Source organism: Labeo rohita, chromosome 12 (assembly GCF_022985175.1).
Source record: "Labeo rohita strain BAU-BD-2019 chromosome 12, IGBB_LRoh.1.0, whole genome shotgun sequence".
Lineage (NCBI taxonomy): Eukaryota > Metazoa > Chordata > Actinopteri > Cypriniformes > Cyprinidae > Labeo > Labeo rohita.
Genome location: NC_066880.1, coordinates 5,709,145 through 5,853,323, shown reverse-complemented (window position 1 = coordinate 5,853,323; position 144,179 = coordinate 5,709,145). Strand labels below are relative to the sequence as shown.

At 35.0% G+C, this 144,179-nt stretch overlaps 1 protein-coding gene and 2 long non-coding RNA genes across 3 annotated transcripts; 1 reads left to right on the top strand and 2 right to left on the bottom strand.

Moving 5' to 3' along the window:
- Window positions 1-49,636: 49,636 nt before the first annotated feature.
- Window positions 49,637-52,012, bottom strand: LOC127173785 (uncharacterized). Its single transcript, XR_007828801.1, has 3 exons — window positions 51,947-52,012; window positions 50,147-50,204; window positions 49,637-50,028 (listed from the first exon to the last, which is right to left on the bottom strand). It is a non-coding gene; the product is annotated as an uncharacterized LOC127173785 (long non-coding RNA).
- A 654-nt stretch (window positions 52,013-52,666) lies between these two features.
- LOC127173784 (uncharacterized) lies at window positions 52,667-53,562 on the bottom strand. Its single transcript, XR_007828800.1, has 3 exons — window positions 53,306-53,562; window positions 52,812-52,907; window positions 52,667-52,735 (listed from the first exon to the last, which is right to left on the bottom strand). It is a non-coding gene; the product is annotated as an uncharacterized LOC127173784 (long non-coding RNA).
- A 19,911-nt stretch (window positions 53,563-73,473) lies between these two features.
- Window positions 73,474-135,416, top strand: LOC127174426 (cadherin-10). The gene is made up of 12 exons (XM_051124865.1): window positions 73,474-73,689; window positions 80,642-80,980; window positions 103,091-103,385; window positions 110,613-110,732; window positions 112,386-112,553; window positions 113,926-114,113; window positions 114,829-115,082; window positions 121,700-121,836; window positions 122,276-122,394; window positions 122,574-122,682; window positions 124,500-124,751; window positions 134,207-135,416. The coding sequence occupies exons 2-12, from the start codon at window positions 80,783-80,785 to the stop codon at window positions 134,695-134,697; spliced, it is 2,331 nt and encodes a 776-aa protein (XP_050980822.1). The 5' UTR covers window positions 73,474-73,689; window positions 80,642-80,782; the 3' UTR covers window positions 134,698-135,416.
- The last annotated feature ends 8,763 nt before the right edge of the window (window positions 135,417-144,179 follow it).

Here is a 144,179-nt window from a genome sequence, read left to right as displayed (position 1 = left end):
GACATAAATTTATGCCCCAATCTGCCTCTGCTTGTTTTTTCTCAGTGGCGTATGATTTTTTTTTAAACCCGCGTTTAAGAGCTGCCCATCAATCCTGATCGCTCCTCCTCCTGTTTTAAACAGAATAACAACTTATTTGAGGCGGTCTTATAATGTACTCACTGTTCTGTGGTGTCAGCTAGAGAATTAAGCCGTCTGCGTGATTTGCTGTCTTTCTGTCAGGAGAGAGAATGAGCGAGAGAGAGAAAAGCTGAAAGTAGGCTGAAGTAAATACTGTGAGCACAGAGTATTTAGACACTTAATCGACACAAAATGTATGAATATCATTGCATTAGATCTATCAAGTAAAATCTGAAAGTAAATGGCACTACACTGTAAAAAATAAAAAACACAATTTGTTGAGTCAGCTTAAAATAATGTTACCCTGCTGCCTTAAAATTTTAAGTTCAGTCAACTAAAATAAGTTTAGTCAACTTGAAATGTTAAGTTGTACTAAGTAACAACTTATATATTTGTGTTTGTTAAACTTAACAGATGGGTAAGTAACCCAGCTGCCTTAAAATTTTAAGTTGATTCAACTCAAATATCTAAGTTGTCACTTAGTATAATTTAACATTTCAATTCAATATTTTTTTGAGTTGACTGAACTTAAAATTTTAAGGCAGCCACGTTACAAATTATTTTAAGTTAACTCAACAAATTGTTTTTTTACAGTGTAGAGCTTTTCTCAGAGCTGACTTTAGTTTTTAGAGACATTTTGGCAATTACTTTACCCCAACTGGTCTCAAGGTGATATTTGTTTCTTTTGTGGATGAACGAAAACAGTTCCCCTCAAGTTCACACAGGTGCCCTAGCAGAAACCACAGGTGTTCGTTCATCACATTAAATATGCATGTGTTCCGCTAACATTTGACAACCACAAAGTGTCAACACTTTTTGCTTCAATTTTGAACTGCATATCTATTTTTTTTTCTATAATTTGAGACTCAAACTTCTTTTCATTAAATATTTTACGTGAAAACTCTATATGCTATCTTATAATAAATGCATTAGATAATAAAATATTCAAACAAGTGGCAATAATATCCATGCATTTTTAAATGTGGAATTATCCTGGAATGACTTGTTCTATTTTTTCCCAGAAAAATATTCTTAAAACTAAATTCACTAGACTGAATTAGTTATGAGGACTCAGTGAAGTAGGACAAAATACACTTGTAAAACACAAGTAATGTTATTTTGTTTCAGTGCTTTTTAAAATGGAACTGGAAAATTACAACTGGAAAATGAGAAATAAACCAACCAAACAATCAATAGTATCCAAAGCCACTATAGTTTGAGAACTGCACGTATCTACATTTTTTGCTTTGAATTGTTCACAAAACTACATTTATGAAGCTGTAAGTGTGATCAATCTGCCTGTTACATAGAGTAAAATGACAAAAATATCCACTTTTAAAAAGTATTGTTGTAAGCAGCAAATCAAAGATTCAGCTCATTTGTTCTTTTTACTTTCAGCGATGCACTAACCTCATCTAACTGTCCCTCCACACACCACTTAGTGAAACTGACATTAATTCCGTAATACTGCAATTTGAATGAATGCTTTAAGTTATGCAGTGCTGCTCGTTTTGTGTAAACAGTGAAATTGCAGCTAAAATAGAAAGTATGTATCCTAGAGACTTGAATCATCATACATGTCAAGTAAAGTCATGTTTATTTATATAGCATCTTTCAATTCATATCATTTCAAAGCAGTTTTATAGAAAACGATAGTCAATGACTTTGGTGCTTAATGAACAGCGAATCCAGCATTAAATCAAGAAATTCTGTAACTTTCTTTAAACCAAAGTGGGCAACCACAGGTGACTGCGATTTACAAATATACATGCAAGTAGATTTATGCACTGTCTACTAATATAAAGAATGATGAAGTACAGAGATTTGTATAAATGTGAACATTTTCTGCAAGTCCAAAACTAAACACAGCCCAACTAATTATAAAGTGAGATAGACTGGCCTAGCTAATTAATCAGATGATATTTGGTATCAGCAGATAATAGTGTCCACTCGGACACTCAACAAAAGCCTGAGCACCTATAAAATCATATTTTATCATCTTTTTCAGGAAGTTCTGCAGTCTTTTGGATGAGGGTGAGTCTATAGAACAGGAAGTCTTAAACCCTCATAAGATACTGTGACTGCGTAATGAGTGTGAGAAACTACAGCCAACTTCATCGGCACCACTGGCTTTTATATTTTGTTCAAATGTAAAATACATCAAAGAGCTTTCAAGCACTGCAGAGAGGTGTAGTATTAATCACTGTGGACATACTGTGGGGAAAAAGGGAGAGAGAGAGAAAGAGAGAGAATATTACCCGCCTTCAGTGATGAGGGACTCTTCCTGCACAGATAAAGACGGGCGGTAACGCCTCTGATGACTGTTGTTCCTATGAGTATGCCAAATAAACCGACAAGCCATCAATTCATTTATCAAAAGGCAGTCTTACGAGGCTATTTAACCACAAACAGATGCGTCACACACTTCAGTGTATTGTAAAGCTAAATGGGAAGGACGGAAGGAAGGAAATAAGCAAAGTGAAGGAAGAGAGGAAATAAGGAGAAATGGATGTACAAAAGAAAACAAAGGAAGGGAGGGAGTAAAGAAGGAAGAAGGGAAGGAAATAAGGAAGAACAGGAGACAAAAAAAAGATAGCAAAGGAGAAAGCAAGGAAAGAAACAAAAGAGGTAGGGAAAGAGGAAAGCAAAGAAAAAAATAAGGAATGGAGGAAGGAAGGAAATAAAGAAGGAAGGAAGGACGGACGTAATAGAGGATGACGGAAGAAGAGTAAGAAAACAAGGAAGAATAAAGAATTAAGGGAAAGAAAGCAAAGAAAGAAATAAGGAAGGAAGGAAGGAAGGAAGTTTAAGAGGAAGAAGGGAGAAGAGGAATGAAATAAAGATGGAAGAAGATAGAAAAGAAGGAAAGAAGGAAGGAAAGGAGGAAGAAGGGAAAGAAATAAGGAAGAATAGATAGAAAGAATGAATAAAGGAAGGAAGGAAGGAAGGAAGAATGCAATAAAGAGGAAAGAATATAGTAAAGAAGGAAGGAAGGAAGGAAGGAAGGAAGGAGAGAAGTAAAGGAGGAAGAAGGGTTTCTTAGGAATAATAGGAGACAAAAGGAAGATATCACAGAAGAAAAGACAAAAGAGGTAAGGAAAAAAGAAAGCAAAGAAAGAAATAAGAATGAACGAATGAAGAAACGAAGGATGAAGAGGAATAAAATAAAGATTGAAATTGAAAGAAGGAAGGAAAAGAGGATGAAGGGAAGGAAATTAAGAAGAATGGAAGGAAATAAGTAAAGGAGAAAGAAGGAAGAAGAGGAATGAAATAAAGTTGGAAGAAGATAAAAAATAAATAAAGGGGGAAGAGAAGGGAACACGTTAGAAGACAGAAAAGAATGAAGAAAGAATTAAGGAATGAGGTAAAGAAGGAAAAAAGAAAGAACAGAAGGAAGGAAGAAAGAAAGAAAAAGAAAGGAAGAAAGGAAATGAGGAAGAAGGAAGGAAAGGAAATAAGGAACAATGGAAGTAAAAAAGAAGAAGGAAGAAAAAAAGGGGAAAAAATGGAAGAATACAGCAAAGAAGGAAAAAAATAAAGGGGGGAGGGAAGGAAAAAGAGAAGGGATAAACAAGTTAGAAGATAAAGAAGGAAGAAAAGAAGGAATGGAGTAAAGAAGGGAGAAGGAAAGGAAATAAGAAAGAATAGAAGGAAAGAAGAAAGCAAAGAAGAAAGGAAAGAAGGACACAAATAACGAAGAAAGGATGGAAGAAGACAGCAAAGAAGGAAGGAAATAAAGGGGGAGGGAAGGAAAAAGAGAAGGGATAAACAAGTTAGAAAATAGCAAAGAAGGAAGAAAAGAAGGAATGAAGTAAAAAAGGAAGAAGGAAAGCAAATAAGAAAGAATAGAAGGCAAGAAGAAAGCAAAGAAAGAAATAAGGAAGGAAGTAAAGGATGAAGAAGGAAAAAATGGAAGGAAATAAGGATGGAAGACAGCAAAGAAGAAAGGAAAGAAGGACACAAATAACAAAGAAAGGATGGAAGGAAGGAAAGAAGGAAGGAAGGAAGGAAGGACGGAGGCAACTGAGGGAAGTAAATCAGGAAAAACAGAAGGAAATAAGAATGCAAAGATTGAAATAAGCAATGATCCAAGGAAAAAAATAAACGGGGAGAATGGAAATGAAGGAAAGACAGACGTAAGGAAGGAAATAAGAAAGGATGCAAACAAAGATGGGAAAAACAATGAACAAGAAATAAAGGGAAAAAAAAACAAACATATTATTTCCATTTTGCCTATCCAGGATCGGGTCTGGTGTAGCCTATTGCAATAAAGGTGACTTTAATTCTATGTGGTTGCTGAATAGAAGTGCTGCCCAGCCACTGGGCTCTGATCTTTAGGCCTGACCTCCTGTGAAGATGATGGATGGGTGAAGTCCAACACTGATAGCCGCATATCCATCAACTAAAGGCTCCCCTGATGAATGAATATGTCCTCTATCAACAGTGCATCTCCTCATGAGGTATTGTCCATCCGTGTGAAATGAAGTCCATGAAGAATATCGCAGTGCAAGATGGATTAACTAGCAACTTGATTTAGTCAGCAATCATGTACGAAACCCTCATCAATTTCTCTTCAAGGAAGAGAAAAGCCGCAGCAATTCACAACTCAAGGGATAGAAAACAGCCCTAAGGAGGACTGGATCGGTCTCTGTTATAAAGGTTATTAGCAGACATTGCAAGGTTTACATCTGAGAAAAAAATATTTTAAAAAGTTTTTAGGTTGTAAAGAGATCATACACAGCAGTGGAAAAGAGGTATGTCCTAGTATCTTTCCGTCCAGTGCTTTTCTATAATCAATAAAAGTCCCAAAATCCCAAAAGTGAAATAAAAAGACAGCCATAAACATGAGAAGTGGCCGAGTGCTTTGGGGTCACGGCTAGAACGTGCAAAGCGAGAGTTTCAGAACGGCAGTGTCGCATTAATGCTCCAACTTTCTCTCTGTACAGAGAGCACAACATCACCAACACATCACGGGATGCCAATTACCACCGCCAGACACTTTCAACTTTGATGTTACCATGTGCTGCTCAAACCACTCTTTTTTTCCCCTCTCAAAAGAGTGGTTTGTTTTAATGGCTCATACAGCCACATGATTACAGCACAATTCCAGTTGGGAAAAGCCTTTAATAACAGATGCACTATTTTACTCCGCACCTTGCCATCTCCCTCCTACTAGAATTCAGCGGACACATCCATCCCCAGATTGCCTGATTGATTGCTTTCTCTAAATGACCCACACAGGTCAGCCTGTAATGGACTGGCCTCCTACACAGAGAAGGGGTGCAATCTCTGGCCTTATCCCTGTGCCAGCTCACCTCACACCTTCATGAACATCCGAATCCAATTCTGTAAGCGACGGTGCTTCCAGAGCCTGAGTGACATTTCACCCTCCAACTCCACACACATCTGAAGGAAAAAATGAAAAGCAATTTTAATGCATAAAGCGATTTGCACATTGTAATTCGGCCCAATCCTATTAAACATGTCACAGTGTAGTTGGAGGGTCTGTAGACCACACTTTCAAATATTCATCTCGGTAGATTGCAATGCCGTAACTGTTCCATTGGGAGCTATTCTTGAAGCACATTATTTAAAACTTCATATCATTGAAAGTTTTTTTATTTTTTTTTACTTGCCACAACAGAGCCAGTTTTACTCTGTTTTTTATAGCATGAAGGTTTAAAGGAGAAGTCCACTTCCAGAACAAAAATTTACAGATGATGTACTTTCCCCCCCTTGTCATCCAAGATGTTCATGTCTTTTTTCTTCAGTCGTAAAGAAATTATGTCTTTTGAGGAAAACATTTCAGGATTTTTCTCCATATTATGGACTGCTATGGTGCCCCCAGTTTGAACTTCCAAAATGCGGCTTCAAATGATCCCAAATGCAGTTGTAAATGATCCCAGCCGAGAAAGAAGCATCTTATCTAGCGAAATGATTGGTTATTTTCATTTAAAAAGTACGATTTAAATACTTTTTATTCTCAAATGCTCATCTTGTCTTGCTCCGCCTGAACTGTATATTCAGGTTCAAGAAAGTTAGGGTCGAAAAACTCCAATCGTATTTTCTCCCTTAACTTCAAAAATCATTTCAAAATCATCCCACATCGCTGCAGAAGTACCGACCCAGTCTTTGCAAAGTGAACATGCAAAGAAGTTCAAACACCCTTAATAAAAAAGGTAAAACAGTGATATAGGACGATTTTGAAGTTGAGAGAGAACATGAGATCGGAGTTTTTCGACATACCCTAACTGTCATGAATCAGAAAAAAAGTTCAGACAGAGCAAGACAAGACACGCAATTGGCATTAAAAGTATATAAATTGTTTTATATAAATTTTATGATTTGTTGAGTCAGCTTAAAATAATTTGTTACCCTGGTGCCTTAAAATTTTAAGTTCAGTCAACTAAAATAAGTTTAGTCAACTTGAAATGTTAAGTTGTACTAAGTAACAACTTAGATATTTGTTTTTGCTAAACTTAACAGATGGGTAACCCAGCTGCATTACAATTTTAAGTTGATTCAACTCAAATATCTAAGTTGTCACTTAGTATAATTCAACATTTCAAGTTGAATAAACTTTTTTTGAGTTGACTGAACTTAAAAATTTTAAGGCAGCCAGGTTACAAATTATTTTAAGTTGACTCAACATTTTTTTTTTACAGTGTGGGATTGTTTGAAGCCACATTTGAACTACATTTTGGAAGTTCAACCTTAGGGCATCATAAATGTCCACTATTTGGAGAAAAATCCTGAAATGTTTTCCTCAAAAAACGTAATTTCTTTATGACTGAAGAAAGAAAGACATGAACATCTTGGATTACAAGGGGGTGAGTACATTATCTGTAAATTTCTGTTCTAGAAGTGGACTTCTCCTTTAAGCACCACTAAACAACATTAACATGACTTATTTTGTATTTGTTTCTCAAGGGAGTCATTAAATATTATTTGATTAAAATATTTGAAAACATCATAAAGGTTAATTAAGCAAAATATGCACCATCATTACACAAAATAAATAATTTAGGATCTAACCGCCTAATAAACGTCACGTAAGATCAGCAGTTTGAACTGTGACCAAAGCTTGAAAATGCCACCAAAATAAATGCATTTAATTAATGAGAGATTTCCTACTGCAAGCTGTGACTGACAAACTTGAAACCATCCAAGGACCCTCATGAATATGCATTATGTGCAAATGTGTGGCAAGATCAAGAAGTAACCTTTAACACTGAGCTTTATATCATCATCAATATTTTAACCAACACCTATCATGTCTGCTGCAGGTTGAGAACAAACAGCTTACTTAGTATTAATGCATGCAAATGAATGCTTTGTTTATTCATCTTGGAAGGCTTCTGGGTGTATAAATTTTATCACTTGATAGACTTTGTATTTCATGCATGGAAAAAAAAAAGACAAAGGCAATTGGAATGATTTGTTTGGTTTGCTAAAACTGACTAACCCTGAAGTTGACCAACTCAACAGACGCCATACATAAATGTAACTTAATGACTGTCTGAAAGCTATAAAATATTCACCTGCACACATTTTGGCACACATATGTCAGCCAAGCTATGAAATGTATCAAAGAGAGAGAAAAAAAAAAAATCCAACATTTATTCTGCCTGAGGTTTCATCTTTTTTAACATTCAGGACTTTTGGGAAGTGGAAAGAATGTCTTTTAGTAATAGGCTTATAAGGTTGAAAATGTCAATTTATTCACAGAAACCAATGTTTCTATAAGTCCTCTCCCTCTGTGCTCTAATTACAGTGTTTTGATGCTATTTTCATGGCCCTTGACATGCACTTAAAAAGCTTTTATTTTTGCAGCCCGGGAAACCATCTCTAGAGTCAAAAGAACAAAACATCTCTCCTTTGTTTCTTCCCTATTTTGCTGAATTGTCTAAGCTTTCACACTTTCCTAATGAAAAAATAATTTTCATACAAATTTTGGCTTGCTGAGAGTGTTTTTGTGTTGCCTCTTTTCTGAGATCTGCTGTGCTGTCTCAATGTACGATCTTTCAAAATGCATTAAATATCACACACATAATACAGTCGCTTGCTTACAAAACAAATATGAATTACTGTATTCTCCAAGTTTTAAGCACTGATCTTTCTAAATAGCTATTATTCTTCTTGTTCTCAATTCTTATGATTCATCACAGAATTTTGCACTCATTCATAAGGGCGCTTCTCTTTTGCGTTTCCGCATATAAACAAGCGAACACTGACACAGTGAAAGTTTGACATCCCAATTATGAGTTGCTGCCTTTGATCAGCTTCTGTCATCATTTACAAGTTGTTATTCCACACCGTTTTGACCCCAAGTGAAATTGCTAGGAAACAAAAAGTGCTTCTCAAACCGCAGGGGGAAAACAGCGCCGAGAGCATCATCACGTTTTTTGACACTTACATCACAGCTCTGGCAGAAGTACGTTCCTAGCTTCCATAACATCTAGATTCATTTATAAGGGAAACGCGCATTGGAATCACTTCGTAACAAAGCATATTTCGATTTTTGTACAGATAGAACAACATAAAAGACTACAGGTACAGGTATCCCCTGTATACCTATATGGTTTGATTACTTAACATACAGTAATACACTTATATACATCAATAAAAATACAACATTTGAATTCTAAGTTTGTCAGTTAGCTTCGTAAAATAAGACTGTGTCAAAAGGGAAATAATTCAGCATCAGAACTAGTGAGGACTTAGACCAGTGAGAAAATGGGAGCATTATCAAAGAAAAAAGACTAGATTAAAGGTTAAATAAAGGCCTTGAGAGTCTCACCTGAACTATACGCACTGACTGAACCTACGGCGGCCTGTTATTGATCCTTCACAGCTTTAACTAGGGGAATGAAAGGGATGAGAAAAAAAGACAGTGATATTTGATGCCAACAGTCTTAAAGGAAGTACAGTAAGTGTAAATGAGCCAAATGCTGTAGTTACGAAGCTGATAGTCTCAACACATTAGATTCCACAATTATAGATTTGGCAGACTCTTTAATATAAAGCAACATAAAATGCATTCGAAGTAGTTCATGCATTCTCTGAGAATCAGACCCACGACCTTGGTGTTGAACAAAGCTCAGCTGTTTGAACTACAGGAATGCCCGTGAGACTTAGCGCAACTTATTGAAAAAGAAAACAAAAACGTGTTTACAAGGTACGGGGTTAATAGGGTTATTGTTATGCATATGCTCAGCAGAACATATAACGCAAGCATCGCCAAGATCTTGGGTTTGATTCCCAGGGAATGCAAGATCAGATGAAATTGGAAAGCAATATAGCTCACTTTAGATAAAAGCATCTGCCAAATGCATAAATGTAAATGCTAATAGTTTAGCCCACGCTGATCACTCTTTGACGTGTTGGTCAAAATTGTGACCCTCAACCACAAAACCAGTCTTGAGTATATTTGAAGCAATAGTCACGAATACATTATATGGGTCAAAATGATAGATTTTTCTTTTATGCCAAAAATCATTAGGGTATTAGGTAAAGATCAGGCTCCATGAAGATATTTTGGAAATTTTCTACCGTAAATATATCAAAACTTTGATTAGTAATATGCATTGCTAAGACCTTTAAAGGTGATTTTCTTAACATTTAGATTTTTTTGCACCCTCATTCCAGAATTTCAAATAGTTGTATCTCAGCCAGATATTGTCCTATCTTAACAAACCATACATCAATGGAAAGCTTATTTATTTTCGTTTTCAGATTATCTCAATTTCAAAAAAACTGACCCTTATAACTGGTTTTGTGGGCCAGGGTCAAAATTCTAATCAACATAAACAGGTTGCATATGTAGGCTTTTTTTTTTTTTTTTTAATTAACACTTTTTGAGCAAGGACGCACTGAACTGATCAAATGAGACAGTACAAACTCAACAAATGCTTTCAAATAAATGTTGTTCTTTCTTTTTTTATTCATCAAGGAGTCTTAAAAAAAAATAGCAGCTGTTTCCTATTTTCAACATAAAAATGTTTCTGGAGCACCATATCAGCATATTGATTTCTAAAGGATGATGTGAGACTGAAGACCAGAGTAATGGTTGTCGAAATTGCAGCTTTTCCATTGTGTCATTCTATAATAATTATAATCTATATTGCATGAAGTGCTATTTAAATAAAGGTGATCTGTAGGAATACATGCATAAAATACCATCTATGTTTGCTGCTGTCCACCATGTTACCTTTACTGGGTAACACAGTTGACAGGTAGCTTAGGTGACATGTTTAGTGTTTTGGGCCTATAGTCAACATGGAAACCTAGAACTACTGAGCATATGGTATGTTTAGAAATATATTTTCATAAACAAATCATAAGTTTTAGTTAAACTGTCTTGTTAAAATTTGCAGCAATAATACTTACGTAATACTGTTGACAGTCAATTAATCCACTCTTGACAAAGGTTTGCTAGTTTAACCAATATTAGGGGAAAGAGAGAGAACATAACTTTAGTGTTTCATTCATGTGCTTCTAGAGGAAATATCATCATACTGTGTAAATTTTGCGAGAATGGGACAAACCATTCCTATTTGAGGGGGGGTTTTCTAGTGGGTAACTTAGTTGACAATGATTTTTTGGACACAAATAAAATAAGTTATATCATAATAAACACTTATTATTTTTGAAGCGCACACCCAAATGTCTTGATAACCTGAAAAAACTTGAACTTGAAAATCTAACTGAAGACAAAACTATGCAATTAATTTATATTTGAGGCAATTTTCATGCTTAAATGCAGAGTAGTATGAGCAACTTTACAAAATCGGATAGCTGAATACCAGGGTTGTATGTGATATGAACAGTATTTTTGAACAAAAGATATGGCTTTTTCAACATATAGTAGTTTGATTGGGAAAAATATAATTGTGTACTAGAAAATTAAGCATCGGGGCTTTATATTGGTGAAAATATATTAAAAAAATACTTCACTGACATGAAATGTACCCACAATTATAGAATGACCCCATTACAGATATAAACTACTTTTGAAAACTGAAAACAACATGACATTTTTTACTGTATTTTGAGCATAAGAGACAATTTCAAAGTTTTTTACATGCAGACTTCTTTTGGACATTTCTAAATTTCATTTGGTCTCTTATCTGTGGGAAAACACAAAGAGAAACCATGGTAAATTATGTAAACAACAGATAGATTTCTGTCTGTCAGAACTAATTCGAAGTCTGCAGAAGATCTGTGCTTAAACCAAATAGTGAGCTTAGAAGGTATTATTGGATCCAAGCATCCCACCATGCCTGTGAATGAAGCGTTTTCAAAAAAACCCACTCGCCATTAGGAGCGCCACATACGAGAGGCTCTACCTTAATGAGCGTGTACAAAACGGGTGCACGCTCAATCAAACACTTCTACCACCTTATCTTAAAGTGACTTGAATGGATACTTGGATAAACTACACAAACAAATGATATCTGTAAACAAGTCGATGCTGATTTTGGCTCATCGATAAGAGGAAAACACACAAGCGGTGAGTAGCACCAAACGACCTTGACACCGATGATTGAAAATGCGGCCGCGCTCCTACACGGCGACAAAACTTCACTTATTTTCCTTCTTTGTCTTGCATCTTAACTTACTAATGCGGTCTGAGGGAACCAGCAGGAGATTGTCTGAAATAAATGATCCGTATTTTCCATCAGAGGCGTCTCCGCACCGTGGACAGATGGTTGGGGACGTACGTGTCTCCGGTAGTAGCGTCAGATTGTTTTTTATTTGAAAAGGCACGGCGCAAACAGATGTAAGATATCAAGATTATGTCTCTGTATTGAGATGTCTCCCGAAGAACGAAAGGGTTTTTGATGTGGTTTCAAACGGACTCTTTTTACCGAGACGGAACCACAAGTGGTTGTCAAAACAATGTTTTCTCCTGTTGAGCGAATGAAAGAAGGAATAAATAAAGAGATAGACTGAAAAAAATAAATAAATTAACGCACAAATTGCCTATTTGAAATGATAATGACCGAGATGAGGCTATTGAGGTTGTAGCCAATATCTCTGTGATATCAGGGTCTTGGCAAATGCGAGCAGACCATTATGAACCCTGTCCAAATGCGCTCTGCATGCAGTGAGCAAATTTCTCCTTGGGAGATAATTACAGAGATTAATCTTGTGTTACCAGGCCGCTCCAAAATCGGTTTGTCATGCTTACCCAAGACCGTCTTCCAGCCAGCAGAGACTCCAGCCAGAAGACTCCTCGTCCTTTGAGGCCCGGTCGGGCACCTGTCCTTGGAGATGTCAAAGGAACGAATCTCAGAACCGATTTAAAGTCTCTTACTTGACTTCCAGACTGACAGTTCAATCATTGGAGAGGTTTCAGAGAAAGGGTTCTGGGTCTAGTGGAGTCTGACTGCAGTCCCCTTTTTTTGTTGTTATACCGTATGGTGCCAAATGGCGCTTGAGTACAGAACTACAGAACAGTTCATCAATACGTAATTGACTGGCCGAGAGTCAGGCTCCCCGTGAAAGTGAGCAATCGGTAAAGAGTCCTACCGCTACCGGGGAGAATATTTTGAGTGCCTGCTCTGCCAAATGCTTTCTGTGAAAAGTAATTTTCCCTATTGACTTGCATTGTTGTCGTGGGTGCATTTGGCTTACCGTTCGGCTCTATTGTTGGCGTGTCACGACTGAGGTGACACTTGACATAGCGAAAGGTCCTCTGGCGAGGGAGGACGTCTTGTAGAGCGAAACGGTGAACCAGCCCGACGATAATAATAAAACTTTTCAAACTGAGTGAGAGTTTGAGCATCTCTAGACGTACCTTTCATATCTAGGTACCACTTTTTTTCCCCTCTCTCTCTCCAGACAGAAATTGTACGTCAGCGGCAAATAATTTATCACGAGAAATTGTTGGATCCATCCGGAGTGGAAATGACACGGCGTATAATAGAAGCAATTATGCCGTGAATGAGGCGTACTTTTTGCATTGTGTCAAAGGAAGATCTTTTGTTTTGTGGAGAGGATTCGGTCTGCATGTCAATAAGCTCACGGCCAGATCTTGTTTGTAAGAGCCTCAATTTGTTTTCTATCAGCTCAGATATATTCAAAGGCCAGCTAAAGAAATCAGACAGAATAGGCTCATAGGTAATGAAAATTGAGTCTTACAAACATTGTTTCTTTTAAATCTTGACAATGCATTTTGCATTATTTGATATGTGGGCCAAAGACAAAAAGGGGTTTTCAAACATCAAAACAATAAAAGTTCAATTCATATATATATTGGAGTGTGAAAAAAAAAAACAATGACTATAATATCTTCTTTACCACAATTTACAGAAGATGCCCACTAAAATATAATTCAGTGTAACAATAGTTTTAATAACAAAAAATCTTGTCTTGTCAAGAATATTTAGAGCAAGAACCATTAGATGTCATTAATTAAAATACTCCTATTTAAGGATCACAGTGCAGCCACCAAAAACTAATTAATTGTAATTTTAAATCTTTGCCTGTCTTTGTCACTATCCTTCAAACCACTTTTTAATAATTAAAGATATAATACCTTTTAGTATGATTACTTCTTCCTTTTATAAATTTTAATAAGTACAGGTCAGAATAAGCATGTTTTAATTTTACAAAAGTTTTCAAAAAATGAAACTTTTCCTTGCATTTAATATGCTTTTTTATGTATATAAAATCACTTTGGGAAATTTAATTTGATGCAGACACCAAAATGGGACGTCTCATCTTTGACCCATATACAGACACAGTTATTGTGTTTTTTTTTTTTTTTTTTTTTTAACTATTGTACTAAAACTACTATTATAGTTTTTGTTAATATTTTGAATCAGGCTTTATTTTTACATTTCCCACAGTGCTCACTTTAATTTTAGTTTCATTTTCAGCTATTTAGTTCTGTGGTTTTGTGTGTGTGTATATATATATATATATATATATATATATATTGTTTTTTTGTTTTTTTTTTTTTTCTAATTATTATTTAAATATGTTGTCATTTTTAGGATTTTTAAAATTACTTTTTGGGGCTTTAGATATTGAGTAAACAAAAATGAGAAATGTTGCTTTGCAACTAGCTGAAATAAAATAAAATAAAATAAAACAGAAATATAATAAAAAAAAAATATTTCAATTAACATTTACATTTTTAAAAAAAAATGAAACTTTTCCTTGCATTTAATATGCTTTTTTTTATGTATATAAAATCACTTTAGGAAATTTAATTTGATGCAGACACCAAAATGGGACGTCTCATCTTTGACCCATATACAGACACAGTTATTGTTTATTTTTATTTTTTTTAAAATCAGAGATATACTATTATAGTTTTTGTTAATATTTTGAATCATATTTCCTACAGTGCTCATTTTAATTTTAGTTTCATTTTCAGCTATTTAGTGCTGTTTTTGTATGTGTATATATATATATATATATATTGTAATTATTATTTAAATATGTTGTCATTTTTAGGATTTTTAAAATTACTTTTTGGGGCTTTAGATATTGAGTAAACAAAAATGAGAAATGTTGCTTTGCAACTAGCTGAAATAAAATAAAATAAAATAAAATAAAATAAAACAGAAATATAATTTTAAAAATATATATTTCAATTAACATTTACATTTTTGTTGTAATAACCCTATAATAACCCTGATTTTTCATTTATGCGCCTTGAAATGTTCTAGAAAAACACCCTTTTGTATGTGAAATGGGATGCAGCACTGTTTTGCAAGCACTTATTTCCGTGTTGCATGCAGTATAGTTAATTTTATATATGGTACTGTTATTCGCTATTGTTATATAAAAATTGCTTCTGAAGTAAACATACAGCACACATGGGCAAAAGGCCAGATTTGCATCCTTATAGTACAACTTAAAAAAACATATGTTGCATATCCTACTAAAGTTAGTGTCCAGCTGACTAGACAAAACACTGCATATTTGCTTAAGTCTCTGTATTTGTAGTGCTGATTCTGGACCCTGTATAAATTATTGCTGCTGCTTCTGTTTATCATGCTGATTTTAAAGTAAAGGACTCATATACTCATCTATTAGCCAGATCAGATATCCTACGGGTGGATTCTACACAAAAAGCCAAGGCTTCTTTGTCTCCCAAACAACAATAATGAGCATCTCATGCTAGCAGATCCAGTCAATTAAAATGCAAAATTAAAATGTTGACTTGATCTTCACAGAATGTAGCCATACACCAATACTTCAGGGAATCTCCCCTCGTTCTGTGTTGTTCCTGTTGTTAAGAATTGAAAATCCAAAGGCATATACAGTACAGTGCCATACAGACTTCTGAGAACAAGAGAAATGGAACTCAGAAGGCATAATTCAACACACACCATGCTGGATAACATCAGCAAAGGAAAGCTGTCCCTCACGCTACCGTTACCGCAGATCCAGCCTGATGGCTCGAGTACTTTGTGACCCTGTCTTCAGTAGGTTGGCATAACAGACAGCGTACAATGCGAAGTGTGTACAATGTACGGCTTTCTATGGGCATAGTAAAGGTCAATAGTTCTTCGTACTCTAAGAAGGCTGAAACCTTTCTCCGTCAGCGAAATCGCACATTTGGAATACAGCCTCCACGCGAATTGTTTGTTCACACAAAAAACGATTGTGATGAAATAAAAGATCCCCCTTTCAGTTGCAGCCTCCATCTGAATTGTTGGTACAGACACAAAATAAAAAATACCTAGCCTGACCTGAGATGGATTCTGCTGTATTGAGCAAAACAGACATGACAAACAACATTTTTTTTCACAACTTCAAATGGAAAAGGCCAGCTTCTGCTACCAAAGCTGTAAAAACCCAGCCAGATTGAGGCACTCAAAGCAGACTGAATATCAAACAGTCACTTGAATTCAAAAAAGAGAAGTAATTCTTGAAAAAGTGTCCACAAAGTTCAGTTATACAGCAGTGCTGCTTGTTATTTATTTATTTAGTGCAGGGCTTCTTTTTATTTTTTTTAGATTCTAGCGAACAACCTATGCTCAAAAAGACCTGTAAACACAGCTGAAACGTGTTAGAAAACTCCAAGGGCAAATTGCTTGTCAAGGGCACTTTATGGGGACAGGAGTAGCAGTTTGTCATTTAGTTATTTGTCATTTAGGTGTATAGTTATTTTGTCATTTAGCTGTCACTTTCTATCGAATGGAACTTTAGAAATCTAGGGTCGCGGTGCTTGTCGAGGAGGATTCTGTTAAAAAAAAAAAAAAAAAACACTTTCAGCCAAGGACACAGTGGCAATAGGGCATACTCGGATCTCAATATTTCTTCCACTTGGGATCAAACCATGAAGCTTTTTATGACCACAACTATTCTGTCTTTTATCACATATGACTAGTTCCAGAAACTAATCTACCAAGTTCCATTTCTCTATCCACAAAGGAACTTGATTTTTTTCTTAGAGAATTTGTGATTGAATGAATTATCGATGTTTCTTTTTGTATCCAAGGCTATGCTATGCTGAAATCTACTTACACTACCTAATTTAAAGGGATAGTTCACCCAAAAATGAAAAACTTGTCATTTTCTCATCTTCATTTGATTCCGAGTCTTATTTGTGTAAAGCATAAAAGGAAATATTTAGCAAAATCTCCAAGGTGATTTCGAGGACTGATACAGAAGAGAAGAAATTGTTTAATAAAATCATTAGTTTTGTTTCCTTTGCACACAAAAAGTATTCACATAGCTTCGTAAAGTTACAATTGAACCACTGATGTCACATGGACTATGACTTTGAAGGTGTCACGTTGCCGTCTATGCCATGTCAGGAAGCTCTCGGATTTCATCATAAATCTCACTTCCAGAACAACAATTTACAGATAATTTACTCACCCGCTTGTCATCCAAGATGCTCATGTCTTTCTTTCTTCAGTCGATAAGAAATTATATTTCTTGAGAAAAACATTTCAGGAATGTTCTCCATATAGTGGACTTCAATGGTGCCCCCAAGTTCAAACTTAAAAATGTAGTTTAAATGCAGCTTCAAATGGCTCTAAATAATCCCAGCCAAGAAAGAAGGGTCTTATCTAGCAAAACGATCGGTCATTTTCAAAACAAATTGACAATTTATATACTTTTTAACCTCAAATGCTCATCTTTCCTCGTCTCTGCCATGCTCATGCGTAGTCCGGGTCAATACAGTTAGGGTATGTCGAAAAACCATCTCGTTTTCTACTTATCGTCCTGCGTTGCTGTTTTACCTTTTTTTTTTTTTTTTTGTAAAGGGTGTTTGATCCTCTATGTTCATTTTGTAAACACTGGGTCGGTACTTCGGCAGCAATGTAGGATGATTTTGAAGTTGGGGAAGAAAACGAGATGGGAGTTTTTTCGACATACCCCACTGAGCGTATTGAGTTCATGCAGACTTAGACAAGACGAGCATTTGAGGTTAAAAAGTATATAAATTGTCAATTTGTTTAAAAAATGACCGATAGTTTTGCTACATAAGACCCTTCTTCCACGGCTGTAATCATTTAGAGCCATTTGAAGCTGCATTAAAACTGCATTTTGGAAGTTCAAACTTGGGGGCACCATTGAAGTCCACTATATGGAGAACACTCCTGAAATGTTTTTCTCAAGAAATATAATTTCTTATTGACTGAAGAAAGAAAGACATGAACATCTTGGATTACAAGTAAATTATCTGTAAATTTTTGTTCTGGAAGTGAACTTTAATTTGTGTTCCGACGATGAACAAAGGTCTTACGGGTTTGGAACGACATGAGGGTAAATGAGTAATGACAGAATTTTCATTTTTGGGTGAACTATCCCTTTAAATGAAGCTTGGACATGAGGGTGAGTAAATTAAATGTAATTTTTAGGTAAACTAAAAGTTTGTGATCCCTCAAGTGTAAATAATAATTATCTTCATTAGGAGTAAAATACTTATTTGCAAATATTAGTATGCAAACATCAAATCTTTAACAGCCTTACAACCTGCCTGAGGGTTAAATAATCATCAACCCCCTCATGCTTTCTCAATTCTACAATAATTCAATTATTAAAAAAACATGAACACACCCAAAAGTTCAGTTCCTTATTAATGTACTGGAAGAATTTCTCTTGGCTCTGGCTAATATTTCACAGTGTGAGTATTAAAGGGCTTGACAACCATGTATGCATCCCTAAATTAATGTATCCAACCTCCGAAATACAATTTTAAATTGTCTTCTCTCACAAATGGCATGTGTCTCCTCGATCATATGTGCCTCTGTGCTGTTTATAAAGTCCCTTGTTTACATAGCTGGGCAGTGTGTAATTATTTTATTAACGGCTCAGGTTATTATTGATCTCTTAGTCTATCAGGAATTCATTATTTCCCAGCATTGCAACCTCTTGAGGTACAAATACCTGCCAATTAAAGGCACCGAGATGTGCTCAGCATCGAAATCACACAGACAGGCATATCAGATAGAGTCTGGGACTAGGGCTTCTTATAAGAGTCTGGAAAAAAGGATTTAATGCAATCGTTAAAAATGCAGTGTTTGGTCATGCTTAAATTGAAATCGACTATTTATAAATAATGATATTGATAACGTATGTTGTGAGGTGATTATGAAACAGTTTAATACTTAATATGAATTCTACAGAGTGATGTAATGAACTGCTGTGATAAAGTTTAAAACCAAAAAGAATCTACAAAATAATACGCAGATGGTACAATGTTGTAAAAAGTCAGATTAGAGATGTGGATTCATTGTCTGGGTCATCAGCGTGTCATTTCCTCTTGGCTCATTCTTTGCCGCTTCATGCCAGTGACCTTTAGCATGTCTGGGTCAGGTTTGTGGACAGTGTCTTGTCCTTATGCTGCTTTCAAACAACACATGGATGATGGCAGACGGCAAACCAGATGCCTGTGTTTTCAACGAGCGCAAAAGCGCAAATGTTGCTGTGCTCAGCGGACAGCTCAGCGACTGGAGTGAAATAGATAGCTAGCGAGTCAGCTGCTTCGCTAATCACTTGTATATTTGACTGATACAGACTCAGTACTGTTGTTATCTTGTCAAATGGCTGGCCTCACATTATGCACACAGTAGTTGTCTGTGAGAGACAAAAATCATTCATGAGGAACCTCTACTGGCTGACATACAAAGTTTAGATTCACTAAAAAACAGTTTACCCAAAACTGATCTGTCATATTTGCAATAGATAGACAGACAGACAGATAGATAGTTAGATAGATAGATAGATCAAGCAGCTAACATTAATCAATCAGCTTAAGCCCTTACGTTATGTGAAAATAAAAACTGTTTAGCAAATGTTTGCAGAGACACTGTAAATTATCCTCTCTGTTGGTAATTACACACCTGCAGAACAATGCTAGCATTGTATAGCATTGTTTATCCTCAGCAATTTGGTTGCCAGGAGACGTCTTTGTTGACAATCAAACAACTGCCCTCTTCATGCTTCACAACTCAGAGCTGTCAGGTAGAAATATTCAACATGTTGAATGAAGCATATATTTTAAATAATACATGTTATACAAACAAAGCCTAAATACAAATGAAGCCTAAAAATAACAGACAAATGCTTAAAATGTACTTAATTTAAGATGAACTCAGCATATAGTTTTCCTAATTAAAGGAGAAGTTCACTTACAGAACTAAAATTTACGGATAATGTAAAAAAAAAAAAAAAAAAAAATACAGTTTATATACTTTTTAACCTCAAACGCTTGTCTTATCTAGCTCTGTGTGAACTCTGGGTATTCTGGTTCATGACAGTTAGGTTATGTCAAAACCTCCCATCTCATTTTCTCTTCCAACTTCAAAATCGTCCTACATCATTTGACCTTTTTTTGTAAAGGGTGTTTGATTCTCCTTGCGCGTTTACTCTGTAAACACTGGGTCAGTATTTCTGCAGTGATCTAGGACAATTTTGAAGTTGGAAGAGAAAATGAAATGGGAGTTTTTCAACATACCCTAACTGTTTTGACCCGGAATGCACAGAGTTCACGCAGAGCTAGACAAGACGAGCATTGGTGTTTAAAAATATTATTTTTTTTAGACAATAACTGATTGTTTCGTTAAATAAGACCCTTCTTCCTCGGCTTGGATCATTTAGAGCCCTTTGAAGCTACATTTAAACTGCATTTTGGAAGTTCAAACTCACGGGAACCACTGAAGTCCACTATAAGGATTAAAATCCTGAAATGTTTGCCTCAAAAAACAATTTCTTTACGACTGAAGAAAGATCTGTACATTTTTGTTCTGGAAGTGAACTTCTCCTTTAAAAAGTTTCACACAAAATTAATAGTAGGCTACTACTGAAATATCAAAAAAAACCCAAAAGGTTAAAAAAACAAATAAATGGGGTAAAAATGAAAATTAATGACAAAATGAAGAATAACAAGGGCTCTGACAAAAACTTTCTTTAAATGATGTTTGATAAAGTTCGGGAGGAGCATGATCAGATAATCAACTAATTTGACACAGGTGCAACTCGTCTAGCTAATCATCCAAACTAGCACAAGTCATATACAAGCACACAGCCGACTTACCTCCGTCATTCGACTGTTTTTCGGCATCCCCCCTCCACCCCATCTCCTCACTCTTAACCTATCCTCATCCTATACTTGGGATGGGGGGAGTTCTCTGGGTTGGGCCATATTCCGGGCTCGGAGCCCTCCCCCAGGACAGCACGCCAAAATATGCCTACTGTTTACTCAACCAGATTAGATGTAAGGGTGAACTCGTGAAATGCTTTTAAATAATTTATCGGCAAATCGGTTTTGAAAATGACCGTTATCAATAACCATAAAAATGTTCGATATTGGCCAGGCAGGTAATCAATTAACCCCTAGGGTGACTGCAATATGTATCTACACAACATAAACAATATTGAGTCAGTGTACCTTTACAAAAAAAAAAAAATAAATAAATAAAATAAAATTTTTAACTAAAAGTTAATCAGTAAGATTGACTGATTGAGACAGAAATTAAGACTTTTAATCAGGATGGATGCATTTAATTAATCAAAAGTGGCAGTAAATACATGTATGAAATGGCTAAATATTTATATTTAAAATAAAGACTGTTCTTATGAACTTTCATTCTATTAGAATCTTTTTTTAAAATCCCGATATCAAAAAAAAAAAAAAAATTGGAGCATTGATTAAATAGTAATAAATGTTTCTTGAGCAACAAATTAGCACATAAGAATGATTTTTGAAAAATCATGTGACAGAAGTCTGGAGCAATGATGCTGAAAATTCTGTTTTGTCATCACAGGAATTAATTACAGTTTTAAATATTTTCGAACAGAACACTTAAAATGTCCTAAAAATCTTACTGACTCCAAACTTGTGAAGAGTTCTGTACCTTCATCTTCACAAAATTGTGGATCTATTTTTCCTAATAGAAATTTAATCTGTATGATCGGAATAGAACAAAGCATTCTAACTCTTTATTCAACATTAGTTCAAAGAGTGACACTCCTAATATTTATATAGTGAAACTCAAATAACTTTCAGGCAAAAAAAGTACTGCATCTGTAATGCAAGATAAACCAATGTGTTGAAAGGTACCGCCGCACCAAATAAACACTGAGTTTGAATCACAGCGCAGTCCGGCGCACATATACGCGAACATAAATATCTTCTCAAGCAGGTGGTCTGGTTTAAAACAATAAAATCTTCCAGAGATAGCATTACCTCAAGGGCAGCTCAGAGTTAATCCAATAAGAGTAAACTGATATGATCTGGCTCTGCAGCACTGCAGAACACACACAGAAAACATTAGAGGTCAGAACGCAACATGGAGGGACGGGGCTGCAATCTGGCACATGTCAATCATTATGCCAACCACAGCTGCTCTCTCCACCTCCATTTCAGAGGCTGAATTGAGATCTTCTTTTCTCACCTGATGCCCGGTGTCCCTGGTCAACAAAGATCAGTTGGATAATTGCATTGAAAGTCTTATATTAAATTAACCTTTCACAATGCACGGCGCATCTGCAAAAATCCAGATCCGATATTGCATGTTTACTTAGGTCACATGTGAACATACGGGTTACCAAAAATGTAATCTGGGTATGCCAATTAAATTCAAGGTTCATTCAAAAAAGGAAATTTGCTGAAAATGTACTCAACCCTCAAGCTATCCAAGATGTAGTTTCATGCAAAAGTTTGGGAACCCCTTGCAGAATCTGTGAAAATGTGAATAATTTTAACAAAATGAGAGAGATCATACAAAATACATGTTATTTATTATTTAGTAGCAGCGACTATATGATTTTGAGATCCATGTTTTCACACTGAGGACAACTGAGGGACTCAAACCCAACTATTAAAAAAAAAGTTCAAACATTCACTGATGCTTCAGAAGGAAACACGATGCATTAAGAGCCGGGGGGGTGAAAACATTTTGAATTTGAAGATCAAGGTAAATTGTACTTAATTTGTCTTCTGGGAAACATGCAAGTATCTTCTGTTGCCTCTGAAGGGCAGTACTAAATGGAAAAAAATGATATTTCAACAAAATAAGAAAAAATTGGACATCTTCATCCTGATCAAAAGTTTTCACCCCCAGCTCTTAATGCATCGTGTTTCTTTCTGGAGCATCAGTGAGTGTTTGAACCTTTTTAATAGTTGTTTTTGAGTCCCTCAGTTGTTCTCACTGTGAAAAGTCTGATCTCAAAAACATACAGTCATTGCTGAAAAGGCTTCAAATATGCAAAAGATGCTGGAAAACTGAAGAATCTGCAGGACCTGGAGGATTTTTCTGAAGAACAGTGCTCAGTTTAACTGTTCAGAACAAACAAGGGACACATGAACAACCATCACAAAACAAAAAAAGCCGTAGATCCTTTAGAAAAAGAAACTTTTGCAGGTTATTTTAATAATTTCAGCATTGTTTTTTTTGTCTTGTGGACTATATGTAAACATCTTTTATGTAAAATATCTTACTCAATACAAAGATAACATGCATTTTGTATGAAAATTATTCACATTTTCACAGATTCCACGGGGGGTTCCTAAACTTTTGCATAAAACTGTAGATAAGTTTGCTTCTTCATCAGAACAGTAATTTGGAAATGTAGCATTTCAACACTTCATCATCAGTGGATCCTCTGCAGTTAATGGGTACCGACAGAATGAGAGTCCAAACAGCTGATTAGAAAACATCACAATAATCCACAAGTCATCCATACGACTACAGTTCATCACTTAACTTGATCTGTTCATATTTCTCTCCTGATTCAGGACAAAGCAAGATTTAGGAAAGAGGACTCATATTTTAGCCAGAAGCAATAGCTTGAAACATGAAGCTTTTATCTCCACAAGACATTAATTGAGAAATGGAGTCATGTGGATCACTTGCAGATTATTGTGATATTGTTAGTGATATCCTGACGGCACCCATTCACTACAGAGGATCCACTGTTGAGCAAGTGATGTAATGCTAAGTTTCTCGAACTCTGTTCTGATTAAAAAATAAACTCATTCACACATTTTATGCTACTGTGCCTTTAAGATTTCTGTATAATTGTTTTGGTATTGTATTTGAACGTCCAAAAGACACTAACAAATGTGAGCAGTCATGTTTTTAACATTTAAATACAAGAATTAAAATTATTATTATATATTTTTAACTAGTAATAAGTTCTGAGTTGTAAAAGTTACAGTATGTTTTCATAGTACAAATAATTTGATTCTTTTATTATCAAGTCAAAAAAAAAAAGAAAAAAAAAAAAAGAAATTTCTCACAATTATTATTATTATTATTTTTTCAATGGGAACACACCATCGTAAGGAAACGTGTGTCATTCAGTCACATGCCAACCAAAAGGTACCAGCGTGAATAGAATTCAGTGATTAACCAGTCTTTATTGAAAGAAAGAAAAAAAATTCCACCACCACAGAACAAAAGAAAAAAGCTGAAAATCTGAAGAATGTGAACATTCAGAAGAATGGTGAAAACGCACCTGCTGTGCCACGCTCAGAACATTCCGGAATAAGATGAAGTCTTCTTTCTTATTTTCTTTAAAACAATAATTGTCTTCCCGAGGGCATGTTGTCTAAATTATTTGATGTTTTAATATTCTGGTTGTAAGATGTGCCGGCTAGGAATGCTTTCAGAAGCTAATGTAATTGCAGGTAGCCATGACTGCACTTTGTGAGATTATGGATGGTGAACTACACAGGGAATAGACAAGGAGAGAGGTCTATATCCTACAAAGGGAATTAGTGTAATACATTTAATACACACAAAGAAAGACACAGAACGCACTGTATGTACCTACTAGGCGCTAGCTGTTAGACATTTGTGTGTTTTTAATTCATCTTTGTGAGATCATGTCTTGCATTTAAAGCACAAAGAGCAGGCCACGTGTTCCTTTGTGGCATGCGGTTATTGCAATATGCCTTTTGAAAACATGTGGGTGGTCTGTAAAAGGCACAAAGTCCTGCCTCATTGACTCGGGATGTACAGGAACCTGGCTGCCATAGAGATTCTGACAGAAGAGGAGAAAAATAGAAAGAGGGAGAGCGGAGAAAAGATAGTTGGGAGTCATTTTATGGAATATGGAACGGGTGTCCTTTTCATTTTGGGAAAGCGAGATTCAATTAAGCTTCTGTAGCATTTTAAACATTCTTCTATTATAAAAAAACAACAATAACAAAAAAAAAAAATATATATATATATATATATATATTTCAAGTGCTAATAAACTTTGCAAGCCTACTCAAGCAAAAAAAGATAAATAAATAAATGTAAAATAAATAAATTAATTCAAGATAAATTAACTCAAAATAAATACATAAAATAAATGAAAAAATCAATCAATTAATTTATTAATGAACTGATTAATTTATTTATTGAAAATGAATGAATAAATAAATAAATGTGATTGAGTTAAACTAAATTGTTATGGCTCCTTCTGTTATCAAATTTGATCCTACCATTAGTATACAAGAGTCAAATATATTCGCAAATAAACAAATTTACAAATTTATTATGCTTGATAAAAATAATAATTATAATAATTAATTAATTATAAGAATTTAAAATGACAGTTTACTACTGTTTTGAGGTAAATAAGATGTGATGGGAGAAGTCAAAATTCACAGATGCAGAAAAAAATAATTAAATTAATATATGTATTTTTTTTATTAAATTGTGACTTGTGAAAGGGCAAACCTGGGCAGTTTTTCATATTACTATTTTATTTATCTTTTTTTTCCCCTCTTCATAAATATAATTTATGCGGCTATATGTGCATTTAAAAATGCATATAATTATTTAAAATATTTATTAAAATAAAAAGGAATTACAGTATACAATTAAATTATTCTTTTTTTTATAACAGAACAAGGAATAAAACAATCATGAATTAGTATGTTTACAAGCTTCCATACTACAAACTGTGGGATGAAGGGCCCTATGAAATCGTTTTTTTTTTTTTTTTTTTTTTAAATTAATTAATTAATTTATATTGTTCTGGATTATTATTATTTTTTGTTAAATAAAAAATATATTAGTCAAAAAGCATGTCTAATTAATTTAAATCAAGAAACTTACACAATTTAAAGCAAAAAAAATTAACTTTTTATACTTAAAAATGCATTTAATTATTTCAAACTTTTATTAAAATACAGAATTACAGTAAACATTTATAATTTATGCTTTTATAATAGAATAAGGAATAATCATGAATTAGTATTTTTAAGGTAATAAAGCATATTTATTTAATAATTTATTTGTTCGCTTCTTTGTTTAAAATTCATTTTTTTCTACCAAATTCTGTTTCCCATTAATCTTCTAGATTATTTTATTTTCTCTCCAGAAATAGAATTTATGTGGCTCTGGATGCATTCAAAAATGCATACTTATTTAACACTTTTATCAAAGTACAGAATTACAGTATACAATAATAATAAATAATCATGAATTAGTATGTTTAAGTTAATAAAGCATATATATATTTATTTGTGTGTTTGTTTGTTTATTTATTTAAATCTCTCTCTATCTTTTTTTTTTTTTTTCAAATTCTGTTTCCCGTTAATTTTCTGGATTCCATTTTAATGGTTTAACTAAATTTGAACATTTTTTTTTTTCTCTCCAGAAATAGAATTTATGTGGCTCTACATGCATTTAAAAATGCATGTAATTATTTAAAACTTTTATTAAAATATAGAATAACATTATACAATTAACTTTAATTAGGACTACATAAATCATGAATTAGTGTGTTTGTTAATAAACCAACTTTTTATTTTATTTTTGTTTTCCAAAAGCACGGCTTCAAGAGTTGTGGACATGAATGTTTCTTTAACGGAATGATTCTGAGAGGTAAATCCAAGCATCTGTTGCAACACTATAGAAAGAAAACAGTGCAAGAAACGGTAGGCTGCAACCAAGCCCGTTCATAGTGAATATAACGAACTCTGTCAGCTGTGGACTTGAGACAGAGGTAAAGAAAAACAAAAATACATTTAAAAAAAAAAAAAAAAAGTCAAGCATAAATGTTGAAGAAAATAACTTGCACTGGCACGAGAACTTACGAGGAGAGCTCAGCTGCAGGCTGGGAGACAGGCAGTGACTTGGCCACCACCGCAGACCCACCAGCTGGAGGGCATTTTGGATAAGGGTCAAAATACATGATGAAAGTTATCCTGAAACTGATGACATCTACCCTCGGCCACAGGCAACACTCAGTGTAACCAACGACTGAAACAGGCAATAAAGATACACATGGATTTAACGGTTAACGAGGACAACACACATTGCAAACAAGGTCCACACCAAACCTCACCTCACATATAGTGGAGCAGAAATGCACATTTCAATCCAGAAACCATTTGATGAAAACACCACAGAAAAAAATCCAAGGCTAAACAACTAAATAAATAAATAAATATCTACAGTAATGACACTGACAATGTTAAGGCCCTATGATTTCCGCGATGCGGAAAACGCGGACGGAGTCGCTGAATCCAGTCCTAAAAACAGAATTTACTGAATAACGCGGGATGTCACGGGATTTGCCAAAGTTTGGATGAAATGATCAAAGTAGGTCATTACACTTCAATCAAACCGCGATATGAACTAGTATCTGTAAATATTAAGATGCAAAAATACCATTTAAATATGAATTCTGCATGTCTCTGTGTTTATGAATGGCGCAGACGTGCGGATTTGTTCACTATACACCCGGAAACGCGCGTGACGCTCTCGGTGACTTCAGCATCTGCCGTCTCACTAAATGAGGACATAAATACATGAACAACATTTTCAGAACTGCCCTAAGAGTCACTTCATGAGCATTTCACCGATCAATTTGAGTAAAACTAGCATTATATCATATACACACAGAACTGTAAAGGTAGTCATGGCAACCCTTCAGAATAAAAGTCTGATTTAAGACATTGCGCCAGAAATATATTACTATTGTTCAGAAGAATTTACATAGCCTACTACAACTAAAATGAAACAAACATTTTTTTAGGGTATAATCACACAACATTTCTTCCATGTTTTAATTTTAATAGTAGCTAAATCCCCTTTGTTTGCCAAAAACATTAAGTTTGCTTAATTTTCAATAATTATGAATTACAGTATACAATTAATTTATGCATTTTTAAAAGAATAAGGAATAAATAATCACGAATTAGTATGTTTAAGTTAATAAAGCATATATTTATTTATTTGTGTGTTTGTTTGTTTATTTAAATCTCTCTCTCTTTTTTTTTTAAACCAAATTCTGTTTTCCATTAATTTTCTGGATTCCATTTGAATGGTTTAACTAAATTTGACAACAATTTTTTTTCTCTCCAGAAATAGAATTTATGTGGCTCTAGATGCATTTAAAAATGCATATAATTATTTAAAACTTTTATTAAAATATAGAATAACAGTATACAATTAACTTATGCTTTTTTTTTTTTTAAAGAATTAGGACTACATAATCATTGATTACTGTGTTTGTTAATAAAACAACTTTTTATTTTATTTTAGTTTTCCAAATGCACTGCTTTAAGAGTTGTGGACATGAATGTTTCTTTAATGGAATGATTCTGGGGGGCATTTCATAAGGATATCTTAATAATAAATTTGAATAAATTAAGTATGCATTTACTAAAATTAGACAATCTTAAACAGAATTTGATAACAACAAAACATATGGTGAGATGCTTTCAGAAATATTTCATAGCGCCCTAAACTTTTAATAAATTGATGTGAAATTGTATACGTTTAAAAATGTCAATTCATGCTTTTTGATTAATAAAATATAATTTAACCATTAAAAAAAGTCGAGAAAAAAAAAACAGAATCCAAAAAAATTAAACGGATAAAAAATAAATAAATAAATAAAAATAAAATGGAATTTGGGAAACAATAAAACGGATTTCATAGGGCCCTACATTCAATGTCAATGCAAGTAATGCCTGGAGTAGCTAACGGAGGGATAAGCAGGGTGCATTTTCTATGAGGACGCTGGGACAGCGGGCTCACTCTCTCCTCTAAAGAGCGATGACACTGCGATCGGACAGACACGGGAGAGTGAGGGGAAATTAAAGTGGCTGACCTATTTGGGCAGCCAAACTGCCGCATACCAATGGGAAACAATGACTGACGAGACCAAAAAGGTACACTCTGACTTGCTGACGCATTCGGTCCTTGAAAAAAAAATGTTTGGAGTAAAAAAGAAAAGCAATTTTGAGCTGGTACTTCAAGGAATAGTTCACCTCAAAATGAAAATCCTGTCATTATTTACTCACTCTTATGTTCCAGCAGCTGAATTCAGTTTTTTTTTTTTTTTCTCCTCTGTGGAACACACACACAAAAACCTTTTTCCATACATTGACAGTTCCTAGTGACCACATATGCACAACAACATCACTCAAAGCTACTGGAATATTTTCTCACAGCTCTAAGTTATAAATATGGCATTGCCTGCCCTTGCTCATTTCATTCATTTAAAGTTCAGAATTCAGAAGACTAGATATATTTATCATGACTCTAATCAAATATGGAGTCTTTTGGACTGATGCCAGTGACATCAAATGTTTCTGGTTTGTGCGTGTCATATTGTGAAGAAACATGACAGACATAGACCATTTATGACTTGTCTTTTGAAGATACACAGGTCTAGTTACTGCCTGTTTCTGCCATGAAATACAAGTAAATTAAAAAGGCAATCTACTTTTTTGTATTTATCTATTTTCTTTTTATTTATTATACAATTAACAAAAAAATAGATAGATAGATTCTATTCTATTTGTTTTCTTTTTATTTATTATATAATTTTAAAAAATGTGCTACGTGTACTGCATTAGGCTAACTGAGACTTGTCATAGCACTTACATATCATTGCTCTTTTGCTAATTTTGATTGCTTCCATTGTCCTCACTTTTAAATCGCTTTGGATAAACACGGCTGGTAAATGACTAAATGTAAATTTAAATGTATTATTATTTTGTTTGCGTGTGTGTGTGTGTTTATCTCAAAATTCTGACTTTTTTTCTTGCAATTGCAAGTTTTATCTCACAATTCAGACTTTTCTTCTCAAAATTACAAGTTAGCCTATTTAATGCCTATATAAACTCAGAATTGCAAGATATAAATTTAGAATTGTGAGATAAATATTTGCAAATACATTTTTTTATTATCATTATTCTGTAGTGGAAACAAGCTTCCATACTAGAACCATATGGTATGTAGGGCGCTATGAAATCCATTTTATTTTTTCCCAAATTCCGATTTATTTTATTCCAAGTTCAGTTTTATCCATTTTAATTTTTCAGATTTTTTTTTCATTGTATTTTTTCCTAGACTCTGCTTTATTTGTTAAATTAAAAAAAGTAATAAAAAACAAAAAACAAATCCAATTAATTGAAATCATGAAACAATTTATAAAAAGTTTAAAATTACACACATAACTTTACAATTATATTTTAAGGCCCTAATGAATGCGTTTCATTTTTTTTTTCTCAAATTCAGTTTAATTTTTAATATATATATATATATATATATACACACACACACACATATATACATACATATACACACACACACACACACACACACACACACACACACATACATATATATATATATATATATATATATATATATATATAGTTTGTTTATTTTTTTGTTGATGTTGATTTTTAGAAATACTGTTACTTTTTCTGGTAAATATATTTTTGTTATAATAATAAAATAATGTTTTAATAATAGTTGTATAATTAGTAGTAGCATCATTAGGCCTACATTAAATAATATATGTCACAGTTTCTTCAAGTTAAACCTAACTTTTATTTTGACTGATTGCTAATAATAATAATAATAATAATAATAATAATTTTACTTATATAGCGCCTTTTCACACCCATGGTCACTTTACAAGTCAAGTTTATGAAACAGAAACAAATAACATATTGCTGTGAAAACCTTTAAGTTTCTGTGTGTATGCTATGATAGTTTTTAATCAACTGAAATGGTAAAATGCGCATGAAGTGACTCTCAGAGCAGTTCTAGCGATTATATTAATGTTCATTTGCTCACATTGAGGCGGCAGTGGCTGAAGAGTCAAATTTAGCAAAACCAAACCGCGTCTATACAATTCATTCACACAGAAAACATCCATGATTCATATTTAAATAGAATTCACAAACACTAGTCCATATCACGTTTTGTTTCTGTACTTAAACAGTAAATGCCATTTTTATGACTGGATTCCGTGATTCTGTCCATCTTTTCCGCATTGCAGAAATCATAGGGCCCTTAGCATGTAATAATAAAAAAAGCTAATAAAACATATCATTGAAGTGCATTTTGCAAGAAAATACCCACTTTCATTTCTTTCCTTGTGAAATTTACTTACAAGATTTCTGAGTGAATATTGTTTCTACACCATTATGGAAAAGGCTGCTTAAAGATCCTTCATAATTTCTCCTACTTCTTTGACTGCAAAAATAACAACACACAGGTTTGGAAGGATATGAGGCTTAGAAAATAAGCACAGAATGTAAATTGTTTTGGGAGCTATTCCTATAAGAATCTGGACACTTCATATCTCTGCAAGTGCATGCTGAAAACTTAAAACACATTAAACGCTTCAGTAAATGCGGCCCTGTGAGCATTGCACATGTTCCACATTTACACAAATGTATAATCCTTTACATATTAATTAGCAATCAAACCAACAGATGAATCTGATGCTTGAGTTGTTCCATTTAAAAAGCAGTGTTGCAGTCTTTGGCTGGGATTCAATGCTCTGCCAAGGCACACAAGAAAAAAAAAAAAAGACGACAAACGGACTTTGTAAATCCTCTATGGTAACAGCAAATAACCAAAGCAAGAGCATAACTGCCATAAATTACCTCCAAGTGTGGTGTGTCCATGCACCAGAGGGATGCTGAACAACTGGTGTCCAGGTGCCATGGAAACAACTTGGAAATGAATATACTGACACTGTGAGGCTGGCACAAGACATCAGGAAACGTTCCTTCCACCTCCCCTCGGCTCGGTTGTAAACACGGACACAACACATCATGCAAATTACTGGGCTCGACTACTACCCAAAAGATCGCAAATGGGCCAAGAACATCACATCTGTTACTGTGAACGTGCACAGGCACAGACCACAGAAAAACCAATTTTTATACAGTCTTTAAACACTTTGCACCAAGCCATTTCCCATTGAGTATCGTCTGATTTAAGACTGCACCTGTTCAGACCAACGTTAATTTGTACTATATTAAAAACAATTAAAGATCTGTACCATTTGTACTCAGAAGTGATGTTATAAAAGCATGGTACATCCTAAACGAATTTTAGGTTATTAAGGGTTGTAATCACAAAGTATCAAGAGATATGCATTGACCTTTCTGAGGGTTAACATAAACCAAAACATAAACACAAAAAAAAAAAAATCATCTTTGTTCACTGGTGCATATCCAAATCAAACTATTAAAAAAAAATAATAAAAAATAATAATAATAAAGTTTTTTTTTATAATTTTTTTTTATAATTATATTATATTATATTATATTATATTATATTATTTTATATTATATTATATTATATTGAGGCAGGATCACAATCCATGATCTTATCACAATTTTTCAGTTTTTTCAAGTGGTTCATAATAACATTTGTAACTCTAAAACTTTTTACGCCTAACAAATATTTTAACTTCACAAAATTGGAACTGTATATTCAATAACTATTTAAAAATATATATATTATTAATTTTATTATATATATTATAATAAAAAAACTAATAAAATGTTATAATATAAAACTAATTAATTTTAATGTGCACACTGATTTAATTATTTTGCGTTCTTAATCATCATTATTGCCAGAATTCATCTAAAAATATATGCTTTAATTCATAATACATTTTTGCTTTAATTTAATTTTCTATTAATTGTTTAATTTTAAAACATACAAGCCACATTTTCTTCTCAATATTAACTAAGACTTTTGCCTCAATAGTCTTCTAATTTGCTGCTTATTTGTTTGTTTGTAAGGGATCTAAAATATGGTCATGCAAAATAATTTGTGCTTTATAAGTACTACTAAACAGCCAGTATGCCAGTAATATGCATACTAATAAAGCAAGTTAATACTGAAAATCTGTCCCTAAACTATAAGGTGTTATCAACATACATTATGTTCTGCAGTCTCACCATGCACTTTATGAATAAATGCATGTTTGTTGACTGAACCTGCTCCGAAAATGTCAATACTAAGACTCATTTAAGGGGTGGTCAAAATTCCTAACTTTAATTCAAACAGAGGAACAAAAAAATACAGCTAGACACCCTAAACATTTAAAGAGAGCAATAGAATTCAGTAAAACACATCTGTTCATATCGGTTCAACAAAAACAATATTGTTAAAAGGAAAACAATAAAACTTCAATTCTAAAGCTATTAGTATGTCAAGTCCAGCCACAATGAGGAGGGCAGAGGACAAACCTCCCCCCGTCCCACTGTCAGGTTTATTTTAGCTGCACATACAATTTACCTTGTGCATAATAAAATTGGCCTTATCGAGTCTGTTCCATTTGCCAAGGAAGTTATTCAAATTCTGTATTAACATACCGCTGCAAAGTGAAATTGATGGAACATGTCCAAATCTGTGCGTGACATCTACCAATATATAGATCAACAGCCCAGTCAAAACAGCTTCCTTCATTAAACAGGTGATACAAAACTCCATCAGCGACTAATATTCACTGGCAGTTGGCTGAGATTGGATTTTTACATTAGTGTCAAAATTCATTCTCAACTCGCAGTGGAGAAAGTTCAATTTTAAGATTGGGCTACAGGGTTTTGGAGGTCAGACAAAAATAAAAGAGAATAGATATGAACTTATACATATACATATACATACATATATTTACATTTGCAGGAGTTTAGCATAGAAAATCTGGACAATAAGAACAATTCTTCTTGTTTATCATCTTAACAAATCCAATGATTTAAAGTAATGTAATTCCTGCCAAGAAATGCATTGCTCTATGAGGCAGATTATCCGTCTATTCCCGTAGGCAAGAAACATTAAAGGAGAAGTCCACTTCCAAAACAAAGATTCACATATAATGTACTCACCCCCTTGTCATCAAAGATGTTCATGTCTGTCTTTCTTCAGTCGTAAAGAAATTATGTTCTTTGAGGAAAACATAAGCATTTTTCTCCATATAATTGACTATTATATGGTGCCCCGATTTTGATCTTCCAAAATTCAGTTTAAATGCGGCTTCAAACGATCCCAAATGCGGTTGTAAACGACCTCAGCTGAGGAAGAAGGGTCTTATGTAGCATAACGATCGGTTATTTTCATAAAAATAATACAATTTATATACTTTTTCCATGTTAAATGCTTGTCTTGTCTTACTCTGCCTGGACTGTTTTGTTCTGGTTCATAAAAGTTAGGGTATGTCGAAAAACTCCCATCTCATGTTCTCCCTCAACTTCAAAATCGCCCTATATCACCGTTTTACCTTTTTTGTTAAGGGTGTTTGATCTTTTTTGCATGTTCACTTTGCAAAGACTGGGTCGGAACTTCTGCAGTGATGTAGGATGAGTTTGAATTGATTTTTGAAGTTGAGGGAGAAAATACGATTGGAGTTTTTCAACATACCCTAACTGTCTTGAGTCAGAATACACAGAGTTCAAGGAGAGCAAGACAAGATGACCGTTTGAGGTTAAAAGGTATTTAAATTGTATTATTTTAATGAAAATAACCCATCGTTTTGCTAGATAAGATCCTTCTTCGTCGGCTGGGATCGTTTACAACCACATTTGGGATCGTTTGAAGCCGCATTTAAACTGCATTTTGAAAGTTCAAAATCGGGGCACCATATCAGTCCATTATATGGAGAAAAATGCTGAAATGATTTCCTCAAAAAGCAATTTCTTTACGACTGAAGAAAGAAAGACATGAACATCTTGGATGAGAATTATACGTGAATCTTTGTTTTGGAAGTTGACTTCTTTAATATCACAAATGAGATCTCTTTAATATCTTGAATGTTTGTTCTAGACAGAAGCAAGACTGAATGGAGAGAAAACACCTTCTCTATCCAGTAATCTGACAGATGCCTCCTCAAGAGTTGCATAAAAGATCTCAAAATGTGCTCATATTTGTTAGGATCCCAAAATTTGCAATGAGAGATCTCATTCAACTTTTCTAGAATGTTCTCAACTACTCACCAAATTCATTTGATAGCTTCATATAGAGATGTTGTCTCATGTGTATATTATTTTAGGAGAAACTGAAAACTTACAAGTCTCCTGATTGTTACTACAACAACCTCTGAGAAACAAAATGTTCTTTGTCAAAAAAAAAAAAAAAAAAAAGGTGCTAGCTATCAGCGTGGGTTTTATTCCCAAGTACTGCATACTGATAAATGCATTTCCAAAATATACCGAAAGTCACTTTGGATAAAGGCATCTGCCAAATATATAAATGTAAATGCATGACACTGACTTGTCTTGTTTATTTGCATCTGTTTTCATTGTTTACAAAATATCAGGCAGTTGTGTCATCTATAGCACTGAACAACAAAGCAGAGCTAATTCTTTATGTAAGCATTAGTTTGGCATATGAGCCATGCTGCAGTCTATGAATAATTTGAGTTTTACCAGCAGCTGACCCTTCATTATTACAGTCCCCTGTAAACCTCTGCATCTTGGGTTGCTTAACAAAAGCTCACCAATCAGATCATTGCCATAGCCATTTCAAGTGTCACTCACAAGGTCAAATCGCACTTTTTGCGAAGGTACTTATCATATAAATTACCGTTTGAAATGTCACCCCGCCCACCACTATCTCATGATGATTAGAAGGAAATCTGAGGGCTATTCACTTACTTCAGACTAGAAGACTTTTAAAACACGTCTTTACGTGTCATTATTATTAAGATATTGTTTTAGACAATGTATCAATCAGTTAATACTACTATAGTATATAAAGAATTCATGCAATAGAACATTTTGTCATTATGTGCTCATGCGTTCTAAACCTGTATGACTTTATGAAATAAAAAAAGATTTTTTTTTTCTTTTATGCAACAGTTTTCCACACAAACAGCCAGTTCATTGTAACAAACCAAAAAACATCAAAAACATCATAAAAGTTGCCCATATGACTTGTGCACTATATTCAAACTCAAATGAAGCCATATGAAAGCTTTTTGTGACAATAAAATTGAAAGTAGTATTTACTATCATTTCACTGGTAACATTGCAATCCCACAAAATACAGTTTTAGAAGAATGAAACAGCAAAAATAGCTTTGAATGCTATAAATTTAGGAATCATAACTTTATAATGAACAGTACAAATTTAATATTGTATAAATACAGTATAAGCACAGAGAAATGCAAATTAATTTTCAGATCTGAAATTTACAATTACTGTTAATAAATTATTGTCTTTAAAAGTGAGCATTAAATGTAACAATATGAAAAAAAGTTAAATGAGCATGCACATTTTAAAATCCAATATCATTTTTTAATCAGTATTCTAAATATTGATTTAAAAAATCTAGAATATTGGTTTTTAACTGATATGATACCAATATAATTTCTATAATTAACTACTGTCTCCAAACAGGTTTCCAGAGTACTCCCTTTTTCTGCTACTGGTTGATCAAAAATGCAGTATAGTCCTGTTGGTTGAACTGCTGTTGCTATATTGGGCTGGTTGATAGCAACAGTGTTTACAATCAACCTAAAAATGCCTATGAATGTAGAAAATATATCCACGAGAAGAAGAAAGAAAGAAAGAAAGAAAAAAACAGCACACATCAACTTTAAATTGACACTTTCATCATTTGGAAATAACCTGACATAGAAAAAGTAACACAATATGGATTTCACAGCTAGCGTCAAGCACTGATTCAAAAGCTACCAAATAAATAACTAAATGAAAAATCTTATATAAAAACCACAAATCGATAGTGTGAGATGACCGTCCAGTTCTCCCCAGACGAAAGGTTGTGATGGGCAGAGAAACTGTGTGAAAGGCTGTCCTGTGGCCTCTTAAATTGGACAGGGAGAACATTTCCACCAACACCTGATCACAGCTCAGCAAGCTATTATTAAAAAGCCTGCTGCACTAACTAGATTTCCTTGCACTGGATCATAGCAGTGACAAGGCTGCTGTCAGTCAGGGAGTGGAGATGATGACCCTGTCTGGACTACATGACCTTTTGACCACAACCAGACCATAACAGTTCCAAACAAACTTGATTTTATTTCATTTACTGAAAGTACTGTCTTTATCCATGCTGTAGTATCAATATAACACAGTGTAGGCAACTAACAATATCATTACACTGCATTTATGCATTTGGCAGATGCTTTTATCCAAAGTGAAGTGATAATGCATTCAAGCTTACATTCATAAGTATCAAAGAGTTGCATGTCTGAAACTTCATTGCATCTGGTAAATAGTGTTGGAGGAAATGCACTACAAGCAACAAGTTATGTAATCAGATTTTTTTTTTTCTCCTCAAGTAACTAGTAAAGTAACACATTACTTTTACATGTACAATGAAATATCTGAGTTACTCTTGTAAATAAGTAACACAAGTTACTGCTACACAGTATTGGGGGTAACGCTTTACACAAGTTTCGTAATCAGATAACTATTGTAGTAAAGTACCACATTACTTGTTAAATTTACAACAAAATATCTGAGTTACTTTTCCAAATAAGTAACACAAGTTACTGGTAAACAGTGTTAGGGGAAAGCATTACAAGTAACACAAGTTACGTAATTAGATTACTTTTCCCCCCAAGTAACTAGTAAAGTAACACATTACTTTAAAAATGTACAATGAAATATCCAAGTTACTTTTCCAAACAAGTAACACAAGTTACTAGTAAACAGTGTTGGGGATAACACATTACAAGTAACAAGTTATGTAACTTTTTTCCCAAGTAACTAGTAAAGTAACAAATTACTTTTAAATTTACAATGAAATATCGTTACTTTTGGAAAATAAGTAACACAAGTTACTGGAAAACAGTGTTAACACATTACATGTAACAAGTTACGTAATCACATTACTTTTTTCAAGTAACTAATAAAGTTACGCATTACTAAATTTACAACAAAATATCTTAAATCACTTTTCCAAATAAGTAACACAAGTTACTGCTAAACAGTGTTGGGGGTAACGTATTACACGTAACACAAGTTACGTAATCAGATTCCTGTTTTCAAGCAATTAGTGTAGTAAAGTAGCACATTACTTTTAAATTTACAACAAAATATCCAAGTTACTTTTCCAAACAAGTAACACAGCTTACTAGTAAACAGTGTTGGGTAACTAGTAAACAAACTAGTAAACTAATGCATTACTCTTAAATTTACAATGAAATATCTGAGTTACTTTTCCAAATACAGAACACAGTGTTATGTAACATTTTAACAAATTACATAATCAGATTTCTTTTTTCAAGTAACTAGTAAAGCATTACTTTTAAATTTACAATGAAATAACAGTTACCTTTCAAGATAAGCAACACAGGTTACTTTGTTTTCCATTTATTCAGTCACACGTCTCCTGTCCTCATTTTAAGAGGAACTGGGAATGAGGTGCAGAGACAGAGGAGCTTATTTCAGCCAGAGGCTTATTAATTTCACTTTTGGTGTCAAAGGGCCTTTACAGTGGCCAAAAATATAACTTCTGAGTTTCTGTTATTAAAAAACAAAGAACAAAGGTCCAGCCCAGGTGACAAAAAGTAACACAAAAGTAACATAATGCATAACCTTCCATAAAGAGTAACTAAATAATGCAATTAGTTACTTTTTAATGCAGTAACGCAATATTGTAACGCATTACTTTTAAAAGTAACTTTCCCCAACACTGCTGGTAAAGATGTGCAAGGGGCAGCTTCATAACCTTTTACCAGTCTGCAATCAGGAAAACCTTGAGACAGACAAAAGCGCAATCAAAATCATTTACTTCTCCTTGCTATTGTACACTTCAACAGCTTCTGCAAGACAATTAATAACTACACCCTGACCCGCTGATTGTTCAAGATTATATGGTAAGAAGGACATCATCTACACTTTTAAGTAATGATTCCCTCTCCACTGCAGACAAAATATGTCGAGGTACGTCTGAGGAAAAAAAAAAAAAAACGAAAAGAATCAGCTAAACTATGAAACGACCTCCACCCTCATTTTTCTGCTGGACATAATTAGACTCCTAATCAAATTTCACTCATACAGTGGAGGACAAGCTGACCGGGCCCTCAGCCTCCAAGTAAAAGAGGCCTCTCAGTATTCAATGCACATAATGATCAGCCGGGAGCTGAGGTGGGCTGAAAGACTTTTTTTTACAGCCTTCAGCACAATTACTTTCAGTTAAACAGGTAGGAACTTCCCTGCATCGTGGCCACAAACAGCATAGAAAATTAATGATGGAATAAGACACGATGACAACGAATACATCACAGGAAACCCTGCCTATTAAAGCTCCAATGTTTTGAAGTTTTTATACTGCCGGAGAGTACAGTAGCGATAGGCCAACAATCCCTGCAGTCTTCAAAGAAACCCATTCTCAATGAAGTCTAATTAAAGTTTTAGAGCTCTGCGCATCTTCGGCGGCATGCAGGGGATGCGTGCGGGTTATTTGTGTTTCGTCATATCTGCAGTCAGGACTAGACTGTGAATGGAGAATGAAAGATGTCCTGACTTTTTTTACTTTTTGTCGATGGTGCAGCCAGGAATCTCTGTGGGAGATGATTTTCCCCCGAGGAGTTGGATGGATGCCTCAGGCAAGGTCTCTGAGGAAGAGTGATAGTACCTACAGGCACACAGTTTCCGTTCAATAGACGCGTCTCTCCTGGCATTTTTTCCACAAGTGGAAAGATTAAGCGTTTTTTTCATTTCCCTGTCACTCTCCCTTAGTCCTGCATAGGGACTGAGGTCAAATTCCTCAGCCGTTTAAGGTTGAGTTTAACTCGATTTATTGGAAGATCATGACATTCAGGTTCAGTTTTCTCCTCCGGCTCAGTTCAACAATTCCATCAGTGCCTGCACCGCTGGGACGGTTCACTATGGAGTTCTTATAGCACATTTTATTGAAAAGAACTCATGCATATGTAGAGAATTCAAGGAATGCTGGTAGTAGTGTTGTGAAAATACCAGTACCAAATCAATACCTACTAAAAGTAAAGATACCAGCATTCCTGGTAGTACCGGGTTGATCCAGTACACGCTGATCAGGGACTGCTTTCAAACAAGTGCTCTGTGAAGATTGTCCAAGGTTTCTATTTACAATGTGCTTTTCCAGTGTGGAGCATTTAAACCAATCACAGTGTGAAGCCAGTATTTAGGCCAAACTTTGCTCAGCAGGAGCTCTTGCACGCTTAAGAACAGTTTCGCTATAACCAACAAAGCATAAGCACAATGTAAATAAAAGATTCACTTTGCTATATAGACAAATTTTTGTAATGGGAGTTTTTACTTCGTCAGTGAACTTGTGCTGTTGGTGAGCTATTTTTGCTCAGTTTCTGTACATTATTCTGCTCCCTTTATGCATATAACCCATTCTAATCTGATTAATATTAATACAAATTAATAAAAATAATACAAAATTCACTTTCCATGCTGATAAGTGCATACTGCAAAGTTTTGGAAGTAATAAATGCAGGACTGAATCTGAAATCTGAAATGTAATATGTTTCTTTGCATTAAAAAGATCAAATTAAAGTAATAAAATAACAATATTTGCATAACTGAATAATATTTAAAGACTATGTGCTAATGTTTTAATGTATTATTTAATTATTACATTAATAATTAACTAATTTTATTTATTTACTTAAGTATTTTCAAATAGTTTGCTATTCTTACATTTTTGCAGGTATCAGTACCAAATTATTAAAACAATTTATTGGCACTATTAAAATTCTGGTACCAAAACAACATTAAGCAGTAAATGGCATTGTATCATCATTATGAGCCTTAGATTTCTCTTTCGCCTTCTGAATGAGCAACTAAATTATTTTTTTTTTTTTTTCTTTTTTTTTTTTTTTTTTTTTAAAAAAAACAGCAAAGCACTTCACCTAATAAATTACTATACTCTTTTGTCTAGCTAATTAAAACCATTAAGAGCATCTAATGACTGCACGTACACCTTGATTTCATTCAGTATCAACAACAGTAGTAAACCGACAAGCCCTCGCACTTGACCTTGTGGCTATTTCTGTAAAAGGTCTTTCATTAAGAACTAATGCATTTAACTATGACCACACAGCACGTGCGTGCTTGCCAAAGCCGCCTGTTCGTCGCCTGTTGTTTAGCAACATCTCAACAGCAAAGGCATGTTATAAATTGCAGATATAAGTAACACTGCCATATTCAGAGTGTCAGTGGTCTTTTGTGGTCTAGCATTAGATTTTTCCAAAGTGTGTGAAGGCACAAATATTCTAGTGCTTAATTCAGTGTTCCCCTGGCTGGCTTGAAAGTATGAGTAATGATGGCTGGACGCTATTAGCTTGTAATTGTGCAGCTTGGGCTGTAACTCACTCTCATCTTTTATGGGAAGTGTAATCAAATGGTCACTCTATCGCCACAATAAATCACACACTCTCCTCATCGCTTTCCGCTCATTTTCATTTCATAACTGCAGCTGCTCTCTGCAGTCAGTGATGCATTGAAAAAGACTAACACAACAAGTGAAATTAAAACATTAAAAAGGATTAAAAAGAAGCACAATCGCTTTTCACTTGACAAATTAAATTACGTTGCATCAGTTGAAATATTGTAATAAAATTCTGCTCAAATGCTAAAAAGTTTTTCCATTTATTTTGGCATTTTAAAGCTTTTTTCTATCATTCCTCAAAGCCACATATGTAACCCTGGACCACAAAACCACAAGTTGCACAGGTATATTTGTAGCAATAGCCAATGGGTCAAAAATATTTATTCTTCTTTTATGCGAAAAATCATTAGGATATTAAGTAAAGATCAAGTTCCATGATGACATTTTGTACATTTTCTACTGGAAAATCTTAATTTTTGATTAGTAATAGGCATTGCTAAGAACTTAATTTGGACAACTTTAAAGGCGATTTTCTCAATATTTTGATTTTTTTGCAAAATGTGAATCCTGCGTTTTCTGTGTGTCTCTGTTTTAATGTACGGAGCAGACGAGCGGTTTTGTTTACTACACACACTGAAGCGCGCTGTGATTTCAACGTCTGTCGTCACACTAAATGATGACATAAATACATGAACAATATCTGCTGAGAGTCACTTCATGAGCATTTAAACTGTTCCATTTTAGGAAAACTAGGGTTATATCACACATTCACAGAAATGTAAAGGTAGACACAACAACCTGTCAGAATAAAAGTCTGGTTTAACTTGAATACATTGTGCCAGATATACATTACTACTATTACTACTACTACTAAAATGAAACAAGCATTATTTTTTAGGGTATAATCACACAACATTTCTTCTCTGTTTTAATTTTAATAGTAAATTCCCCTTTGTTTGCCAAAAAAAAAAAAAGTGTAATTTTTTAAGATAAATGAAATTAATATTTTAGGTCTTCATTTGATAACCATAACATTTTAAATACACAACACAGAATTTCTAAGCGTAAAAACAAAAACAAAAAAACAACAACAACAACAAAAAAACCTTCATAAGGCTATTTTAAGAATAAGTTTGACTAAATTAAGTATGCATTCAAATAATTAGACATGCTAAAACACAAAATTTAGTAACAATAAAACATACGGTGAGAAAAAATAAAACATTTTAGAAAGCCCATGCCCATGTCTAAACATGTCACTTTTGTTAAACCTTTATTAAATTGATGTGAAATTGTATAAGTTTTGTATAAGTATGATTTTAATTAATGAGACATGCTCTTTGATTAATAAAACTTAATTTAACCATTAAAAAAAAGAGTTGAGAAAAACGAAAACGGGAAAAAAAGGGAAACCAGAAAAATGAAAACGGAAAAAACAGAATTTGGAAAATAACAAAACTGAATTTGGGAAAAAATAAAATGGATTTCATAGGGCCCTACTAATATTGAGTGTCACAAAAAACTAAGTGCTCTTCATATATGTTCTATACAAATGTTGAGAAATTGAGAAATTAAGGGGCATTTTGGAATCTGAAAGTAAAACCCTGTGTTTCTAATACGTGACCCTGGACCACAAGACTATTGTAAGGGTAATTTTTGTTTGTTTGTTTAATTGAGATTTATGCATCATCTAAAAGCTGAATAAATAAGCATTTTGTGCTTTACAGAATAAAGAATGTCATATGGGTTCATCTACGTGAACTTGCTAAAAGCAATTTGTTTGCCATTTATACAGAAGGTAGTGCTATAAAATAGGAAGTCTAAAGAATGCAATAAATATGATTATTATTAACAGTTAATAAATTCCTTAAAAAAAAAAAAAAGAATATTTATTGATTTGAATAACAATTGAATGTGCTGATAGGCTAAAGAGGTTATTGTTCTTAGACCCCATAATACCAATGTGCAGATATATTTTATAGTTATTTTGCAGTCCTAATCTAGTCAGGGTCAGCCAGAGCATGTTTTCTTTATCAAATCTACCCTTATGAGGTAACGGATGTGTGATCGGGCCAGCTTACCGTAGCATTACCGGAGCCGCTCTGTGTTTTGCGCTCTGATTGGGGCCAATAAGGCAGTGCCTGTTCAAGGATGAGGACAACCTGTCCTCTGGCACTGGGTCCTCTTTCCTGGGTGTAATTAGCTTTGATTTAAAGATGGAACACAGACCTATTATTTAATATAACTGCTACTAATGGTGGCAAATTGTACTAATAATCTCATGGTGGAGTTTATGGAGGTCAGGAGAGGCTGCAGCAGGAAACGGATGTCAGAAAGTGCTGCTTCACTCTCAGAAGACAGACATCAACACACACACAAGAAGATGCCTGAAACAGAACATAATGTCAAACACAAAATGAAAAAGATCAGCACTGGTGGGACGGAAATGAAGGGCTGATGACAAATGAGCTATAGGACATATATGACAGAACTGCACCCTAAGAATACTGAGATACTAAGAATAATTATTTCTATTTTTGTCTTTCTTTTCTATGTCGCATTACATTTTATGTCTTGCGTGTGCATGTGTGTCTGTGTGTGTGTTTCTTTTTGTTTTTTTCCAAAAGAGAAATTGGGTTTAAAATAAGATGCTACGCATGAAGCCATTACTGGCACAATAATGGAGGACAATTCGCTGAGCTATCTGGGATGCCATTCAGCAGCCTTGATTGAGCACCGCTCTAAAGACACAGGTGTGATTGCCTCAATAGCCACATTACCACCAGAGAAACTCACAGCCAATTTTTTTTTTCTCCAACCACTGAAAGTTTGACAGCCCAAGATCACATTGAGCTTTCTTTTTATCCAATAGCGGGGCATGTTGTCACAACAGAACCAGTTTTAAACAACATATTATAATCATATTTAAATTAAACTATGTGACTCTGTAACTTCCCCCTGACCAGAAACTAGTGATATAATGGCACAGATTGTCAAACCTGACTGAAGAAAAAACATTGCTATAGACTGTAGACCAGCGACAGGCTTACATCTTTAAAGACACTTTTTGTCTATTCACTTAATTTGGAAGTTTTCTTAGCAGCCGACACTGAATTAATTTGCTTGATTGGCATATTTTACCAGTAGAAACTTTTTTTTTATTTTTTTATTTTATACATTTACTAAAATTTGTATGTGTTATGTATTTATCATGCACTACTATTTAAACATTTGGGTTCATTTTTTTTTTTTTTTTTTTTTTTTGAAAGAATCTTGAAAGAATTCTCTTATCAAATATGTATTTATTTGATTTAAAAATAATAATAAAATAGAATTTATCATTTAATATGTAAAAAATGCATTTATTCCAGTGATGCAAAACTGAATTTTCAGCAGCCATTACTCCAGTCTTCAGTGTCAAATGATCCTTCAAAAATCAATTTTAATTTGCTAATTTTTTATTGTTGTTGTAAACAACTGAGCTGATCAATATTTTTGTGGAAACTGTGATCTTTCAGAATTCTTTGATAAGTTCAAAAGAACAGCATTTATTTAAAATAGAAAACAGAAATCTTTTGTAACAATTTAAAAGTGTTTACTATCACTTTTAATCAATTTAATGTATTGTATTTAAGAAGTATTTAAACACACACACACTTACTTACTGATGTTACCTATACACTATATATGCATTTCATAATTAGGGCTGGATTACAAAAAAAAATAAAAATCTCGATTTTAATCTATTCTCATTTATACAAAATATTGATTCTTAAATCCCAACAATCGATTAGTCTAGCCTGTTTTCAGTTAATGAACAGAACTTTGTAGCACACCTCCCATCAAATAAAATCACAATAAGCTTTATGCTTTGATACGTTCGAAATGAAATAAAAGTCTCAGATTTCAAATTGTGTCTATTTTATTACAGTATACAATAAAAAAAGTAATTTTGCCACTGTTTAATGTGGAGTGACAGCTCACTGAAGCGGCTCAATTTAACGGAAGCGGCAGGGCGAAGGGCACGTGAACTGATCATCTCCACTTTAACAGCAGTTTCACCATGAAATAAACATAAATAAACATCCGAAGGTATGTTAAAGGATAAGTTCACTTCCAGAACAAAAATTTACTCACCCCCTTATCATTCAAGATGTTCATGTCTTTCTTTCTTCAGTTCTTCAGTTTCTTGAGCAAAAACATTTCAGGAATTATCTCCATATAGTGGACTTCAATGGTGCCCCCAAGTTTGAACTTCCAAAATGCAGTTTAAATGCAGCTTCAAAGGACTCTAAATAATCTCAGCCAAGGAAGAAGGGTCTTATCTAGTGAAATGATCTGCCATTTTCAAAACAAATTGACAATTTATATTTAACCTCAAATCCTTGTCTTGTCTCGTCTCTGCGATGCGCATGCGTAGTCTGTATAATCTGGGTCAATACAGTTAGGGTATGTCAAAACACTCTTATCTTGTTTTCTTTTTCAACGCCAAAATCGCCTTACATCGCTGTTTCCCCCTTTTTCTGTAATAGGCATTTGATCTTCTTTGCATGTTCCCTTTGTAAACAATGGGTCGATATTTCTGCAGCGATGTAGGACGATTTTAAAGTTGGGAAAGAAAACCAGATGGAAGTTTTTCGACATACCCTAACTGTATTGACCGTATTGAAGCAGGAAAAAAAACAGTTTACGCAGACTTAGACAAGATGAGCATTTAAGGTCAGAAAAGTACATAAACTGTCAACAAGTTTTCGAAAACGACCAATTCTTTTGTTAGATAAAACCCTTCTTCCTCAGCTCGTTTAGAGCCATTTGAAGCTACATTTAAACTGCATTTTGGAAGTTCAAACTTGAGGCACCATTGAAGTCCACTATATAGACAACATTCCTGATTGTTTTCTTCCTCAAGAAACTTCCTAAGAAACTTAATTTCTGACCGACTGAAGAAAGACATAAACATCTTGGATGATAAGGAAGTAAGTAAATTATCTGTAAATTTTTGTTCTGGAAGTGAACTTATCCTTTAAAAGAACGAGTACAATTTACCAAAATCTGCATCCTGTCTCATGTGATCACTCAATCAGTGTTTCAGTAGCGCAAAGAGATCAGTATAACAGCTTGTAAACAATGTCACATAATGTCACTTTTACATATTTGATTGGCATGTACTGTACCTGGTATATATTCAAAATAATTAATATCAAACTGAATCACAAGCTTGTGAATTAGAATGGAATTGAATCAGCCCTATTCAACATGGACAGACAAACAGAGACAGACAGACAAACAGATACATAAAAAGATAGACAGACACTACCAAAGCATACCACTATCCTATTGCAAACAGCTGCAGGGACAATTCTTTGCGGTCTGGTTAAGTAGTTTTCTTATTGTTCTGAAGTAATGTAGCGACACAAGCTATACAAAACCAAAGGGCTCGCTGGTGTAATAGAATCTAAATGTAATGTGTGGGTCTTGACTCTTTTGTGGAATGTGATATTGTGGTATGCTTTCAGGCTATGCTAACAAGGACCTCTAGAACTCGATATGCCTAGTTTAGTCCCCGAGTGGGCAGTTCATGTCCCATAGCAACAGTGTCATACTTCATGGGTGTGAGTGTGTGGGTGTGCGTGTCGAGCGCTGGATATGAACCTGATATTCTTTGATTTGCAGGTCCCTCTTTCTCTGAGGTAATATCTCCCCGCTTATAGCTGCAGACAATAGCTGCTGCTAAAAAGCACTGGAAATTACAATGCTAATAAAATCAATATTATGCAGTTCTTTACTTTTGAAAATCCATTGCATTGCACTGAATCGCTGAGGTAAATTTTTTACAGTGGCATGAAATGCTTGCAATGTGTTGGCATCATTTTAGACATACACATTTTGGAAATGATGACACACCTAGAGAAGTGTACTAATGATACACTAACGTTGTCGTTCAGGAAAGGCCACCTCATTACTAACGTATATTCTCTCACAGACCCCTATCTCATTTAATTATCATTAGGGCACTGGAAGACCTGTACACCTTACCGTTAAGTTAATTATGATTAATAATCCTGCCAAGCAAGGCATACAGCCAAAGTCAGTCATGGATGTCTGCCAAAACTAGTGCAGGACTGGTTAATAAGGATGTCCTACAACTACTCATTTCAGATAAAGTCAAACATAATAGGCAGAGTAAATCTCTACCAGGTCCTTGCATGTTCAGCATCTCTAGAACAAATCAGCAGTCCATTGGTTATACAATATGAAAAATTCTTCAGATGTACCTTTACTGTATGCATGGAGAAACTCCACATTATACAGCACCAAAACGGAATAATTGACCCTGGACCACTAAACCAGTCTTAAGTCGCTGGGTTATATTTGTAGCAATAGCCAAAATACATTGTATACATTCTTTTATGCCAAAAATAATTAGGAAATTAAGTAAAGATCATGTTCCATGAAGATATTTTGTAAAATTTCTACTGTAAATATATAAAAACTTAATTTTTAATTAGTAAAATGCATTGTTAAGAGCTTCATTTGGACAACTTTAAAGGCGATTTTCTCAATATTTTGATTTTTTTGCACCCTCAAATTCCAGATTTCAAATAGGCCAAATACTGTCCTATCACAGCAAACCATACATCAATGAAAAGCTAATTTACTCAGCTTTCAGATGAGATATAAATCTCAATTTTGAAAAATTGACACTTATGACTGGTTTTGTGGTCCAGTGTCACATATATTATTTGCATATTGTAATAAAATGGACAGAATTTGAAATCTGACACTGTTTCAAATTCCAAGTAACAAAGCACAAAGCTTATTCCAATTTTTGGATGGAAGGTGCACCCAGGAATCGATTAGGCTAGACTAATCGATTCCTGGGATTTAAGAATCAATATTGTTTCATAAAAATGAGAACTGATTAAAAATAGATTCGGTTAGAATTTATATTTTTTTTTACCCAGCCAACCCTACTAAATATAGGCCAATATTCATAAATGTAAATGATACTACTTCCCTAAGTACTTAACTCTCTGGGGTCTGAGCGGGTTTTGGGGCCCAGGACATTTGTGCTTTTTGAGAATCTTTAAATCATATTAAACGAAAAGTCCACTTCCAAAACAAAGATTCACATATAATGTACTCACCCCCTTGTCATCCAAGATGTTCATGTCTTTCTTTCTTCAGTCGTAAAGAAATTATGTCTTTTGAGGAAAACAGAGTAAGACAAGACGAGCGTTTGGCATTAAAAAGTATATAAATTGTATTATTTTTATTAAAATAACTGATCGTTACACTAGATAACACCCTTCTTTCTTGGCTTGGATTGTTTGAAGGCACATCTAATATGCATTTTGGAAGTTCAAAATCGGGGCACCATATGAGTCAATTATATGGAGAATAATGCTGAAATGTTTTCCTCAAAAAACAATTTCTTTACGACTGAAAAAAGAAAGACATGAACATCTTGGATGACAAGGGGGTGGGTAAATTCTTTGTAAAGTTTTGGATGTGGACTTCTCCTTTAATGTCTAAAGATTATATTGTAATCAGCACAAACTACAATATGTAAGCAGGACGAATGTACTGTACATGTTTGTTTCTGAGGAAACAACGTGTATGCGTGGTTAGTGAAAAACATAAATTAAGTCACTGAAATAAGACCATAAAACACAAAGAACATTTGTTCACAAGACTTTTAAGAACTGGATGTGGCAGACTAATTTAAGGCCTTTTCAGCCTTATCAGGAAAAAGTGCCACAAAACGCACTGGTTTATTGTAGTTATGGTTTATTATAGAATTTATTTTTTCGGGTGAGAAAAGCTATCCAGATCAATGATACACAAATTTACGTCTTTTAGAAAATACTGAGCAAAAAAATATATTTCGTAGTATATATTTAGTAACAATAAAAACAACAACAACTAAGATGCTTATGATGACAACATTTATGGGTACACATTGTTCTTTCACTATTGCTCTAGGGTGGAGAAATAATGCCATTTTTGAATTTCAAACTCAGGTTGTTGACACAAAGCACACTCAAAAAAATGATTCTTTAAACCTACTTAATTCAATTATGGACAGTGGTTCCACACAACCAAATTGTTTTTGATGAACATGAATGGAATTTTTTGAATCTATGCAAACTCTTTGTGTTGTGACAACACAGCTGAATGAGGAAGAATTTATGTGAAATAGTAATGTCCAACCAACTCAATTTATTCACTTCCCTGTAACTTAAACCGGTTAAGTTTAGTGAACATGTTTTGGTTTATTAAAAACTGGCTAAATGTGTTTCACTTTATCAACATAAGGAAGTTTGTTTCAGACAACTCATTTAAATTATGGACAGCGGTTCCATCCAATTGGTTCTAGTTACTTTAACTAAATGATTTCAAGTTAAAGTTACTCCCTTCAACGAAGCATTTTTTGTGTGATTATTTTGCAATGAATCACAAAAGACAAGATGTCACAAATTATCAAGTGTATTTGTTAAACAAGAGCAACAATTACAGTTACAACCACATTACAAAATTACAGAAATATTAAACTACTGTCATTTTCTAATTGGCATATAAAGGTAACCAATCAAACCTTAATCCAGGAACAGGAACTGGCTCCAGAAATAACTTCTGCAATACTCCAAATGTGTACCTGATTTCAGGAGTTCAAGTTTAGTCCATATATCAGTCCCAGCAACATGTTTTTTCATAGGGTTTACTGCTAAGGTCCTGAAGAACTTTATCTTCCAACACTCCAACATCTGCTGTGCTGTCTTCAATGTCTGCACCTTCAAATCGTATGACATAGATTCCCATGATTCCTCTGGAACACCTCCTGAGTGCTGCCAACGTCTGTATCCTAGAGAGGATATTTAAAAGAATGGAGTACTCAAATTCTTGCGTATTAAATTTACCTTACCATTTATCATCCTTGAAAATACCAATAAATAAATAAATTAATCAATAAAACAACTTACCATATACTCCATAATAACACTGCTAGTGTCTTCATTTGGGTACTTCAACGTCATTAGTCTAAAGATGCAGACAACAACAAAATTCATGAGATTTAGCCTTTACATTTTTAAAAAAAAAAAAAAAAAAAAAAAAAAAAAAAACATTTGAAAAATGTCATTATTATTCTGTCTGATCATTTCCTTACGGGAAATACAGGCAAGCAGTTCAGATGGAATTCTAACTAACATTACAGTGGAAAATGAAACTATAACAGTACTGGACCAGATCAGCACAGAAAGTCACTGTCCTGCAGAGTTTAGCAATATTCCCAATTAAAGGGATAGTTCACCCAAAAATGAAAATTCTGTCATTAATTACTCACCCTCATGTCGTTCCAAACCCACAAGTCCTTCATTCATCTTCGGAACACAAATAAAGATATTTTTGATGAAATCTGAGAGCTTTCTGACCCGGCATAGACAGTAATCCAACTGAAATGCTCCCAGACCCAGAAATGTAGTAAGGACACCAGTAAAACAGTGTAAAAATCAGTGGTTCAACCATAATTTTACAAAGCAGTGAGAATACTTTTTGTGTGCAAAGAAAACAAAAATATTGACTTTATTCAACAATTCTTCTCTAAATTGCGTCTTCTGCCATTATCGAGAGTACCTCTTTGCATAACGCATGCGTGTGGTTCTGCTGACGTAGAACATGTATGCGCTGGGCCTTGTTTGCTTGCAGAGGAAAGCAATGTGCATGCATCGTGATACTCTCCATAATGGCAAAATATGTGATTTGGAGGAGAAGAATTGTTGAATAAAGTAGTTATTTTGTTTTCTTTACCCATAAAAAGTATTCTTGTAGCTTTGTAAAATTATGGTTGAACCACTGATGTCACATGGATATTATATCAAAGTCCTTACTACGTTTCGGGGCTTGGGAATATTTCAGTTGTGTTGGTGTCTATGCAGGGTCAGAAAGCTCTCTGATTTTATCAAAAATATCTTAATTTGTATTTTGAAGATGAACAAAGGTCTTACAGGTTTGCTAATCAAAGTTTTACTAAAAGTTCCAGGCAGGGGTGTTGGAGCTAAACTCCAGAACACTGGCTCTCCAAGAGCAGGTTTGACACGCCTGCCTTGCTTTAGAATGTATTGTTTTTGGGAAGATAATGTATTCGCAATATCTGTCAGTTTACAGTAATACCATATATTTTATATTTACTATATTAATAATCCAATTCTTATTATATCTGTCTTTTTTGTTAATGCCTATGACCATAACCCTAAAACTCAGTGGCTGGTGAAACAATGTTTTAAAGGGGTCATCTGATGCAAAACTCACTTTTACATGTTGTTTGAACATATATGCATGTTGGCAGAATGTGTACACAACCACCCTATGATGATAAAAATCCACCCAGTGGTATTTTTTAATCATTATAAGTAATATGCCCTTTTTCAAATCAGGTCATTCTCAGCTTCTAGTTGGTGTGACGTCACACCGATCAAGGCTGCTCCCACAATAGTTGATTTACATGAACGTCTTATCTTAGACCTGCCCTAAATGAGCTAAGTGAGAGCTGAGAACAGTCTGACCACCATTACTGTATTTAAAGGAACATGCAACAGAATGGCCCACTCTGAAAAGGGCTGATTTTGATATGGTAAAATGGGTGTTTTTTACACTACCACTGAGAAATTTTAACAAAAGTATGCTATGGACTTCTCATTAAGACTCTAAGAATCATATCAACAGCATCTGATGACCCCTTTAACATGATTACAAAAGTTTTTGTTGAGTGTAGCTGTTCTTACCTGTGTAGTGGGGACCAAGAGGGTTTAATGCTTTGTCCAAGGACTGTTCTTCAGTTTGCAATCATCTTCATAAGTTTTGCACAAATCTGTAAACACATGAAGTACAATTTGTTACAAGAGCACCCATATATAGTTTAACAGCAAAGACAAATTCAGTGATCAAAACATTTGTGTGATTATTGTCATGTATATTATTCCAAAAGGGTGGACATGATCTGGAGTATATTTAAAGTCATAAAATGACTGTAAAAAGCATGATTTATAGTTCAGGCACAGCTTTTCACAAAAACATTGAGTTTATAAAATGATAAACATCACATTTCTGCCTTCAAACCATTTTTAAGAAAAGGAATGAGTCAAAAGTACCCATTAAATACACACACACACACACACACACACAAACAAACATATACATATGAAGAGTTCATTTGCAAAAACAAATAAATCCGTTTTTATTAATATTTATCAATATTTAATATTAAAATTTTTTGTGTTTTATTGTGTTAGTTAGCTGTATTTTTGAGCTATTAATATTCATTCAAAATAAACCAACCACAGTTTGATTGATATTACTTGGAATGCAGAATAATTATTTAAAAAAAAAAAAAATTAACTCTTAATATATACAAATATACACATGAACTCTTCATATATACACACACACAAATACATGCATACATAAATTTATTAACATCAATATATCTTAGTGTCTTACTTGTTTAGATTTCTAGAAGACACATCAGCTTCTTAACCATCCACCAGTTCACATTTACAACTGCGTGCATTCCTCTAAAACAGAAAATGCAAAATACCCTTATTACTTTTGTTTATAAAGGATGAAAAGGCAATACAGCGGTTCACTTACCTTAGCCAAAACTTTTTTTCTCCGTCAGTAAAGTTGTGACATTCCTTCATTTCGCCAAAATTAGGCAGCGATGAAGAAACCAGTGATCAATGTATGCTGTTATAAAAACGAATAGCAGATAAAATGTTAAAAGTATGCAGCAGTCGAATGTGGCATTATTTGTACTTGCTTTCGTGCTTTAGCTAACGCTAATTTTACTGGGACTTGAGTAGCCTAGAAAGAGCACAGGAAGGTTTTATTTAACTGCCTATATATCATTAATAAGACAGAAAAGCACTAATTTTAATATTTCGCCGCATCCTCTGTTCCACAAGCACACGTACAAATACACTACAGTCCATATGCGCGTTCACATCCCAACCGCACGGAATTATCTATTAACGGCGCAATATACCAGTTACACTCGTCTGCAAAACAACGCTAAAAGCATACTAAAACACTTACAGAAATTAAAGTTTTTGACTTAACACAAAGAAGTCTTTAGATTTTCTTACCTGACTGGTACTTCTAGCTCCGACGCCATGATACACCTCCTTCGCGCCGTCTTCATAAAATGCGTTGGAAACGTCATATCCGGTTTTTTGAACGGCGAAATTAAACCGTTTACGTTAGTTTAACGATTGATAATCAAGTAAAATGGAAACTTAAACAGTTTAAATTAATAGAGCACAATACAATAGTGTTTTGGTGGAAAAAGAAATACACTTGTGTTGTTTTAACAATAAATACCTGGGTAAAATGAACAGTGGCACAAAACCATTTTTTTGAGTGCAAACCACAATGGCATTCACAGAATAACTTTGAAATAGTCATAATAGCCTTCATTTGAAAAGCCTTTCACTGGTCCAGGAAACGCATGTCTGAATGTGATTATTGAATTTAGTGAATTCACATTTGCTATTATTCTACATAAAGCCCAAAACGTATTCTTGCCCATATTTTTGTAGCTCTGCAGTGGATACCAGCTTTTACAATGGGCCATGAAAGAATGGGTGCCTGCATTATAAAACACTGCAGCAGTCTGGAAGGTAAATTATCACTTTGTCTGTTCTCGAAATATTGCAGTTGTGAAGTTATAACAGCAGGCAAATTATCCATTCATATTCTGCTCTCTGTATTTGGCCTTCATTGTGCCTGGGAAGTTATTACCTGCTCACAAGACTCTGCATATTTGTTTAAAGTGAAGATATAGGAAGCGTGATTAAACATGGAAAGGATTTGATGTAAACCAAATACAAGCTCTTGGAGGTAACGGAGGAACACCAAGAATTAGAATTTCATTGCATTTAAAGAGCAAATTGAACATTTATTTTTTCATAACTGTAGAGAGGCTCAGTTTAGAGAAAGTGTTCAGAAACGCAGAGATCATTACTCTAGCTGTTGAATATTTTCTAAGTAACTGATTTAAAGGTGCTCTAAGTGACTTCAGATGGCTTTCTAACTTTTTAAACAAGAATAAGCTGTTATTCTAACTCTTTTAGATTGTATACGGCTGTCAAAGAGAGAGAGATATATTCTATGCCTGCTATTTCACCCCAAAAAATCATCTAATCAAACCATGGAATATTTTATCACAAACCTCTGTTTTTCTGCTCAGTGAAGGTTTTAATAACAATTTGTGGGTGGATTTCATTTACATAATTTAGTCTGTCCAACATTATGTAAATGTTAATTAAATGATTAATTAGTTTGGATTTTAAAAATGAACCACTGTAATCCATATGGTGTCCAAATGTATTCATGCTAAGACATAATGAGATCTATTTATAAGCAGCTTGACAGTAGCTCAGCTCAGTTTTCAAAAGAGTGTAGTTTTTACATCATTTTGAAGTATTTGATTAAATGCACATATTTTGTTAAATGCAGCTGCTCAACACAATGCATGCAAGTTCATTTTGCTCTTAAAATGCAAAAAAACTTTGATTTTTGCCAGGCACAATGATGGAACTGTCTGAAGAAGAACTACTTACAGAATTATTTTGTTAGTCTTAACTTATTCATTAAAAATAATAAATCCACAAGATTCATTCGTTTGCAATACAAAATAAACAAAGGCCTGGCTCACAGACTGCATTCTAAAAATGCAGTGCTCAAGTTAAAATAAGTTCAACTTCTATAAAACACATCTGAAACCTTGCGTTTTGCATTCCAATGTCCATATCTCGTGTTTTTCAAAGCAAAAGCGCATTCTGTGTGAATGGCCCCTAACTGTGCTAAACCGCTTGGAATGATACAGCAGCAAAGAAAACATAACATAGAAAAATGTAGATGTTTAAGAACTATACAGCCAAATGTTAAGAAAACCATTAGATTTCAACAAAAAAATCCCAGACTCATGGCAGCTGAATTTAAAGACCAAACTACTAACAACACAAGCGCAGACTTCTAAAAATACACTTGTTTTCTACCTTTCAACACATACACAGAACAGGAGTTGACAATTATCTCAGCTTTCCCTTTTAGCAGACAACAGATATCAATACACGATAAGTGATCTACCTCAGAACACAAAGCTGCTAATTGTTTTCACTGCATCTTTTATTTAGGGGCTCATCCAGTGTTCCTCTACGAGGAGAGGACTGTAAATCCCGCACTTCCGTGCTTTATTGTAGTTATGATGTCAGGCTCTGTTGGGATTCACTCACCTCTGTGATTTCGAGTACATCAGATAAAGAATCAAATATGAATAATTCATTTTTTTCATCACATGGATTGCGATTGATGCCGTTATCTAGCTTAGATATCCTTTACCATTTCTGTCAAGGATCAATCAGCTCGATGATCAACATCTCATATGTTCAGTCATGACATTGCGGGTCACAATGGGAAAACGAGATAACCTAATCCTCTTCCTTCCTGTACGTACAGGAACTCTACATCCACAAATGCGGACAAGTGGATTGGATGACAACATTCACTTAAAGCTTCCCTCCTACCTCCCTTTCTTCTTCCTCTCTTCCATCAGTGCTACACAGATTGAGAAGTAGTATTTTCATCATAAGCAGCAACCAGGGAAATAATCTGATCAAAGAGTCCCAGTGAAGGTTACAGGCAGTAATAAAGGAGGAAAAACCCTCAGTCTGGAAATGAAGCATTTTCTAATCAAAGGACTCCACACACCTCACTATTGTGTGTTTAACTAAGGATGTGTGTGTGAGAGAGCGAAAGAGAGAGAGAGAAGGCTATGCAATCTCATAAAGAAACAAAACTTCAGTGATTTTTCACCCAAAGCACTATTGCGCCACTGCGGCGCCATTTTTAAATGCTGCTCTGCCATTTGAGGAAATTTCTGTCATCATTTATTCACACTGATGTTGTTCAAAACCTGTACGATTCTGTCTTTTGAGTTTCTTTTCTTTCATGTGCATTTAAATTTCCTAAAATGACAAGTGCACCACAAAAGCAGTCCATTACAATTGTGCACTATATCCCTCCCTAAACCGCTTTTCAACAATATGAAATATGTAATGGCACATAAATAAAATCTTTATATACAAAATATTATATAGATATGTTTAATCATTTTATGGTGTGTTCCCCAACTATCCCCAGGTAAACAAAATGGGTATATAAGAGATTAAACAATGATTCAATTATGATAAAATTTTCATATTTCGGTTTGGACAGCTAATTAAATTCTTTCAAACAAGCTGAATTTGTCACCAGAATTCTCATAGCACAGAATAAAACAAAATGATGTCTAATTAGTTAAATGTCCAAAGACATTGTCATCATCCAAATAAATTTGTATTGAATTCTCTGTCTGTTTATCTTTTCTTTAAAGAATGTTGAAATAGCTTTTTTCCAATGTAGGTAAAGTTCCAAAAATAGTTTAACCTAAACCTGACCACTTTTTACCAATATAAAAGATGTAACAGGCACAAAAAACAACTATTAAAATAGTTTTATTCATTTTATGGTGCATTTTCTATTCATTTTAACAAATTTAAGTTTGAGTAAAGCAATGAAATCTTTCAAAACCAGTTGAATATGCCACCATAAATGTCAAATTACATGTCGTTACGACATATGCCGTTGATTAAATACAACAAAAAAAATCCATTCAATTTTTTTTATTTATAAAATGCAAGCATTTGATTTTACGTAAAAATGTCACAGAACCACGCTTGTGCAACTTCAAAAGACTTTAATTACGCAAGTCATAAGGCCTACTTTTATGGATATATATATATATATATATATAGAGAGAGAGAGAGAGAGAGAGAGAGAGAGAGAGAGAGAGAGAGAGAGAGAGTTCAGATGCAAAAGCCTCTAAATCCATTTAGGACACATTTCTTTAAAATGAGCATTTCTTTCTGGATACTTTGTATAGGTTTCTATGTAAGTACTGATACTTCTGACTGGGCTGAGGCTGGAATTTAGTGAGTTTGAAGTAAAAGTATTTGATGGACGTATAATATGTGTCATGAACATTCACTCAGTATCATTATCTCATTTTTGACCGAGATGGGTTTTAGCTGGTTTTGCATCTAAACTCTTCATATATATATATACACAATATGACAATTTTCACCTGAGATTCAGAGCCAGATTGCAGGTGGGTAAAAATGACTTTAGAAAGTTGGAAGCATCATTAATTTATTTTTACACAGAGATTGGTAGATCTATTAGTAAATGTATATTAGTAATGTTCTATGCAATGGTGTTCACAGAGAATCACAAGAGACATTTCTAGCTTCAACATTATTTTTTTCTTCAGATATTTTATCTTAAAAAAAAAAGTATCAGCTGTATGTAAAATGACCTACATTTGTTTTTTTTACCAATGTGTACAATTGTCAATTTTTCTCATGGAGCCACATTAAGATCTCCATATCTCTGAGATTGAACCATTGAGGGCATTTAAAATGAACATACTAAAAGGAAAGTTTGTTAAGGACCAGAATCTAAAATAATATTAAGATATCTTTAATACTTCTCGAGTTACAGGCATGCAAACCTGAAGCAAAGAAAAACACAAAAATGCTTTTTGCCATTTCTGAACTGTCACCACTGGCATATAATGAAACAAGAATAGCTGAAGTCAACAGATTTTACTAATAGACCTACCAATCTCTATGTAAAAATAAAATAATGATGCTGCCAGCTTTCTAATGTCATTTTACATCCCTGTAAATTGGTCCCAAACTTAAGGTGAAAATTGTCATTTTGACCCCACTCTACAAAACAGTGGATTACGCAGTAAATATACATCTGTGGCATTTAATATTTTGGATTTCAAAAATATTAGCAGGGGAAATTTCTGAAATTTGGTTGACTCAACATGGAAAGACCCAATAGCATAATATAATACTTGTGTTAATCTAATTCTAACGCACTGCAGTACAAACCATTTTCCAATTTTACATCATTCAAACATGTGATAACACAAAGATTCGAAGAGGCTTTGACGGAATCTTCTAAACTGACGTGGGAATGTCATAGGGTCAATGTTTCAGTGTTGCAGGATAAAAGTCGCTGCAATGAAATTTCCTTTATAAAACTGCCCTGTGGGAAACGGGTGTGTTGTGATGCGTCTATAGGCATGATCTTTGGCTCTTACTTAATCAAAGGATACAGTAAACATACAACCATCAGTCATAACCTTGCCATAAGTGTCAATTATTTTCCAAGGCAATCCTCTGATTGCATCCCATTTTAGAGGACACGGAAAGAGAGAGAGAAAGGAGAGAACGAGAGACTAAAATGTAAATTTGACCTTTCTTCATTCTCCAAATCTGATCTGAGGTCAGTGCTTTATCTCTTGTAACATTTATCTGCATTCAGTAATGACCTTCCCATCATGCTCTACTGGAATACTGATGGGACTTAAACTTCACTAGCTGTCAGAGGCCATGAATACTCACACTTAACATGATCATGTCCTGCAGTATGTTAAAAAAATCCTGACTAGTCCCCATTATGTCAGCAAGCACAGAGTTTTCAGTATCTGGTAGCCTAATCTTCAGCAATCCTTTCCGGTTCTCTTTATGAACACTAATGGTGCTGTTTCAGCTCATTGCAGATGATGCCATTTTGTCTCGAGGCTTATTCTCTTGTCGTTTTTTCTCTAGCTCCCATTCTCTGTGACTGTGAGGGGATCTATTTTTGAAGTATGTACTATGATAAGCAATCTAATATTAAAAGAATCTGAGGCACACGTTTAGAAAGTTAACCTAGACTGCCCAGTCACTCAGCTAATTTACATTCATAAGCCAAATTCATTGTCATCGTTGAATTTTCAATGCTAAAAGGCTAGTGAATGAAGCACTATCCAATAAAGATTTCTGAGAAGTCATAAGAGCCATAATTAAAATCTTTTTAAATCTCTCATGCTTTAAAAGCAAGAATTTGTCCAAAAGATATGGTTAACTGTTGCTTTACCGCATCCTTCAACCTTCGTACTGAGTTTAGAGGCCATTTGGAAATGCATCAAGGCTAACATTATGCACCGTAATGACAAATAATCTACACTCTGGTCAAAATTGAAGTAAATTGGTAGTTAATTGACGCTGAGTAGATGACTGGAACCCATCCAATTAGATCTCATTACTTCAGCATTCTCTTCATTTTCTCCTCGATGGTGTGTAAATTGGAAGCTAATGATTGTAAGTTTTCTTATTCCAGGTATGTTTAAAAAAAGAAACTCATCATTATTTAAAGAACTAACATATGCAATCTAAAGTTTGACCACTCAAGACTACACTTTCCTCCCAAAGCGAAAGACATGCTGATGCAGTAGATGTGTTGTTATGAATTATCAATCATTATTTTCTTATGCCCTCAAGAGAACATTCTGGACAAGTTACTTCCAGAATGTCCCGCATACCAATTTCCATGAGACACATGTCACCATAAAGCCATGTCATTTTCCTGAGGCTGGTTAGACTGTCGTTGATACGCTCCGTCACAGCAGACTAATAGTGGTTGACAGACTCAATGAAAATAGATTTGTTTTTCTGGCCTCCCTAACCTAAGAGATTTAAGTCATTCTTACTGACTAGGAATGTAATTGGTTAAAAAATGAGATACCTCATATCTCTGAGATATATATCTGACCCTGGACCACAAAATCAGCCATAAGGGTTCATTTTGAAATTGTGATTTATGAATAAATAAGATTTCTATTGGTGCATGGATTGTTAGGACAGGACAATATTTGGAAAATTGTGAAAATTTGGAATCTGAGCGTGCAAAAAAACAAAAAATTCTAAATATTGAGAAAATCACCATTAACGTTCTCCAAATTAAGTTCTTAGCAATGCATATTACTAATCAAAAATTAACTTGTTTAAATTTACAAAATATCTTAATTTTAACATGATCTTTACTTAAAATCCATATGATTTTTGGCCAATTTTGACCCATACAATGTATTTTTGGCTATTGCTACAAATATACCCATGCCACTTAAGACTGCTTTTGTGGTCCAGGGTCACATATGTGTCTTAAGTCGCTGGGGTATATTTGTAGCAATAGCCAAAAATACATTGCATGGGTCAAAATTATTGATTTTCTTTAATGGCAAAAATCATTAGGAAATTAAGTAAAGATCATGTTCCATTAAGATATTTTGTAAAACTCCTACTGTAAATATATGAAAACTTAATTTTTGATTAGTAATATATATTGTTAAGAACTTTATTTGGACAACTTTAAAGGCAGTTTTCTCAATATTTTCATTTTTTTGCACCCTCAGATTCAAGATATTCAAATAGTTTTATCTGGACTAAACACATCAATGGAAAGCTTATTTATTTAGCTTTCAGATGATGTATAAATCTCAGTTTTGAAAAATTGACCCTTATGACTGGTTTTGTGATCCAGGGTCACATATGTACATGTTTTGATTTTGATACTTTGATTCACTAAAAAGAATCGACTCATAAGAGTCACTCGTTTGGAAACCGCGCTACGTTGGTATGATGAATGTTGTATGTCTTTGACTCACTAAACATAATCGGCTCCTACGATTCTTTTCCACGTCAAGAAAATCATTCGGTTCGGTTTTTCCATTACAACTAGTTATGAATAAACTTTTTACAACTAGTTATGAATACTAAATCTAACACAGAAATAGAAAAATAAATAAATAAACAAAAACAACACGACAACCAGGCACAATTAAGTGGCATTACTTATAAAACACTTTGATAAACAATCATGTTGAGGTGACTACTTTTACCCAAACGGAAACTACGCATAGGCTATAACGTTATACGTCTGCACGATAAACAACAAAACTACTTTAAACTAACAGTTTTGAGGGGAAAATACACAGAAACAGCAGGACAACTAGAGCACCACAGCGAAAAACATTCCTTGTAAACTTCTAAAGAGGTTTATATCGAGTAACTTACATTCTGGACGAAAAATGTCCGTTGTTTTGTCTGGTTTTCTTCTTCACCAACGAACGTATAAGTATAATTCCAAAGGAAGACAGGAGTTCAACACGTTGTGGCTTTAAGGTATCAGTTCTTTTGAATGAATCGTTTGAATGAATCAATCAATGACTCACGAAGAGCGTGAATCAATGTTTTTGAACAATTCACTCGAAACAGTCACGTGTTCATTACTGAATGAATCAGCATCTAAGTGAACGATTCAAAGAATCACTTAGTGGCCGTTCACATATCGCGCCTAAAAACGCTAGGCGCGCCGATTTTTCCTACTTTCCAAAGCGCGCTGTAGCTTGCGCTCCCGTGGCGTCTGCCGTTGCTAAGCAACCATGACCTGCACTCTCAATGAAGACGCGGAAGTTTCATCAAAGGACAAACAGATTTCCAGCACTAAATATCACTTGCTGTAGCTCTGCTACTAAATTTATTAAAAATGTACAGCTGTGATCAGTTGTTTCTCCATGTTGGCTGAGCTTTCAATGTTGTTACAGGAAAGGATGAAGCTAATTGGTTGAATCTTGTCACATGATCCGCGGTGCGCTTGCGGCATTCTGAAAAAGTTGAGATGTTTTCACAAGTACTGCTCTCTTCAACTGAAAAAAACCGTTGTGGGCGCGGCTGCCGCGCGTCTACATTTGAAATAACGAACTTGAGCGCGCAAAAGGCGCGATATGTGAACGGCCCCTCATGCTCCAGAATGAATCTATTCGTTTGAACAAATCGGTTGAAGGTGATTCAATGATTCAGTGGCCGTCATGTACTGGCTACTCAGTTTCAACATAAAATTAACGGAAGATATCGTCAGTTCTCCATAATACATGCTAGCTTGAAAACAAATTAAGGTTGACTGCGTGAATGTATGGTTTCCTGAAACAGATTCGGACTCGGTGTGAAAGACTTCACGCTCTCATTCACGTACAGTAACACTCACAGCAGCTCTGTCCGCACGCGTGTGGCAAAATGATGAGAAGCCTCAAACCGGGTTATTTACAGGTAAACATGGCAGTGATATACGAGTTCCATCTCACACACTTACGACTCTATTCCACATTATGATAGATCACCTCCTCCAGATTCACATTGTCCTGTCAGCTATGACAATAAAAAACGAGGCACACGAAAATAAAACAAACAAACCGCAAAAAATCCACATATTCCAGTCAGCTATAACTGTAACAAATGCAGTGTGCTAGGAACACAGTCTTGATCCACAGTGAAAATTTAAAAATACTGCCGACAATATGTTCCTCCTGTCTTTACCTCACTTTGTCTTTTTCCCGCACAGTGTGGAAACTCAGATGAGGAGCCTTTTATAATAATGACAGTTCTGAGACAACAGCTGTTATCAGGATTGCTGATTTGTGGCTATAATGGTGAGTGTTGCTATCCACAAGCCAGTGTTCACTATGACAATATGTATGAACATTTGTCTTACAGATAATCACAACAGTTTACCTCCTACCAGTATACAAAAACAAACCTAAATCCTGTACAGTCCTGCATGAAATGACCATATCAATGTCATTTTTTACTGAACATGGTATCAAAGTAATATATTTATGGAAATCACTATAAATACTATTTCAGTTCTTCTGCTTCAAAATGTCACATTTGATTTCACATGTTCGCTATTTCTTTTGTAAATAATGGTGAACTGCACAATTTCTGAGAAAACTGTTTCTACGCCATGTTTTTCAATGTAGATATTCCACGAATACCTTGCAGTCTCATACTATATTAATATTTCCATCAAACAATACCATGGTATTTTTTTAGAGTGTTACCATTAGTGAACCACAATCATTTTCTAAGAGCATTTTTCTTGTCAGCCCCACACCAGTAGCTCAGTAGTGTCAAATAAGTCAATAAATATATAATTATTCTTGTGATTTCTTTTTTTTTCTTGGTAATTGCTGGGTTGAAAAGCTTTTAAAAGACTAAAAAGCCTTTTTTCTGTCCACTCTGCCATCTTCCCTTCAGATGTGTTTGATCTCTACAAATAAGCCTATCAGTGCCGGTCCGACTAATTACGCAGTCAGGTCTAATTCACAGTTGAGGTAGGTGTGCGGCGGCCCCTTTCAGTCATTGTCCTCACGCGAATATGAATTGACAGCTGAAGGAAGGTTGAAATGAAACACGCCTCACTGTGGCTGACAGTGCTGGAGATGAGAGGTGAGGAGCTCAGAGAAACATGCAGCGACACCAGAGCGTTATTCATTATTCCAGCAGCGCTTGTCCTAATGTTTTCTTTGGCAAAACTTAAGGTGAGCAGCCATTAGTCAGCATAATCTCCAAGAGAGGGCCCAGTTCTCTCCCCATAACTGACAGCCTGATGTCACATCACTGTAGCGATGTTCTGTAGACCAAAACATGGCTCTAGTGATGTTTTAACAAGGACAGTCTAATAAAGGAAACATCAGTTGAGCATGTGGATTTGGTACACTAAAACAAAAAAAAAAATCTTTATTTTTAGAACTTTTGTGCATGGACATCTGCACCATATGGTTAAAATCACACTAAGATTGATTGCCTGACTCTGATGCTAGTGACGCAAGTGATTTCATTGAGGGACATACTAATAAGAAAACATCTGTCACAACTTGCACAGATAGCTTGAAATATCACATGGTCCTAAGTATTCAGACCCTTTGCTGTGACACTCATATATTTAACTCAGGTGCTGTTCATTTCTTCTGATCATCCTTGAGATGGTTCTACACCTTCATTTGAGTCCAGCTGTGTTTGATTATACTGATTGGACTTGATTAGGAAAGCCACACACGTGTCTATATAAGTCCTTACAGCTCACAGTGCATGTCAGAGCAAATGAGAATCATGAGGTCAAAGGAACTGCCTGAAGAGCTCAGAGACAGAATTGTGGCAAGGCACAGATCTGGCCAAGGTTACAAAAAAATTTCTGCTGCACTTAAGGTTCCTAAGAGCACAGTGGCCTCCATAATTCTTAAATGGAAGACGTTTGGGACAACCAGAACCCTTCCTAGAGCTGGCCGTCCGGCCAAACTGAGCTATCGGGGGAGAAGAGCCTTGCTGAGAGGTAAAGAAAAACCCAAAGATCACTGTGGCTGAGCTCCAGAGATGCAGTCGGGAGATGGGAGAAAGTTGTAGAAAGTCAACCATCACTGCAGCCCTCCATCAGTCGGGGCTTTATGGCAGAGTGGCCCGACGGAAGCCTCTCCTCAGTGCAAGACACATGAAAGCCTGCATGGAGTTTGCTAAAAAAACACCTGAAGGACTCCAAGATGGTGAGAAATAAGATTCTCTGGTCTGATGAGACCAAGATAGAACTTTTTGGCCTTAATTCTAAGCGGTATGTGTGGAGAAAACCAGGCACTGCTCATCACCTGTCCAATACAGTCCCAACAGGGAAGCATGGTGGTGGCAGCATCATGCTGTGGGGGTGTTTTTCAGCTGCAGGGACAGGACGACTGGTTGCAATCGAGGGAAAGATGAATGCAGCCAAGTACAGGGATATCCTGGATGAAAACCTTCTCCAGAGTGCTCAGGACCTCAGACTGGGCCGAAGGTTTACCTTCCAACAAGACAATGACCCTAAGCACACAGATAAAATAACGGAGTGGCTTCACAACAACTCCATGACTGTTCTTGAATGGCCCAGCCAGAGCCCTCACTTAAACATAATTGAGCATCTCTGGAGAGACCTAAAAATGGCTGTCCACCAACGTTTACCATCCAACCTGACAGAACTGGAGAGGATCTGCAAGGAGGAATGGCAGAGGATCCCCAAATCCAGGTGTGAAAAACTTGTTGCATCTTTCCCAAAAAAGACTCATGGCTGTATTAGATCAAAAGGGTGCTTCTACTAAATACTGAGCAAAGGTTCTGAATACTTAGGACCATGTGATATTTCAGTTTTTCTTTTTTAATAAATCTGCAAAAATGTCAACAATTCTGTGTTTTTCTGTCAATATGGGGTGCTGTGTGTACATTAATGAGGAAAAAAATGAACTCAAATGATTTTAGCAAATGGCTGCAATATAACAAGGAGTGAAAAATTTAAGGGGGTCTGAATACTTTCCGTACCCACTGTGTGTATATATATATATATATATATATATATATATATATATATATATATACTGCCCTCCAAAAGTTTGGAAACACCCTAGAAAAGTGAGGTTTTGGACAATATTGGCATGATCCTTTTTAATTTGTGATCATTTTGCACTGTTAAGGGACAACACAAACTATGAAAACATATTTTATTACATAAACAGTTTATACATAGAAAAAAAAAAAATTTCGATTCATCAAAATATCCACCATTAGCAGCTATTACAGCTTTGCATAATCTGGGCCTAAATTAATTGGATTCTAAACTTAATTGGCAATCAATTGTTGAAGCTATTAAGGTGTGCTGACCCAAAAATCTTTAAAAACCTGGGCCAAATTTAAACCAGTAACCAGGCATCACAGCTGGCAAAGGGGCATGTCTGACTTTGACATGTATATATTGTCATTATTATGTAATGAAAATTATTATTGCTGGTCTTCAATGATAATGTCAAGTTAGTTTAATGTATTTGCACCAAAAAATGATAAGGATTTATGCTGATATCATCCAAAACTTTTCTTTTGGACACACACACACATATATATATATATGTATAAATAATATATATATATATATATGTATATGTGTGTGTGTATATGTATGTATGTATAAATACACACAAATTAATGTACATATTTCAGAAAAATATGTTAATTATGTACAAAATATTTGTATTTATATATTATATAAATTCTATAAATATTATAATAAATACATATACTTGTAAATAATACATATATATACATGAATGTGCTTGTATTTATATATACAAAATAATTACACACACACACACACACACACACATATATTAGGCAAACTCAAACTTTTATTGTGTATGCAATTAATCATTATCAGCCCTAATATATATATATATTCAAAATTCTTTATTGTTTAAGTCTTTTATGCTAATCAAGGCTGCATTTATTTGTGTACAAAAAATAAATAAATAAATAAATAAATAAAATAAAAAATACAGAAAAATAACTTGCTGAATGAAAAAAAAAAATCGAATCAAATCTTACCAACCCCAAACATTTGAATGATAGTGTATTTCTCTTATAGGGCCTGTGTAAGCCTATATGTGCATATATAAATATATACATACTAACATGTCTCAGGAAAAAGAAAAAAAAAAAAAAACCTTAGGTAGTTTTAGCACATCTTATTTTAAGCCTGAGCCATTCAGAACTCATTTTCAATCCCAGAAACCCCCTGGAGCACTTGACAGCAACGGAAGCATCTGGTGACGACGCACCAGAAATCTCCCAGTAGCCAACAAAGACAGTGGCTGTGCTTTAGGGTCTATCGCCATGCCAACCATGTCTTTCCAGGATTATCTCAGCATCTGGGTTGGTTTACTCACATGGAGGCAATCCTCTCTATTAATCCACACAAGCTGAGCTAACCAAAGGTTAAAGAGCCAACCGCAGATTCACAGATGATTTTCTATAATAGACCTACAGTATGCTGATTTATAAACCATTTTTGAAAATGGCCTAGCGGTTAACGCACACATCCCGACACAATGAGCTGTGCCGCTTGGCTTTCAATGTGTCTTGATCCTGCTACCTGTCATTTCCTGTCTTCTCTTTTCTGTCTGCAAAATTAAAGAGGAAAAAGGCCAAAAATGTCTAGTGGCTTAGTTTGACATTGACAATGAAAATCAACCAAGAAGGCTGACGTGACGCAAGTCTAGAACTCTTCGTGAATGCTAATGGCTCATAACTGGCCACTTATACTGTGTTAAGGCTAACTTTGGGAATAATAAAGAATTTAAGGTCAGATTAATGTCCTGTTTGTTAATAATAATAATAATAATAATAATCTTATCATTAGTAGTAGTAATAATAATAATAATAATAATAATTTTTTATCCAAAAATCACTTTTATTATTTGCTCTTGTGTTTGTTGTTTTTCCCCATTTCATATTTTTTGTTAAAATATTGATTATAATTTGACCTATGAATTTATTTATTTATTTTTCATAATTTTAATAATTTATAATAATAATAATAATAATAATTATTATTATTATTATTATTATTAGTAGTTATTATTTTTGTTCTTATTATTAATTTACAAAAAAATCACTTTTATTGTTTGCTCTTGTGTTTGTTTGTTTGTTTGTTTTCTTTTCCTTTTTCTTAGTTTTGTTAAAATATGTTTATAATCTGACCTTTGAATGAATGAATTTATTTATTTTAGTAATTTTTATTTTTTTTAATTTATATATTTACACATTTTTTTTTGTTATATATATTTACACTATTTCTTAGCGTGGTTAAAATATTGTTTAGAATCTGATCTATGACTTTTTTTTTTTTTTTAATTTATTGTTCTAGAAAATCAGAGCAGTGTTATTTTATTATTGTTTTAATATTATAGTTTTATTAATATTTTGAATTAGCTTTTATAGTTATATTTTCATTTTAATTGTAGTTGAAGTTTTAGCAATTTTGTTGTACTTTTGTTTTATTAGTTTTTTATTAGTTATTAACTTCATTTTAACTTTAAGCTTAATTTTAACATTTAACTTTATTTAAGTTTTAGTTTTCATCTAATACTTATTCAACATTTTATTTCAGCTTCATATTTAGAATATTTTTAGTTTTCATTAATAACACTGAATAAAGTGAATCAGATTTTACGTAACTTAAAATGATTCTTATTTCAAGTAACTGCTTCAAATGATACATTAATGTCTTCAAGCTATTCAAGTGAGTCTTTTGGTCCATTTCATTACAAAGAGCCAGTTCATAAAAGTCTCTTCTACACAAATCAGACTATACTGGTCATGCTGAATGTTTCTTGTTGCATGCAACCATTGAGGACAGCTCAATAGAAAGATGTGTTGTCTATTTACTGTATTTGTATTATTCTGCAGCTCCCAGTGTTTCTCTTTCATTACATCCAATTCAGACTGCAAGCACAACTCAGCTAAAACATAATTTCTTTTGCCATGACGCTGTAGATTCAGTAACAGCACAGCTGAGCGATGCAGGAACCACAGTATTTTAGTGCAGTGTTTCATCTTTATGTAGACATGAACCAGTAATAAAAATGAATGTCATGAAAATAATTCAATGATACTTTGTGTAAGATGTTGTGCTTGTCTCCCAGCCTTTATTCCAGATGGTCTGCAGTAATATGGCAGAGTCCATTCCAGATGAGCAAATCAAAAGAATACATATGAGAACAGAAGATCAGCTGGATGGTCAGGAACAAGACACAGTGATCTATAAAGGTATTAAAAAAAAGATAGATGGAAAATTGGAAACCTAAGATAGAGATTGAGAAACATAGATGATAGATACTATCCTTGCCACAGAAATATTTTTAAAAAGGAAAAATGAAAAGAATAAACAGAAGCTGACGGCTTTGAAAACGAGTTACAAGAACTGACAGCCTACAAAAGTTTATAAACTTCATATTGACTCTTTTATTTATCAGAGAGCAGCTGGCATCCACATCCTGAGAAAGCTATACTGTTAATGCCCTTTTGCTCTTTTTGATGGTTGGTGAGAATCACTGTGGTGTCTTTGACATCACCATGTATCAGTTTCAGTCAAATCACATCACTGTCTTATGGCCGTGATCAATAATGCTCATCTGCGGTTGGCCACTTCAGAAAAAAAGATATCATAAATAAATAAATAAGAGCATATAAAACAGCTGAAAGCACTGCGGGATCCAGCCTGCAGTGTTTACCAGCCTGATGACTCAAACTAACTCTGACATTTCTGTTTATTTAGGAAAATATATGTGTGTTTATGCGGAGGGAAGTTAATGGTGCCCCTGCAGAGTCCAGTAATAAGCACAAAGGTAGCTAAAATGTAATTGGAAAAATTTAGTTATAAGTGTAAGTATCTGTGTGTGTGTGCGTCTGAAGCCGTTTATATTTTCATATGAACTCTGCATTAGCGTTTCCCTACATCATCAGTCACGCTCGTGAAATTCCTGTGGTCTCAATTTCTCATGCACATCTGTATAACTGTGCTGGCCACATGGTAGCTCTGTTTTTAATTGTTTATTTTATTTATTGTTGATAGGGCCTAATAATGTGTCATTAGTCAGAGAGAATGAATGTGGAGCTTTTTCAAAAAAACCTTGACCCAATACTGCCCCCAACTGGAGACATTACACACCGTGATTGTACTCATCTATAAACTAAACTTCCCACGCTTGGCCATCAGCAGAGATGAGATGAACTGGAAGAGGGAAAAGAGAGTCTGTCACAGCTCTGAGATCTGGATCATATGTGTGACGCTAAATGACAGTCAGACAGCGTTATACAGCAGTAGTGCCTCACGTGGTAATGTATTCCACCGCATAAAAGGAAATACTCACTATAAGAAATGTCTTTTGTTTTGAAGTTAATCTAGCTCTTTTTTTCCCTCAGACTTGCAAGGTAGACAAACAGCTACCTTGCAATATCCTCTAAAATACTGCTTTCTCCAATAAAAATATGGTCTGAATCAGTAAAGAAATATGCACACATCAAGCACTGTTTACAAGCAGAAAGAGTTGTAAATAAATATGTTGAATTTTGATGTGAGGGAACAACGGGAGGTGGACTTTTTCATTGGAAAAGTGTTATTTTGGATTATAGACCTGTTTTTTGGCCAGAAACAAGGCTTAAATTTAAAATTCCTTGATGGATTTGTTTCTTAGAAATATATAGCTTTTCATTTCACAAAACATTAATTAATTGATTATTGTGATGTTGTTAGCTGTTTGGACTCTCATTCTGACGGCACCCATTCACTACAGAGGATCCATTGGTGAGCAAGTGATGCAATGCTAAAATTCTCCATATGTGTTCCAATGAAGAAACAAACTCATCTACATCTTGGATGGCCTAAGGGTGAATCGTTTTTGAATCATTTTTAAGTGAACTGTTCCTTTAAATAGAATTGGATATAGAAACCATGTTTTTTTTTTTTTTTTTGGCACAAGTATCTTCGGAGCCATACAGGTCTACCAGCATTTCCCCACAGGATGAAAATAAACCTTGTGTTCACAGTATCTCTGCAAAACACTTCCAGAAAGGTTCGTCTTTCCCTTTTATTGTGGTGATTGTGCATGTTCATAAACAACAAAAGTGCACACACATTCTGTGTAAATTACAGAAGATGAGGACTTGGCACTACAACAGAGCGGTGTGTTACAGCACACAGACTGTGTTAATTGAGCCTGTCACTACTCTGAGACCAACCTCCATGACATTTCTCTCTTTTTAGACATTTAAAATGTATCTTTGTGCATTTTGTAAATGTACCATATTAACATTGTCTCCAAACCAGACTTCCAGCAACAAGTAATTTGTCGGTCCTAACTACTGCATGACTACATGACAACCACAGCCAATCATGTTTTACTGTTTTTATAACTTTTATATTGTGTTTCAAGTATTTTAAGTTTATGTAAAACTCAATAACGATTAGGAATGTACCTGAAGAATGTTCTACAGAGCTACTAAAGGGAAATGGTTAGCCGCTTGCTAGCGGTAGCCTGTTACATTGTAGTACATCAATTTCACTCACCACATAAACAGAGTAAGGAAAGATGACTGATAGGACTATGGTGAATGATTTGCAGATCCTGAGCACCACTTACACACATCTACTTTTGTAAAATATATGGTTAGTACTGCCGCTATGTAGTATACACACATAATTGTTTCTTCTTGCGAGTCATTGCAACTGATTTTGGTGGGATTTTGACGGATTTTGGCTATATTTAATCGAAAGAGGCGTATGTGTGTATCTTTACAGAAGCAGCGCAGAGAGCCGCTGCAGGTGTAACCATAAGTATTGAGTGGCCGCGATCAGCTCTGGTGGCCGCAATCAGCTCCGGTGGCCGCGTTGGAGCCATAATGCGCCGCAGATGTGTGCAGTGTAAATAGTCTAAGCGTTAATGGCAGGGAAAGCCCCTTGTACTTGAAAGTGGCCATGTATAAAGTATTCTTCACATTTGAAGTGGTTATAGTACATTGAAGAATGATCATATGACTTTATACATACGCCATGTGACCTGTAAATGCAAAAAAAAGTTTTCATTGCGGTTTTGCAAAATATTCCTTTTTCGAATTGCCTGAAAAACTACCTCATGCGAGTGTACAAACATTTTTACAACATATGGGAGTTTTTGCGAAATTGGCGTGTTTCCATTAGGCGTATTTTCAATTTGCTTTTCAATTTGCGTAATTTAAAGGGTAATGGAAACTCAGCTACTGTTAAAGCAGCCCAGTTCCACTAGAAAACTGACGTCATCCTTTCTGAACATGGTATTCGGATTCGGGCACATCCCTAATCACAATGCTGCCATGTGATACGACATATAAACTACCAAGAAAAGTTTGGGTTTGGTAAAATTAATTAATGCTAAAATAAGTCTCTTATGCTCACAAGGCTGTTTTTATTTGATCAAAATATGTTAAAAAATGGCAATATTGCAAAATATTATTCAATTTTAAAATAGCTGTTTTCTATTTGAATATATTTTAAAATATAATTTATTCTTGGGATGCAAAGCTGAATTTTCATCATTATTACTTCAATCTTCAGCATCACATAATCATTCAGAAATCCTTCTAATATGTGACCCTAGACCAAAAAAACAGTCATAAGGGTCAAATTTTTTAAGTTGGGATTTTAAGTAAATAAGCTTTTCATTGGAACATGATCTTTACTTAATATCCTAATGATTTATGACACGTCATAAATAGAACGCGGCAGCAGTTTACTGTCGGGAATTTGTAGAATCCAGTGTAGACCGCATCATTGATTACAATTGGTTCTACTGTATTTTGTTGCGTCGCACTGTGCCACTCGCGTCCGGTGTAGACACAGTGTCAGACTGGTTTTGTGGTCCAGGGTCACATATGCTAATTTGCTTCTCAAGAAACATTTCTTATAGAATGCTTAATATTTTTGTAGTTATATAGAACGTTCAGAAGTTTGCAGTTTGTAACAAGTTGAAAATCTTTACAGTCACTTTTGATCAATGTGTTTAATGTGTAGATAAATAATAATTCACAAAAAAATGTCCGATGACAAAGCTGTTGATATTGATACAACGAGGATCTAAAACTCTCTCCAGGCCAATGTTAGTCTGTATCGATTTGTACAGTAATTCTTTCTAACTGTCCAATGCTCTGATAATATATATGATCTCTTCAATTGGTCATTGCCGCATTAAAAAATCCAGCTTTTCTCCATTCGGTTTATGTGAAGTGATGGACTGATATGAACCGGTGGAGAGAGCTGGTAATGACGCTCCCGCTGAGTGCCTGGACATGGTCCACCCCGCCCCCAACTCCTACCTCACGTTTGCCTCTCTCCTGGTGTTGATTTACTTATTATGGGCTCTTTCTCCTTCATTCCACTGTCATTGAACCCTGATTAGATCAAGCTCGGATCGCTTTGGACAGTTAGCATCGATGAGTCCATCTATCACGCGACGTCCATTAGCTGTGGATCGCTACCGCCATCTATTGCCTGCGGTTCTAACGCCCGTGGCCCTCATCTCCTTGACCTCTTCCCTCTCGCTTTCTCGCTTTCCGCCTCTCTCGGACGTTGGCAGTGTATCTTTCTAACCCCCCCACCCCCTACAATCTGTGGCAAGCGAAGTCAAAACCGCAGCTCCAGGGGAGTAAAGCCTCTTCTTCTCTCTCTACCCTTCTTTTTTTCCCGCTGTCTTTCATCGGCAACGACTGAGTGGCAGCCAATCATGGGCTCAATCCTGCTGCCACAATCTCCTTGACACTCAAAAAGAGAAAGGGAGAGGGAGAAATGCGCGTGAAAGGAAAAATAATACACAGGCAGACCAAAAAGGAGACAGGTAAAAAGACAAGTAGAAATCAAAAAGCGTTTAAGACAAAGGGACTAGAATAAAAAAGAGAGAGAATTCAGACATCTCTCTCTCACACAGTAAGCTTCAGGACAATGTTCAGTCTTACAGCGAAAACTGAGAGGGAAGGTGACAAGCGTGGAGCTTATGCTAAGGAGATATAGAAGTGTGCCGAAAACACAGCAGAAAAACAATGGAGTGTAGACAACGAAGGTAAAACTCTCTCTCTCTCTTTTTCTCTGTGTGTGTGTGTCTCTCTCTCTCTCGTCCGTCCCTCCCTCTCCAGCTCTGTTGCTCTTGTGCTCTCGGTCCCCCACTCTAGCTCAGACGGATGAGGAGAGTCCGGAAAGAGAGCAGTCATGTACGTAATTTTCTCTCTCGCTCGCTGAATCTAAAGGTTATCATTAAGACAGATGTGCCCTGCAGAGTGGTTGCCGTGGAGATCATTTTACACTGGAGGAACTATTTGATTAAAGAGTGGCTAAGACGGATTTAAAGCAACTGAGAAAGACGTGGCAAAAGCAAAAAGAGAGTGTGAGTAGACGGCTGATTAGTTTCTTTTGCAGGTGGTTTCAGAAAATGCAGGGTTTGGTCGCTTTTGTGAATGTTTCACTGCTATATTAATGTTCAAGGACCTACTGTATGGGATTTATTGAGGCTTCAGTGAAGTGAGTTTATATTGAGAGGGAATTCCTGGGCAGAGATTGTTTGAACTGTTTCTCGTGTTGTTGAATTTCATCTCCAGACATTTGAAGTCTTCAGAAGTCAGATTTAGAGGTGCGTTGATCTTCCAAATTATTTTGATAATGCGTAGGTAAAGTTTAAGATCAAATGGAGAATCATCGTTGGTTATAATGAAGTCATTTTGATTAAAACTTAAAAGATTGTTCTAGGTGCATGTAAAATAAATATTCTAAATTTAGATGACAAACGGCATGTCTGAAAACTTCATACGGCTGGCAGAGCCGCTCTGCGGTAATTTTATTTGACAAACGCTCTGTTATGAATCCCGCAATTATACAAATGCTTTTGCTCGATTCTGATAAGCAGATTATTGCCTTGACCTGTGTGTCATCTGGCAGCTATTTTACTGGCTGCCTCAGTTTGAAGATAAACGATGTACGTGTGTGTGCGAGTGTGTGTGTGTGTGTGCAAGAGAAAGAGAGAGAGAGACGTGCAGGAATATTTCATAAATATGTATTGCATTGGACACAGCAAGAGTCTACCCCGCTGCTCATGCCTAATCACTCACTCACTCTGTTTCTTTCACACACACACACATACACATGCATGCACACATAAACACTAGGATATGCTGCTTCTAAATTCAGCCGATCAACTGGATCTCGGTATTGGAAGTCATTAGTGAGTGGTCATTATTGTCCAACACAAATTAACCTCTAAAGTGCTCGTTGCATTTCTGCTTTCTAAATTAGCCACACTAATAGCATCTCTTTCAATGCAAAACGATTCACTTGGAGACACACACAAAAGCCTGTGAATAGAAGATCTGTCACTGACAGCACACACATTTAGGAGACGAATGTCTAGAGAGACATTTACAGGCTTATGCAATTCTTTTTGTCTGTTTTATACTGATTCTTGTTCTGGAAACAATCTATATGAAAGACAACAATCACATAAAATCTTACGTTTTTCTGAAATTTAGTGCAAAAAGAGACCTTTCCTAAAGTCTTCTGCTTTTCAGATTTTTCCCTCCTTTGGAAGAAATCTTAACGTCACAAACTTTGCAATTCCAAAGTAAAATTTCAACATGAAGTCAAACATTTCTTTAAAATTCTGAGCTATTATATTCATGATAATTGTATAGCTCTGTACATTGCCTAGAGAATCTATAAAAGAGCATTAAAACTTTAATTTGGGAATGAATCATATATATATATATATATATATGATTATAGAAAATCAAAAACATTCAAAATGCAAAAGTATGTTCACTTTCTAAATAAAATCTGTCCTGCACTAGCCTGAAAATGAAGGTAAACAGCCAATCAGAATCCACGTCCTAGGTCATGCCTTTAGTGCAAATCCATTAGCATTTATTTTCAGCGTTTATGGCTGAAGACACACGATATACACAGGGAAACAGAGCGAGACACAGATAGAGAACTACAGTGTTATCTGAGAGAGAGTTAGCTCCACCAAGTGGCTCAAAATTCAGTGCTAAGAAGCAGTGAAGCCCAGTCTTCACCGTGGTTGATCTTCAATCATTTTAAACCCTCATGACTTTACTTTCACAAACAAACATTTAAAACCGCACAATCCTGATTCAACAACCCCCAACCTTAAATTCAAAGTGAAGGAAGGGCTCTGCTATAGTAAAGGTTACAACAAAATAAACTCTACGTCCATCTTTATATGACCGTGGCGGGGAGGTTGATGCCCTGCGAGTAATCTGGACAGACCGCGAGGCTGCTGCTTCGATTGTCAGAAATCAGACAGGCCTCAGGCAATATTTCAATCTTTCAGCGCATATGCGGTCTATATATTATTAAGCGATTTGTTCATCCTGTTTCCAGAGGTGGAGTTCACCCGTCAAACTTAGAACCTGAATGAAGTCTCCATCCTTTAACGCTTGAGATGTCAAGGTCACGAAAACGAGAAGCGCCGAAAAACTTCCCCAGTAATAATAAGCAAGACAAATGCACAGACGCAAGCCTCTGTATCCCACATATGGCTCCAGACATCCATCAGAACACAGTCAGGTGTGGACAGAAATAACCCAGTTTCCCTAAATGATCCGTGTCTGATATGGTCTTAGGGGGAATATACTGAGGAGAGAAGGGGGGGGGGGTGGTGTTTGGAGGCAGATAGCATGAGTGAACGAAGCTGTGTTGAACTCTGGCAGATGTATTCCCCAAAGACAACGCTGCCCCAGACTGCTTTTATAAACCTCCAGAGAAATATAGCACTACCTTGCAGACAGGACTACAGCAATTACATAGAAAGACTAAGACCATAGTGGTCTGATCCTGCAGACTTGGGCTGTATATCACTGTCAATCAAGTGTGCAAATTACAAAACTTTCAGCCGTTTGCAAAATACCGTTCACCAATTGTTTTCAGTGTCACATCGATCAACGAGGTCAGCAGTGTGGAGTTTTCCAGAAGGACAACTCGCTGTCCTCTCCGCCAATTAATTCATAATTATATAGCATTACCTCATTATACCCAGACTAGCATGTCTACATAACGCCTAAATTCACATATACACTCTAATTAGACGCTTTTAATAGGACAAGTGAGAAGATTCTTCCTCCTCGCTCAACTCCCTCACGCTTCTTCCGTTCCTCCCCCTATAGTATCGCAGATCCTCCCTTACTGCTGCGCATAAACAAGTTTTTAATGCACTAATCAAAGTGAGATAATTAGGTGACAGTCCTAAACATCTGGCAAGATAGCTTTGCTTTGTTGTATGGTAACAGCCGAAATAATAATAAAAAAGATTCGCTGCCCTAATGCTTAATAGGCATGCTGTAGCAAAGATTAATATCCAGAATGCTATTAAACCTCAAGGACAGCCTTGAATGATAATTAGAAAATGCAATCATGAAAACGCCACACATACACATTGGTACAACACAACTTTTTTTTCCGAGAACGTTCTTGACATTGCAGTGGTAAGGCTAAGAGTGCACAATAACAGGATTTTTAAAAAAACATCTCTGGTTTTCTGGCACCCTGTGAGTCTTGCAGTCAGACACACAATCTCCTGTCTGGGCCTTTTCACAAGCTACATCCTCTCGCCGCTGTAGCGTTAACATCTTCCCGACTGAGCTGGATATATACAGCGCCTCTCTCTCTCCATTATTAGGTTGTGTAAACTTGCAAAAACCTTGTACAGCGTGTGATTTGATAACTCAACTCGCTATGCCTAATGAAAACAAAAGCACCCTGAGGAGAAGAACACCAATTTTTAAACAAAGGTCTTGAACAATGGGAAGCACAAATTGTTTGTGACTTCAGCATATGCAGTAAATATGCGTGGATACGATTTTTTAAATCTCTTGTTTCTTAGATTTTTTTGGTAATCTTGTGTTGTAATCTACAGAACAAACCATTCACCAAAGTCTGCATTAAAATTCTCATCAAATTCTTCAAAAATCAAAGTATCTGAGCTATGCTCTCCACATTTCAAGCTTTATTCTCTTACTGCATGTTAACACTTGTTTCATTTGTGGCTATTTGTGCCTAACAAATAAAGAAATAGTGTCCTGAGACATATCTCTCTTGAGAACTGCAACATTTGAACATCTACAATATTTGTAGTCAGCGTACATGAAAAATTTGAACCATAAAAGTTTCAAAAGAAAAATATCAAACTGTGCTCAGATTTGCCAATATACCAAAGTTAGAAAAATAAATAAATAAATGAATGAAAATCACATAACATTCTTCCAAAAGCTATGCTATCAACATTTTACTGTATACCTCAACTGCTGTATTCAATAATTGACTCTTTAGTGGCTATTCATTTCTTCTAAGGGATTTAAGGAAAATCATTTGAAACATAACTGAGAACTCTTAAAGAAATGTCAATTCTTAAACTGCACACTTAATTTTAGCAGACTTTTGAAAAATAAATACTATATTTCTCTTTTTTTTTTAGATTTTTTTTACCATGAAAAAAGTTAAAGGATTAGTTAATTTCCTGAATAAAAATTTCAGAAAAAAATTCATATAGTTACTTCAGTGGGAGCCAATGGTTTGAAGGTCCAAACTGCAGTTTCAATGCAGCTTTAAAGGGCTCTACACAATCTCAGCCAAGGAATAAGGGTCTTATCTAGTGAAACGATTTCATTTTCTAAAAATGATAATAATAATAATAACATAATTTTTAACCACAAATGCTCATCTTGCACTAGCTCGACATGCATTAATTAGTCACCTACCAACCCAGTATTTACAAAGCAAACGTGCAAAGAAAGTCCAACCCCCTTTACAAAAAAGTTAAAAAGTTGGATGATTTTGAAGTTGGAGGAGAAATTAGATTTTTTTCGCACTACCCTATCTTTTTGAACCAGAGTACACAGACAAAAAACTAACCACGTGTGACTTTTCCAACGTAGTACGTGAAGTCGCGGACGTGCATCGCTGAGCTAGTGCAAGATTAGTATTTGTTGTTAAAAAGTATATACATTTACATTTTTTATTTAGAAAATGCTTTCGAAAATCATTTCGCTACATAAGACCCTTATTCCTCGGCTGGGATCTTGTAGAGCCTTTTGAAGCTACATTGAAACTACAATTTGGACCTTAAGCCAGTTGGCTCCCATTGAAGTCAACTATATGGAAAAAAAATCCTGGAATTTTTGCCTCAAAAACCTTAATTTCTTTTTGCATGAACATCTTGGATGACATGGGAGTAAGTAAATTATCCAGAATTTTTTATTCTGAAAGTGAACTAATCCATTAAATACCAAACAGACAAAATGATCCGTGCTGCTTTCCACATACATTTTGTATCTCTATACTCTGTGAACTGTTGTCTATTTGTGGCTATTCACTTCTTCTGCAGGATCCTGGGAAATCCATTCAAGACAAATAAATGATACTTGAATGAAACATAACTGAGAATACTATTAAATCCCCTGAGCTAAAAAAGAGCAAGCTTAAACAGCATTCACTCATTGGAACCGCAATTCAATTTAGCAGACTTCAGGGAAATACATGCAATAAATGTATAAATAATAGACATATAAAATGATAAACATTCCCTGCTTCTCACACTTTATTTTCTCCTGAGATAAAAGGTTAAGTCTGCAATAGGCTATATTATCTGTGCTGCTATCCACACTTATTTTATAGCTCTATGCACTTACTCAGTGGGAGCAATCTGTGGCTATTTTTATTTCTCCTAAGCAATTTTAGGAGAAACATCAAGATAAAATTTATAGTTAAATGACACATCACTGAGAACTCCATTAAATCCATCAGCGCTATGAAAGAGTGAACTCTGCGAGGCGAGTGCCAGCTTCATCAAGCTTTGAAAGAGCGTGCAATAAACATGCATGAATCAGAACTCATTTTTATTACTCTTTTGTCCGCACTCGCCCTTGAGCTAAGACCACGGATGGAAAACGTGTCATAGAAACCGTTAAATCAATCAAGTCGGTTGTGGACCATGACACTGACAGATGGATATTTATCTGGATCTGTCCGTCAAGGTCACGCCAGAGACTTGAGCGGGTTTTCGATGCCAGCTGCTGATTACATGGTCTTGTACGACCCCAAACTCCAAAATCAAATGTGGGCGGCACTTTCTATGCATAGACACAGAGCGTCTCAGCTCGTGCCAATGCGTGATTCATACCGGATGTGAAAGTCTCAGCTTGGTTTCGTGAAAATAAAAATCATGATTAATTCATGAAGACTTTCTGAATGTCAAAGTTGTGCCCCACTAGCTAACCCTGGGCTGCTTTGAAACATATGTCTGAATGGAAGAACGGGCCACAAAAGGCCTCCTCTGCCGGGGCTGACAAAATTCATTACTCGCATTAGCGAAGCCAGTGATTCCACAAATTACAGTAGTCTGCACACTTTCAGACGCTGCCTAGTGAATAATTCCTAAGTTCATCCATATCTCATTAAGTAAATTATTTGATTCGTATTCACAAGACAGTGTTCATTTACATGCGTAACTTCAGTCACATCAAATAGAACCAGAGCCCTAATTTGCTCTTAGACAAAGAAAGGATTCGCTTTGTTCGCCGGGATGGCCTTGCTGACACCGTGTGTGTTTTATTTCTTTCTTTTCCCCCCTTTCCCAAGCCTCCCCTTCTTTTCTGTTCTTTGATTCAGATCGTTAAACAAAAACGCCACAACATTATGAATCTGCTCCTCGTTTGCTCACGAGACCCCTGGAGACGTTTGCCGTAATGAATGCCTGTCAGGCTAACCTGGCTCCTTGGCCTTTTCCTGCAGACTGCTGGAAAATGGGCTTTCGTCAAATGAGGGAAGAAAGATTTATTAGGATTAACTTCCAAAAGCCAATAAATTATGCATACATCCTCCAAATTACCTATCAGAACTAGTCCTGGAGGATAGACCGCTTCAGTGAGCCGCTGCCTTTGCTTCTTTTACACTAGTTTGTGTTGTAGAAGTGGAAGTCCTCAGCGTTTTGAGTTTGCTATCGATTTTTTGGCTATCGCTGCGTTTTGGGGGTAACCGCAGATCTATGCAGAGTGAGGAAAGTAAATGTTTAGAGACGTTCAGGCTCATGAAGTTCATCAATTAGAGACCACCGAGAGACTGCTGCGTGCTAAAAATTTGAGTCACTTAATCCTTTGCGATCAATCAATATTAACGATTCGTTTTCTAGTTAGCCAACACGATTTTAGTCAGCGAACATAAATTTAGAGTGCCGTTGTAGTCTGTGGCGCTCGACCCCGAGGTAATTTAGCAAACATGTAGCTTTCTGCTACTGCGCTGAAATGGTTTCTTAATGATCTTTTTTTCTATCACAGGCGCCAAGAAGACCGAATTTAGGAGAATTAAGGATAAGATGCCCCATTTCGTCGCTCCCACCATTCAGCAGTATCTTCAACACAGAGCTCTGTTTCTTAATTGATTCCTTATCAAGGACTCTCCAGGAGTGATCGGATACAATGATAATCAATCAACTTACTTTCCTCCTGTTGTTCTGCTTGCTGGGCTGGAGCGGTGCACTGATCCGCCCGGTGCCTGGAATTAGCACGTCGGATCGGGATGGACGGACTCTACACCGCACTAAACGAGGATGGATGTGGAATAGTTTCTTTCTCTTAGAGGAGTGGACGGGAACTGGAAAGCAGTATGTTGGAAAGGTAAGGGCAGTTACTCTTAAAAAATAGCATGCTTTTCCATGCATATCATGCTACCATCTCAAGACTTGTGCGTGCTCCTTTTAGTAGGTCTTGGGTTTGATTCCCAGGGAATGCATGAGCTGTTAAAATAATTATGTTTAGTTCAGTGGATTTGGGAATGGGAATCAAACCCATAACCATGTGGTTTTTAGCACCATGTGCTTGTGGTCAGCTACTGTACAGTATAATACAAGCAATTTCAATCAGTCTGACCATTTATACACCACAAACAAACACAAGGGTCAGTTATGAACATGAATCACAAACATCAAATGAACTCATACCTAACGGTTAATGCTTTCAGCATGATAGCTAATGATGTATTAGAACAAAATCAATGTGAATGCAGACTATTAGAATGAATCGATGTGTGGGATACAAAGTGGCATAATAACCCTCTTTATATTAATGACCACATCCTGACGTTTCAAAACCGATATGCTTGTGTGGGTTTAATTCAAAGGCTTACATTATAACCGTGACCTGATAACAACAGCTGATGTCCCGGCTTTTAACGTGCACGGATAATGCTTGTTTTTAGCTAAGATCAAGTCAGGACACTCTACGTGCCATTTGTTGAAAGGTGGGCCTACCAGCGCGACACAATTCGGGTGAAATCAAAAAAGCCGAAGTGCAACTCGCATGTCGTTAGATCAGAGCGGAGCGCTTGTCAAGCCACCGGCGTCAGACGGCAGAGACAGCAGCAGTTACACCCCCGGTGCATGCGAGGAGGGCCAATTTTACGTCAAAGACGTCTGCTTTCATCATCGCATTCATCTTCTACAAGTAAACATGTGATAGGTTTGGGGTGGAGAGAAGAGTGTTAGCGCAGACAGATCAACATGTCTTCCTTTTATGGCGCAGGCTTGTTTTTGTGGGGAATAATGCAAGAAAAGAAACGTGTGCAACAGAAAGGCGAGCAAGCAAGAGTGGGTGAGGAGAAAACAATAAATCAATCAAAAACGAGAATGAGATTCCGCCCTCATAGCGTTGCATTTTACGTGACAAGGCAACAAAACAGCGCTGACTGCGAAGAGTCCGTCGGTTGAGGAAGTGTCAGACTCAGCAGTGTCCTGGCCTCCTTCCCAGAGCTTTGATGCTTCTCCCTTTTCTCTAGCTCTCTCTCTCCTTCTATCTCTCCCTCTTTTTCTGGCTGCTGCGTTTCTCTGGCATGACAGCAATCACATGCTTTTGGCCCGCTCCTCATCTACCGTCCACTCTCGTTCCCAATTAAAGTGCCAGAAAGACACAGGGCTCCCATAAATACTGTAGGAGGGCGAGGGAGAACGAAACACCCACATGCTGGTTCGGGGAGACCACTGTGGAGCGACTTGATCATCCATTCCATCCATTTCCCCCCTTTTCTTACTAGTGTGTGTGTGGGAGACGTGCGAAAACTTGCGCTGCCCAATAGACGGGTACTTAGAGCCCTGGTGAGAAGCCATCAAAGCCATTGATGGTTCTCCTCATAAAGATAATTCAGCAACCTTTACCGAGCCTTGTGGGATACCATATTTATGTCTATCCAAGCAAGCCCTCCATTGGCCCCTGACATAGACAAGCTCTAAAAGAGGATTTATTTTCCAGTGTGGAGCCAGAAATAATCCATAAAATGGGAAGAATATTTCCAGTAAAACAATCGCTTGCTTCATGGCTCTTTTTCTGTGTAGAACTGTGTCGTACAACTAAATGGTGTTTAACAAGCTACAGTTTAAAGTAGTTCAATAGTCAGTGTCATTTTTAAAAGTAGTCAGCTACGCGACAAGCCACAAACCAAAAGTATAGGTTTTATCTATAGTAATTTAGTATACAGTAATTTATCAGCAGCCAGCAGGTAAAGTTTCAGCGATAGTCCGCGTCTTTCTCGCCTCCCCTGAGCCCATTGAGTTTTAACAGACACCCTAAAGTTTGCAGTGAGGTTAGTGGGGGGTAATTGAAAATGAATGGGGGAAAGTCACGTGAGATGTTCATGACTTTCTTTCTTCAGTCGTAAAGAAATTATGTTTTTTGAGGAACACATTTCAGGATTTCTCTCCATATAATGGACTTCTATGGTGCCCGCGAGTTTGAACTTCCAAAATGCAGTTTAAATGCAGCTTCAAGGGGCTCCAATCACAGCCGAGAAAGAAGGGTCTTATCTAGTGAAACAATTGGTTATTTCCTAAAATATTTACAGTTTATATACTTTTTAACTTCAAACGCTAATCTTGTCTAGCTCTGTGTGAACTCTGTGTATTCTGGTTCATGACAGTTATTGTAGGTCAGAAAACTCCTATCTCATTTTCTCCTACATAGCTGCAGAAGTACCGAACCGGTGTTTACAAAGTGAACATACAAAGAAGGTCAAACGCACTTTACAAAAAAAGAGCAGAACAGTGATATAGGACGATTTTGTAGTTGGAGAAGAAAATTAGATAGGAGTTTTTTGACCTACCATAACTGTCATGAACCGGGAATACACAGAGTTCAAGCAGAGCTAGACAAGATGAGCGGTTAAGGTTAAAAAGTATATAAATTGTAGATTTTTTTAGAAAATAAATGATTGTTTCGCTAGATAAGACCCTTCTTCCTCGGCTGGGGTCATTTAGAGCTCTTTGAAGCTGCATTTAAACTACATTTTGGAAGTTCAAACTGGGGGCACCATATCAGGCCATTATAGGGAGAGAAATCCTGAAGTGTTTTCCTCAAAAAACATAATTTTTGAAGACTGAAGAAAGAAAGACATGAACATCTTGGATGACAAGTGGGTAAGTAAATTATCTATAAATTTTTGTTCTGGAAGTGAACTATTACTTTAATGGGAAGACTCATTTTAAAAAAGAAAGTAAATAACTCACAATTAGATATAACCACTTTGTTACGTAAAAAAAAGACTTGAAATGGCCTGAAAACATCTATGGGAGTTGTTAGTGAGTGATCAGCTTGGTGAAATGTAAAAGTAAATCTCTGTGTCTGTGACTAATATTCACAGAGCTTTGACAACTGATAATCTGAAAAATTCAAAAATAATTAAAAGTTAGCTAATGAAAGAATATCTGAACATAAGTTCACCAATAAAAAATATAGTTTAAATTGTAACTGCCTTGAGTTGTTATTTTGGAATAAACATAAAATGTTTAAAATGAGGTTCATACTTGGTTTTAACAAACAGAATACTGATTACACTGTTAATGTAAAAAAAAAAAAAAAAAAAAAAAAAATATATATATATATATATATTTTTTTTTTTTTTCTTTCTTTCTTTCTTTCCTTCTTTCTTCCTTTTCTTCTTCTGATAGTGTAAGTAATCTTTATTTAACCAATTAACTACAATTAATCATTGCTTCATGTAAAAATTTTAGGAAGGTGTGTTTGATTATTAGCTCAATCTCACTAAATGTGTCAAAAAAATATTAAAAAATATAGAATAAATATATAAAATATAGTATATGTTTATATAAATATAATTTATAAAATACAGTAAATGTGTCATGTCACAACTTAGTAGTTTATCAATACAGCAAGAGGCAACTCCTGAGATGTTTGATACTCTGCAAGCCTAAAATACTGCCATTGCTGCAACTGGGATGAATATAAAAGTGAGAAATTCAATATTAACACTCATGTTGTACGGAGCTCATGCATTATAATTTATAATTCAGTTAGTGTATGATATATGAAAACAGCTTCTGCTTTGAATTAATATGAAGCTGCATCAAGCAGAAATGCAAAACAAACATGATTAAAGAGGCAGTTTTCTAAATGTAATTTTGTGATGACTCAAGCTTAAAACATCTGCGAAATCTTTCAGATTTTAACAGCACACTCCATTATATTTAAAAAAGAGAAAACTCACAGTCCAGAAGCATCTTACTGGCCATCCACTGGTCATTATAACCGCTCAGGCACCGCGGCCCTGTTGTGCGGAAAGACGCTCAGAAGTGCTGAAGCCCGCCATGCATTTTGCCGCTTTTGTGTCGTGAGTTTGATGTGGGGGCAGTGGCTCACATGGCGTGCCATCAGCGCTATTGATGTGAACAAAATCCTATTAACCTTCTTCAAGCCCCATAATGCATTGTGCAAATAAACCTGTTCATACAGTCCTGTTTTCCCGGTGAGCTCTCTTCTTGTGTCTACCTAACCCTTTTGATCCTCTTCACGTAAATACTCTGTGCTTTGAAGAAAAAAAAAAAAAAGAATGCCATGATCTTGATCGTTTTTGCAAGCATTAATAACGAAAAGTCATAGAGTGATGGCTCACATTTTAATGTTTAAATATTTAGCAAAGGTAATTAGGACTTGTCAGGATTATAAACTCATCTGAGTGTGGAGAACCACATCATGAAGCGATAGAGGGGAAACTCATGGTAATCTGACAGTTGTAGCACTACTGCAAGTGTCGACTAATTATGTAATGTAGAATGGCATTTCTAAATATTAAATGTTAACTGAGATCACATGTATATCAGGGGCATGGCGTGCTGAAGATCTTTTCTGAATAGAATGTTTTCCAAGTTAAAAAGGTCACTTTTTAATAAGCTATGTATGGTCCATTTACAGAAAAGCTACAATACAAGTATACAAGTATGTCAGCTTCATTTAAAAAAATAAATAAATAAAAGTAGATGGTTGTAGATACTTCTTTGAATAAGTAAATACTTTGCAACAATAAACAGTATTTTCTACATTATATGAATGTGTGTAGTAACAATGTAATATGGACGTACTACATTGCCATTCACAAATCTTATCCCATTGCGTCGTGGGATAGTCCATTGGATGCACACTTTATAATCTCTCTGGTAGTAGTAAGTCATCTGGGTAATTTTTTGACTAATGTGTTATGAATACTGTGAATCAGATATACCACTATTTTTGCCCATATGTTTGTATATTCACTTTACTTGTAATGCAATTTTACTTTTTATTCTGTTTTTTCCTTACTTTATACTGTATGCTTTACTTTATACTGTATACTATATTTTCCTTACTTTAAATATATATATATATATATATATATATATATATATATATATATATATATCTCATCATATTTTTTATAGTACTGCTACTACTAATGTTAATTAATTAATATATATACTAATATTAATTAACAATGTGAGTTATTATTATTATTATTATTATTACTGTATTAGCTTATACTGCATTTTTACTTTTTATTGTATTTTTTTTTTTTACTTCTGTTTTTTATTTTCAGATTTGAACTTGTGGCTTTTCATTCATTAATTAAAATACAGTTGCACCAATATCTGTGTAACGCCGTTAATGGTACCACTAATAATAACAATAAACAACAACAACTTATGATCAATAATACATTATAAATATAATTATATTTAATAAAAATAGAATTAAATGTAAATATAATGTAATAATAATAATAATAATAATAATAATTATTATTATTATTATTATTATACTATTATAGTAATAGTAATAATAATTTGCCTCTTGCTGTGTTGATAACTAACTACAGGTTGTTTTTACAACAATATTTGCTAGATTTTCTGAGTTATTTTATATTATTATTATTATTATTATTATTATTAGATTATTATACTAATGGTAATAACAACAACAACTTATGATTAATAATACATTATAAATATAATTATATTTAATACAAATAGAATTAAATATAATAAATATAATTTAATAATAATAATAATTATTATTATTATTAACATCATTTTTACTTTTTATTGTAGATTTTTCGTTACTTCATTTTTTTTTAACTTTAACTAAAACTTCAATTAAACTTAAATTCAAATATGACTGCACCAATTTCTGTGTGATACCATAGTTAATGGTGCCACTAATAATAATAATAATAATAATAATTATTAGTAGTAGTAGTAGTATGATTAGTATTATTGATACTACTACTATTATTACTACTATTTTTAAATACTGGCATAGGTATTAATAGAACCTCAATGGTAGCAATAATAGTCAAATTCAAAACTGGAAAATTGAAACTTGTTTTTTTTTTTTTTTTTTGAGCTGGCATTAATTAGGACACTCTGAGTCTTCCAGTCAGCAGCCAAATGAAAAACATCGGCTTTATGAAGTGTGCATCCATTGGACTATCCCATGGATTATCCCATGAGGTCACGGGATAAGATTTGTATGTCCTTCATCTTCTACTTCTTCCTATTATGATTATTATTATTTTTATACATAATATAGAAATAAATACTGTTACAACCTCAATTCCAGCATTAATGGTCGAATTAAACAATGGAAAATTGAAACTCTGTTTTCAATTATTTACGCATTAATGGCTTTGCACTACGATACTGCACTAATGGGCAAACTCGTTCTCATTATATGTCTAGCAGTGGTCCTGAAGTATATTACACAGAGTAGTACCTCAAATTAAAAACTCCAAATATGTATTAACCACAAAAAGAGGAAAAAATGAATATCCAAACCACACGGTCATCTAATAAAATGCAACCACAATGTAAACAAATCTGCAAAGAAACACGCTGAACGAGTTGGATAAACTTGATAAAGATCTTGCAGATTTTTTTTTCTTTCACTCTCTGTCACAGCAAAGTCAGGCCTCACAGGAACCTCCAGCTATCTAAGTAGTTGCAGCGTGTGTCCTTATCCACTCAAATGAACCAGCGGAGTCCACAGCCAGCTGAGGAGATTAGAAGAGAGAGAGAGCTTTTCTGAGTTTGGGTTCATGCGTTTTTCAACTCCTCAGAGAGTCCGCATGCGATGAAATCTGCTGTAAACCTCCGCGAGTGACAGCGTAAAAACTACAGCGCGAACCGCGTGGCCTTACGATTAACGCCGAACAGCGAAACCAACAAAAGGGGCGAGCGAGGTGGGGCGAGAGGAAGATTGCTCGGTAGCGTTCGTGTCGAGTTAGTCAAGTCGAATGTGACTCTGCGTCCTAGACTGAGCGAGCTCAAGACATACACAAAGAAAGAAAGGGTGGGGGGGAAATACATAATTATTCTGTATCCGTTCTGGGCCCGGGCTCTCATTTTCACAATCTCCTCTCTGCAGTACTAAGCAAGTGTTCACCGCCGACCTGACAAGAATTGTCAATGATTTCTCCCGTGCTCGGCTGACAATCCCTCTGTGTGTGTGCAGGGGATTTAATTCCTAAAGCTGCTCCGAGTCAAAGGCTAATTTTGTGCTACGCGAATTAGCAAAGGCAAATGAAAGCAAGGCCGGGATAAATCCGCGCTGCCTTTACTTCATATTCAACCGTCAGCTCATTATAATCAAGAACATCCTTCAAAAATAATGGAAAAAGCACACTTTTGCTTGGAATACAACTGGCACGCTTGGACTGTTTCTCCATGTTGCCTCTTTGGGGACACGCTTGGATTTTTGACTGGCAGAGATTATTTAGGCAACCTCACGCCGGAGACATATTCCTGCCAATAAACAAAGGGTATCTGTTCAGGATTGCCGGTGCCACAGAGAGCGCGATGTTGTGCCAAAAAGTGCTCCCAGAGCAAATGAGCAAGCGATCAGTATTCACTGCCATGCGGCACTCTCCCTGTAGTGCATTTGAAATGAACAGAGGGATTGTGGTTAGGGTTGAATCGGGATCTATGAGGCCGAATCAAATCGCTTATATTTTTCATGAGTCACTGCGAAAGGCCGCCACATGGCCGGCAGACGCCGTATTCTGAAACGTCTTTTAATTTATCCCCAGAGGCCCAGAGGTGCTTTGGCTCTCCCTCTTTTTTTTCGTTGTTTTTTTTGGAGCTGGCAGTAATTAGGACACCCCGAGTCTTCCAGTGAGCAGCCAAATGGAAAACATTGGCTACACTGTGGAAACGAAACATCTGGTGTATTGTGATATAGACCTGTTGGAAAATAAATAAATAAATGGGGTTTACAATCAATTAGGCAAGTTACTAAGGTGCCTGTAGCTATAGCAGTCGTACATGTGCCGTGTGTTCACAATATGAGATGATTTCTGTCGGAAACGGCGTAAACAACCAACGGCGCAAATGTAAACTTGAACTTTTAAGATAAACAAAATGTTCAGGTGAAGCACCACGTTAATTTAACTCAGCACTGCAAAATGTTTCTGACTATTTTTGTCTTGTTTTCCAGTACAAATATCTAAATATTTATAAAATAAGATACATTTATGTATTTGAGAAGTTGTTCTCTGACAAATTATCAAAATTAATTATTAAAATTAATCTTATTTTCTCATTGAATTACATTTATTTTTCTTACCCCACTGATAGATTTTTTTTTCCTCTTTAAAATAATTCAAATAAATGATTCAAATAAATTAATTAAAAAAGTAAAATAAAAAGAGTAATTGCTCATTTTTATCTCACGATTTGGGCTTTTTTCCTCACAACTGCAAGTTTATATCTCCTAATTTAGTTTATATATTGCAATTCTAATTTATTTAAAATCTTATCTTATTTATTTAATTTATAAAAAAAAAAAATGAAAAAATAAGAAAATAATTAAAAATAAATTAATTTACAAAAGTAAAATAAAAAATAAAAAAAAACTAATTGCTCATTTTCATCTCACAATTTGGATTTTTTCCCCTCAGAATTGCAAGTTTATATCTCCTAATTTTGTTTATATATTGCAATTCTGATTTTATAAAAAATGAAATAGGTAAATAAATAATTAAAAAAAAATAATTAAAAAAGTAAAATAAAAAAAATAAGAAGAGTAATTGCTCATTTTTATCTCACAATTTGGACTTTTTTTCCTCAAGATATAATCTTGCAAGATTATATCTCCTAATTTTGTTTATATATTGCTATTCTGATTTTATAAAAATAAATAAAATAGGTAAATAAATAAATAATAATAAATACATTTAAAAAATTAAGATAAAAATAAAATGAGTAATTGCTCATTTTTATCTCACAATTTGGATTTTCTTTCCTCGGAATTGCAAGTTTATATCTCCTAATTTTGTTTATATATTGCTATTCTGATTTTATAAAAAATAAATAAAATAAATAAATAAAAATAAATACATTTAAAAAAATTAAGATAAAAATAAAAAGGGTAATTGCTCATTTTTATCTCACAATTTGATTTTTTTCCCCCCTCTGAATTGCATATTTATATCTCCTAATTTTATATTTATAAGTTTTATATATATATATATATATATATATATATATATATATATATATAGCAATTCTGATTTTATTTATTTATTTATTTAAGTCAGAACTGCAACAATTATATATTTATTTATTTTATGTTATTTATTTATTTTATTCACTTAATTTTATCACATTTTAATGTGTCCATCTTAACTCAATTTTAAAGAATTTTGCTTCTCAAGTAAATGTATCGTGGTTCAAAAATGTTTAGATACTGTAAAACAGGATAAAAATACTGAATAAGAAAATCATTTTCAGTGTAAAAGGGTTTGTTGATCTAAACCCTTAACCCTCACGGGTCCATTTAACATTTTACATGTCTCCCTGATTTGTTTGCACTTCAAGAAGAAACGCACCCAGCCCTAGTGGCACCTTTAGTATTTCGAGTTTTCAAACGCTTTATATTTAGAAGGAAGCATTTTGTGTTAATGACTTAAAAAGCACTGAAACGAAATTACTGCTTCTAAACATGTCAGTGTTTATTCCGGCTCTCCGTTCTCTGCGTAACATTTTTAGCAAACAGTTCCTGGTCTCTGACTGCTGAAATAATATGCAACGGCTAAAGACTCAACCGCAGCACTTTATAGAACAAGACAGGTTGTTATGAGATGCATTACGCCTTCGCCAAAGCAGGGCCAAAAACATCTTTCACACATCGCCTTCATTCCTGCAGGGAATTTCAGCCTCGACCACAGTCCACCTCAAATTAATGACCTAATGAAGCCCGCTGTTGTCGTTCTAGCGTGTTTACCTCAGAGATTAATGCAATGTTTTATGTATACCCTTTAAGCGCGCGCAGACGCTCGTCTGACAAATACCAATTAGCCCAGAGAAGCTGGGGTTTGTATTGGCTTTATGCGGTTGTCTGCTTTCATTGCATGTCTTTGTCTCAGATGTCTTTTTATGGATTTCAAACTCACGTCTGTGTGGGCCATGGCAGCGCTGAAGGATTTCTTCACAATAAAGGACATAGAGAGACTAATTATGGTGCTGTCAAGGGATTTTATACATAGCGGAGATGAAAATGGAATCTACATCTTCATATCGGCTTCCTCTAGTTACACCTAACATGAAAGTCTCCTGTTTTCCAGAAAATACTCTTTGGAGGTACGCCGTGCTTTGTTCTGAAATGAAAGAAAGAGAATTAAACGGTGCTTCAATGATACAGTGCACGATAAGCGTCGCCAGTGTCGCATACATTGGTGTACGACTTAAAGGCCTTGTTTAAAAACATCAAGGTTGCACAAGGGTAGATTTCAGACTGTGGCTGATGTCATCTGTCATGCTTTTCTGTCTGGTTTAAATGTTAACTCTGCCCTAAACCGTGGCAAATGCTCGAGCACTGAGAGGACGCGCTCATGTTGCCGTATTCTGATTATTAATTTCTGAAACCTTGTACATCACAATCAAAGTTTAATATCACCTCCAAGACTCATGAGTAAACCGTTACGTAACTCATCACTTATGATTGAAATATAATGAGTTTGAATACTGTAGGCAAAAATTTATTTTGATTAATTGACCTTTTGCAAAAACCCTCCCTACTTAGTTACTGTTGCTATGTCCGACAAACAATCCCGCTCTCACACTAAACATCATGTTCTCATGCATTGAAAAATACATTGTGTAGCAAAGAGGAAACACAACACGCTGACAAACAAGACAGAGCAGGTTACTTCTTCTATGAAACAAGGTCGCAGCTTTAAAATGTTGTCGTTTTTTAATAAATTCAAACAATAAGTAAAGTTTTGTGACTCTTTAATGTGTTGTGACAGATCACTGTATTGCCTTATAAGATCAATCGACACGTGAACTGATCGTCTTACACCTGTCAAACAAGCTGTTTGCGAAGGGTTAATTTTAGAATGATAATAAAGGTTTCAAAGGGGGGTTTCACATGGATGCCATAGAAGAACCATTTTTGGTTTTCTAAAGAACCTTTCGGTACACAGTTCTTAAAGAACCAATTGTTTTTCTTTAATGATCATAAAAATCTTTTCCCACTATACGTAAACAATACTGTTAAAAATAAAGCTTCTTGGAATCCATGGTTCCTTGAAGAACATTTAACATCCATGGAATCTTTCCATTTCTCTTTATAGTGCAAAAAGTTTCTTTTATATTAATACAAAGTTCTCCAAACTAAAAAAAATGCTTCCTTTGAGAACTGATTACTGAAAGATTCTCTAAGGAACCAAAAATGGTTATTCTACACTGGGTTAAAACAATTTTGGTACCCCAACAAACCCAGCGTTGGGTTATTTTAACCCAGCCAGTTGGGTTAAATCTTTGGCCCAACATGCTGAGTTGTTTTAATTAACTCAAATATTGAATGCCAGCTTTTGCTGGCTTAAAATGAACCAAAAATAGGTTGAAAATGAAAAACCAGACACAGAATTACAAGAGGCAACAGTAATAATCAAAATGTTAACATTTATTAATAAGTGAAAACACCAATGGACAAAAATATAAGACAAATAGACAAATTGAAATAGTTTTCAACTTTGCATACATTTAAACTTGTTCAACAAGCATTTTAAAAATAAAAATATAACATTTAAAAGTAATATTTTAAGTGTATTAAACAGTTCTCTGTTTTTAACCGGAATAGTGCTGATTCTCGTGCCAGTGTGTCGCTGAAATCTGAGCCGCGTTGGGCTGCTATTCCCCGAGGAAACTGTGAACTTCAGACCGCTGCCTCGCGTTTCACTCGTAGCTGAAAAATAATGTGACTGACTTCATAACCTGTCAATAAGAGTGCATAGTTTTGAGAACGTATTTTAAAATCCAAATTAATTAGAAGCAGTATTATAACAAATAAAAACAGTTTATGTTATGCGAGGCAAGGCATTTCCATCACATGAAACAATCATTGCTGACGCATTTAGCTGACTGACATCTCGTCTGTATGTTGCGTTGCGTAAAATAAAATTATTTACAGCACAATAAAGACTTTATAGATGGAATAAAATGTATACAAACCTTACTTTCACTGAAGAAGTCCCCTAAATCGGCGGCGCTGTGGACTCTCCCCTGAGGAGACTGAAAAGCCCACGATGTCCCAACAGCTGGGTTAAAGTGCCCGCGCTGGGTTATTTTGTCGGAGGGAGGGGGAGGGGTGTATAGATTTTGTGGTCAGTGAGATTGACCCAGCCACTAACCCAACAGCTGGGTTACACAAAAAAAACTACCCGACACTGAGCCAACAAGCATAACCCAGCAATTGGGTTAAAAAAAAAAGTAACCCAGCGTTTTTTAGAGTGTATCTGAAAAAGTCTAGTGAGTGTGTCATCACTGCAAAAACCTCCTTTTGAAACATCTATTTTTTAAAGTATAAATAACCTTTTGTGTTTTGAGAAGGTTTAACAGATGTTAAAACTTCTTTAAGGAACCATAAATGAGTAATTTCAAACAAGATATCTGTGTGAGATGGCTGTTTATTGGCACGGCTGTGATTTGAGTGCCATCACTCACAGCATGCCGATATACAGCCATATTGCACTGCTACGAGTCTGATATTGCATTTATACAACAGTTCGATAGCGCAAGTGTACATACATAAGAAAAAAACAAAGGAGTGCTTTTAAAATCCCTCTTTTGGGGACTAAGTTCCATCATGCAGCAAATTCTAGAAGATCTGGCCGAGGTAAGGCTGCTCTAGGCAGGTTCATTAGTGCTAAACAGCCACTGACGGCCTGGAGCTCACATCTCTGAAAACACTAAAGCAAATTTTCACATAGACATTATCTTTATTAACAAACCACATATTTGAAGTCTAAACGAGCATAATTTCACCTAAAAACGATTTCGTGACAAAAACATTATTTGTGACTCTAGACCACAAAACCAGTCATAAAGGTCAATTTTTTTACAATTAAGATTTATACATAATCTGAATAAGGAAGCTTTCCATTGATGTATGGTTTGCTGGGATAGGACAATATTTGGCTGAGATACCACTATTTGAAAATCTGGAATCTGAGGGTGCAAAAAAAAAAAAATCAAAATACTGAGAAAATCGCCTTTAAAGTTGTCTAAATGAAGTTCTTAGTCACATTTATAAAATTATAGTGGATTTGGGCGTCAACCATGACACTCGCTTTAAGGAATACCACAGATGGAGTAATACAAACAGTGAAACGGTTGGAGTTCTGATATCACTAGAATATCGCACACCTCTCAGCCAATCAAATTCGAGGACCAGAAAGAACTGTTGTATAAATGCCAATAAATAACTTTTAATTTAAGGACTGTAGCATTTATTGATTTACGCTACTCCAAGATGATAGTTTCTACATAAAAACAAACATTTGACATTTCCATCAGAAAAAAAAAAGAAAGAAATGCATCTTGAGATGTCATTTCTTCCTAAAAATTGGTTCAACCCCCATCACACTAGGGTCTAGAGTCGCTGGCTGTAAATATGTTGAAAATAATTAGATCTTATCGCAAGTTATTTATATCTGCTTTGGCTTTCCTGCATGCTGTGTCCCTCACTCGCTCTGTCACTCAGGAGAATGTGGACCCGTGAGATAGAGCGCACAAACATTTCATTAACCACATGCTAATGACTCGCATGCTAATGTTTGCATAGATTACTGGCTTGGAGCTGAAAGCAGAGACGTTCCCCCTTTTCGCTCGCTGCGGCTTACAAATTCTGGATTTATTTATTTGGACTTTTCTGACGTTCTTGTCGGTGACTGTAAACATTGAGGCTTTGTCATCATGTCGCAGGAGGTTGATTAAAAACACAAGCTTCATAGATGCTTCACAGATCAAGTCCAGTTCACTTGAGAGAAAAAGGCAGTTTCATAAACCATTTTACTTTTAATATTGCATTGTGGCCTCTGGTATGCAAAGTAATAATATGTGATCCTGGACCACAAAACCAGTCGTACTGCACGGGTATATTTGTAGCAATAGCCAAAAATACACTGTATGAGTCAAATTTATTGTTTTTTTTATGACAAAAATCATTAGGATATTAAGTAAAGATCATGTTCTGTGAAGATATTTTGTACATGTTACATTTCCTACCTTAAATATATAAAACATAATTTTTGATTAGTAATATGCATTGCTAAGAACTTCATTTGGACAATTTTAAAGGGGGTTTTCTCAATATTTAGATTTTTTTTTGCACCCTCAGATTCCAGATATTCAGATATTCAGATATCCTAACCATACAACAATGGAAAGCTTATTTATTCAGCTTTCAGATGATGTATAAATCTTAATTTAAAAAAAAATGACTCTTATGACTGGTTTTGTGACCAATTTGCATATGAATATTTAAATAATACTCCAAATCATATGTGTATTACCAACATTTTTATTTTTCAATTACGAACATATTATCTGTAATATTGATTAATTTCTGTGCATGTCCATAATACAGTAATTCTAAGACCTCCAAAATAAGAGGTCAAGCACTCAAATTTGGAGTGCGGAGAGACAGATATGAACAGTTTAAAGAAATTAGCATAAATCAATATACAGATCAAACATCACAACAGTCTCATATTTTTTTTAAAGGTTATATGCCTACAGTTTCACCCTTCACCCTCTTGTCTGCTATTGAAACTGCTATAAACATGAATGAGGATGAATTACTTGGCTAACATATTGAAAATTCAGTGTTGTAAACAGCAAGCGTAATCATGCAGGAATATTCCAATAGCTCTGTACATACAAAAAATGGTGTGTGTTTGTGTGTAATGACTGTAAGACTGATTCATAATGTGATATGAAATTTATCTAATCACTGACTGGGTTAATGAGCTGAATATAGGCAGAAACTGGGAAACAGCCTAAGGAGCACACATCGCAGACCACACTATGCTTGAATAAATTATACTAAATAACTTCTAACTCTCACTTTATACTGTGTTCTGTTCTGAAAACATAAAAATAAATGCTGTTCTTTCTATTAATCAAAACAAATCTGCAAATGCAAGGATTACACAAAAAAGCAGCATAATAGAATGATTTCTAAAGGGTCATGTGACACTGAAAACTGCAGTAATGATGCTGAAAATTCAGCTTTGCATCACAGGAATAAATTGCATTGTAATACCGAAAATAGTAATTTAATAGATATTTAAAATTGTAAGAATATCTACTATTTTACTGTATGTTTAACCAAATAAATGCAGCCTTGGTGAGCACAAAAAACTTTTAAAATGCTATTGACAAACTTTTGATTTGTACTGTATAAGCAGTTTCAAACTGATTAAATCCATCCATCCATCCTGCATGTGTATTTACTGACTTATTCCTTTTGAAGTGCTGAACCTACAGCCGACTCAACTAAAGTGCACTCCTGCTGTCTACTATTATTCCCTATAGTTTTAACACCTAATTTTTCAAACAAGTAAAGGTGCTTTTTATGCCCCTGCAATAAGAAAGAAAAAAAGAGAAAAGAACTACAGACGTCTGATGTGTGCATATATCCACTGACCCACAAACCCCCTGCAGCGACAGAGTCTGCAGTGTCTGCTAGTCACAAATGAATGACAGCACACACTGCACACCGTCTTTACAAGATGGGGAAATTACAAAACATACGGTACAACATCTGCCCTCATCTAAAATACCAAAGCAACATTTTCTTTTGACTTCACTCTTAAAAATAAAGGTTTATCCTTTAAGCCAGTATTGCCAAGTGGGTGCCAACACTGGTGCCGTGAGTTGATTTTGATGTCCACCATTTGAATCGACCCCAATAATGTCATATTTAGCCCCTGAAATATGAAAAAAATGTGTATTTTATCCCCCAGAATGCGATTTTTAATGGGGGACCCACCCTCGAAACGCTCTTGGGCTAGTTCTGGGCTAGTTTTGAGTAGCAATTGGGTGGGTTTTGTTGTTAAAACCTGGCAACCCTGCATTAAGCCTCCCCAGTGCACATAAGGTTGTAGTGGACAACGGTTATTCAGTGACAGTAAGGTATAGGTGGAGCCATAAAATGTTCTTCTTCGCAGGCTAATAAATGAAGTTCACAACTAAAAATGTTTCCAATTGGGTTCAGTTGGGATCTTAATTGTTTAGACATTCTTAAACATTGTATTCCTAATAACTTGATGTTAACTGGTCACTATTATAGTTTTGACATCATTTTGAGAGAATCGAATACTCTGCTTAATATGCGGTTTCCGAATCAATACATACTGTATAATGTATTGTATTACTATATATGTGCATTTACATAACCACTCAGTAGTTTGAAGTCAGAAAGCGTTTTAATTTTTCTAAAACAAGTCTCTTATTCTCACCAAGTCTGCATTTATTTGATCAAAATGATACTGTAATATTAATAAATATTATTACAGTTTTGAATAACTGTTTTCTATTTGAATATATTTTAAAATGCAATTTATTCCTGTGATCAAAGCTGATTTTTCAACATCATTACTCCAGTTTTAGAATCACATGATTCTTCAGAAAACATTCTAATATGCTGATTTAAGAAGCATTTCGTATTATTAATGTCGAAAACAGTTTCAGTTCCATGTTTACTTTGGTTTTGGTGTATTTCTTTTGTATTTTTATTGTCTTTTATGTCATGTCTACTTTCAATAAAAAAAAAAAAAGGATTGATGAATAAGAATCGCATTTGAAATAAAAATTCTTTATTTTACATTCTGATATTGAACTTCAAATGCCAGAACTCATGCATAGGATATAACTTATGAGGCGTACTATGGTGAAGGTTTCCCTCATGAATATTAATTACTTGCATGACTGGGCAGTCTAGAAAGGTTACCAAGCAACGTCAGCACGACCTAATTAATATTCATGAGATCAGCCATGACCATGTCATAACAACCGCTGACTGGACTGCAATTTTAATGTCCATTGCAGCATTTCAGTCCATTCTGTATTAAAAAGTACTTTTCTAATTTTCCACAAAACCCTCAGCTGCATATTTCCATGCATTTAGAATTCTAAGTAAAATGGGAATTTGTATTAAATTTGCCATTCTGTTTGACTATGATTGAACAGCATTGACATAACTTTCTCTCAACTTTCTAACACTGGAGATGTATGTCAGTTCTAACAACTGGAGGGAAAAAAACCCCAATGTAATCCAATTATATACATTGTGCATCTGCTAATATAGTACATTTGTCAGATGTCAAGCAGGTTCTTCAAGATTTATTAGATTTCAGTAAAATACCACAAAAAAACCCTTAAACCAGCTTTTAATAGCACTAGAACAGAGTGTGAAAAATGTGTTGTATCCGCCATCTGGATCTACACACTGATGCCATCACGTGTTGCCAAAACAGTTGTTTTATACATATTTCAAAGCTGTGTATCCAAGATATTAAGTTTTTCTTTTTCACGCAGTGAGATTTGAGGCATCATCAACAATTATTGTAATATAAACTGTGTGGTTATGCTGCAAATATGGATAACCGATACGGTCCATAATGCTTGACGTCATTTTGCTATCGGATGACTTTTGTGCGAGCGAGCGGTGTGTGTTTCTCTTCTCTCACTGTGTCAGCGGTGACAGCACAATCCCAGGAGACCTGAAAGATCAATAGAGTGTGAACCAGCCCTGAGACAGGAGTTCACAAAACTAATCAAACTTGTGTTACGTATGTCACCTCTACACAGCCCGTTATGATACTGTAAGAGAAATCTCTCTGTAAACAGTGCAGATACACTTGCATAAGATGTCTGAAATAAAAGCCAGCGACGTTTCTAGTCCACTAAATCAATGTATCTTCTGAAATTACACTTCTATTCAAAGGAGGACTATTTTGCTTTTGTGTTTTGACCATTGTAAATGTTGTACTGTAACAAACTATGGTATATCATGCAACTCTAAATTACACTACTGCTGAAAAGTTTGAGGTCAGTAAGATTTCTTTCTGTTTTCATGTGACACTGAAGACTGGAGTAGTGGCTGCAGAAAATTCAGCTTTGCACACAGGAATAAATTACATTTTAAAACTAGGGCTGGCAAACGATTAATCACTATTAATCGCATACAAAATAAAAGTTTGAGTTTGCCTAATATATGTGTGTGTACTGTGTGTAATTATTATGCATATATAAATACAAGCAAATTCATGTATATATTTAAGAAATATTTACATGTATTTATTATCATTTTTGAACAAAATATATACATTACATTTACATTATACTTTTAATATATACATTACATTTATATATACTTTTTATATACATTATACTCTTAAATATATACATGAATGTGCCTGTATTTATATGAAAAGTTTGGTTCCAAAACGCTATAAATCCATTTTGATTAATTTGAGTAATTACACCAAGTAAGTGGCTTGATGAAAACCACCATTTTCTGTTTCAAATTTTCAAATATCATATTTAGGTTATAATAATATTAAAAATTTAGATCCAGATTTTAATTTTCAGAGATTTATTATAAAAACTTATTATTTTTTTCCCCCAAAATGCAATAAATCCATCAGGGCTCTATGCTTACTTTTCTTTTTAGAAGCACTTGTGCTTCTAACTTAAATATAAGAGCACAGTCAAAATTTCAGGAGCACCTTCTAATCAATAATCAAAAAATCTGATCAAAAATTAGCCTTCCTATTACGAGGTGATATTTGACTCCTTAAAGTGAATTAGAGGGGAATTTTTGTTTTTTCTTTACTTTATTAAAAGTATGTCATCTTTTATGTCAATTTTTTAAAAAATATATATTTTATAAACTTTTTTGAATTTCTAATTAAAACAACAGGATAAGAATAAGTTACCAATCAAATGAAATCCGTATTAACGAAATTCATTTGTATACAGAGGTGGCACAGAAGAACACAAAAGTGACTTGTAGGTGTATTTTCATGTTTAATCAGACAAAATCAGGCAATAGTGTTATAGTCAAATTGTATTTTTGATCAAATAAATGCAGGCTTGATGAGCACAAGATTACTTAAAAAATAAAATAAAAAAAATTAGTATATTTTCCAAGCCTAAAACATAGACCATCTCTGAAAAACAGAGTGCTATGCAAATATGAGGACCAAAAATAATGACAAATATGACCTTCTCTGTTTCATCTTTGTGTTATGATCAAACATAAAGATACAGTATACAAAAAATGTATAATTGACTCATCAGCTACCTAATGGGAATTCAGACCCAACCAGACAGCCACTAGGGAGGCCAGAAAACTCCAAACACAGCACTGTAATGAAAAAGCTTTTAGTTGAGGAAAGTATATATTTTTTTGCTTGCAAAACACAAGTATAATTTCTGTATCTGGTCATGACTCCCAAGAGGTCATCACTCGCCCTCATGTCACTCCAAACCTGTATGACTTTCTTTGTTCTGAGGAAATGTAGTCCATTTGATTCACACACTGATTTGTCCAAGGAACTGAATGAAATGTATATATTTACTCACTGAAAATCTCCTTGGTGTGCTCATGAGAGAACAACAGATGTTTGATTCATGAATGAGTCCAACCTTCTTGAAGAATCAGTTCATCCAGTTCACAAACGTGTGAGCTCACTGGAAGAGAGAAAAAAATATCAGTGAAATTCAAGAAAATGCAGTTTGTTCTTCACACAAAGCTTTTGTATGACTTCAAAAGACTTGGAATAGAGTGCACAAGTCATATGTGGTATTTTTAGGGTGTCTTAATAGTACTCTTGCATCTTTTCTGAAGCTTTAGTCCCCATGGGGACTAAATGGATGAGGGAAAAAAACACTATGATTCTCCTATAGTTGTGTATGAGAAGAAAAAAAAAAACAGCGTAAGTGTTTGTACCCATGAGGGTGAGTGCGTATATATATATGTTAGAGAGTAGCGTTTGGTATTTCGTATTTATTTTTATAATATAATGAACTTTAACATTTTTAACAACTGGCATGGGAGGATTTAGCATGAAATACAACCTTCCTACAACCTGCAGCAGAGTTATTTCAGTATGAGATATTATTATTATTTATTTTTTAAATGTATATTTGGATTTATTGTATTATTGTATTGTATTTTCACATTTTAAATAAAGTTTTAGTGTTTGTGTGTGTGTGTTTTTGTCATGTTTAATAGTTATTGTTTTATTTTAAATATTTCCATTTATTTATTTATTTTTTAATATAATTAATTTTTATTTTATTTATTTTTTCGAATTTTTCAAAGTTTTATCAGATGTATTATAGAAGCCCACATCCGTCACAGAATAAAATATAAATATATACTTTTTATTTATATTTGATATCATTTATATTTTATGTGTTCACATTTTCATTTTAAATTCTCATGTTTAACAGTTATTGTTTTATTTTAAATATTTCCACTTTTTTTTTTTTTTTTTTAGTTTTAGTTATTTTAGTATATCAAGTTAAACTAAATGAAAAAGATACTTTTTTTTTTTTCTAATTTTTCAAAGTTTTATCTAATGTATTATTATGGAAGCCCATTTCGGTCACAGAATAAAATATAAAATTATCTTTTTATCTCACAAATCCGACTTTTTTTCTCGCAATTGTGAGTCTTGCAATTCTGAGAAAAAGTCAGAATTGTGAGTTGCAACTACAAGTATATATTCCGTAATTCTGAGAAAATGTAAACTCGCAATTACCTTTTTTTATTCAGTGGCAAAAACGAGTTTCCATATATCTCAGTTTATTACAGTTAACATTTAATCAACTGTATTTCAAGTAACAAAAATGTATGGTTTGAGTTTTAGTTTCCTATAATAACCCTGGTTTGCAGTAAATATGAAATAAAATCACATTCACACAGGTTTGTCTCCTACAATTGCCTATGCCAGGACATAAAACTACTAAAGTAAAGATAAGCGTTTCTCTGGGCAGCATGCTAGTGTGCTGTTAATGCAATTGTGTGTGTAATAGATACCTAATTCAGTTTCAGGACAGAGAGGAACGCTGCTTCACAATGACGCAACCTCCAAATTAGGGTTTTAATTGTTACGTGTCAAATTATCTACATCCTGATAACAGTGGTTAGAAAAGCCTCTAAAATCGTTTCCAATTATAGTGTACATTTAGCCGTAAGTGGACAGATTATGAAATTGTAGGGTGCAATGCTTAGCATGCCGCTCTTAGAACGCAAGACGGTTTTAGGTTTGTCTTATTTGCTGCTGAAAACAAGAGCTGCTTTTTCAGCTTCTTTCAGGCGTTGATTGATCATTTATTAAATATGAAACATTTTACAGTATGGCACCTATGCTGATTGGATATTTTGTCCAGGGCTGCATGGCTGGCCTCTTCTGGTAAAATCCTAATCAGGAAAAGAGGAACTGCAATCAAATGGAGAGGGCTGTCGGGCTTCCTCTTGTTGCTAAGAGACAGGTGTAAAATGAAAGTTCTGCTCTGAAGGAGCGTTTTGTGTAATTGTGACTGTTCGGAACAAAACCGGCCATATCTTTCCTCCACAGTTTGAAGGTACAGGAAACTATTGACAGTTTTCTGCGATATCCGGCATATGCCGTCAACCACAGCAAACACTGAGCTTTCTACACGGTAAGTTCTGCGCTCCTGCAGATAATGGCGAGATCGCCATTCGGCGCTCTGTGTTTGCTGCTGAAAAGGAAAAGAAGAATTGTGAAACCATTACTGATACTGATGTGAATGAAATACTTAAGTCGAAATTTCAAGCTGCACCCACAAAGAAAATTAAACCGAGCGCCGGGGCCCTTTGAGCAAATTCACATTCATATTCACATATTCATGACTCATTTAAAAACATTGCTCAAGAAACACATTCTGTCTTGGGCCAGAAAGGGCTTAAACTGCGTTTAGCAAACGGTTTAATTTCTGTTTCCATTTGCACAAGGTTTAGGGCCACCGCCTAAACATTTCGCCTTGACAGACTGAGTATATTTGCGGACAATTTGCCAGTCGCACGCTAAGAAAACACTTCATCGGGAACTGTTAATTCCAACGAAACTCTCTTTGCTCTTTTTTTTTTAAGCTTCACTCAGACATGGACACGGAGGATGGATCTGTGAAGTACGTCCTCACCGGAGACGGGGCCGGAACTATTTTCGAGATTGATGAGAACTCGGGCGATATCCATGCCACCAGGAGGCTTGACAGGGAAGAGAAAGCGTTGTACACCCTGAGCGCCAAAGCCGTCAACAAAACTTCCGGACAGGATCTGGAGAGGGCCTCGGAATTCATCATCAAAATCCATGACATCAATGACAACGAGCCAAAGTTTAGCAAGGACACCTACGTGGCCAGTGTATCAGAGATGTCCAATGTTGGTGAGTATGAGTTGCTGGCTCGAGATGTTCTGCCAAATTCACATTCACTTTTCAACTTATATAAGGCTAAAGGAACAGTCTGTGCAAAAATGAAAAAGCCCTTCCAAGATGTAGATGAGTTTTTCTTCATTTAAACAGAAATTTAGCATTACATCGCTTGCTCACCAGTGGATGCTCTGCAGTGAATGGGTGCCGTCAGAATGAAAGTCCAAACAGCTGATTAAAACACAATAATTCACAAGTAATCCACATGTCTCCAGTCCATCAGTCAATGTCTTTTGAAGAGAAAAGACATTGTTTGTAAGAAACAAAACCATCATTAAAGCTTTTTAACCTTAAACCGCTGTTGCACTCCGGGCGTCCTGTGTTCGAATCCCGATTTGAGGACCTTTCCCGATCCCGTCCCCCTATCTCTCTCCCACTTTGCTTCCTGTCAGTTCTAATCTGTCCTGTCACAATAAAGGCAAAAAATAGATTTAAAAAAAAAAAAAAAAACTTTACAACAAATCTGAGGAAATTTTAACAGAAATATATTACTATGATTATGATATAGCAAAATGTATGTCTCAAACTAATAGGCTAATACTATACTATTATTTGTATGGAATATCATTCAACCCAAATGTTTTTCATCTGTGTTTTAATATCAAAGATACAGTTTTGTCGTGCATCATCTTATTTGACAAGAATAACAATGTTTTTTTGTTTTTTTTTTTGCAAACTAACTGTTATAAATTATATTATATTATATTATATTATAATTATATTATATTATATTTTAAAAGATTGATTAAACCGTTAAAGTTTTTAGACAGGATTTTTCATGATAAATTTGTATAAATCATACAAAATAAACCATAAAACACAAAATAAATAAAATACAATATAGGGAAAAATAAAGTTAATTTAAATTAAATTTAAAATTTTAACTAAATTAAAAGTTGGTTTGAAAAAGTGCTGAAAATTAAACTGAAAGAAGGGGAAAAGAAAACAGAAAATACAGAATAAATCATTTCATATGCACATACTACATATAAATAAGTCTTGCTAAGATTCAAAACATAGAATAAATAAAATCTAAATGTTTATTTTAAAGGGCATTAATGAAATTGGAGAGGGCAAAAATTAGGCTAGTTTTCATTCCTTTTGGGCAGGTTTTTGAGTAAGCTTTGGGATGGAAATTTTTCTGAGACCTGGCAACCCTGCTTCTGGCCAAAATACATGTCCATACTAAGTGGAAAAAAAAGTCCATCCCATGTTGTCCTCTCACATCAAAACCCAACAACATATTTGTTTAGAACCATTTTGGATGGTTTTTGCTTGTAAACCGCGTTTGATCTGTGCATATTTCTCTCCTGATTCAGGCAAGATTACTTTTTCACAAGAGAAAGCTATATTATGGATAGAGGACTTGTATTTTAGCCTGAAGCAACAGTTTGAAGTTTTTTCCAAGAACACTGGAATGTACACTGGTAAAAAAACAACTTAAAAAAAACTTAAAAAAAAAAAAAAGTATTTGTGCTGCCTTAAAATTTTACGTTTACTCAACTCAGGCAGCAGGAACACTTACTTTTTTAAGTGAACTTTTCCAGTTAAGTTCCAGTTGGAACTGGAAATGCAGTTCTTAGAAGCACATTTTACATCGAAAAACTCATGAATACATGAAATACCAACTATTATAAAATATGGTGCTTTTATGTAGATTTTTACATCCAGGTGCAAGTTATTTTTCTACGTCATTAATGGTAATCACATTCTCACTCACACAAGACACTCACACATCTCATTTACATCAAAGTGCCTCCGCAAAAACATCCAAAGCAAAATGCTCTGTATTTTTTTTAAATATGTACAAAACAGGCTTAAAAACAAAAGATTTCAGAAGGATAATTTAAAATGATTACATGTTGAGCAGAAAAATTGGATGCGTGTTTATCAAGCAGTCCAAACTGTCTCCACCATGACGAGCAAAGTGACATTGGCCAATAAAGAGAAAGACTTTCATTTTTTTCCGTTAAACGGAAAACACTTTCTTTCAGCCACTTAATCAACGCTGATTAAAACTATGACAAACATTCAACTTCACGTGATTTGCAGGGAGGATAAAGATCTTACAATATCCCGTCTGAATTCATTCAATTATCAGTGATTTTAAACCCATTAAGAGCGGCAGAGAGAATCAAAGTAAATGAACGGGATGCAGCAAGCTGAAATCAATTACTCTTCACGAAGCAACAAATTAACCCGCAGGTTTATCTCAAATGAATCAAAACTCATTTGCAGTTCCGACAAAAACAAGGCAGCCGGTTTTGATTAAAGATTTTGTGCTATGATAAGATAATCATTGTGGATCTTAATCATTGTGACCCGGCAAATGAATCAAAGATTAATCACTAGGAAATGAGGAAATTATGCTTGAAGTGGTCCTGATGTACCTATTTGTGTTTGTCAATTCATAAAGCACTGTTTGAGAACGCTTGACACAACTTGTCAGAGGTTACCAAACAGAAATTAAATCTTTTCGCATTTTTACTTTTGCCATTTTGACACCTTATTAATAATTAGAGGGTGAGATGCATCGCCCCCTAGAGCACAATCAACATTGAGCAACCATTTATTTATAAATGGCCCATCACATAAACTTGCCAATAACTGAGAGGGACACAATAGGAATTATTGTTATTATTATCCCAAACTGTTATTTTTTGCAGTAAATTAAAAAAAAAAAAAAGTATATTTATAAAGCGGTCAGTAAGATTAATAGTAGTAGTAGTAGTAGTAGTAAATATGTAGTATTAGTAGTAGTAGTAATAATAATAAATAAATAAATAAATAAATAAATAAAAAAATAATAATAACAACAACAATCTATCCCAAACTGTTTTTTTTTTTGTTTTTTGTTTTTTTGCAGTACATAATTTTTTTTATATATATATTTAGAAAGGAGTCTATAGTATTTTTAGTAGAAATAGTAATATAAAAATCGTATTAATAATAATAATAATGCAAACTGTTTTTTGCAGTACATTATTTACAAACAAAAAATTTAGATGACAGTTAGTAAAATTATTATTAGTAGTAGTAGTAGTGGTATTAAATATAATAATACAAATAATAAAAAAAAATCTATCCCAAACTGTTATTTTTATATAAAAAAAAATCATAAAAAATATATATATATATATATATATATATATGTATATATATATATAAATTTAAAGTCAGTAAAATTAGTAATATTAAATATGTATTTAATAATGCATTTTAAATATGTATTTAAACTAATATTAATATATGTAGAAAGCAGACAGTAAATGTATTATTGTTAGTAGTAATAGCAGTATTAAATATATAATAATAATAGCAATAATAATAACAAACTATTATTCTAGTAAAATAAAAATAGTAGTAAGATATTTTTTTTAATTTGCAGCATATTATTTTTCATGATGCAGGCATAATAAATGAATGAATGAATGAATGGATGAATGAATGAATACCCAGTGATTCAGCTTACCACTTGACATGTTACTGTCTTTCTTGGAGAGGTCGTATTTCTGTGGCATTATGTTGGAGATGCATTTCCATAATTTCTGTTGAAAAGAGAAATATAATATAATTAGGCATATCAATTATCATAATAGTTGTCACATTTATCCTTATCTAGAGAACAAAAGCGTTACTGCTTACCTCACTCTCCCTTACAGAAGAAAATTGGAAAAAACAAGACTAGGAAATTACCTTGATTTAAACTCGCATCACCTGACCACCAAAGCTTGAAGGTTTAGTTGGTAAGCACAGGTTAGTTAACCCTTGCTGGTGGTACACGGCATCTGCGTCTTTCTCCAGAGGGCATTTAGCTGTGTTGTCTGATGAAAGGGGGGAAAAAGTTAGCAAGCAACATGCTGTCAGAAATCACAAATATTTCATTATATTACAGCACTAGTCCCCAATATTTTTTGAAGCATGAAATGGACTAATATTTTCTCCCTGTCTGCTGCCTTTCATGTCACAGCTCAGTCACTAGTGAAGGGTTTGGGACTGTATTCATTCTTGAGGTGTCATCGGCCAATCAGCACTATCGGCACATCCTTGTGGTGACATTTTCAATGCGACATCAGAATGAAATGTGTTATTAAAGCGTAAAGGTGTTCAAAATTCTGTTAAGTTCTGGATGTCTCATCGGAGAATAGATCTTAATGCAAGCGTGTTTGTTGAAAGACGGATCCCTGAGGCGTGAAACACCACCAGTCATCCTTTCAGACAAACGCAAGACCACTCCACTCAAGCTTCAGGGACTCTCAGTTGGGTTCTTACATTCCAGCGCCTGATCTCCTTTATGTCTCCGCCATCGAGAGTCTCAAAGCACCTGTGTTTTACAAGCAATGTTGTTTAATTCAGATTCTTAACGTGATACATAGCAGATTCGCTGTCACTACCGATATTTATATGTCTCGCAGATATAAAAGCACGGCACGTTACATCGGTTCAACTGTGGGGAAAGTTATTTATTCAACACAATATGGTAAAAGCAGCCTTGTAAATGGACCACAGTCTTTTTCCCTCAGGCTTTTGCACTTGAAACCCAAGCTCAGCCTTTCTTTCCCGTTTCTCTTTCCGGCAGGCTCGTTCTCCCTTTCATATCTGTATTTCTCCGTGGGGTTCAAAGTTACATCATCCCCGGTACGCCGTAACATAAATGGGACACCGTGCTCGTTTGACACTTCGCTTGAGCTCTTCCTTTCTCCCGACCGTGTACGAATTCACGAACGGCTCTGCTTGCCAAAGCGTGAGGTCACGGTGGCACTCGCGTTTAAGCCGAACAAACCGGCCATGTGTTGCCTACGTGCCTGCCGTTAATCAGATCTGGCCATCCATGAAGACCGAGACTCCGTTTCCCTCCGTGTTATCGGAATGGGATCGGAGGGCGACAGATGTTTCCGCATTCATTAGTATTCTTCGAGCCGTTCGGAGCGCGAATGCCGCTCGGCGGAGGTCTTGTTGATGCCAAGGACGCCGCTGATCCATGGCAGAAACAACATGTGCATTCGGTCCACCTTCAGAGGTGAGACTGAGAAGCCGCGAAGTCACCTCTAAAGTCTACGGAGAAGAACGAACAGTAAGATGTCAGTAGTACACGAATGAGAACGGAGAAACCTCTGAGGAAACTACTCGCAGGAAGCCGAGGGTGTAATGAAAAAAACGCGGTTGTTGGCAACTGCGAATGAGGAGTGATTTTGCCCTTCGTGTGCCAGGAGAAAAGTTGTTGTCTCTAGTTATTATCTGAGACCAGGCCAAGATCACATTTTTTATTGTGGGTAATGGTGTACTACACGCTTGAAAACACTTCAAGACTTTTAGTTGCACAAAGGATTAGCGGTACAGCCAGAAAACAGAGAGAAAAATCTTTATATTTCACAGCCTTTTGATGACATTCAAAATCAATTTGGAAGATCTGCTTCATCTGAAATGGCCAGAGAACCACTGAAAATAGTCAAATCAAATACATACAAAATGTATAAATATTGATTTTTTTTTTTTTTTTTTTTTTTTTTTTTTTGTTCACTGAATGAATACATTAAAGTTTAAATATATATATCAATATAACACTACATGATTAAAAACAGCAATAGATAATTTATATCTATCTATCTATCTAAATAGATAATTATCTTTTGTATTTGTTATCTTTCTTATATATTATACTTACATTTATATTTAGATATTTACATATAATATATACATATAGATTAATACATACATATATATATATATATGTGTGTGTGTGTGTGTGTGTGTATTAGTATAAATGCATATATATATATAATTTTGTTGTTGTACATTACGTTTTATACTAATACTAATATTATAGTATATTAAAATTATATTAAATATATAATATAAATACTTTGCAGTTATATTGTATTAGTAAAAAACATAATATATAACAATATAAAACATAAAATATACAATATAAATTTATATATATATATATATATATATATATATATATATATTTGTACGTGTATATCCAATATATCTACGAATATAACATTATATTATTAAAAACAGTGATACTTATAGTAAAAGAACAGTAATACTTATTGTAAAAACCTGCAAAAAAAAAATCATATATATATATTGGTTAAAGAAAACTTTATTTCAAAATGATATTACAGTATAGTAAAATTATTTAAAATATATAATACAAATAATATAAATACTTTGCAATTATATATTATTATTATAAAACATAATAAATAATGATATAAAAGTAATTCTATAAAATATATAACATTAATTTGTATATGTACTAATATAATAATATAACAATTTAGATCCCCATATATTATAACAAATTTTCAATACTGTAGATGGAAAATGCTTGTTTGAATTGATTCACAGAAATAAATCAAACTTAACCAACACTAATTACTTTTTTTGCTACTGAAGTTCAAATTAGAGAAGCTATTTATACATCTGTTATGACACTTTCATATTGGCGAGTAGAGAGTTAAGGAAGGATTGCAAAATTGCTTATGAGATCTTGTGAATCACAAGCAGAAACATTTGAAATGTCGTGGATATTCAATATATTGCTTAGAACATTACTGTAGAGCCAAATATAAGCAGCTAAATGAGTTTACTTTACACCATGGCCAAATTTCAAAGAGCTTTTCATATCAGAGACAATTTTTTTCCTCCTACAGCTGTCCAAAGCTGTGTCAAGCTGAAAACGAACCCCCCAAAATCATGTTAGTTCTAGATTAATTGGTCTAATTATAATGTTTCTTTGAGCAGATTATTAGTCTGACGTTTCCCAGCAACATACAGCAGATTCCATCAGAGCAGAAAATGAATGGGATGACCCAGAGAGAGCGGGCGAAAGAAAAACTACAATTAAAGATATGTCCATCTCACCGTGCAGCTGGAGTAATTATGAGACTAGGATTTAGATAAGAAACACACTGAGATAAAGAAGATGAAAGCACGAGTGATCATGCATTCGCCTTGATCACTGCTCACGCTGGGAGGGGTGGGGGTCTCATCATATAGGCTAATAGCCAGTTTTACAGCTAGGAATTTGTCGTTCGTGCTGCACCTTTAGGATGCGCCGCTTTGATCATGGTTGAGGTTTTAATACTGGATGTGGGGATCATGTTTTACAGTCACGTTAGGGCTGAAATACGTCTCTCTATAATTCTCTTTTGCTCTGTCTCTCTCAAGGTGCATTCGTAATGAGAGTTACAGCCACTGATGCAGATGATGAAGCATATGGAAACAGCGCCAAGCTGGTTTACAGCATACTGCAGGGCCAGCCGTATTTCTCAGTCGAACCTGAAACGGGTAAGTCGGGAAAAGATGAGAGAACAAGCATGACTTGAAATGATTAAAAGAAGGGATACAATTGTAAAGTGATATAGGATTTGCTAACATGGTTTCATACATGTGTGGGTGAATCGCATAAAGCTTGTCGAGAAGATGTCTTGATCATATTTCGCCCTAAAACCAAAGGATAAGAAATCATATTTTGGATAAAGAAAATGAAGACAAAATTTAGGACCATGAAGATTTAGAATTTCCAAAAACTTTCATTACTGCAATCTGTGCTGCATTTACTTTTACTATTCTCAGTATTTTCAGTGTTGATTTCTATTACTGTATACAGTCCTTTGCTGTATTAAAGTAAAAAAAAAAATTACACACATTTATTTCGTTAAAATCTACATGAAATCTACATCACACATCACATCTACATAAACTACAGACAGTACAATATGTATATTTATTTTATTTAAATAATAATAATAAATAGTTCAGACTATCATTCAAAATTAGATTTTTTTTCCATTTTCCAATTTTATTTTAATTGTAAAGTTGTAGAAATTTTACTGTTTTTGTTATTTATTTGTTCGCTTTTCTTTCTGTATTTATTTTTTACATAGTGTTTATACCTTTTTTTTAATTTCAGGTTTTTTTTAAGTTTCAGTTATTTTAATACATTGAGTTGATACGTTATCCTAGTTTTTATTATTATTAATTTTTTTGAAGTTTTTAATTTAATATTTTTTATGTTCATTTTAAAGTTGTAATTTTATGTGTTTGTTATTTATTTATTGATTGATTGTTGATATACTTTGTACTATTTTTTATTTCAGAAAGAGTGTTTTTTGCTTTAAATTTAGTTTGCAGACTGTATTAATAAAGGTTTGTTTTAATTATTACTTCAATTATATACATAAACGCGTTAAACACATGCACATAAAAAAATATAAATAATATATATATATATATATATAATTGCATAAATACTTAATTTTTTTTACATTTTAAAATTAAACTTCATACTACTTTATACTATTTTTTATTTCAGAAAGAGTGTTTTTTGTTTAAATTTAGTTTGCAGACTGCATAAATTTTTACTAAAGAATTTTTTTAATTATTACTTCAGTTATGAATAAATATTTAATAAATATATAAATATTTAAATATTTTTTTCTTTTACATTTTAAAATGAAACATTTAGTTTGCAGACTGTATTACTACAAATTTTTAAATACAAAAATGGGTTTATATATATATATATATATATAATTGCATAAATATTTATAAAAAAAAAAAACATTTTCTTGACAGCTTTATTTAGATTATTCTTAATTCTTATCTTTTTTTTCATTTATTTCTATTTTATTATAATAGTGTATTTTAATTTTCTATACAATTTTATGAATTTAGTCAAGTATACGTGTGTTGCTTTAAAAACTAATTCCGCTATCATGTACTAATAAGCTTATCACAACATCATTTGAAGACTGACGTCCTACTCAATTAAAACTCGCTCTTTAAAATACCCCAAGGCAGGGAATTCATTTCCTTGGTTATGTTTTTTTCCCCCTCGACCAGCCTTCTTTTTTAGCGTGACATTAAGATATAAATAATAAAGTCAGAGAAGCTCATTAGATAGCACCTAACGAAACCTGTATCCGTCCATCCTGTCAGGCGTCATAAGGACGGCGCTTCCGAACATGATTCGAGAGAACCGGGAGCACTATCAGGTGGTGATTCAGGCTAAGGACATGGCTGGACAGATGGGTGGTCTCTCCGGGACCACTACAGTCAACATCACTCTCCTGGATGTCAACAACAGTCCCCCTCGATTCCCCCACAGTAAGACAGCACACGCTCTCCTCTCACATGCATATGTTGACCTGAAGGAGAAGTCGTGATATCAGTATTAGAATTTGAATTAGAAAGAAAATTCCTGAGCTGCATTTCAAGGAATTTTTTTTTCACCATAAGGCCTACGGTTTAACTTTTCTGTAGTCAAGCCAGTATTCATAGTGTGTGTAGACAAACTTATTTTGAATGCAGTTTTGAATCATATCTCAATTTAAAACAAAATAAATAATTATCTGGAACTTGAATAACACATACAACAAATCATATTTAACAGAAACCTTTATCCCAAGCAATTTTTAATACATTCAAGCTATATAAAATCAGTGTGTGCATTCTCAGGGAACGATCAAAACCTTGACCTTGGCATTGCTAACACACCATTTGAGCTACAGGAATAATTTCCCTTGCTCTAAATCTTTAACTCAAAGAGTTTGATGTACTAAGTAGCCATAATCTAACATACAAAATGCAAAGCTTTCTGCTCAATCCACAAGAGATGCTTTGCAAATGGAGGCCTTAAAAGGCACAACAGCCAAAGCAGTCCATTTTAGGTCACGTAAAACTAAATTATGACTCATTTGGGTGCAAAACACCTTTACTTTGCCTTTCTAAAGACCTTGATGGAAGAAAAATGGTTTTGAAATGTCTAGAACAAAAGGCTTAGAACAAGCCGAAAGTGCATATCAAATGAACAAGGGTTTGACTGCCAGTCAACTATTAAAAATTGATGCAGGCGAGATTATCAGAGTAATTATGCGCAGAATTGTGCTTGGATTGCAAACAGACTTCAGTATAATGAGCATATGAAATCATCTGTTTGGATGGCGAGTTTCGCAAATGATATTTCATAAGAACCACGATGCACGTACGTCATGGTTCATCTGAATAATCATTGAAATGCTCGGGGCTCGTTTCTCCTACTGACCAGGATGACTCACAACGTGAACCCAGAACAAAATCTGCACAGAAAGAGGCTTTTTAGAGAGAGAGAGAGAGAAGGGTGGATAGAGAAGGAAGGATAGAAACTAAAAGACAGAGGGATGGAGAGAAAGAAAGAGAGCACAGCGGGAGCTTCATTTGGGGTGATAATCCTTCTCTCTTTGCCACAGTCTCAAATCCAATACAAGAGCCACATCAGGAGCAGTTTCCACAAACCGGGTTTAAAAAGAACCTTCTCCAATGGCTCATCGGAGCTGAAATTCTATTAAAGAATAACCACTGAGAGGCAGCTCCGCTTTTCCCCCGAGAGAAGGATAAACAAATAGACAAATGCACGCCGAAGCACCTCGCTCGAGAACAAAGAGTTCGTACAAACACCTAACTGTTTACTCAATTGATTTATTTTGCTCTCCTTCTCCAGGTACCTATCATCTCTCCACTCCAGAGTCCGCCGGAATCGGATCATCGGTGGGTCGGATCAAAGCGTACGATGCGGATGTGGGACAGAACGCTGAGATGTGGTACTCCATCCTGGACGGCGACGGGCAGGAGGTGTTTAATATCATCACGGACAGCACCAGCCAGGAAGGGGTGATAACGGTGAAGAAGGTAAACAGGCCCCTATATCTAATGTTTTAAACATCCCACTATAATTCGGCGGTCGGAAATAAAATCCGCGCCATCCGCATGTCTTCCCCTCATTCTCATTCTCTCATTCTTTCAAATGCACGCGCGCACCCATACGAAGCGAAGTGCTTAGAAAGTAATCCCCTAAATCGAAGCCTTCGTGTCCTATCAACTTTACAAAGGTGCTTAATTCTATTCACAGCCCAAAAAGTCCCTTTTTCCCTTTTGTGTGGCACAGGGATCTATTTGCCAGCTGAAATCTGCCTATAGCTTATTTCCTCTCTCTGTCAGGTCAGGCTTTGACGAGGCTCAGGCAATTATGCAAATCTTATTGCTTAAACTAGAATGAAAGATAGCTACGGAAGAAGGCCTGAATGGGCGAAAGGTAAAAGATCGTACCTTGAGTCTTTAATCGTTTCATAATTAAAAGGCTGCATTAAAGCACGATGCCCTGCCTTTATAAAAAAGACATTCAACTGGGAAGAAAAGGGAATGGCGATAAGCGCTCGTATGCAAAAACGAGCTTTAGATTTAGAAAAGTTTCGTGCGACGTTGCTAGAGCATGTCGTTAATCTGTGACCGAATAGACGTGAGCTGAAACGTATCAGAAAAGTAAGCCTTCCTTTTTTATTCAGACAGGTCATGAAGACCAAGACTAACGTCTTATCTTTGCTCTTGTAACCTTTCTCCTGTTCAGCAACTAGATTACGAGAGTAAGAGGTTGTACTCACTACGGGTGCAGGTGACCAACACACATATAGATCGACGCTTTGAACAACTGGGGCCTTTCAGCGACACGGCGACTGTCCGGATCACAGTCACGGATGTGGACGAACCTCCGGTCTTCATTCGAGCTATGTACATTTTTGAGGTGGACGAAGACACCCCTGCCGGCAGCTCGGTTGGCACTGTGTCAGCTCGAGACCCTGATACAGTCAATCACCTGATCAAGTAAGTAACAATTTAACATTAAAAAAGCAACAAAAAACAGCCTTTAGAATTCAGTGATTGCTATTATGATTTATGAAATGTTTTGCTTTATTACCTCAATGTTCTAATCACCCAATAGCACAGACTATAGAAATACCAAGCTGGTGCACTTCAAATGAGAAACAAATGCAACACGCAAAATAAAAACACTTCCCTACTTTACACTGTAAAAAACAATTTGTTGATTCAACTTAAAATTATTTGTTACCCAGCTGCCTTAAGTTTAGTCAACTCAAAAAAGTTTAGTCAACTTGAAATGTTAAGTTGTACTAAGTGACAACTTAGATATCTAAGTTCATTCAACTTAAAATTTTAAGGCAGCTGGGTAACAAACCCAGATTTTAAGTTTAACAAACCAAGCTGTTAAACCAACTCAAATATAAAAAGTTTTCGCTTAGTACAACTTAACATTTCAAGTTGACTAAACTTATTTAAGTCTGCAGGGTAACAAATTATTTTAAGTTGACTCAACAAATTGCGATGTTTTGTTTTTTACTATGTAGATAATATGCAAAAAGATTAGTATGTCCAAATTCAGAAAACAGTAGGCAAAAAGTACACAGATGACTTACTAGTTCCGCCTAGATACTCAAGTACATATTCAACGGACACTTAACTATCCCATGAGACCATGGAAGAGGATTTATTAATTGCAGTAGCTATGTTTCCAATACCCTGTTTTTATGCACATTTTGAAGAAACAAGTGATAGAAATGCCAGAATTTTAAAATAAAAGTACTAATAGACCGCCTTGTTGGCAGAGGCTATTTACACTAACTTTGCACACCAACATGTGATTAGGCTAGTCAACACTATGTCCAGTGGCGTAGATGGTAAAGTGTGTGCTGTGTTTTTTTTTTTGACGCAATCGACCCGAGTTTGAATCCGCCTTTTGCCGAACTTTTCTTTTCCTTCTTTTTAAACCTCATATCATTTCGGAGAGGCATTTATTTTCAATAAAAATGATGGAAATTATCGAAATGTTGAAAATAATGCTAGATTGTCAGGGAGTGACAATTTTGTTCTCTTTGACTCATTGGATGGAAATGGTGCGAATGTTTTATGCGATATTCCAATGTTAGATGGAACTTTAGATGGAAACCAAGCTAGTGAAATGACGCAACTGTGATAGTAACACATTCGATTTTCATTCATACTACACATATTCATACTATATAGAATGTACTTTTTAACAGTCGCGTAGTAAGTTCAAATTCAAATTTGGACGCACCGTCAGAATCGTTGAATGCGTGCTTAAGACCGGACATGCACATTGGCTGGTCCAACCTAAAATGATTGCTTATTTAATGCTATTTGAGCACAAGAAACAACACTGATGGGACAGTTGTGTTAGATGTCAGATTTTAAATGTTATATAAATGTGAGTGTGGCAAGTTTTTGAGATTTCAAGATTTCCCCATTTAAGTAGATAGGACTTGGTTTTGCATGCCCAAAATAACTTCCATTTGGTCACCGAGTGAACAGATTTCTTGAAAGGGACTTTATCTAATAGGCATATAATAGACTTTATTCAGAGTAGCACCATATTTTATTTTTCACATCAGTGAAAACGAGGCTATGAGGGATAGATGTGCAGTGCATTCAATGGACTGTACTGTTGTTTTGACAATATACCAGTTTGTTCAGCTGGCAAATTGCCAACGTTATGAGTTATGAAAAATACGTGATCTAGGACCTTTATACTGTACAGTGCTTGCCATTGTAAAGACTCGTTTCACAGCATTGTTTTCATTCTCACTAAATTCAATATGGTATCTATAGATTATTTAATATTTTTTTGGACTGCAAAATGATTAAATAGATGTATAAAGGAAAAATGTATATATACAGTATTCATTTTTATATATAAAATATATACAATTATATATATATATACATATTTTTTTTAAATATATATATATGTATGTGTGTATTTATATATAAATAATAAATATACACAATACACACACATATATAAACATACATTTAATTTAAATGCAATTAATCACGATTAATCTTTTTTTAGCCCTATTTTTTATTTTAAATATTTTTTTAATAATATGCATTAATATAGTCATTTTTACCTATAATAACAGTATTTATATAATATATTAGAGAAATAAACAATAATAAAATATATTTTAGAATATTAATTAGACTATAAAATACACAATTTTAAATATTAAACATAAAAAATAGTATTAATAATAATGAATAACTAGTGAGGACACTTTGAGTGTCTGAAAGTTGCTAAATGAAAGGAAAGGAAACTTTCTGCTTGATACGACCTCTTTAATGTTTCGATGCTCATACTTGCTTTGCGTCGCACTTGTTTTCCGTTGCTCTCATTATATTAGTTTCATTACCATCCAAAGGCTTATTTAGCTAATAAGGAGGCTTCTGTCAGCAGATAATCTTAGCCATTGTAACAGGCAATTTAATGGTCCAGTAGAGATTTGAACAGAGGGACTCGGTAATTAAATGCTTTTGAATATGCAGCGAACAAACAAGTGGTTGCTTTCACCTTAGACACAAATAAAAGGTACAGCGGGGGAAAACAGCGAAATGACACCTTGAAAAGTGGCTCCCAAAGCATCAGAACATAAAGTTCATCACGGTGTATGAAAATCAAGCAGAACACGTCTTCGCCTTCCACATTTTGGTTGTTGATCGGATGTTTTGTGCTCGGTTAAATCCAATCCATCAACATGCTCCCAAGTGTGCGCATGTGTATGTGTGTGAAGATGGGGGAAAAGCAAATTATTCATGGGGCCTCAGTTGGTGATTTCCCTCCGGAAGTTTGGCGAGATGAATACAGGCGCTGTTTTATCTCCCCCCTCCTTTCCTTTCTGAATTCAGACTTTTACAAGTCACAAAGTTGGTGTGAAAGAGCGCGTCTTGTCTCTCGTCCGCGTGCGCACTGCGACCGATTGTCTGAAAAGCCTGTCCTTCTGGCTTACTCATGCACGTCACACTCAGTTGCATATTTAAATGTCAGCAGAATATGTAAGCTGACATTGATAAATGGGTTTAATAGGAAAGATTTCCTTTTCTTATTTCATGAAAACAAAAGGCAGGGGATCAACAGAGTGATTAGCATTCAGCCTCTTTCAAACGAGCCACTTCAAAATTCACAACACGCAATATGCGGTTAAGGATAATTGATAGTTGCTAGTTGCTTCGGCTAGGAAGGTGTTCGTCACAGCTGGCTATTCAACGCATAACGCATAATTGATTACTGAAAAATTAGCACTTACTGGCACTAAAGTAACACTATTCTGCAGAAAAATGGGAAAAATAAATCGCACACTGTAGCTGGACATCACGTTTTGAGTGCTTATGTGCTGCAACAAGTCAATCAATCAATAAAGTTTTAGCATTTACAGCAAATATCACAATGGAAAGTAAAATCTCCAAAGTGATCTAAAATAATACTGATACTTACATAAAATAATGATATTTAAAGAATGACAGAAAAATCAGTTTTGGGGAAAAAAAAGACTGTGAAATTCACAGTAAATAAATAAATAAATATTTTTTAAATGCTAAATGAGTAAATAAATATCTCTTTAAAGTGATTTAAAAATAATTCAGAAAATAAAATCTAAGATTAATAATTTCATAAGTATTCAATTCTACTCTATAAGATATTTAACCACATACAGTGTCCTCCACTAATATTGGCACCCTTGGTAAATGAAGCAAAGGCAGTTGTGGAGAAAAAAAAAAAAATATATATATATATATATATATATATATTTTATTTATTATTATTATTATTTTTATTTTTTTTTACCACAACTGCCTTTGCATACAATGCAGATTTTTTTTCACAGCCTTTTTGCCCATATTTACCAAGGATGCCAATATTTGTAGACTACACTGTAGCATTTTTATTTATTTATTTTTTGCATAAATAGTTCAATAAAAATAATTTATGTGTAGTCAAGGGATTTGAATTGATTGCGGTCTAAATACACTTCCATCTGGAAGGTCCAACTTCTGGTGAGTCATTGTGGCAAATCTTTCGCCATAAAAACACTCCCAGCAGAAAGTAATTGAAATGCACAAGGCAGGGGATGATTACAAGACATTTCCAAGTCATTGAATGTCCCCTGGAGTACAGTTAAAATCAATAATTAAGAAACGGAAAGAGTCTGGTCTAGCTGTAAATCAACCTAGAGGAGAATGTCCTCAAACAATGCGACATCGCGCAAGAAGGAAACTCTGAAAAAGGTTACGAGCGTCAGACATTCGACATCTGTTACCCGTGTCCTTCACCAGCCAGAGTGAAAAAAAGAGAAAGCGACAGCTAAAAAAAAAACTGTCATATGACATCTCGGCTACAGAAGGCATGCGGGAGACTTTGAAGCCAGCTGGAAGAAAGTTCTATGATCTGATGAGACTAAAATTGAGCTTTCTGGCCATTAAAATAAACGCCACGTCTGGCGTAAGCTAAATACTGAGCATCAGCAGAAACACATCATCCCCACTGTGAATCATGGTGGTGGCAGCATCACGCTGAGGGGCATATATGCTTCTCTGCAGCAGCCCCTGGAAGGCTTGTGAGGCTAAAATGAATGCAGTGAAATACACAGAAGCCCTGAAGGAAAACCTGATGGGGTCTGCAAGACACCTGCAGGACGAGATTTGTTTTCCAGCAAGACAGTGACCAGAAGCAGAATATCAAAGCTACACAAGAATGGCTAAGATCTCCAACCGAGCATTTATGGCTGGAGACATGATGTTCATGCAACCTGTCGGAGGTTAAGCAGTTTTGAAAAGAAGAATGGGGAAAAAATACAGTGGTCAGATGTGCAAAGCTGAACGTTGTTTGTTAAAATACTGACTTGAAGAACATAAATACATATGCAAATTATAGGGTTGTGCATCATTCAGATTTGACCAGAAAAGGCATTTTAAATTCCAAATCACTATGTGAATTTGAATTAAAAGTAAAACAGTTTATAAGTTTAAAAAAATATCCCTTATATCCCCTATATATATCCCCTAGTGGAAAATAAATATGATTACTATATACTATATTTAAATATACTGTATTTAAAAAAACATTTATTTCATGCTAAGTATACTAAAAATACATTTACATATTATGTACTTATTAAAAATACCCTGCAATTACACTTTTAGTATACTAAACTGGTATGTTTAAAGTCTGCTAAATTGGAACAACTAATTTTGTACTTAATGCACTTTTAATTGTGCAGAAGTTGTGACATTAAAACATATTTTAGGCTTAATATTTAGAAATGTGCATTGTGCACAAGCAGTACTCAAAATTAAGTTTAATTATGCTTTTTAAATCAGTAAGTCTCAAGCGATATGTCAGTAAATATGTTAATAGACTTAAAATGCAAAATAAATGCATTTTAAATCTTTTTTTTAACTAGTATATATATATATATAATTTTTATGTAGAAAAGGGTTAAGTTTCTAAAATATCATTACACTGAAAAAATTGTTTGTATAAGAAATTCTTTAAAACAATTTTCACTCAGAAATTGTAAAATTTACTCAGTAAATTTGAAAAATATAAAAGTAACAAGAAATTTTTAAGTAAAAGAACTGAAATATATATTCTTGTAAAATGTACTACAGTAGTCTTGTTTTATTTACAACTTTGATTGATTGATTGATCACACTTTGTTTTAAAGTCCAATTCTTGCTATTAACAAACCAGTAACTACAACTTTTGCACTTTTTAAACTCATGATTTGCTGCTAAGATAGTAAGATAGTTGTTAAGTTTAGATATTGGGTAGGATTAGGGATGCAGAATATGATCATGCAGAATATGTGTACTAATAAGTACTATAAACTTATAAGTACTAATAAACAGTCAATATATTAATAATAGGCATGTTAATAAGCATTTAGTTAATAGTGAGAATTGGTCCTTATACTAAAATGTTATTGTTTTTTTAAGTAGTTATTAAATTTGTTTTGAAATAAACCAAAGGCTAAGTTCTGTGTCAAATAAAGATTTTATGCATAATAACTTTGACCAATTTGCAGAAATGTTTCCACGATGCAACAAAAGATGGTTTTCTGTTAAACCCTGTCAAAAAGGCAAATTAAATCAATGTTATTCAATGCTATAAACCAGCATAGAACATAAAAACTTCCAAGAGAGTGAATACTTTTTTTATAGATGCTGTAAAGCAGTCCGGACCGGCATGAGAATTCAATATCTGGTCTGTTCAGCAGGGTAGTTTGTAGCCTCGGTCTTAAAACGCAAAGGTACAATGTATAGTTTGTTGTGCTGGGCGTGTAACTAACATCAATGCGTTTGACGAGGGCAAATTTGTTCTCTAATAGAGATGTCAAATCAAATACGTCCCACCGTTTGAAGGAAAATTAAACCAGTCTGGGCTGATTTATTTGGCGGACTGCACAGGCTCTGTTCTGGGCCCTTGATTATGGGTGTGTGATGTACCCTTTTTCACTTCCTGGGGCTGTGTTTACAACGCTTTAAAACACCGAGGACGTTCCGTCCCTGTGCCTGGGCATAATCAGAGCTCCATTGTCTCGCATTCATTACCGTCATTCTTGTTTCAGATACACCATTGATCGGCACACAGACCTGGAGAGACTGTTTAACATCGATTCCAACAATGGGACCATCAGCACACTGCAGGCTCTGGACAGAGAAGCTTCCAAATGGCACAACATTTCGGTCCTGGCAACCGAACTCAGTAAGTTTGCATTGCGAGCTTTGCTGATATGACATGGGATAATGCCGCAAGGTTTACTTATAACAGTGCGCAAGCTCTTGCCTTTTAATTCAATATTTCACTTTCAAATCGTGAACTAGTTATGGTCTGAAATTGATTTTGAGTTTTTTTGTTTGTTCAAACCTGTTGTGCTATAACGATAGGTGGACTAAAACTTCTAGAACCTCGAGACATTTTCAGAAATGGCTTAAACCACAGCAATACAATAAATGACTGATGACAAAAATCAAACTGTCACCTTGAGTTGTGGTTTAATTCATGCTTTCTGTATTCTCGGTAGAAGAATATATGCCTGGGGTAAAAGGCTGAAAGACAAATAGAGAGAAACGAAATTAGACCTCTTGAATGCAAACTGAATATCTTCCACAATTGCTGAAACGCATTCATCATTGGCGTCTAGGTACTGCCCTGCAAACCAGAGTGCCGGTGTTTATCAAAGTGCGCGACGTGAATGACAATGCGCCTGAATTCGCCATGTACTACGAGACCTTTGTCTGTGAGAATGTCAAAGCTGGTCAGGTATGCCGCAGTTTCATGTTTATTCATTGTTTCACACCAATATTTTACTAAATGCTTCTGTTTGCTTGTTCTTTCTGCTGTTATGTAAAGCTTTATAGCTCTTGTTATATTACATAGCTTTTTTGTTGAATTAGAATAAAATGAAAACGGTGAATAATCTTAGCTTATTATGTTTCCAGCTCATCCAGACCATAAGTGCTGTGGACACTGATGAACCTCTTGTCGGGCACAAGTTTGTTTTTAGTTTAAGCACCATCAATCCAAACTTCACCATCTTCGACAATGAAGGTAATTCAGTGGAAACCCATTTCTGCATCAGATTATAAAGTAAAATTGTGAGATAAGAAATACAATGTAAAATATAAATGTTGAGATGAAACGGTTGCAATTCCAAATATAAATTAAATTAATGTTGAAAAATTTTTTTTTTTTTTTTTTTGATATACTGTACACTACTATTCAGTACGGTTTTTTAAATTAATACTTTTATTCAGCAAGGACACCTCATTTGATCAAAAGTGACTGTAAAGACATTTATAATATTCAAAAAGATCATATGATTTCTGAAGGATCATTTGATTATACAGGTCCTTTTCAAAAAATTAGCATATTGTGATAAAGTTCATTATTTTCTGTAATGTACTGATAAACATTAGACTTTCATATATTTTAGATTCATTACACACAACTCAAGTAGTTTCAAGCCTTTTATTGTTTTAATATTGATGATTTTGGCATACAGCTCATGAAAACCCAAAATTCCTATCTCAAAAAATTGGCTTCTGAATATTCAGCTTTGCATCACAGGAATAAATTACATTTTAAAATATATTAAAAATAGAAAAAAGTTATTTTACATTGTAATAATATTTCACATTATTATGAAATGTGTTTTCTATGGAAGCCTGTTTCCGCCACTGAATAGAAAATTAAAAGGGTAATTGCATGTGACTTTTCGTTTTCTCAGAACTGCATGATATAAACTCAAAATTGTGAGTTTTAAAGTCAGAATTGTGAGATATAAACTCACAATTGTGAGTTATAAAGTCAGAATAGTGGGATGTAAACTCACAATTTTGAAATTGTTTATTTTAAACTTTTTTTTTCTCACAGTTGCGAGTTTGTATCAATTTCTGAGGAGGAAAAAAAAACGATATGTTCTCAGAATTGTGAGTTTATATCTCACAATTCTGACTTTATAACATGTAACTAAGAAAATTGAGGGAAAAAAAGTCAAAAGTGTGAGTCAGAATCTCAGAATATCCTATTCTGACTGTATTTCTCAGAAATCCGACTTACTCTGAGAATCACTTTTTTCTTACCGTTCTGATTTAATATCTTGCAATTGCATGTTATCAAGTCAGACCTGCAAGATATAAACTCACAATTCTGAGAAAAAAAGTAAGAAATGCAAGACATAAACTTGCAATTCTAAGAAAAAGTTCTCATAATTCTGAATTTATAACTCACAACTGCAATTCTGACTTTTTTCTCAAAATTGTGAGAAAAAGAAGAATTTTGAGAAGTTGAAACTACCTTTTCTATTTTTTATTCAGTGGCAGAAATTGGGCTTCCATAGTTTTAACTGACCTCAAAATTGTAAAACAAAATATCACACAACTGATTACGGTTACATATAAACTCATACAGTATATGCAAATCACAAAGCCACATTTAGGAAAAGTAAAGTCACATGTTTGAGTCAGAAGTCACAATTAAAAAGAAAAAAAAAAAAAAAAAAAAAACCTTACCTATTAATTTTTTACTCAGATGTGGAAAGAAGATGGGGTGAATTATTTGGGGAACCTGTTTGAAAACAGTCACTATTTTTTCCAATACCATTTGGCACCACTGGTTACAGCTTGTCATTGTTAATATGTTTGTACTTGAAAACAGTATCAGCATAAGACATAGTACACCACAGATGCACATCTGTTATGCAAGCAAACTACAAACAGTTTTAATTAATTCAAAACATATTATTCACGATGCCAAAGATACAACAGTTACATTGCTAGCTAAAAACCCAGCTCAGTGCTTAGGCTTTAAAAACTGTACACACGAGTCTCAGTATCTCTTTTGATCTTGACATCATTGTCTTGTAGACAACACAGCGCGGATCCTGACCCGCCGGGGCGGCTTCAACAGAAGAGAGATGAGCTCATACCTGCTGCCTGTCGTCATCTCAGACAATGATTACCCCATCCAGAGCAGCACCAGCACGTTGACGGTCCGTGTCTGCGCCTGCGACAGTCGTGGGAATGTGCAGACGTGCAACACCGAAGCCCTGCTGCTCTCAGCCGGACTTAGCACCGGAGCCCTCGTGGCCATCTTGCTCTGCATTTTAATACTACTGAGTAAGTGTTGAACTCCTGTATATACAGCAATGGGACATGTTTAGCTATTTAAAAACATTTATACGACCCTGCATGGTGCCACTCTGAACATGGTGCCCCTGGGCAGATGCCCAATTGTCCATATGGTTAATCTAGATCTGATTTAGGCCACCCTGAACATAGCAGCCCTCTTTACTTGCATCATTGTTGTTTACTCCAATGTGTGGTATGAAGCCTCTGACCATATGTAGTGCACTTTCTCAGAAGCATTTCATATTACATCTATAAGCAGCATATGCGCTGATGTAACTACAGACCGAACCAACCAAAAAGTACAAACACTGTGGCTCTGCAGTGCAATCAACAAGGCTCTAACAGAGACAGGAGAAAGGTTGTGGAGTTTCTAGCTGTTTCTGTTGTTGTCTTTTACCTCTCCGGGTCAGAAGCGGGTTGTTTCTGTGATTGAGTCATACATGTCTGGGTTGCAGACTCAGAACAGGGTGTGTTTACTCAGAAGATACATTAATCACCTTCTGATGAGGAGGAGACTGTACTTTGGCACAGTGCTGTGATTGGCTGTGGACTGCAGAAGTGGGCACACATCATGTTCTACACGTTCTCATGGATCGGCAAACCTCTGTCAGAACTGCCGGTTTATCAGAGGCTTTGTTTACAAGTCTGGAACCTTTCAAAAAAGGTGTATTAAAATCTACCAAATTTAAATTTAATTTGATGTACCAGTCAATATTTAATGTAACACTTCATAATAAGGTACAATTTGTTAAAGTTAACATTAGACAGGCAGACGGACAAATAGATACAGACAGACAGACAGATATATAATACAGACAGATACCAAAAAACAAATAATAAATAGACAGATAGGCAGTAAGATACACAGACAGACAAAGAGACTGATAGACAGACAGAAATTACAAACAGCCAGACAAAGAGACAGACAGACAGATGACACAAACAGACAGACAGGCAATACAGACGAACAGATAAGAAACAGACCATCAGGAGACAGACAGACAATACAAACAAATGGACAAAGAGATTGCTAGACAGATAGGCAATACAGACAGACAGATAACAAACCGACAAATACATAGACTAAGAGATAGATATATAAACAGACAGACAAAGATACAGATAGACAGACAGGAGACAGATAGACAGACAATACAAAGAACTGGACATAGATAGACAGACAATACAAACAAACAGACAAACAAAGAGAGACAGATGACAAACCGACAAATAGACAGACAGACAGACAGACAGACAAAGAGACAGACAGAAAATACAAAGAGACAGACAATACAAACAAACAGATAACAGACAGACAAAATACAAACAAAGAGACAGACAGATGGCAAGCAGATAGAAAAATCAGACAGACAGACAGACAAACAGACAGAAAATACAAACAAAGAGGCAGACAGATGACAAACAGACAGATAGAAAAATCAGACAGATAACAGACAGACAGACAGACAGAAAATACAAACAGACAAATAAATAGCTAGACAGACAATACAAACAAACAGACAGACAGACAAAATACAAACAGACAGACAATACAGACAGACAGACAGATAACAACCGACAAATTCACAGACAGATAGACAGACAAAGAGATAGATAGATAGATAGATAGATAGATAGATAGATAGATAGATAGATAGATAGATATATAGACAGATAGACAGACAGACGGGAGACAGACAGACAGACAATACAAACAAACAAACAGACAAACCAAGAGAGACAGATAACAAACTGACAAATAAATAGACAGACAGACAAAGAGACAGACAGAAAATAGAAACAACTGGACAAAGAGAAAGCTAGACAGACAGACAGACAATACAAACAGACAGACAGACAGACAGATAGACAACACAGACAGACAGATGACAGACAGACAGTAAATACAAACAGACAAACAAAGAGATTGAGAGATACAGACAACTGGACAAAGAGACAGACAGATGACCCAAACTAACAGATAGACAATACAGACAGACAAACAGAAAATACAAAGAGACGGACAAAGAGCTAGCTAGACAGACAATAAAAACAATAAGACAGATAACAGACAGACAAAATACAAACAAACAGACAAAGAGATAGCTAGACAGACAGACGGACAATACAAACATACAGACAGACAGACAGACAGACAAACAGATAACGGACAAACAGAAATTACAAACAGATGGACAAAGAGATAGCTAGTCAGACAGAGACAGACAGACAAAGAGAGACAGACAGACGGATAGATAGATAGATAGATAGATAGATAGATAGATCTTTTCTTTAACATAGTTTTGTGCTGAATCACTGTAGCTAAAATATGCTACTGCTGTTCTGAAAACCTTACAGACATTATGCCTCTTCCGTCCAGTTCTGGAGAAATTTAGAAGCCATACATTTTTGTGACACTTTTGGTAACAATATCTCTTCTAGACCAATGCAGCTTGCTTAATACAATACATTTTCTTATATTTAGTCACGATCTCAAAACGACACCAAAGATATAACAGAGCTGTCCTTAGGACATGGACCAAAAATAAGCACTTGTAACATCTCAGCGATGAGTCTGGCAAGCAGAGCGTAATGTATCCTGACCTCTTGTCCTGCTATTCTGATGATGCAGCACAGTGTGGGCCGTGCAGCGCTCTTCTTGCAATGTTTATTTTGTTATTTATTCATTTTTGCTTTGAATTTTCTCCAAATATTTCCTCCAGACAATCAAAAAGTAGGGCACCCCATTAAGACATTACTGTAGGTGCTCTCTCTCTCGTTCTTTGCTTTCCTCAGAAAGTGCAGCGGTGTGGAAAAATAGCTTTCATTATTAAATGTATGCAATTGACAAAAAGGCCTTTATGTTCTTCTGGGGCTTAAGTAGGTCGCATGCTCCTTTCTGACGTCCTAAAACGCCACTTGTGCAAGGTAATGCAGTATGAAAGCGCAGCTGGTTCTGAACAGCATGTGTCTGTGTTGTTTCTGCAGAGAAAAAGAAAAATATGTTGTGCTTAAGTTAAAACATCCATCAATAAGTAATTGTTCAAACTGCTGGTGAGTGCATCTCTCAAGTCTCCAATCTAACCTGAGGCAATCCGTCATCGTTCTGCATTTTTCTATTTTCTGCTTCTGTACGAATCGGTTAAACAAAGTATTTTCAGGAACTTCAGGTTGACTTTGCTATCTATTATTTAAACTGGCTGAAGCCGGCTTTTGTGTATACATATTAAAGACACACCATCTATTTTGAAATAAAATAGCAATGCTGCAAGTAAACATAATCTGAAGACTAAAGTGTTTTGACATGGCGCTCAAAGTTCTGACAAATTCAGCTCTGAATTTGTTTGTTGCTGACCTCTCAAATGCATTACATATGCAATGTCTAGTCTAACTTTTCACCCATTGATTTTCTTTACTGATGATCTCTTAAAAGTACAAAGTGAAGCAACAAGAGATGTTAAAAAACTGCCAAAATTTATGAAGACATCAAAAATGCTTCAAAATGTATTACTTTTAAGTCACAGTGCCTCAGTTCTTAAACTCATTTAAATTCACCAACAGCATCCTGAGACCCCGAGTCGTGTTTTTCTTTTTGCAATGTACTTTATCAAAGCTGGTGTTGGGGAAGCTGTTTTAAAATGTCAAGCTATAAGCTTCTCATAACTCTTAAGTAGTTGGACTTTTGGAAAAGTAGTTAATTTTACTGCTACTTTTACACTACACAAGTTACAGTACTAAAAAGAAGTAAATACATTCACGCAGTAATATTTTATCACCCGTGTTTAAATATCAACACCTATATTATATTCATAAGGACATAAAGTACATTCATAAATCATAAAGCAAACAAAACACTGTTCTCAGCTTATTGTGGTTAAAAGTTTAGAATAATTATGATTTTTTTTTTTTTTTTTGTAAGATGTGAGGTTCACAGCAACTGCATTTATTTGATAAAAATGCAGTAAATACATATTTTTAATATTATTATAATATTTTTCAGAAACAGTGATATACTACACACAAACAAAAAAAAAAAACATTTTAAAAAATATGTATATATATAAATAAATAAATAAATAAATAAATAAAAACTGTGAAAAAAGTTTTAGGTTTTGAATTTTTAATCGGTAAAAATGGTTTCCAACATTGATAAAAATAGGAACCATAATTAATAATTGAGCAATGAGCAATAATTGAGAACCAAATCAGAATATTAAATTGATTTCTGAAGGATTATGTGACGCTGAATGCATTCAATTATAGACTGTATATTTTATATTATATTACATATAGACTGTAATAATAATATTTCACAATATTACTATTTTTCTTGTATTTTCTATTCAAATGCAGCTTTGAATATATGAGTCTTCCTTTAAAAACCCATTAAAAAAAATACAATTTTAAGTATAGTATTTTGCATATTTTACTATATATAATCTGTAAGTGCACAGACCCTTTAAATTCACTCCCAAAATATATGTCTACATGTATATGTTTCTACCCATTACACAACACAGACAATTGTGCGCCATGTGTTCAACCACTTCTGCCATCTCATATTCTGCTGTTCCCCTGCACAGGCACCATCTAGTCCACCACTGATCCTCTCTGGGCAAACTTAATATGGATATTTTGCCCTTTATCCTTCTCCATTTTCAGTATTTTCCCCTAAACCCGTCTACTGGCGCTGAGTGGACAGGTTAAAAAGGGCAGAGCCTTTCCAGAACAAACTGAACTGTAGCATCTTTCTACTTCTCTCCTTCTTTCTATTTTTTTTCTCAAGCTCCTGTGCTCTAGTTGCCCCTCATTTTACATTCTTTTAGTTGCACCCTTTTTTTGATGAGCTGACTAATGCAAAGCCCAGAATATAGACTAATAGAGGAAGTAGATGATTTACGCGGCCAGAGCGAGAAATATCCGCATCCCACACTCTTCCACCACCATTTCCCTTCCAGATCACAGAATGAGCCCTGCACACACCACAGGCCCCCAGGCTGGGCAGAACACAGCATGTTGCCCCCCACCGTTCCTTCTTCATAATTAACACCTGAGTGGGAGGCAGGGGCGAGCTCTCCGATTACCTGCTGGGAGGAGAGAGCAGCCACTGAACAGGAAAAACAAGCTGCAAACTACAGCACCTGTTCCCTTTTTTAGGACCATAATTCCCTCTTCTTCTCTCTTCCAGCTCAACATATGAACATTACGTGGTGATTTCACCAAAGAGTGGCGGTACTTTTGCGTGGTGCATTTCAGAGCAAAAGCCTGTGTTTGAAACAGAGTAATCTGATGTATGTAGAATTTAAAAAATATCTCTCTTTTTTTCTTTTTCTTTTAGAATGGTGTAACAAATAAATAAATAAAACATTCTATGCCAATAAATAAATAAATAAATAAATAATAACATCCCAGTCTAGGAAATATACTGAATTATATTATATATTTATATAATAATATTATATTGTATTATATTATATTATATTTTATTATATTACATTACATTACATTATATTCTATAAATTATATACAGACATATAATTTAAATTTAACAGACGTCATTATAGCAATAGACTATTTTGACTCACCCAATTTAAAAAACATTTATTAAGTAATAACTCCAAGAATTATAACTTGGGCTGCCAAGCAATTAAATTTTTTATTCTACAGTAATTAATTACACAATGTTGTGATTAATTATTCTAATTAATTGCATATTACATATTATTGAATTTGGTTGCAAAATCCCCCCCTTAAAATTATTTAAAGTTATTGTGTTAAATGAGAAAAGCATCAGATAGACTTTACAAAAAGTAGAGAAAATATATATTTTAAAAAATTTTCAATTCAGCATAGAATTGAATAACATAAACTTTCCTTTAATTTTTTCTACAACAAATTAATTAAATTAGCGTGTTAAATCAACAGGCCTAATTATAACAGTTATTAAATATGTTTAAATAAGTAAACATATTAAAAACAATAGGCATTTTACCCTGGGGTGTCTAAATTCAATTATAAACTCAATTATTTTCCAATATTATAAAATTTAAAAAAATAAAAAAAAAAATAAAAATAAATAAATATATATATATTATCAGAACATTAGAATGATTTCACAATTATGTGACTGAGTCTAAAGTAGCGGCTGCTACTTATTAGATTTTAAAATATTAAAACAGAATAATAATATTTCACAATTACTGTTTTACTGATTTTTTTTTTTTTTTTTTATCTAACAGGGGTCTAAATTTAACCTTACAGTTTTTCACAAACAAACAATATATATTAATAATTAAAACATAAAAAAAAATAGTATGAATAATAATGTTAAAAATAAGAAGAAGAAGAAGAAGAATTTTTAATCATCATCACCGTGTCCATACAGTTCATAAAAAAGTACTCCTAAAGTACTTTTAAAATACAACGACAAAAATAAAATAAAAATCAAGGGTATAATGTTTCACTTCCAATCAATCAATCAGTCATGACAGATTAAACGTAGAACAGAATAATAACAGATGTAAAATTACTACCATAGTAAGGCTTGAGACATATCTTCTTTTTTCACGTTTTGGATTATAACAGTATTTTTTGTATAAAGATTTTATTATTTTTTTTTTTTAAATAGTACCACAACTAATAATAATAATATCAACTCCTTACTGTTACTCAAAAACATACTTTTAAAATGCAAGAACATGAAAAGGGAGATGTGTCGAGCGTAACTGCGGTGCTTTACATCTGTGCCCTCTGGAACCTTTTTTTTTTTGTACAAATTTGTAATGCATAAGGAGAAGAACGCAACCCCCTTTTATTTCTTACACAATTTTAAAACTGCAAGGTGATTGCTCCAGGCAGTATAAGTCTTTATCTGCATTACAGTGTGTGTCTCTCTTCTGTATTCATGAGTACCTTAAGCGCATGACACCTTTTGAAACACACTCCTCTGTATCTTCGGCTAAGCTCTCTGTAGTGCTGCGCGCTGCTCACTGGGTTCTTATCTGAGCGCTCTGCTTTAGCCATCCAAGAACAGCCTGTGATTCTCCGGCAGTCCTTTCTTCTCGCCGCAGTGATTGAGATTATGCACGCTTTCTCTATCTGTTTCCCTGAGCAGCCGCAAAACTGCTTTTTTTAGCTGACTCAGTGCTTCTGTTTTCGGTGACTGTGACAATTTTATTGTCCTAGCCATCGACTGTCTGGTCTCTCCCTGATTGAATTAACTAAACCTAATCATAAGTCGCACTCTTCGGTGTGTATGTTGCTTGTTGCCATAGCAGTTGTACTCTGTTTCTTTTTACAACGGTACAGCGAAAGCAATGATGTTTACTGTGAGCTGTGAACATGTCTTAATTGAATGATGAGGAAACTACTTTGAAACAGTAAGCTAAAAGCTATTTTAGCAAGCTACTTTGAAAACAAAAAAATAATGATGTAAAAACTATTTTGTCAGAAATTGCTAGTAAATTTCACAAATGATTACAATGAAATGGCAAGTAACACAATGAATTAAAAGGACAGTTCACCCAAAACTCTCAAGTTGTTCCAAACCTATATGAGTTTTCAGTGACTTCTAAACTCAATGGCTACCATCAACTGTTTGGTTACTAACATTCTTCAAAATAGCTTCTTTTGTGTTCAACAGAAGAAACAAATTCATGCAAGCTTGGAACAACTGAACTATCCCTATCAGTGTTAATTTCGCCAACGAAGGTGACGAAGAAAAATATTCTAAGACATAAGACATGACGTTGATGAGCTAAAACCAATATCTGATGATAAAAACTTTATGCCGCGTCTTCGTTAACAAGACGAGACAGGACTAGAATGTTATTTGAGGACTATGGGACATTCAAAATACATCCTATAGGCTAAGTCAACTGTCTTGTCTTTCAAAATGTGCATCCCTGTCATTGGATCATAAGGGACGTATCTAGACTCTCAATATGACAGCTGCAAACAGCCGGGTACCAAAACATGAACTTGCAATTTGAAACAATAGCCTCAACACCTGAAGGGTTAGCAATAGGGTGACCAGACGTCTCGTTTTTCCCGGGAGCCACAATTTGTTGTCTTTTAACTTAAAGTTAGTGAAGGCGGGATAGGCGGTGATAGAAGCGCTCTTGTCATCATTTATTTAAGAAAAAAAAAAAAAAAACTAAAAGCAACTTTTTATTTTTATTTACAGCTATTGTATAATAAAACTATATGATGCAAATATATAATTATATATCATAATGAAATATATAAAATTACATAGATCTAATTATATCTCAGTCAAAAACTTATTAATTTTGCTATAAACTTAGGACCTAAAATACCACATACATATCAATGAGTAATTTTTGAATCAGGTCATGTGAATGAATCATCTGAATGAACCAACTCACTAAAATGAATCAGAATTAATCAGACAAACACAGTGTGTCCAATTTAGTCCAGACTGTAAATAAATGGCTCTTTTGAGACATTGTGAGACATAAACTGGCAATTCGGACTTTTTTCTGAAAATTGCATGATATAACTTGCAATTGTGAGTTATAAACTGGCAGTTCTGACTTTTTTTTTTCTCAGAATTGCAGGATATAAACTTGGAATTACAAGAAATAAAGTCTGAATTACGTATTTGTATCTCACAATTCTGATTTTTTTCCTCAGAATTGAGATATAAGCTCACAATTGCGAGTTATAAGTCAGAATTGTGGGATATAAACTTGCAATTCTAATTCTTTTTATATTTCGCAATTTGGACTTAATTTCTTGCAACTGCAAGTTTATATCCGGCAATTCTGACTTTATAACTCACAAATGTGAGTTTATATCTCACAGTTCTCAGGAAAAAAAAGTCATAATTGTGAGTTTGTATCATGCAGTTCTGAAAAAAAAAGTCTGAATTGTGAGATGTGAACTCGCAATTGCAAAAAAAAAAAAAAAAAAAAGTCAAAATTGTGAGATAAAAAGTTGCAGTTACCTTTTATATTTTTTATCACTCATCCTACATTTCACATTGAATTTCACTTGCCGTTTCATTGTAATTTACTACTTTCTGAGTAGAAACTGCACTTTCTGAGTGGAAATTGTTTCAAAGCCAATTTTATTTTCAGTGTAGTCAAGGTTTCTGTCCAAACAAATGCTCTCTAGAATAAGAATGTTTCTGAAAATCTAGCTAGTAGTGAAATGATCTTGTTTTATTTAGTTTTTTTCCCTTATAACAACTGGTATTTTACATTACGAATGAAATAACATACCACTTTTAACACATTTTAATGTTTTTAAGACAAATTATCCTGCAACAGTCTGTGGGAAGCACTGCTTCGGTTCTGTAGCTACCTGAGTGTCAGGTGTCTGGGTGACATTCAGAATGCATGACTATCACAGAGCTTTGTTCAGCTTGATTTGCACCATGCTGATGATATCATTTCATTCGTCTGTCTCTGTCTCCATAGTGATTGTGGTATTGTTTGCGGCCCTGCGGCGTCAAAAGAAAAAGGAGCCCCTGATCATCTCCAAAGAAGACGTCAGGGACAACGTGGTCAGCTACAACGACGAGGGCGGCGGAGAGGAAGACACGCAGGCCTTCGACATCGGAACCCTGCGGAACCCCGAGGTCATCGACACCAACAAACTCCGCCGGGACATCATGCCCGAAATGCTGTTCCCCTTCCGCCGCACCTCTCCCATCAAAGACAACACGGACGTGAGGGACTTTATCAACGGACGGCTGCAGGAAAACGACTCGGATCCCACAGCGCCCCCTTATGACTCCTTGGCAACCTACGCCTACGAAGGCAACGGCTCTTTGGCGGAGTCCCTCAGCTCTCTGGAATCGGCCGCCACCGAGGGGGACCAGGAGTTTGAGTATCTGAGTCACTGGGGTCCACAGTTCAAAAAACTGGCGGATATGTATATAGGGCAGGAGTCCCAGAGAGAGACTTAAAGCGGATATGCAACACAGCACACTTAAATATATCTCAGAGCACTAAATTAACACGTACATACTGAAGTCTCCCTCTGTTCTCTGCTGTGTAACGCATATAGACGAATCTACGAAGACTTGAACATCGCGCTCGACTACTGGGAACTCTTCACATAGACATTCTCTTTTCTCTTTGTCTACTTTAACTTTGTCCTCTTCTTCTGGTCTCTCTCTTTCTCCCGCTCTCGCTCTCTCTCTCTCTGTCTTTCTTTCTCCCCCCCCCCCCAAAAGAATCAGTAAAGATGCCTTTTAAGATTAGGGATTTGTTGTAATCAATGGTGTGGACAATGTGTTTTATAACCAAGGTGAGTGATAGTAGCTTTCTACACTATCGATGTTTATGGCTAAAAAAACAGATGAAAATAATACAAAAAAAAGCTTAGCTTTTATTGCAGACCAAGTCTAAAATAGGTGCAGTATGTGTATAATATGTTTTACAAGTATGATCATTATGTAAACTACTTGATATCTCTGTTTAAGAGGCAGTTTTCCTGTGGAAGGTTTATATGGGTTCTGTCAAACTGTGGATTCATTTCAGAGCATAGAGTTAGAGCTGTACAATGAATTGTGTACTTGTAGAATATCAGTCATTCTGTTCATGTCGTTTGAATGCTGTCGCATTGTTTTATACAGTATTTATATTTTTATACTTATTTTGATAATAAAGTTTTTAAAATCTTTTCTCTTTACTGTTTGTACTTAATTTAAAACGGCATATAATTAAACATTTAAAACAATTTCCAAATTAGGAAAATATTCAGTTTTCATATGTATATATATGAAGAGTTCAGATGCAAAAGCCCCTAAATCCATCTGACGTCTTTCTTTGAAAAATGCATTTTTATCAGGCTCAGATGTATAGGTTTCTATGTAAGTACCGGTACTTCTGATTGGGCTGAGGCTGGTAATTTAGCGAGTTTGAAGTAAAAGTATTTGATAGACAAATAATATGTGTCGAGAGCATTCACTCAGTATCATTATCTCATTTTTGACCGAGATGGCTTTTAGCTGGTTTTGCAGAGATATCCCCAGGTTTAAAAAAAAAATAAAAAATAAAAAATGATATATACATTAAAAATATTAATATGTATATATTTTTATGTAGTATGTAACTATATATAATTTCAGATAAACTATATAGTTCAGAATTTAAAAACATACAAATATGGATAAAATCACCCTGGCAAAACTGTACTCTTTAAAAAATATTAGATTAAAAAAGACATCTAAATATCTACATTTTTATCTATCTTTGTTAAATTAATAGTGTAAAAATGTATAAAAAATAATTTAATTAGACAATAAATTAATTAATTTAAAAAAATCACATTTTTTAAATGAATTTTATATATACAGTATATTGTGTTGTGTGTTATCGTGTTATATAGTGTATATATACAACTAGATTTATACACTATATAAAACTGTACTACATAACTAAATGTATTTATGCATTATGCAACTATAATTTTACATAAAACTGTATAGTATATAATTTAAAAATTACAAAAATTCTATCTTTGTTAAATAGTGTGTGCTGTATATATATATATATATATATATATATATATATATATATAAATGTTAGATTTTTTTCAAATAAATATTAAATAAAATTATCATTTTCAAATTATTTTTGAAAATGACCAATTTTATATATACAGTGTTATATGTTATGTTATATAGTGTATATAGAATATTCATCTAGTTTTCAAAAATGAACAATTTTTATTATAATTATTTAATTATAAATATAATTATTGTAATTATAATAATTATATTTTTATTAAATTCTATAACATTTTATGGAAATTTTATACATTTAATAAATGTTTACTGAAATTTTATATAAAAAACTACATTAATTTTAAATATACACTATAAAAATTGTACTATAAAAGTATACAATTTTACATAATAAACATAGAGTTATAGTATATAACTTAAAAATACAAATATGGAAAAAATATTAACTTTCAAAAATATTAACATACTTTATTAAGATACTTAAAAAAAACCTCTATCTTCATTAAATTAATAGTAAATACTTTTAAAATATTACAATATTACTAACTAGTTTAGTTTTTTAATGTATGTATATTATAAATTAGTGCTGTCAAATTATTAATCACGATTAATCGCATCCAAAATGAAAGTTTTTGTTTACATAATAAATGTGTATGCAATGTGTATATTTTTTTATGTATATACAAATACACACACATACAGCATATATTTTGAAAGTATTTACATGTATATGTTTTTATTCATGCAATTAATATTATTTAATTTATAAACAACCTATTTTTCCTAAATATTCATGCATGTGTATTATATATACATAATAAATACACACAGTACACACACATACAGTATATTATGTAAACAAAAACGTTTATTTTGGATGTGACTAATCGCGATTAATCGTTTGAAAGCACTACTTCAAATATGTATAATAAGTATTTCCACACAACAACATATATTTACTGAAAATAAAAAAAAAAACCTTTAATAGATGTTAGTTACGCCAGGGTCATCTAAATGCGTATTCATAGTTGAAACATCAACTACTGAAATGTCTAAAACATTAATAGCTTTAGAGATGTACAATTTTGAACAAGTCCTCAAATTTGAATAGTCAGAACTAGAATTCCCAGCAACAAGTGACGAGTTCGCACACAACGACCACTTATAAATGAATACCCATGAATACTAATGACTTCATGTTGGCTGCACACAGAAAAGTTTCCTCTCTTGAATCAGCTCTGTCCTTAAATGAACCTAACAGGGTTTAATGCTAAAACACAGTTCATCTTCCTGCCCCCAATAATAAATGAAGGAAAACTGAAGTCATTAACTAATTAACCAATAGATGGGCTGTCATTCCAACCCACCTAATGATAGTTTAAAGTTATAAGGCATATTTTAAATGTACTGCAGTGTCAATATGGCCTGCTGCATTTAATTAAGGGTTTGATGGATTACAACACGCACTAATTATCAAAAATGTAACTGCAGCGTGAGGCTTTATCTTCTAAGTGGAGTGTTTCTTCAATCCAAGGCTTTTTCCATTCACTACATGGATATGTTACGCAGATCACTTTAAAAAAATGAAATAAAAAATTCTGATGTTGTTATTCTGATATTAGTTTGTCCACAGGCAGAACCGCAGCATGTCTGTTCTCATTCGAGTGTAAAGGCCTTTAGTTGCGGTCACGGCCAAGCTGAGGTAGAGTATAATTGGCATTTTATTTCATTAACTCTAGACCGCTATTACACGGGTAAGGTTAACGGAGAAATAAGCATCTATTAGGACTGCCGCTGCCCTCTTTTCTATCCTGACCTTGAATAGCTCAATAATAATAATCGTTCTTTTGACAATGTAACTATTGCAGTCTTTTCTTAATGCCACAGCATTTCCCATTTTCCTCCTTCCCTCGGAGGAACTGTAAAATTTGTGACCTTCACTTCCAATGATAGGCAGCAGCTCCCAGTGAACACAGAAATTGGTTCTGAAAAGCAAAAAATTAAAACACTCCATCCGCACACCGTCAGGGAAATATTTCTATTACAGTGAAAAAAGATGCAAAGCACTTACCTTTTTCTATATGTAGCTGCCAGGTCCATTTGCGTAGGTAATGTCACAACAAAACAATTCTGAAAAAACAAAACAAAATAAGTAAATATAAATATATATATATATACTGTATACAGTTAAAAAAATGAATTATTATTAAAATTTGTAACATTATTAATGTACTTACTGTCGCTTTTGATCAGTTTAGTGCATCACTGATAAATAGAAGTATTAATTTTAAAAGTATTAGTCTTTTTTAACTTACCCCAAATCTTTGAATGGAGGTTTATCACATTTTCCACCATGAATCATCACAATTGTTTTTAACATTAATAATGATCAGAAGAGTGTCTTTAATGGCAAATCAACATCCTAGAATGATTTCTGAAGGATCATGCGACAATGAAGCCTGGCGTAATGATGCTGAAAATTCAGCTTTGCATCACAGAAATAAATTACATTTTACAATTTTTACTGTATTTTTGATAGAAAAAAAAAAGCAATGCAGCCTTGGTGAGCAGAAGAGACATTCAAAAGCATTGACAATGTAGTGTATGTAACCCTGATATATAAAAGTAATCATTTTAAAGTATTAATCTATTCTTACTTCCCTCAAACCTCTGAATGGAGGTTCATCTCATTTTCCACAAAAATATGAAGCATCACAATTGTTTTCAACATTAATAATGATCAGAAGAGTGTCTTGAGAGGCAAATTAGCATCTTAGAATGACTTCTGAAGGATCATGCGACAATGAAGACTGGCGTAATGATGCTGAAAATTCAGCTTTGCATCACAGAAATAAATTGCATTTTACAATATATTCACATAGGAAAAAGTTATTTTAAATTGAAATACTATTTTACAATTTTTACTGTATTTTTGTTTTTAAAAAAATTAAAAGCGACTTACGTAGATGCTGCGTGCTGGATGGAACGAGACGAGAGACGAGATAACAAGCAAAAGGTTTAATATAATCCTCAGGTAGCACAAGCAGAAACAAGCAGGAAGATCCACACACGTAGTAACCTTAATAAACAACATTAAAGACCGACAGAGAACTCAGGATACAAACAGGCTTATAAAGGGTGTGCTGATTACCAAGACAGGTGAATGGGATGACGTTAACAAGGGTTAAACCAAAGCAGACAGATCGACGGGGAAGACAATGGGAGAAACCAAAACAGTCCAATAAACAGAAACACAAGGAGACATGTAACATTACTCCCCCCTCCGAATAGGCGCGACCTCGCGCCGTAGGAAACAAAAAACAAAATAAACAAGAGGGGCGAAAAAACAGCAGCAAAACAGAGTCCATGTGGGGGGAGGCTTCGGCGGAGGACGGAAAACAAAAAACAGAGTCCTTAGAGTCCATGGGGGCGACGAAGGTGGGAGGAGCCAGGGAGGAAACAGGAGGGACCCGAAGCAGGAGAAGCAGAGGGAGACCCAGACCGCAGCCATGATGACCCACGGTGGAGCCGATGGAGGGAGGAGCCATGGTGGAGGAAGGGCTGACGACTCCAGGGGGCCGACCGACAGAGGCGGAGCAGCTGGCGGAGGAGCCCGAGGCGGAGACGGAGAGCCGAAGATCCAGGGCGACACCGAGGATCCGGAGGGCCAAGGCGGAGCCCTAGGCTCTGGCGACCAAGGCGTAGGCGGAGATCCGGAGGTCCGCGGCGGAGCCGGAGCGACAGAGGATGGAGGCTGTGCCGGAGGGAGGGAGGAGCCCAACAGAGCCGGTGGGATGGAGCGACGAGGCAAAGCCGGAGGAGTGGAGTCCCGAGGCGATGGCGGGACAACGACCGACCAAGGCGGAGCCGGAGGGACGAGGGAGCCCGGTGGAGCTGGTGGGCCGACGGGCGACGGTGGAGACGAGGGCGCTGAGAGCCGTGGTGGAGCCGCAGGGTCGGAGGGCCGAGGCGGAGTTCTGGACTCTGAGGCTGGAGGCGGAGCTGAGGGATCCTCCAGCCCTGACGCCGATGGAAGCTGGCAGACCGCGGTGAGCCCACTGCACAGGTAGTGGGCTGAGGGTGAGCAGAGGGGCTGTCAGGGGACAGCGGTGACCAGACAGACAGAAGAGGGGGGTGGGTGGGAATTCCATACCGACAGGTAGATCATGACAGGTAGGTATTTCTGTAGAAAAGTCTATTAAATCTCCAGAGTTAGTTTCCAGAACTTCAGTAAAGAAGTCAATCAAGTCCCCAGAGTTCAGTTCAAGCTCACCCCCAGCGGTGGTGCAGTGGGCAGGGCTCTCCATAGCCCTCTCTTGCTCCACGCAGCACTCCACCGTTGCGGTAGTTGTAGCCGGCTCTCGCACCTGGTCGGACGTGTTGGGCTCTGGCTCTGTGGCGATCCTTTGCTCTGTCGCTCGTGGCTCTGGCTCGTCATCCGCGGTGGGCTCGGGCTCATGCTCCGCATGTCGGGGTGAGGGTTGGCTGGGTTCTGGGTCTGGAGTGGGGCTGACGTCCTCCTTGACGAAGTCAATAGTCCATGACGATCCACAGGACGCCAGCACCCACTCGATGTAGTCCGGCAGGCTCTCTTGAGGACCCTCTCCGGATAGCAGCCCCTTCGTGGTGGTGTTCAGTCCTGCACGGTAGAAAGTGCAAAGGCTGCTATCCGGGAAGTGGGAGTGTTCTGCCAGGAAGATGTAATCACGGGTGTGGTCCTCAAGAGAGCGTTTCCCCTGCTTCAGGATGATGAGGAGAACAGTAGGGTCCATAATAGAAAATCAAAAAGAAAAACACTGAGAAACAAGAAAAAAAAAAAATAAACGCAGGGGAATAACGCCGGTTAAACTGTTGTAGGTCGGTCTTTCTGTTACGTAGATGCTGCGTGCTGGATGGAACGAGACGAGAGACGAGATAACAAGCAAAAGGTTTAATATAATCCTCAGGTAGCACAAGCAGAAACAAGCAGGAAGATCCACACACGTAGTAACCTTAATAAACAACATTAAAGACCGACAGAGAACTCAGGATACAAACAGGCTTATAAAGGGTGTGCTGATTACCAAGACAGGTGAATGGGATGACGTTAACAAGGGTTAAACCAAAGCAGACAGATCGACGGGGGAAGACAATGGGAGAAACCAAAACAGTCCAATAAACAGAAACACAAGGAGACATGTAACAAAAAATTAAGTTTTGATATATTTACGGTAGTAAATGTACAAAATATCTTCAAGGAACATGATCTTTACTTAACCCTTTGATCCCACATATGGGATTTAGAACGTTCGGTGACGTCACACAACTGCCAAATTCAAACTGTGTTTTTGCCATAGACTGTAAAAAATATGGACGCAGTGTCTGTGATGTCATCCGTTGGTTTCTGAAGAGCATTTTTGAAGCTTTTTTATTTTTTTGAAGCTCTTAGTGGGTGGGAGTCGGCCGTCGCCATCTTGGATTCGCGTTACTGCACGTCACTCCCGGATAATCGAAAATGGGCAAAGAGGCGGGACGTGGGTGGAGCTGGTTGCCGAGACCACGCTCACCTAGCGTGACGGTGGTGACATCAGTGGCAATTCACCTGTCACTCAAGTGGCCACGCCCTAAATTATGCAGAACTTTAAGGCTTAATATAATTTAAACGGATGAGTTATAAAAAAATTCATCCCCCTCGGGTTGACATGAAGGGCAAAATTAGCTATATAGACCAAAACCACTTTTTGTACCAGGCTGTAAACATTTTTTTCTTCTGTAAAGTTGGGCATTTTAACATGGGGAGTCTATGGGATTGACTCCCTTTTGGAGCCAGTCTCCAGTGGCCAGTCGATGAATTGCAGTTTCAGTCACTTCCGTGTTTGTTTCATTAGAGAGAGCGGGAGGTTGCCGCTTGGTTTTCGCGCGTTGACTGGCGCTGCTGTTTCTGACATTTCAATACACATAAGTACTAGTAAAACAAAACATTTAGAGTTTGTAAAACTCTGTGGGAGCAGCAATAACAATCCATTCAAGTACAATTTGCCTACGTGTTTTATTCATATCGGATACACATAGTGTAAGTAACCATATAGTTCACTCTATTCCTTTCCCAGTTCACCAGCCACTTACTTGCATGTATTTTGGGAGAAACTGCTAAGTTTGCGTGCTGTAAATCCGGCTGACAAGACTCTCTGAACGGCAGCGAGAACAAACATGGCGGCGCCCATCTCACGTTATAGATCACAATCCAGGTCATTTATAAAGGTTTTTAAACGTCAAAAAACACTCACTTACACATATTTGTGGATCGGAATATCAGATAGTTGAAGGTATGATAAGCAAGTGTGTGAATATTTTGAATAAAAAAGAAAAAACGAAATAAAAGCGATACGTCTGCCATAGTGGCTGCAGTATGTCACATGACAATCATGACACGTCGCCATGGCAACAATAAGGTGAACGTTCTAAAATTACAGTCGCCTAAAAACTCACTCTGGGGGGTCAGATAGAATATTGTATAACCCATAATATATTTTATAACCCATAAATTCCGATAATTTTGACCCATACAATGTATATTTGGCCATTGCTACAAATATACCTGTGCTACTCAAGAGTGGTTTTGTGGTCCAGGGTAACATATTTGAAAACTGGACCTTTTTAATACATTGTCATAAATGGAATACAATTTGTGACCTTCAATTCCAATGACAGGCAGCAGCTCCCAGTGTACACTGAAATCAGTGCTGAAAAGCAAGAAATTAAAACACTCCATCTGCACACTGTCAGGAAAATATCTCTATTATACTAAAAGAAGATGCAAAGCATTCATCTTTTTCTATATGCAGCTTCCAGGTCTGTAGTGTTTGGATAGGTACCGTCACAACAAAACATCTGAAAAAAATACAACACAAAAACTCATTAAAAGACAAAAGACATGCTATTCCACAGTCGTATGTGATAAACTAATTGCGAAGACTGGGAGAACGTTAAACTGCTGAGAGAGGCAGAAGCAAGAATGAAGACATTTTGCTTGTGCCTGCACAAGTTAGTGAGTCATACGTTTGGTGGAACCTTTTATCTTTCCATGCTAAAACATTGTTCAGAGTGTTCACCTCCCCCAATCCCCTACTGGTGGAACTAGACTTTCAACCTTCACTTCAAATGCAAGGGAAATTGCTTAAAAGGCAGAAAAAGTTTGTTAGGAAATGCATTTTTTTCAAGTTTGAAGCTCAAAAGGATGTTCTATAAAACACTATGTTATCTAAATTAAGAACAATGTCTGGAGGCCAGTGTTGGATCAGAGAACGCTTAAGTACTGTAAATGTACAGTTGATCCAGGTAGCTGATCCAGCTACAAAAGAGGGTGTTAAAATCAAAAGGGTTAATCTAGATTAGTGAATGTAAGGATGTAATGCTTGGGACTAACACTGCCAAACAAATGTTGCTTTGTGTGTTCAGCCTCAAGTAGGGGTGACCCAGAAACATCAGAGTCCTGCCATGCCACTGCACCCTTGAGCAAGTCACTTAACCCTACAACACTCCACAGAGACAGGCCCTCAAATTAGTGTTCTCTAAGTCACTATGGATGAAATTTGTCTGCTAAACAGCAAGCAACCTTCATATCCCCAAAATGCACATTCAGTTTGGGGTCTTTTCATCTGATATTTCATTATAAAAATAGGTAATATAAAATACATAGTGTTTCGATTTAGAGGTATTAGGTAAATAAACAGCATTCCGTTAGCAATCCAAAGTGATTTACAGTATGCTAATTACAGGGACAGACTCCTGGAGCACTTCCAGGTTAGATACCTTGCTCAAGGGCACAGTGGTAATTGCTCATGGTTCAAACCTGCACCTTCCCTTAACTCACAATACTAAACTAATCCCAACAGCAGTGCAAAAGGTTGTTTGTATATCAGGGTTATTATTGTTAA

What these genes read in the sequence shown, in the direction of transcription:
- LOC127174426 (XM_051124865.1), top strand. Translation starts at nt 80,783, where the DNA reads ATGATAATCAATCAACTTACTTTCCTCCTGTTGTTCTGCTTGCTGGGC. An exon ending in TCCCCCTCGATTCCCCCACA is followed by an intron (nt 112,554 to 113,925) that starts GTAAGACAGCAC and finishes CTCCTTCTCCAG; the next exon opens with GTACCTATCATCTCTCCACT. An exon ending in GGGTGATAACGGTGAAGAAG is followed by an intron (nt 114,114 to 114,828) that starts GTAAACAGGCCC and finishes TCTCCTGTTCAG; the next exon opens with CAACTAGATTACGAGAGTAA.